The 108205-nt window shown below is 40.9% G+C and overlaps 7 protein-coding genes across 14 annotated transcripts; 4 read left to right on the forward strand and 3 right to left on the reverse strand.

Moving 5' to 3' along the window:
• The first annotated feature begins 620 nt into the window (after positions 1 to 620).
• LOC124000728 (aspartate aminotransferase, mitochondrial-like) lies at positions 621 to 8970 on the forward strand. The gene is made up of 10 exons (XM_046307312.1): positions 621 to 804; positions 1715 to 1871; positions 2054 to 2182; positions 2288 to 2347; positions 2482 to 2643; positions 2774 to 2878; positions 7122 to 7272; positions 7392 to 7557; positions 7649 to 7799; positions 7991 to 8970. Exons 1-10 carry the CDS (start codon positions 725 to 727, stop codon positions 8111 to 8113), a joined length of 1284 nt encoding a protein of 427 aa, XP_046163268.1. The 5' UTR covers positions 621 to 724; the 3' UTR covers positions 8114 to 8970.
• A 4164-nt stretch (positions 8971 to 13134) lies between these two features.
• On the forward strand, positions 13135 to 17509 carry LOC123992494 (synaptotagmin 1-like). 3 transcript variants are annotated; one of them, XM_046293686.1, is made up of 7 exons: positions 13135 to 13316; positions 13916 to 14062; positions 14228 to 14307; positions 14561 to 14956; positions 15028 to 15147; positions 16029 to 16140; positions 16263 to 17509. In XM_046293686.1, the coding sequence occupies exons 1-7, from the start codon at positions 13286 to 13288 to the stop codon at positions 16571 to 16573; spliced, it is 1197 nt and encodes a 398-aa protein (XP_046149642.1). In that variant the 5' UTR covers positions 13135 to 13285; the 3' UTR covers positions 16574 to 17509. The 3 variants fall into 3 exon arrangements, with proteins under 3 accessions (XP_046149642.1, XP_046149633.1, XP_046149652.1); XM_046293677.1 differs by having other exon boundaries at positions 13181 to 13316; positions 13873 to 14062; XM_046293696.1 differs by having other exon boundaries at positions 13194 to 13316; positions 13881 to 14062.
• Positions 17510 to 26982: 9473 nt separating this feature from the next.
• LOC124000739 (choline kinase alpha-like) lies at positions 26983 to 58938 on the reverse strand. Its single transcript, XM_046307322.1, has 12 exons — positions 58457 to 58938; positions 55421 to 55529; positions 53109 to 53162; positions 42853 to 42966; positions 40913 to 41046; positions 39869 to 39973; positions 37961 to 38019; positions 37765 to 37852; positions 29541 to 29649; positions 29333 to 29439; positions 28687 to 28768; positions 26983 to 27812 (listed from the first exon to the last, which is right to left on the reverse strand). The coding sequence occupies exons 1-12, from the start codon at positions 58690 to 58692 to the stop codon at positions 27753 to 27755; spliced, it is 1257 nt and encodes a 418-aa protein (XP_046163278.1). The 5' UTR covers positions 58693 to 58938; the 3' UTR covers positions 26983 to 27752.
• A 4135-nt stretch (positions 58939 to 63073) lies between these two features.
• LOC124000754 (histone-lysine N-methyltransferase KMT5B-like) lies at positions 63074 to 71584 on the reverse strand. Of its 5 annotated transcripts, XM_046307361.1 has the most exons (11): positions 70157 to 71583; positions 69878 to 69929; positions 68928 to 69113; positions 68619 to 68766; positions 68348 to 68513; positions 68150 to 68259; positions 67871 to 68037; positions 67739 to 67758; positions 67506 to 67642; positions 67191 to 67387; positions 63074 to 65719 (listed from the first exon to the last, which is right to left on the reverse strand). In XM_046307361.1, the coding sequence occupies exons 3-11, from the start codon at positions 69058 to 69060 to the stop codon at positions 63909 to 63911; spliced, it is 2889 nt and encodes a 962-aa protein (XP_046163317.1). In that variant the 5' UTR covers positions 69061 to 69113; positions 69878 to 69929; positions 70157 to 71583; the 3' UTR covers positions 63074 to 63908. The 5 variants fall into 5 exon arrangements, with proteins under 5 accessions (XP_046163317.1, XP_046163336.1, XP_046163302.1 ...); XM_046307380.1 differs by having other exon boundaries at positions 63074 to 65716; positions 69878 to 71584; XM_046307346.1 differs by having other exon boundaries at positions 69878 to 71583.
• LOC124000783 lies at positions 70019 to 72951 on the forward strand. 2 transcript variants are annotated; one of them, XM_046307391.1, is made up of 2 exons: positions 70019 to 70451; positions 70849 to 72951. In XM_046307391.1, exon 2 carries the CDS (start codon positions 70927 to 70929, stop codon positions 72058 to 72060), a length of 1134 nt encoding a protein of 377 aa, XP_046163347.1. In that variant the 5' UTR covers positions 70019 to 70451; positions 70849 to 70926; the 3' UTR covers positions 72061 to 72951. The 2 variants fall into 2 exon arrangements, with proteins under 2 accessions (XP_046163347.1, XP_046163355.1); XM_046307399.1 differs by having other exon boundaries at positions 70019 to 70287.
• Positions 72952 to 73078: 127 nt separating this feature from the next.
• On the forward strand, positions 73079 to 89770 carry LOC124000749 (aminopeptidase N-like). The gene is made up of 21 exons (XM_046307333.1): positions 73079 to 74388; positions 74511 to 74552; positions 75855 to 75997; positions 77518 to 77660; positions 77937 to 78063; positions 78713 to 78867; positions 80204 to 80317; positions 80442 to 80585; positions 80725 to 80790; positions 80954 to 81019; positions 81158 to 81306; positions 81913 to 81992; positions 82265 to 82398; positions 86084 to 86139; positions 86334 to 86481; positions 86602 to 86690; positions 86780 to 86890; positions 87149 to 87316; positions 87413 to 87553; positions 88102 to 88183; positions 88379 to 89770. The coding sequence occupies exons 1-21, from the start codon at positions 73796 to 73798 to the stop codon at positions 88544 to 88546; spliced, it is 2919 nt and encodes a 972-aa protein (XP_046163289.1). The 5' UTR covers positions 73079 to 73795; the 3' UTR covers positions 88547 to 89770.
• Positions 89771 to 91223: 1453 nt separating this feature from the next.
• Positions 91224 to 107831, reverse strand: LOC123989902 (arpin-like). The gene is made up of 5 exons (XM_046290747.1): positions 107800 to 107831; positions 94730 to 94812; positions 94398 to 94521; positions 93939 to 94150; positions 91224 to 91372 (listed from the first exon to the last, which is right to left on the reverse strand). Exons 1-5 carry the CDS (start codon positions 107829 to 107831, stop codon positions 91224 to 91226), a joined length of 600 nt encoding a protein of 199 aa, XP_046146703.1.
• Between the last annotated feature and the right edge of the window lie 374 nt (positions 107832 to 108205).

Genomic DNA, 108205 nt, shown 5'->3' on the forward strand with positions numbered 1-108205 from the left:
TCCTGGGGCACGGTCCTAGGGCTCAGGTCCTCCGAGAGAGAGAAGGAAAGAGAGAATTAGAGAGAGCATATGTGGGGTGGCCAGTCCTCTTCTGGCTGTGCCAGGTGGAGATTATAACAGAACATGGCCAAGATGTTCAAATGTTCATAAATGACCAGCATGGTCGAATAATAGTAAGGCAGAACAGTTGAAACTGGAGCAGCAGCATGGCCAGGTGGACTGGGGACAGCAAGGAGTCATCATGTCAGGTAGTCCTGGGGCATGGTCCTAGGGCTCAGGTCCTCTGAGAGAGAGAAAGAAAGAAGGAGAGAATTAGAGAACGCACACTTAGATTCACACAGGACACCGAATAGGACAGGGGAAGTACTCCAGATATAACAAACTGACCCTAGCCCCCGACACAAACTACTGCAGCATAAATACTGGAGGCTGAGACAGGAGGGGTTAGCTACAATAGCATTTACAAACCCGTATGGGCTGTGGAATCTTCTGCATGGAGACCTTGTATTTGATAAACTACTATGGGGCTGTATTGCTACCAAGTGGCCAATAATATGTATCACATGCTACTCCCAAACCTACAGTGCACTCAAAAAGACTGAACTCTTCTTCGTGGCGCTGTTGAGCACGTGGGGGTGTGCTGCAATTGACAGCAGAGCTACGTAGTACAGTGTGTGGGAACTCAGGAGACGGTTTTCCGTGCGTGTTGTGTTGAGTACCAGCAATGGCCCTGTTGAAATCTAGCAAGATCATCTCTATGGTCGGGGTACACCCTCCGTTGGGTGCGCGCTCCATTCGTGCCAGGTAAAATGTGCCCCGAGAGAACTGCTTTATTGACTAGCTACCACGTTAGCTGACAGCCATAGACAACTAGTCAGTGCAGAGCTAGCTAGCAGACGAACGACCCTTTGTCTTTTCCCTCAAAGGGAGCAGGTTGGTTGCTAGCTATCTCAAGACAAATGGACAACTAGCATGTTAGCTAGTTGGTTTTCGCAGTCATTTTCGGGTAATTAGCAAAGTAGCCAATGATACAACGTTAGGTAACTGATTTCATAGGCTTTGTGTGGCTGGTTGGCTATTTGCAACCTCGCCACCAACCAAGGTTGTTCAGTAGCTAGCTGCCAAGCTGACCTAACGTTACTTAACTAGGATCCAACGATGTGTTTTGGCAGCTAACTGGTAACCAGATAGCCACAGCTATAGTAGCTACATGCAGTTGGAGGAGTTGAAACAGCTTTAGCACTGTTAGAAATATTGGACTTTAATGTGTAGCAAACTAACAAGGTCACAAAACACTAACGAGCTTAGCTGGGCATGTAGTGCTTTTCCCCCTCCACATGACTGGTCAAGCATGTTTCATTACTGTACTGCTGGTGACTGGCTGACCACTGAAAGAAAGGAAGGCCCATCAAATGAAGCCATTGATGCAATAGATTATGACTTAAGTGTACGACAGAATGTCATCCTTGCAACATTAGTGGTTGGTTGTTGCCGCCACATGCATGCTGCCACATCCAACATTCCTGTGTGTGAAAGCAGACTAGCTTAATCAACTTCAGACTGTTAGGGGATTATCACCTAATTTGGATCAAATCCTACTTAGTGCAAAGGCATCAGACTACTTAATCGGGTGTACATTGAGTTGATGCAAGTCTGTAATTGACCCTTTCTATCTTCTACGGGATGGTTCAATCTCCTTCCCCAACGGTCTCAGCTCATGGTGGTCCGAGGTGCAGATGGGTCCCCCTGACCCCATCCTGGGGGTGTCAGAGGCCTACAAGCGTGACACCAACCCTAAGAAGATGAATCTGGGTGTAGGAGCATACCGTGATGACCAGGGCAAACCATATGTCCTCAGCTGTGTTCGCAAGGTGTGTAATCATTGCTTGATGATTATGATGATGATGACTCTCATTATAAACCTCATAACATGAGAAACAACCAAATTTTATGAGAGACTATAAGTTAAAAAGACATCAGCCTAGCTGCTTACAATCACTTGGACATAGAGAACAACAGACTTTGGCTGGACATTTACCCTCTGTATTCTTAGGCTGAAGCTCAGATTGCTGCAAAGAAGCTGGACAAAGAATACCTGGCTATTGGTGGTCTGGGGGACTTTACCAAGGCATGCGCCAAGCTGGCTTTGGGAGACAACAATGAGGTTATCAAGAGTGGCAGGGTAAGTTGAGCCTTTCCTGGAACCTCAGACATCCTGATTCCACATTCTACAGCACAGCTTTAGAAGCCTTATTTTGACCGTTTGTTGTTTATTCCTTGTTCCCAGAACATCACTGTCCAAACCATTTCTGGAACTGGGTCCTTGAGAATCGGAGCCAACTTCCTGGTAAGAGCCCTGTTCCTTTTGCTTTTTGTTATTTTATTATAGTTTTTTTAACAAATCCAACCGTCATCATGAATGCTAATGAATGAAAGTCTCTTCTTTTCCCCACTGTCTTTGTTCCTGCTCCCCTCCCTCAGTCCCGTTTCCATACAGAGGCCCGGGATGTGTACCTGCCCAAGCCCTCCTGGGGGAACCATACACCCATCTTCAGAGACGCTGGGATGCAACTGAAGGCCTACACCTACTATGACCCAAAGACCTGTGGCTTTGACTTCCAGGGAGCCCTGAATGACATCTCTGTAAGACATGGCACAGAAGCCTAATCTTCCCCTACCAATGTGTACACATTGTACTCTCCCTATCAATGTGTACTTAAAGTAACTGTTGGATTATAGATGAACAAATGTGTTATTGTTTCCTCTTATTCAGAAAATACCTGAGAAAAGTATCATCATGCTTCATGCCTGTGCCCACAACCCCACAGGAGTGGACCCTCGGCCAGAGCAGTGGAAGGAGATTGCTAACCTGGTGAAGGTAAACGCAACTGAATATAAAGTGATGTAGTAGGGTCGTTCCATGAAATGAGTGCCTTTTGCGTCCATTTGATATTTTAGGTAGGAATTGTCATAAATATTGAATTTGAGAAGCCTGTTATATTAAATGAAGTGCCCTTTTTAATTTAGACAACATGAAAACAAACAAACCTGTCCCTTATTTTAAGGTCAACCCTGTTAAATGAACTGAACTCTCCTTTTAATATGGTAAAACTATTCCTTAAAAAAATTGTTTTAAAAGAAAATTGAACATCTGATAGTCAAATCATAGTATAAAAGCAGGTGAGCTGATTCTACTCTTTTTGGCCATTTTCTGTTTTTTTGTGGAGGGAAACTGAATGGGTCGAGAATAACACATCAACTCTGTTACCCATAGATTAACAGGCTAGAAATGTTTTTTAACCATTTTTGGGTGATGAAGCTTGCATTCAATTGCCCCTCTCTGTTGCACACAACAAGCTTCTATTCCCCTTGTCACAAGGGGATTTATGGCTGATATTTACGTCAACCCTGTTACAGTTTTAGGGGGTGGGCAAGGCAATGGGTGCGGCTGGCCCATTGACGCTGCTGAATTTTAGAACACATTTTAGAGTCCCCTATCTTGGCTGTATAGAATATTTCGCATTTTAAAATCCCATTTCCTGCAATTCGACACATTTCTCCATAGAGCGGCAATACTTCATTTTGCAGTTTTAAAGCTAATTTCCTGCAATTTTATTACATTTTCCATGGATATTGCTGTTCTTTTGCTTAAACATAAAACAAAATCAATACGGCTACGGAGAATTTTCCATTCTCCCTGACTGTCTAGATTTTAATTTGGTGATTGTTAGTTCTCAAAGATTATATTATTTAAAAGATTATAGGTCATAATCTTTTCTACATACTTTATATCTGGTTTTAGTCATTTTAAATTTACACTGAAATTTGTTTTTTATTATGTTGAACATGTGCTCTTTATGACGATGTTAAAATTAGGTGAAACAAATGTTTTCTACTACAAAAAAATGTATTAAATTGGTGGAACGACCCAGTAGCCAGATGAAACCTAATTATCCACCAACCAGGCCAAACTACAGTGCCTTCAGATAGTATTCATATCCCTTGACTGAATCCAAATTTTGTTGTTAAACTGAATTTAAAATGGATTCACTATTTTACCAAATTCTCACCCATCTACATTCAATACCCCTTAACGACAAAGTTAAAATATGTTTTTAGACATTTTTACAAATGTATTGAAAATTAAATACAAATATCTCATTTACATAATTATTCACACCTTGAGTCAATATATGTTAGTCACCTTTGGCAGCGATCAGTGCTTTTGAGGTCAGTTCGATTATTTAAAAAAATTATCACGGATTTAGATGATTTAGGTTGAATGCTGTAACAACACAATTAATAAAACTCCCATGATGATAGTGACTGCTCTTTACTGCTTAACATATTTCAGTTGTGTGTATTACATTTGGTTATTTATTTAATTCCAAGTCATCATCTCATCTCTAGAGCTGCTGCATATGCTGTCTGACAAAGTTGCTATTTTGTAGTTCTTCAAACTAAATAAAGCATACTTTTATGACTGCTGAATAACAGCTATCAATCACTTAGATCATGTATTTTCAGGTAGAGCAGGGTTCGCAAGTTGCTTGAGGTGCTTAAATGCCGGGCAAATGTAGATTCAACCCTGCCTGCAGGATATAGATTTTTATGAATGGTTTTGCCAGACCCATCCAGGGATGTAGTAGAGGATAAATTCCGCTTACGCACCTTTTTATTTGTGAAATAGCATTTACTCGCATTTATTTAATTTTCATTTATTGCATTCCCAGCATTGAGCAACGCTCAGAAGGATTCTTGATCTGAGTTCTAATCGTACTTCCCTTTGTGAACGAGTGGAATCATAAATGATTCATGTATGCTCGTTATGTTTTACTGCTCCCCCGGATTTGCCAATTCAGCAGTGCATTCACTCACCACTCTGTCCGATGGGAAACTCCGACCACGACATAGTTCGTTTCACTTCTCGGCCTACCTCCGCTCAGACCTACTGTGGCAAGTGGTAGGGAGACGCCGCCGACAGTGGTTTTTGTAGTAAAAAAAAAAAAAAAAAAAACTTCCCTCGCCTCCTTCCGTGTCAACAGACATCCCACAAAACAAAAAAACCCTCTCTCTCTGAGAGTGAGTGTACAACTGGTAAATAGCCGATGATATTTCATTCTGATGTCTAGCTGGCTAGGTAGGTTAAGGGCTCTGGCTGTTAGCAAGTTAGCTAGCTATAACTAGCTGGCTAGAAGGATGAAGTTAGAAGCTAACGTTGAATGGAGCCTGACCTCAGCAGGAGCAGTTGACTGAAATTAAGCTAGCTCTAATCAATAGATTGGCTAGTATAAATTCTCATAACAAAATACCTTTTCTTTACAGTGAGTAGTGAGACAGACAGTGGTGAGTCAGGCTGAAGGAGGCAAAGCAGATACACAGAGAGAGGAAACATTGAAGCAAGCAGGCAGAGAGGTTAGTAGTACGATGGTTCCCCAACTCGGGGTCTGGGCCCCATGTGTTGTCCCCTTAAATTGAAATAGTGTCCCCTGAGAGAATCTTTAATTTTATCAAACACAATAACGTTTTTCTCTTCAAATGGGTATTGAATACAACATTCTATAGTTAACTAAGGTTCTTTTACACTGTCAGAATTCACTTTCATGTCATGTTGGGACAGCCTGGGGGACCTAAAATGTAGTGAAATATTAAGATGATTTAAATATAAAAAATTTAATATATACACTGAATAAAAATATAAACATAACCATTTCAAAATCAGTCAACATCATCAGTACTGACTTACCACTCATGTATGTAGTGAAACATATTGAATAGAACTTGTAAGGTAGTGATGAATAATAGTAAGTTAGTGTTTTTTTTTCATGAGGTTGTGGCGATATATTATTTACCACGTTTTATACACTAAACCATAGAATATTGCCCTGTTGGAAACAACTCCCTACTACATCGCACAGTTCAGGCTAGATCTGATTTATCTCCAGAGAAACTGCAATGTGCGCATTGAGCTCACAGGAAGAAAAAAACAGAACGAAATGGAATTCAAATCATTTAACCGACATTTGGTCAATTAGTTGTTTAAAAACAGAAAAAATTACCGAAGTTTAAGTTAATTGCTCAGCACTAGCAGTTTACAGCTGTGAGTCTCTAAGAGCTTTACACACCTGGATTGTACAATATTTGCACATTATTCTTTTAAAATGTCTGTCAAGTTGGTGGTTGACCATTGTTAGACGGCCATTTTCAAGTCTTGCCATAGATTTGCTAGTAGATTTAAGTCAAAACTGTAACCATGGCACTCAGGAACGTTCAATGTCGTCTTGATGAGCAACTCTATTGTATATTTTGGCCTTTAGGTTTTGGGTTATTGTCCTGCTGAAAAGTGAATTTGTCTCCCAGTGTCTGTTGGAAAGCAGACTGAGACAGGTTTCCCTCTAGGATTTTGGCTGTGCTTAGCCCTATTCTGTTTCTTTTTATTAAAAAAAAAGTCCCTAGTTCTTGACAAGCATATCCACCATGCTTGAATATATGAGGAGTGGTAATTAGTGATGTGCTGTGTTTGGATTTACCCCAAACATAACACTTTGTATTCAGGACATAAAGTTAATTTGTTTGCCACATTTTTGCAGTTTTATTTTAGTCCCTTATTGCAAACAGGATGCATGTTTTGGAATGTTTTTATTTTGTATAGGCATCCTTTTCACTGTCATTTAGATTAGTATTTAGATTAGTATAATAGTAAAAAATAAAAATAAAACTCTGTTCTGCTCCTGAACAAGGCAGTTAACCCACTGTTCCTAGACCGTCATTGAAAATATGAATTTGTTCTTAACGGACCTGCCTAGTTAAATAAAGGTCAAATAAAAAAATGTGGAGTAACTACAATGTTGTTGATCCATCCTTAGTTTTCTCCTGTCACAGCCATTAAACTCTAACTGTTCTAATGGCCTCTTGGTGAAATCCCTGAGTGGTGTCCTTCCTCTCCTTAGGAAGGACGCCTCTATCTTTGTAGTGACTGAGTGTATTGATACACCATCTAAAGTGTAAATAATAACTGCTCAAAGGGATATTAAAAGTTGTTTGTTTTATTTTTAAAGTCCAGGGTTTGTGAATACTTTCTGAAGGTACTGTACATAACAAGTTATGTTTTTCTCTTCCAGAAAAGGAACCTCCTAGTGTTCTTTGACATGGCCTACCAGGGCTTTGCTAGTGGTGATATTGACCGTGATGCCTGGGCTGTCCGTTATTTCATTGAGCAAGGCCACAACATTGTGCTCTCTCAGTCCTTTGCTAAGAACATGGGTCTCTATGGTGAGTTATGATAATTGCATTGGTCAAATTTGAGGATAATGTTTTGGGGGAAACAAAATACCATATTTATTATTTAAGCTAAGCAACATGCCTTGTGTGGTGGTGTGTGATGTCTTCAGGTGAGCGTGTTGGGGGCTTCACTGTTGTGTGTAAGGATGCTGAGGAGGCCAAGCGTGTGGAGTCCCAGCTGAAGATCCTCATTCGGCCCATCTACTCCAACCCTCCCATGAACGGGGCGCGCATCGCTGCCACCATCCTCAATACACCAGACCTGTACAAAGAGTGGTGAGTAAGTCATCCACGAAATGTCGTATTTCAATTGTCGCATAACCAACATGATACGGGCCCAGTTGAGTGACGGCTCTTCTCTCCCTAGGCTGGGGGAGGTGCATGGCATGGCTAACCGCATCATCACAATGAGGGAGCTGTTAGTGGCCAACCTGAAGAAGGAGGGCTCCACTCAGAACTGGCAGCACGTCATTGATCAGATTGGCATGTTCTGCTTCACAGGGCTGAAGCCTGAACAGGTAGAGTAACTGTTGCTGAGACTCTACACTGTCTCATAATATAGTATGTGATTTCCATTGGGTTACTTACTGGTAAGGAATCATTGGATGAAACATCGAACATGGCTATACTTATAAGTATCTGTCTAGATATTAAATAGCTTAATATGCAGTTGATGAGTCGTTATGAGTAACTATTCCAACTTGTGCAGGTGGCGCGCCTCACAAAGGAGTTCTCCGTCTACATGACAAAGGATGGGCGTATCTCCATGGCTGGCGTCACCTCTGGCAATGTGGGTTACCTTGCACAAGGTATCCATGCAGTGACCAAGTGAGATGGCTAACCAGGAGTCACACCGTAGTCACCACCAGAGGAAGGAGGGGCGGTAGCGTCAGACAGGAAAAACAAAACAACTTATGTAAATTAACCCTCTCCTCTGCTTTCCTTTAGGGAAAGAATCAAACATAATAAGATACCATAGGGTTATTTTATTTTGAATTTCCTGTTGGCATTGTCTAGATATTTTATGTTGGACTATCTGTGACTAGGTTTTTAATGTGTGGTTCCCTGAAAAAATATCCATGGAATTCTTGAATATTTTTTTTTTTACCCTCCCTCAGACATGCATGCTGTGGTCATGAGCTCAAAATATCTTGTGTAAGTCATACTTGACAATGAAAACTAACAAGCACAATATCACTGTTTGGAATCATGTCTTATATTGCAGCATGTCCTCTCACTTGGCCTGAGCACACCCTGTCTCTAAGAACTGTGCTCAACTATTGGCTGTGATATGGAACACCAAAGTAATAATGGTTAAGACATTTTTCTAGAAAATTCTTTACTAAAAATACTGTCTCTTTAAGGTAATTGTATTGAAATGTGCGTCTAATTTATTAAGGATTAATTTACAAAACCTTTTTCAAAAAAAGATGTCAGGTGCTGCAAACTTTTGTTTCAACTTTAATGCCAGTGGAACCTTTCTAGGTGATGGTACTGGGGTCATGGCACTTGTTATATGTGGGATGATATGTGCTGCATGGAGTCCCTGGTTGTGATGATCCGCCAGCCACAATGTGTGTTAAGGATGTTATTTTGCTGTTGTAACAGAAGAGCACTGTCTAACAATCAACAACTGCCACATCTCCCATGGATACTGTACCATTTAATTAAACTGATTATTTATATACACTACCGTTCAAAAGTTTGTCCACTAAAATAACATCAAATTGATCAGACATACAATGTAGACATTGTTAGGGTTGTAAATAATTGTAGCTGGAAACGGCTGATTTTTAATGGGATATCTACATAGGTGTACAGAGGCCCATTATCAGCAACCATTACTCCTGTGCTCCAATGGCACGTTGTTAGCTAATCCAAGTTTATCATTTTAAAAGGCTAGTTGATCATTAGAAAACCCTTTTGCAATTATGTTAGCACAGCTGAAAACTGTTCTGATTTAAAGAAGTATTAAAACTGGCCTTTAGACTAGTTGAATATCTGGAGCATCAGCATTTGTGGGTTTGATTTCAGGCTCAAAATGGCCAGAAACAAAGACTTTCTTCTGAAACTCATCAGCCTATTCTTGTTCTGAGAAGTGAAGGCTATTCCATGTGAGAAATTTCCAAGAAACTGAAGATCTGGAACAACGCTGTGTACTACTCCCTTCACAGAACAGCGCAAACTGGCTCAAACCAGAATATAAACAGGAATGGGAGGCCCCAGTGCACAACTGAGCAAGAGGACAAGTACATTAGTGTCTAGTTTGAGAAACAGATGCCTCAAGTCCTCAACTGGCAGCTTCATTAAATAGTACCTGCAAAACGCCAGTCTCAACGTGAAGAGGTGACTCTGGGATGCTGGCCGTCTGTCCAGTTCCTCTGTCTAGTGTCTGTTCTTTTGCCCATCTTATACTTTTCTTTTTATTGGCCAATCTGAAATATGGCTTTTTCTTTGCATCTCTGCCTAGATGGCCTGGATCCCGAAGTCGTCTCAATGTCAACAATGAAGAGGCGTGTTTTGCGGGTACTATTTAATGAAGCTGCCAGTTGAGGACTTGTGAGGCATCTGTTTCTCAAACTAGATGCTAACGTACTTGTCCTCTTGCTCAGTTGTGCACCGGGGCCTCCCATTCCTGTTTCTATTCTGGTTAGAGACCGTTTGTGCTGTTAAGTGAAGGGAGTAGTACACAGCGTTTTACGAGATCTTCAGTTTCTTGGCAATTTCTTGCATGGAATAGCCTTAATTTCTCAGAACAAGAATAGACTGACGAGTTTCAGAAGAAAGTCTTTGTTTCTGGACATTTTGAGCCTGTAATCAAACCCACAAATGCTAATGCTCCAGATACTCAACTAGTCTAACGAAGGCTCATTTTATTGCTTCTTTAATGAGAACAACAGTTTTCAGCTGTGCGCACATGATTGCAAAAGGTTTTTCTAATGATCAATTAGCCTTTTAAAATTATAAACTTGGATTAGCTAACACAACGTGCCATTGGAACACAGGAGTGATGGTTGCTGATAATGGGTCTCTGTACGCATATGAAAAAATCTGCCGTTTCTAGCTACAAAAGTAATTTACAACATTAACCATGTCTACACTGTATTTCTGATCATTTTGATGTTATTTTAATGGACAAAAAACATGTTATTAAAAGAAAACACAAGGACATTTCTAAGTGAGCCCAAACTTTTGAACCATAGTGTGTGTAATATATTCTGTATACTGTATGAACTCTTTTGACTCTCATTTTCAGGAGCATGAAAGGTGTTTTGTTGCTTGCACATTGCCTTTTAATCCCATGCCCCCTGATTTTCAGTGTGTACTGCCCTCTGACTTTCAGTGGTGTACTGTACATCACAGGCTGCTGGTGGCACCTTAACTGGTGAGGACGGGCTCATAGTCATCACTAGAACAGAATAAATGAAATGGTATCGAGTGCAGCAAACACATGTTTTCTATGTTTGATTCCATTTCATTCACTCCATTCCAGCCATTATTATGAGCCGTCCTCCCCTCAGCAGCCTCCTGTGGTGTATGTTTCTGAGGGGCCATGGAAAGCACAGTTCAGGCGCCCTATAACACACTTTCCCTCAAAGCCAAGCACTGGTTTTTATTTTGTGTTGTGAAAGAACAAGATTAATGGTGGACTCCACCTTGTACATTATGGAATGCAGGGTCACAAATGTTCTAAAGCATGTCAGTAGAAGCTTTGAATGGGTTTTCAATCTCCTGCTCTGAGGTTCCAGGACTCTGACACCATGTGGTCTCAGGAGTTAGAATTATTTTATTTTGCACATTAGGTGGAAGCATCTGTTTCTGTTCTGAATAGACACAGATTTTTAACTACTGTACGTACCCCTGATATTTTTCTGGCCAACATCACTATCCACATTTGTTTCATAGATTCATTAAACCGAAGTTAATTTGAATGGTACAAATCTGATCATCGTGATTGTGCACTGTATTCTTCTGAGTTTCTCAGATTTCGGTAATGTCAGACCAGTGTAAGTTCTCTGTAAAATAAAAATGGTTGCACAGTTTGTGTAAATGTCAGATTCTTCCTTTTCAGCAATGATTGAAGCACAAAGTGAACTGTATTAGTGAGAAGGTAAACTTGTCTTACCATAGTCGGGTAGGCAAAGGGATAAGGTGCTTTAGGCCTAATACTTTTTTTTGAACTAAATGACTACACACATTAGGCTACATTTATTTTCCATGATGTGCTATGTAGGCCTACTGTTGATGTGGTTATTGCGCCCTCTGCCTTTAATTAGATGACTAGGCTAAACCACTGAAGTAAATCTTTGTGTACTGTAGAGTCAGTAGTCACTACAGTGCATATGAAGAAATAGGCCAAAATATCTAATGGCTTTTCATAATAACCATGAGTTACGCTTAATTTTTGGGGACTAACGTTAAAGGTGACAGGACCCAGGCGAGGCCTCAGTCTGCAAATAGTGGAATTCTGGTGATGTGAGCTCTGCTCCGGGTAAGATTATTGCCAGAAACCTAGCACAAAGGCTGGAAGATGGCGAATGCATGCAGCTGATTATACACACTTCTAGACTTCCCGTGGACCAGTTCATACATGACACATTCTCCATTCAGGCTGCAAAGGCGTTGATTTCCTCCTTAACTCGATTTAATGGCAAGAAGGTGGAGAAAAAAACAGGAGAAATATGAGGACGACGAGCACGCAGATGTGCTTCCCTGAGGGGGTTTCTGACAGTTTGTACAGAAATTCTTTGGTTGTGCAAACCCATCAGCTGTCAGGGTGGCTGATCGCAGATGATCCCACAAGTGAAGAAGCCGGGTGTGGAGGTCCTGGACTGGCGTGGTTACACATGTTCTACAGTTCTGTGGCTGGTTGAACGTACTGCCAAATTCTCTAAAACAACCTTGGAGGTGGCTTATGGTAGAGAAATCAACATTCAGCTCTGGTAGACATTCCTGCAGTCAGCATGCCAATTGCACGCTCCCTCAAAACCTGAGACATCTGTGTCATTGTGTTGTGTGACAAAACTGCACATTTTAGAGTGGCCTTTTATTGTCCCCTGCACAAGGTGCACCTGTGTAATAATCATGCTGTTTAATCAGCTTCTTGATATGCCACTGTCAGGTGGATGGATTATCTTGGCAAAGGAGAAATGCTCACTAACAGGAATGTAGACAAATTTGTGCACGAAATAAGCTTTTTTTGCATATGTGCATATGTGACTTCTTTGTAAACCACAAATTCTAAGAGGATATTCAATTATAATATGTTATTTCTGAGCAGTGAATGATCCAGTTCTTTATGTCATTATATAGAAATATCCCACTGTTATGTCTGAAAGGGTGATGCATTTTACGGCTCTCTTTTCCAATGAAAAGCATTTTGGTGTTATTACATAATATAGTAATGGAGAGTATTTATTTGCACTACGTGTCTTTAGAACATTTTGTAAGAATCCTGCAAAATAACATTTATCCCATGTGTTATCCCCTATGACGAATAGTAGGAGTTTTTCTGATGTTAGATCAATCTGAAATACAAGTTGTGCACAAAAGTTTTTAGAAAATGAGGAACAAGGAAGTGGATATGATTTTAAAAAAACGTTTTCATCCATATGTTAAGAATGCTTTAGTTTGCTCTTTAGTTATCCAAACACTGTTAGGTAAATGCTGAAATAATTTAAGCCCTGTTTTATTTTATTTGCACTATCTTATCATTCTTCTGGCAGCTATTTGGGTACTGCATGTGATAAACCTTATCTAACAGTGGCTTTGCAAATAGTGCTGGTGGAACAATGAGCCAGAGAGTAATGTGAAACCGTCTATCTACAAATGTCAAGGCTGCTTGTGGAGAAAGTACAATAAGACGAGGCAGTCTGGAAACTTCCTTAGAAACTAATCAGACCTGTTAAACCAGGTGGTGGATAGGCAGGTACTGATAGGATCAGTAAGTCATTTTGCCAGAGGATTAATGTATGGTAATGGAAACACAGGTGACAGACAGTGAATGGAGAGGGACAGACGGATGATGTCATATGGTATTAAGTCTTATTTTCTTACTTCACACATATCACATTGTGTTTAGTCTTTTGCCATAACTGTAGTTCTATCAGATGATGTTTGCCAGTGTGTCACTGTATATTTGTATCTGCCAATTGTAAATTAATAGACAGAATAGAGTGATTAAGGATATAGGGTGACTTTATTGATATGTACAGTGCTTGTACATTATGTAATACTGTGACATGTTATTGGGGAGCCAGATGACATGATAGATATCTTTAGTTTACTTATCTGATGTAATCTCCTTGTTATGACTGTTATGACAGAGTTGTTATACAGCAACACTAACGGAAAAATGTATCTCTAAAATGTAAATATGCATTAAGAACCTATGATGGGTCGAACATGAAACTGTTCAAGTAACATTCCATAGAGGAGACTGTGGTCTAAAGTTTGTTACTGGATCTCATGAATGTTGTTTAACCATTGAGAATTGCACCAATTTTGCATATACTGTATGACACCAGGGTCAATATATGATTTGAATAGAACATTACAAGTGCTGAAATCATATGGCATCCTGCTCTGCAGGGTTTTAGATGGCAGAGAGACATGTGTGTCCTTCCCACTGTAGACCTGTCTATTGGGGACCTACGCATGCCCTTCAATGAAGAGGTCAAGTATTGTATCCTGGGAATCTCTGTAACCCTCTTCCTGATTGCTATGGGCATTCTGGTGTGGCAGTTATACCGCTACTGCTCACAGGCTCCAAAGGAACCTGGTAAGTTAACTAAATAAGTTATCAGTTGGTTGTTGGTTAAACCATATATGGGTCAAGCACCAACGTACAGTAGAACTGGATGGAATAATAATTAAAGTACTGAACATTCTTTATGGCAAATTCCTATATGTTTTGGATGCTGCTTTAATTCTCTATTCAATGCAGTGGATGACTTACTTTCATCTGATGGCAAGCCAGCAAAGACAGAAGACCTCTACATGGAAACCCAGAGGCCTAATGTTAAGGTTAGAGCACTCTATTACTTGTAACTATTAATTCCTTTGGTTACTCACAAGGAACGCTCTCCCATCTTGTCTTATGTCTACACTGAAATATGGAGCAACAAGCTTCTACTATGATGAATTGCTAACATTCTGTGTGTATCTTTGCAGTCGTGCTGTTCTTGAATGGACGTAAATCAAACAGAGGGCTTATCTCAGTGAGTTGTGGTTTAGAGAACGCACTGAAATAGACAGTATGACCATATCTGTTCCCCAGGTGGAGAAGCTCCATGAAGAGGCACAGAGGTTGAGCCGTTGCCTGTACATGGGCAGCCATGTGGAGCTGCCCGGCCTGGGGAACCAGCTGAAGGGCTCCCTGCGCTTCTCCCTCTACTATGACCAGCTGCAGTCCAGACTGGTGGTCACCGTCCTGGAGGCCCGGGGCCTGCCGGTCAGGGACTTCAGCCACAGTGTGGACCCCTTTGTGAGGGTTCGGCTGCTATGGGCCAAGCATGATAATGAGGAGGAGGAGCAGTCCTCTCCTTCACTGCAGTGTGTGCTCCATGAGTGGCAGTCCCGTATGGTGAAGGACAGCAGCAGCCCTACGTTTGGGGACCAGTTCTCCTGCTCTATGGAGGAGGAGGATGTCCCTCACACCACCGTCAGGTTTGAGGTACATAACGTAGTGTTACATTGATTAGCTAATTAAATCAGATAACCAAAATATTTTCCTCTTTTCTGCAGGTCAGAGACTTTGATAAGTTCTCCAGGCATGGGTTATTGGGAGAGGTCAGAGTTTCTCTGTGTGATATGAACATCTCATACCCTCTTGAAGTACTGGAGGATCTACAGACACCACAAAAGGTGGATGATACACTCTATCTGGACCTACACTCCGCTACGTATTTATTTGGACAGTGAAGCTAAAACATTGATTTTGGCTTTATACTCCAGCATTTTGGATTTGAGATCAAATGTTTATGAGGCGACAGCTCAGAATGTCATCTTCTATTTTAAGGTATTTTCATACATACGTTTTACCGTTTAGAAATGAAAGCACTTTATGTGTCTAGTCCCCCATTTTGAAGTATTTGGACAAATTCACTTATAGTGTGTTATATATATTTGTTATTTTTTGAACCCATCCACTCTTCGGAGGACACATCTTGTTTTTTTAATTATTTTTTTACAGCTTTTCTGCTACATACACAGTACCATTCAAAGGTTTGGATCCACCTACTCATTCAACGGTTTTTCTTAATTTGTATTACTATTTTCTACATTGTAGAATAATAGTGAAGACATCAACACTATGAAATAACACATGGAATCAGGTAGTAACTAGAGAAGTGTTAAACAAATCAAAATGTATTTTTGTTTAACACTTTAGGTTACTACATGATTCCATGTGTTATTTCATAGTTTTGATGTCTTCACTATTATTCTATAATGTAGAAAATAGTACAAATAAAGAAAAACCCTTGAATGAGTAGGTGGATCCAAACTTTTGACTGGTAAGAGTGTGCAAGCTGGCATCAAGGCAATGGGTGGCTACTTAAATAAAGGTTATTTAAATAAAAAATATAAAACGTTTGATCTCAAATCCAAAATGCTTGAGTATAGAGCCAAATTCTAACTTTTAGCTTCACTGTCCAAATAAATACACATGGGAGTGTATGTTCAAATGATATCAAACCTGTCGGTGTACTGTCATGACTTTAGTAATACAGTATTACCATTTCCAGGACATGGTTGGAGAGGTGCTTCTCTCTCTGAAGTACCTCCACACCCTCCAGAGACTGGAGGTGGGTCTGCTGAAGATCAGGGCACTGTCTCAGCAAAGTGAAAAAGACAAAGGTAAATGCCACTTTTCTTGTGTGATAAACTCATTATTGAGCAGACGTTGCATACTGTTGCGTTGTAGATACAGGTAGGATTGATTGGTGATTGTTTAAAAAAAGTTAGTTTCATTTTTCTAGTTCGGTTGTATGCCCGGATCAGTGTCCTCTGCAACCAGTTCAAGCTGCGACACCAGAAGTCCACTGCTAAGACCCTGTGCGAAGTGACCGTCTTCAACGAAGTCATGATGTTCACCCTGCCAGACCCACAGATCAGGGCGTGCTGCATTGTGGTCTCTGTGTACAAGATCCATGCAGCCAGGAAGTCATCCAAACGCCTGGTTGGCCAGGTCACCTTTGGAAAGGGAAAGAGGTCAGAGGAGGAACACTGGTGTTTGATGATGCGATCAATTTGTCAGCCAATAGCAAAGTGGCATCCGTTGTTGATCTGAGGTCAGCCAGGCCCCCTACTTTGACTATGTTCTTGTAATGTACAGATGGTTTTCACAAAATCTAAGATGAAACCTCATACTCTTCCATGTATAGTGACTATGCAGGACAAGCAAATAGAAAGTGGCAACTTACAAGAAATTGTTATCTTGATAGATGTGTCTCACCTTTAAACCCCAAGTCGAAGGTCTTGTGAAAAAGCTTAGGCTCAAGTTAAGTTTTTATTTTCATAATAAGTCATGTTTTTCTTTTGAAGTGCGAAAGAGGCTTGTTTCCGATACTTTTGTCCCTGTAATTGATTATGGTGATATCTTGTACATGTATGCCCCTGTGGAGTCATTATGTATGCTGGACACTGTGTACAATGGGGCGCTGAGGTTTATTACTGACTCTAAAGTGCTCACACATCACTGTATCCTCTATATGAGAGTGGGCTGGCCTTCATTAGCTCTTCGGCGATTACATCATTGGTATTTATAAGGCCATATTGAAACAGCTCCCATTTTTGTCCAACAAACAAATGAAAACTATCGCCTGTGCTCACTTGACTGTGTTTTGGTGATTGTGTCTAAGGCCGTACGGAGAAAGGGAGACAAACATTCCAGTTCCAAATTAAAGGAGCTTGTCCCTTTATATTAGTTAAAAGCTAGGTTAACACTATAATGGGAAATTATGGAAAGTTATGGAAAATGAAGTGGGGGGCTGTCAATATTTTGACTCCTAGTTGCACCACACTTTTCCAAATCATATTGCTGTTAAGTGTGTAAATTGGTGTTTTTTAAACTGTAGTTATTTGTGTTTTACGTTGTAAACGTGTCTGCAACTCTGTGTGCTGCTATTTTGGCCATGTCTCTCTTGTAAAAGTGTTTAAATCATCTCAATGAGACCGAACTGGTAAAATAAAGGTAAAATAAAAAATGGAAATGTGTGGAGGACCAGGATGACTAACATTTAGTTTTTCAAGCTATTTCTCAAAATTGATATCACCTCTGTGAAATAGACTATGCTTTACTATTATACTATACTGAAATGTGGATAAATCATAAGTTCCAGCTGCTCACCTGATATGAGCAGTGCCTGATCACCTGTGAATATTAAACACTATATGCAGTAGGACACACAAGCTCACAGAACGGGACCACCGAGTCCTGATCCGCTTAATGAGTAAAAATCGTCTCTCCACAGTTGCAACACTCACTACTGAGTTCCAAACGGCCTCTGGAAGCAACTTCAGCACAATAACTGTTCGTCGGGAGCTTCATGAAATGGGTTTCCATGCCCGAGCAGCCGCAGACAAGCCTAAGATAACCATGTGCTGTGCCAAGAGTTGGCTGGAGGGATGTAAAGCTCGTCGCCTTCAGACTCAGGAGAATTGGAACCATGTTCTCGAGTGATTAATCACACTTCACCATCTGGCAGTCCGACGGACAAATTTAGGTTTGGCGGTTGCCAGGAGCACGCTACCTACCCCAATGCATAGTGCCAACTGTAAAGTTTGGTGGAGGAGGAATAATGGTCTGGGGCTGTTTTTCATCATTTGGGCTAGGCCCCTTAGTTCCATTGAAGGGAAACATTAACACTACAGCATGCAATGACATTCTAGACGATTCTGTCCTTCCAACTTTGTGGCAACAGTTTGGGGAAGGCCCTTTCTTGTTTCAGCATGACAATGCCCCCGTGCACAAAGCGGTCCATACAGAACCTGTTTGTAGAGATCGGTGTGGAAGAACTTGACTGGCCTGCACAGATCCCTGACCTCAACCCCATCAAACACCTTTGGTATGAATTGGAACGCTGACTGCGATCCAGGCCTAATCGCCCAACATCAATGCCCGACCTCACTAATGCTCGTGGCTGAATAGAAGTAAGTCCCCGCAGCAATGTTCCAGCATCTGGTGGAAAGCCTTCCCAGAAGAGTGGAGGCTGTTATAGCAGCAAAGGGGGGGACCAAATCAAATAAAATAAAATCAAATTGCATTTGTCACATACACATGGTTAGCAGATGTTAATGCGAGTGTAGCGAAATGTTTGTGCTTCTTGTTCCGACAATGCAGTAATAACCAACAAGTAATCTAGCTAACAATTCCAAAACTACTACCTTATAGACACAAGTGTAAGGGGATAAAGAATATGTACATAAAGATATATGAATGAGTGATGGTACAGAGCAGCATAGGCAAGATACAGTAGATCGTATTGAGTACAGTATATACATATGAGATGAGTATGTAAACAAAGTGGCATAGTTAATTAAAGTGGCTAGTGATACATGTATTACATAAAGATGCAATAGATGATATAGAGTACAGTATATACGTATACATATGAGATGAATAATGTAGGGTATGTAAACATTATATTAGGTAGCATTGTTTAAAGTGGCTAGCGATATATTTTACATCATTTCCCATCAATTCCCATTATTAAAGTGGCTGGAGTTGAGTCAGTGTGTTGGCAGCAGCCACTCAATGTTAGTGGTGGCTGTTTAACAGTCTGATGGCTTTGAGATAGAAGCTGTTTTTCAGTCTCTCGGTCCCAGCTTTGATGCACCTGTACTGACCTCGCCTTCTGGATGATAGCGGGGTGAACAGGCAGTGGCTCGGGTGGTTGTTGTCCTTGATGATCTTTATGGCCTTCCTGTGACATCGGGTGGTGTAGGTGTCCTGGAGGGCAGGTAGTTTGCCCCCGGTGATGCGTTGTGCAGACCTCACTACCCTCTGGAGAGCCTTACGGTTGTGGGCGGAGCAGTTGCTGTACCAGGCGGTGATACAGCCCGACAGGATGCTCTCGATTGTGCATCTGTAGAAGTTTGAGTGCTTTTGGTGACAAGCCAAATTTCTTCAGCCTCCTGAGGTTGAAGAGGCGCTGCTGCGCCTTCTTCACGATGCTGTCTGTGTGGGTGGACCAATTCAGTTTGTCTGTGATGTGTAGGCCGAGGAACTTAAAACTTACTACCCTCTCCACTACTGTTCCATCGATGTGGATAGGGGGGTGTTCCCTCTGCTGTTTCCTGAAGTGCACAATCATCTCCTTAGTTTTGTTGACGTTGAGTGTGAGATTATTTTCCTGACACCACACTCCAAGGGCCCTCACCTCCTCCCTGTAGGCCGTCTCGTCGTTGTTGGTAATCAAGCCTACCACTGTTGTGTCTATTTTAATCAAGTGCACAAATATTCTTAATTTATGGTAATTGTTGCATGTCAGCATCACTAGAACCTTGAAGAAATCCATGTTTAGTAAAAACATTCACATATTTATACAGTCTCCGCTCTGAAGTTGGACTCCCACAAGCAGTTTATGTATGTTCATCCTGGTCTAGCGTGTACCTTTGTTGACCACATGAGGGTGCTCTGCTGTTACTTATTAGTAGTGATGAGCTTCGGCTATTTTCGGTGTGCCAAAAAGTCTCGGAATGCCCGTCGACCAGATTGACGCGCTGTCCCCACTATTTAATCATTTTGTAATTTATCTGCAGAAAAACGTTGTTTTAAGCTCTACATGCAGGGGTAGCAGTGTGCCATTTAGGGAGCCAAATGAACAGCTCTATTACCATTCAAAGAGCCATTTGTTCGACCCATCACTACTTATTGGTAATGCTGCTTTCAAGACAACTCGGAACTCGGAAAAAACGAAGTCAAATTTTGACATCAGTGATTTTCAGATCAGCAAGTCGGAACTCTAGAATTTAAAAAAAAGTTTTTATTTTTATTTAACTAGGCAAGTCAGTTAAGAACAAATTCTTATTTACAATGACGGCCTACCGAAAGGCAAAAGACCTCCTACGGGGATTAAAAAATAAAATATAGGACAAAACACACATCATGACAAGAGAGACAACACTACATAAAGAGACCAAAGACAACATTATTATTATTATTATTATTATTATTATTATTATTATATTACAACATAGCAAGGCAGCAACACATGATAGCAGCACAAAACATGGTAAAAACATTGGGCACAGACAACAGCACAAAGGGCAAGAAGGTAGAGAATGCATCACGACTTGGAATTCCGAATTGGGTGATTTCCGAGTTCCCAGTTGTTTTGGATGAAGCATAAAGGCCACATATGCGTCATGTGTCACACGATTACGGGTTGTTCTTTTGCACGACGCAACGCAGAGTGCCTGGATATAGTCATTAGCCGTAGTATATTGGCCATATACCACAAACTCCAGAGGTGCCTTATTGCTATTATGAACTGGATACCAACGTAATTAAAGCAGTAAAGAGAATGTTTGTCATACATGTAGTATACGGTCTGATATACCACAGCTTTCAGCCAATCAGCATTCAAACCACCCAGTTTATAATCATTCATATATATATACACACTGTAGCTCAGTGGTTCTATTACTGTACTTTACCCAGTTTACCAGCTACTGTATGTAGATAAAGGTGAAATAAAGGTGAAATAAATGATACATTATTTATTATCTAGTCAGTTCTGTCCACACATGTGTCTATAATGCTAAGACATAACTGTCAACAAGACTCCCATGCCAGACTATACAGCCATGACGGTAGTCTGAGGATATGCAATATTCATAGACATGTCTGGCTTTGCGAGATCAGTCAACACATATTCTATCATGCAGTGTTTGTCCTTGATGTGGCTGTGCTGCAACAATCATGAGGAAAAACTGAAATGTGGCAGCTGAGTCATACCCCAACCTTACTCAAGACTAGAGAATGAAGAGCAAAGAACAATCAGAACAGAAGAGAGTTCTTTGAGTTCAGACTGCAACCCCAATACATGTGCATCCCCAATCACAAAATGAAACACCACAAAACTCCTCTCAACACTGTGAGCTGCTGATGTGAGATTAGTAGCCAGCTTGCATCTCACCCTTTCAAGGCCATTCCCAGGCAGTGCCCACCCCTTCTCCAGGGCAATGTGCTGTTAGCTGGCTGATACCCCCCTCCCACTATCTCCTCATTTGTCTGTCCGTGAACAGAGTCATGAGAAAATAAACCCAGAGACCTTGCAGTGGAAGGGGCTTACTGCCATGCCTTTAGAGGGGCGGCAGTCTGCCTGCAATTACTGTCCACACTCTTCATGTTGTACAGCTGTTAGAGAGGGGAGATTCTGTCCAGTCTACTGAGGAGTTTATACAGTGGAATGCACAGTATGAACAGACATAATGCTCTTTAAGTGGTCATGCAGCTTTCAATCTCATAGTTCCCTTCTGTTTGAACAATGAAAAGTATCTCTCGTCACATTTGATTCAGACTGTAGTAAGGTGCAGTTAGAAAAAGTGCAGTTACGTCAGTCATTAGCTGCCCTGCCATTTGGTTTATTGCTCAGTGTGAAATTAGACGTAAACATTTAGCCACTGTTGTTTACCGCTCTACTAAACCTCCTGGGATCTCCCACAGTGAATACAGCTGAGAACTTCACCTGTGGCGTTCTCTCATTTATAGAAACGTAAATTGTGTGTAGAAAAACAAAAACGAGGTGTATTTTACAGATTGGCTTTGAAATGCAAGTATGGGATGTCCTGGTTATAAACAGAACAGTTATTTGCTGCAAGCCACAGCAGAACTTGATACTGTATACAGGACTTTCAGGATATACTGTAAGTCAGGTATCACTAATGGGTGAGCAGTCAGCACACTTTACGCTAGACCATTACGTAAGTGACATGCAGCCAATCATCTGAGAAAAATGTCAATTCCATGTGGTGTACGCTTGCTATACATATTCCGAAGGTGTATCACATCCGGTCGCGATTCGGAGTCCCATAGGGTGGCGCAGAACTGTCCGTCATTATAAATAAGATTTTTTTTTAAACTGACTTGCCTAGTTAAATAAAAATATATATTCCCACTGTCAAATGGCTCTGATGAAGTCAATAGAGTGGAATGTTGGGTTACATAGGAAAAGGTTGTGTGTAAGTTTATTTTCCTGAGTTTCAGAGCTAAGCTGTTTGAATTTACCATGTAGAATCATCCATTCTTAGTTTTTATTTAATTTCTGAAAACTAACAAACATGACTCTCAACAGGTGGGATATGAGTATTTCTTCTTTGTCAGAAGAAAAGACAATTACTCAAATAGTGACATGGAGTGTGGCACCATTGAAGTTGTGTGAAGTTCGTGTTGCAGCCATCTGACCTCAGCACAGGAAATCCTAACAAAGCAGAGAGGTCTCTTACCCGTCAGCCCCTCCCCCTGACAAATTCCACATTCCATGCGCCATCTCCAGACTTCTAAATTCTAGAAGTTTCCAAGCCCCTGACAGACCTCAAGTTCCTGTGAGGACTACACATCAGTTCTCATTCTCACTGTTGTCCTGTCTGCTCTTATTTTTCCTCCCAGTTGAACTACAATTTACACACATTTGCATCTTTGAGTCAGCCAAAGACCCACCTCCCCCACAATAAAAGCTGTCTTTGGCTCACTACCATGTCTCCCACTCCCCCTGCAGTTGCCACAACCTGGATCTTAGATGGTGACAAGAGAGGGAGTCCACGTATGCAGTTAGGAGTAACAAATATTAAGTAACTAAAGTATAAAACTACAAAGGAAAAATAACCTGTGAAGTGTGAAAGTAGGCATGTGAGCAGTGTGATGGAGATGCATGGATGAAGGTAAAATGTGTGTCAGTGTTAAAGGGTGCATCTAATCAAAAACATACTCAACCAGATCACAAGAAAAGTGCTTGTGGAGAGAGCCAGGACTGGGCACCAGGAACTTGTCTCCTAGTTGATCCCAAACCCAGGTGCAACTTGTCACCCCAACAGTTCCACCTGTCCCCAATCTGCAAATGAAAGCACAAACAGAAGAGGCAGGGAGAGTGAGTGGGCATAACATCCCCCTCCAATAAAAATCAGGGACTAAGGACTAGATAACAAAACCCACACAAATACAACTGATCAATAACCATAACTTAATAAAGGTTCAGACAAAATTCGATACAAACCATAAAAGCTAAGAGGCCCACTGGATGCCCATGACACCAACCCAACCAAATCGACTGACCCCATCCAACCATGGTACCTGGAAGCAACAATTTAAGAGAAAGAAATGGAGAATGAGAGACAGGAGAGCAGAAGCCAGAGCAACAGGAAGGACAAGACCAAAACCTGTACAGACCACCAACCGAAAACCACATGCACAACAAAGGCATCCGAAGATCTATTAAATCGGTGCATGGGAAAGCACATCCACAACTTTCACACGTCGTACATCCAAATGGAACGCCTGCAGGAACAAACCAGCGCATAATCCTGCGATTTGGGGAAAGCATGGTGTGCAGGAAAAAGGGTGTGGTCAGTGTAAACCACAATAGGGACCACACTTGACCCCACGTCACTCCCAAATGTCACTATAAACAACCAGATCTAAACAGCACGGGCTTCAAGGCCAGCGATTACCCTATTCATAAGACGCTGAAACATAGCAGGATCGTTGTGTAGGCCAAAACTCATGACAATATAGGAGAAAAGACATGGAGAAATAAAAGCAAATATTTCACAAGCACTTGATGACAAAGGCACCTGCCAGTAACCATTCAGTAAATCAAACTTGCTGACAAACCGGGAGGCACCAACCTGATCAACACAATCTTCCAGCCATGGGACTGAGTAACAGTCAGGTTGTCACACTATTAACCTTCCGGTAGTCAGTGCAAAATCAAAGAGAACCATCTGGCTTGTTCACCAAGAAACACATGGAGGCCCATCTGGAGAATGGTACAGCGATTTCATTAACAAGCATGTATTTCATCTGAGTCCAGGTGACATCGGGTCCCCAATGACGCGCGATAAAAACGTTTAATGGGGAAAGCATCCCCAAAATCAATATCATGCACTGCCAAATGTATATGAGAAGGTGTCAGCAAACAGACTGAACATCAGGTTGGCAGGGTAGCCTAGTGGTTAGAGTGTTGGACTAGTAACCGGAAGGTTGCAAAGTCAAACCCCTGTAATACGGGTGTATTACGTAAGTTCCCCCAAATCCTATTGTTAAAACCTAGTTGTCGGTGGCATTGCTGCGGGTATTGTTACACTAGCAGGCACAAAGGAGGAACCAGCTCGCTGGTAACCCCAAACCACAGATGTGCTCCTGAGACAACTGCTCTGGCCACAATCGCCACACAAAAACAACAAATGACGCACAATGTTCTCCCAGTGGGGAAACACCACTATACCTAACCGGGGGAAAGACCATAGCTCTGATTAGTTGGCCATGATGGAATGAGGGACAGATTGGGAATTTAGCCAGGACACCAGGGTTAACACCAAGTTCCATGGGAAAAGTGCCATGAGTGCCATCGGTAAACCCTAGACACTGTCGTGCATGAAAAGCCCAGGAGGACGTCCATTTCTGAGATACTGGAACCGACGCCCCTGGCACCAATGATCATAGTTGCTTAGGTCACTCGTTTGCCCATTCAATCGTACAGTAACTGAATGCCTCGATGCCTGTCTGCCTGCTTTATATAGCACGCCCTCGTGACTCACTAACTGTAGGATCTAATGATTTTCGGGAACAGGGTGATGTACCTAATAAACTGGCCACTGAGTGCATGTCACCATTTGAACGTGATCCATTAACCTGCCCCCAGAAAGTGTATGGTAACACTTTATTCTGTCCACTGTTCTGTAAATGTCCCGCAAAATCGTTCCCGTGTCACGCATTTGGGCTTTTTAGATGTGGTCACCCTGGTGGAATTTCACCGGTGGAAACATTGCTACTGCGGCATGTTAACACCATCTTTTCACATGTGAGGAGAAAAACATATTTTAACCCCAAATGTGAATCTGCAATTTCACATATGAAAGTGAGATTTTCACATATGGCATTTTCTTCCATGTGAATCTGCAAATTTGATTTTCATGTGATTGATTTTCATGTGAACTTGCAATTCCACATGTACAACATTTGATTTTCACGTGAAACTGCAATTTACATGTTAGGTGAAAACATGTTTTTATCCTCACATGTGAATAGTTGATGTGAACTCAGTTTCACAATATAGTTTCAAATGTGAACATGTGAAAACTGCTTGAAAATGTGATTTTCATATGTGAAACTGCAAATTTGACATGTCTTTTTGTAAGAGCAGTCACACAGACTAATATTATTTCTCGAATCAGGTGTGTGCACTGAAATAATACTGCTTGATGTTTTCAAAAATATGTTGTAAAATATTTTCATTGAATCCAGTGAGACACTCACAAATGCAAGACTACACATTTTATCTTTGCTGTAGTATTTATACAATGCAGTAGAAGGTACAATAAATGTATGCACTTGCAATAGTGGTACATTTACAAAGCACTTAACCCGTACTATTTTATACAGTACATCGTTTCTTCTTTTATAGTATTTGCATACCTCTATAGCTAAGCAAGGCTAAATGTTTGCACAAAATAGAGTAGTTGGGTTCCTTTCACAGCATAAACAAATTTGGACACTCAACAATTCAACTATCCATAAGTATACAATATACATTATCAACAATATTCAGTGTAGTGTAGAGGAGCTCCTTCTTACCATGTTTGATAATCAATTACATGTACATTTTATTTGATCACTGTATTGGATGGCAAGACATGAAATACACCAAGGATGTACTCAGAAATTTGAATGTGACACTGTCAATTACATTTGAAAACAGTTGGGTCAATTCATATTTTGTCTCAAACTAATAATATAGCATGAAAGAGAGGTGTAAGGTATATACAAATATATACGTATACATGAGAATGGAATGTAGTTGATCACACAATTCTGTAGGAGGTGTGGAGAAAACAGGAGTGAGACATATTTCATAGGAAAGAGACAACTTTCTTATTATGAAAAATACTTATTTCATTTGAGGAAAAAATAGAAAAAGTTTATCTTAAAAAATAAACTGGGTCAGGAAAGTGCCACTAACCTCGTCCCTAGGCTAATTGCATCCAAGCATTGGGAAGAAGTGACGAAAAAAAGTGACACTGACATTATACATAACGATGACATTTCAAAGTGAAGGCTCATAACGGTCTCAATAACATTGTAACAAGATGAAATAAACATTTTTACATAAAACGAATATGATGAAATACAGAATACAAATTCATATATAAAACATCAATAATTCTCACAGTTTGGTTATGAATTGGAAAAAAAGTCAAGTAAATATTTCCAGTTCCCAAACATATTCTAAAGATATCATTATAAACATTCAAAACCTCTACATGAGGTTTTTGTAACACCTTGCTAAGAGTTCTTCTCACAACTTCATCTACAACTGCTTAACCCAGCTGAATAGCAAGCTTTGCTGCTTGCTATTTCCTTACCAATGTATTATCCAATGTGTTCTTGATGAATATATCTGTTTAAATATCATTACTGGTTCAATGACATATTCAGAGCTGAAACCATTTCTGGGGACTGTGTAAAGTAAGAGTGAGTACAGAGTAGAGTTGTGAGGTTACCTTCACTAGTGTATTTCAGGTCACATTTTGCACATTATATTCACAGTACTGCAGGTGGAAAAAAATGCTGTTGGCCAGAGATGCTCCCATCTCATTGGCGGTTCTAGATATTTCCATATACAAGTCATTTTAGAGGAATTTCAGTTGATAAAGAATGGAGGAAAACTGAGCATGGATGCAAAGAACCAAACATAATCAATTGAAGTTGAGACACTGAGTCGACATGGCCATTTGGCTTATCACAGTTAGGTCACAGATTACTGGCTTTTCAATTAGCAAGGGTCATTGAGACTTCCTTTCTTTTCCACTATCCCAGTACATTTCCAAACAGTAATAGACTTCCTTTCTTTTCCACTATCCCAGTACATTTCCAAACAGTAATAGACTTCCCAGAGATGTAACTCAGACCTCCTTTCAGAATGAAGATTTTTATCCCGTCTTAATCTTTCTGATATTTTGTTGAAAAGACAAGCCAAGAACCAACTGTGCCCTGTGAGTATGTGTAATATTAGGAGCTTATTATTGTGTAAATACTGAGCAGCAATGCATGGGGCATAATTTAACACCAAACCAGATATTCATGGTTTCACTTTGGTCCATGCAATAACAACTGTAGTGAGCATTTCATTCCCAAAGCAGGGGATCACCATTAAGCATGGTCCTACACCCTGTCTGCATTCATTTCAGGTAAAGCGCTATTAATCCATGTATCTTCCACCTCCTTGTTACTATACGTGGTCCCTCACTTAGACACCCAGGCTCCGCTTCTGCTCAAAGTATGCATCAAACCTGGCCATGGCATACTCCTGTGGACAGACAGAGGAAAGAAAAATATTGGAACATTTGCACAGAATGGATTTCAGACAATAGATAAAGAGAAAGAAAAGGTATGTATACTGTATATAGTTTGGCATAGAAAGGAACTATAACAGAAATAATCATTCTCAGACACATTCCCAGTGGTTATCAGGTTGCCCTGACCATGGAAAATACTTGTGTATAGTTTCAGAGTCATCTGTGAGACAAAACATGGCAAGGAACACACTGGTCTTAGAATCTTAATTTGACCAGTATTGTCATAGCAACATAAGCCTGCAGCAACAGGATAAGAAGGTTTAGTCCATAATGTGGCATGATTGGTGGTTAGGCTATTAGCTAGACAATAGTAGGATATATGAAAAGTCAATACTGTTAATATAAGCTCATCTAAATATCCTGTCTTAAAGATGTAGGATCTTAATTTGAAACAGTTTGCTACAGCAGGAAAATAAATCTGGAGCAACAGGAAATTATTATGTGGATTCTAATTATTGGACATTTTTTGTAGGGGTTGATACATTTATTATTAGGACAAATCAAGTCAGACATTCCTTTTAAACCTCAAATACACAACACATTTGCAGTTCCTGCTGTGCTGGGAAATTCTCAGCAAAAAAAGAGTGATCAAATTAAGATTCTACATCTGTATATAACATACACCACTGGGAAAAACTTGTTGAATCAATGTTGTTTCCATGTCAAAAAAATTCAATGTGATAATGTTGAATCACCGTGGAAAACTGATTGGGTTTGAAAAAAAGTAATCAACGTAAGGGAACTTAGGGAGAATGGCTGTTTTGTTTATATCACAAATACAAATGCTTAAAGCAAAAGCATGACAACCAGATAATGGACACCTACCATGTACCCAAACTCAATGGTGGAGATTCTCGCCTGAATCATCGACCACAGACCCCAGAAGAAGTGCGAAGCCAGAGCAAACCTGTGTAATTACCAACAGGCAAATGTTTCAATAAAACCGGGGACAAGCACATTGACAGTATGGTCCATTAAACATACAGCTGGGTGAACTGAGCAAACCGTTGGTCCACAGCAACGGCCACATGGAAATATGCTATTTCATCACTACTGGACTGATTCCAGGGTTTTATTTCCCAGGGAGCATTTTATAGTAACCAAGAGGCCCAGTCTTAAGGGTTCATTATTGTTATGATTTACTGCTGCTCTCTCAACAGGAGGCCATTATTATAAGTACTAAACCACAAGTATCCTCAGATTTGAAAAAAAAAAAAAAAAAAAAACAGTAAGTCAACTTGTCCTCATATGTCCTGTGTGGTTCAGTTGGTAGAACACAGTGCTTGTAATGCTTGGGTTGTGGGTTTGATTCCCATGTGAGACCAGTACAAAAAATGTATGCACTCATAAGACACCCTGGATAAGAGCATCCGCTAAAATAAAACATTTAAATAATGACTCATGAGGTGTAAATACTGTGTGTTTGAGACACAGTGCCCCACATTCAAGAGTAATGCCTTGGGGCCCTTACCTGTTGACTTCCACAAACAGCTCCTCTTTGAGTTTAATCTGATCTTCAGTGCTCAGATTCTGAAATCCCTGGTCAGTCTCTGACAGGTAGCTTCCAATGAAATGCAGCTGCAAAGAGAAACATCAAGGTTATTAGATGGCTTTTGCCTAAAAAGCCACTCATTCAGATTCAGAGGACAAAAAGCCTTCATTTTGTCATCCTTACTCACCTGTTGGGCTTTAGTGGGATAATTCTTTGAGTTGACATGGAAAAATGGGAACTTGTCATTTGTGTAGTCATACATCCATTCACAGAAGTGGTTTCCTATGTCGAATCCCCTGAAAGCACAAAATATGGAGAGAAAAAAACAACATTAACAATGACATCACATTGGTCACGTCAGCAGTCCTGTCTGTAACACCAGATATTTTATAAGCTTATTTTCACGAGAAAGGCTGGTGTGGAAAGCCCACAGGGTCGGAGTAACAAATCATAGGCCCAGGGCCTTTGTTTTTTTATTAATCAATTACACAACCAAGGCAGTGCCCCCCAGTTACCCACGTGGGCCCCCAAAATCCTCTCCTCCACCATCTGATGATTAGTATAGCGGAGGTAGACTATCTACACTCATTGATAATGGGTTCCTGTGGTTGGAGGTTGCAGTAAAAAAAGAAAATCTCTGCATCAAGGGCCCCCATAGGTATTGGGCCCCAGCCCCTGTATTATTCAGGCCCTGTACATCACTGGTACTCCCTGTATATACAGTGCCTACAGAAAGTATTCAGACCCATTTACTTTTTCCAAATTTTGTTACGTTACAGCGTTATTCTAAAATCGATTCAATAAAACAATTTCCACAATCTACACACAATACCCAATAATGACAAAGCAAAAACTGGTTTAGAAAATGTTTTGTGAAAAAACGAAAAACAGAAATACCTTATTTACATAAGTATTCAAACCCTTTGCTATGAGACTCGAAATTGAGCTCAGTTTCCATTGATCATCCTTGAGATGTGTCTACAACTTGGGGTCCACCGGTGGTAAATTCAATTGATTGGACATAATTTGGAAAGGCACATGTCAATATAAGATCCCAAAGTTGACAGTGCACGTCAGAGCAAAAACCAAGCCATGAGGTCGAAGGAACTGTCCGTAGAGCTCCGAGACAGGACTGTGTCGAGGAACAGATCTGTGGAAGAGTACCAAAACATTTCTGCAACATTGAAGGTCCCCAAGAACACAGTGGTCTCCATCATTCTAAAATGTAAGAAGTTTGTAAACACCAAGACTCTTCCTAGAGCTGGCTGACCCAGCAAAACTGAGCAATCGTGGGAGAAGGGCCTTGGTCAGAGATTCCGATGGTCACTCTGACAGAGCTCTAGAGTTCCTCTGTGGAGACTGGAGAAGGACAACCATCTCTGCAGCACTTCACCAATTAGGCCATTATGGCAGAGTGGCCAGACAGAAGCCACTCCTCAGTAAAAGGCACATGACAGCCCGCTTGGAGTTGGCCAAAAGACACCTAAAGAATCTCAGACCATGAGAAACAAGATTCTCTTGTCTGATGAAACCAAGATTGAACGATTTTGTCTGAATGCCAAGGGTCACGTCTGCAGGAAACCTGGCACCATCCCTACGGTGAAGCACGGTGGTGGCAGCATCATGCTGTGGGATGTTTTTCAGCGGCAGGGACTGGACATCTTGTCAGGTTCGAAGAAAAGATGAACGGAGCAAAGTAGAGAGAGAGATCCTTGATGAAAACCTTCTCCAGAGAACTCAGGACTTCAGACTGAGGTGAAGGTTCACCTTCCAACAGGACAACGACCCAAAGCAAACAGCCAAGACAACGCAGGAGTGGCTTCGGGACAAGTCACTAAATGTCCTTGAGTGGCCCAGCTAGAGCCCGGGACATGAACTCGATCGAACATGTGAAAATAGCTAAGCAGTGACGCTCCCCATCCAACCTGACAGAGCTTGAGAGGATCTGCAGAAATTAATGGGAGAAACTCTTCCAAATACAGGTGTGCCAAGCTTGTAGCGTCATTCCAAAGACTTGAGGCTGTAATTGCAGCCGAAGGTGCTTCAATAAAGGACTGAGAAAAGGGTCTGAATACTTACGTAAATGTGATACATCAGGTTTTTTTATTTATATAAATTAGCAAAACAATCTTAAAACTATTTTTTAATATTATTTTTATTTAACCTTTATATAACTAGGGACGGGCTGGGATTTTTAATTTTTTTTAGGACAAAACACACATCACAACAAGAGAGACACCCGAACACTACAAAAAAAGACACCACAGATAGCAAGATGGCGCCGATAGAGATCGCCTCGCTTCAAGTCCTTAGGAAACTATCCAGGAATTAGTTTTTTTATGTATTATTTCTTACATTGTTAGGCAAGAAAATCTTAAGTGTTATTACACATAGCTGGGAAGAACTATTGGATATACAGTTGAAGAAGGGAAGTTTATATACACCTTTACCAAATACATTTAAACTTCGTTTTTCACAATTCCTGACATTTAATCCTCATCAAAATTACCTGTCTTAGGGCAGTTAGGATCACCACTTTATTTTAAGAATGTGAAATGTCAGAATAATAGTAGAGAGAATTATTTATTTCAGCTTTTATTTCTTTCACCACATTCCTAGTGGGTCAGAAATTTACATACACTCAATTCGTATTTGGTAGCATTGCCATTAAATTGTTTAACTTGGGTCAAACGTTTTGGGTAGCCTTCCACAAGCTTCCCACAATAAGTTGGGTAAAGTTTGGCCCATTCCTCCTGACAGAGCTGGTGTAACGGAGTCAGGTTTGTTGGCCTCCTTGCTCGCACATGCTTTTTCAGTTCTGCCCACAAATGTTATATAGGATCGAGGTCAGGGCTTTGTAATGGCCACTCCAATACCTTGACTTTGTTGTCCTTAAGCCATTTTTCCACAACTTTGGAAGTATGCTTGGGGTCATTGTCCATTTGGAAGACCCATTTACAACCAAGTAAATCCTGACTGATGTCTTGAGATGTTGCTTCAATATATCCACATAATATTCCACCCTCATGATGCCATCTATTTTGTGAAGTACAACAGTCCCTCCTGCAGCAAAGCACCCCACAACATGATGCTGCCCCCCCCCCCTTCGCGGTTGTGATGGTGTTCTTCGACTTGCAAGCCTCCCCGAAACATAACAATGGTCATTATGGCCAAACAGTTCTATTCTTGTTTCATTAGACCAGAGGACATTTCTCCAAAAAGTACATTCTTTGTCCCCATGTGCAGTTGCAAACCGTAGTCTGGCTTTTTTATGGCGGTTTTGGAGCAGTGGCTTCTTCCTTTGCTGAGCGGCCTTTCAGGTTGTGTCGATATAGGACTTGTTTTACTGTGGATAAAGATACTTCTGTACTTGTTTCCTCCAGCATCTTCACAAGGTATTTTGCTGTTGATCTGGGATTGATTTGCACCAAAGTACGCTCATCTCTGGGAGACAGAATGCGTCTCCTTCCTGAGTGGTATGACGGCTGCGTGGTCCCATGGTGCTTCTACTTGCGTAGTATTTTTTGTACTGATGAACGTGGTACCTTCAGGCGTTTGGAAATTGCTCCCAAGGATGAACCAGACTTGTGGAGGTCTACAATTTTTTTTCTGAGGTCTTGGCTGATATCTTTTGATTTTGCCATGATGTCAAGCAAAGAGGCACTGAGTTTGAAGGTAGGCCTTGTAATACATCCACAGGCACAGTCAACCATGTGTATATAAACGTCTGATCCACTGGAATTGTGATACAGTGAATTATAAGTGAAATAATCGGTCTGTAAACAATTTTTGTAATGGCTTGTGTCATACACAAAGTGGATGTCCTAAACGGCTAGCCAAAACTATAGTATGTTAACAATAAATTTGTGGAGTGGTTGAAAAACAAGTTTTAATGAGTCCAACCTAAGTGTATGTAAACTTCCGACTTCAACTGTAAGAGCGACGTCAACTTACCAACATTACGACCAGGAATATGACTTTTCTGAAGCGGCTCCTTTGTTCAGACCTCCACCCTGGACATTGGATCTAATCCCAGAGGCCGACCAAAAACAATGTCGTCGCCGCAGGAGAGGCAGACGGAGTGGCCTCCTGGTCAGACTTAGAAGGCGAGCACACCACCCTCCGCTTCCAAGCATTTTAGTCACCAATGTCCAGGCTCTAGACAACTTTGTGGGCGAAATTAGGGCACAAATTGCCTTCCAGAGAGACAGAGATTGTAACATTCTCTGTTTCACGGAAACATGGCTCACTCGGAATATATGTTGTCAGAGTCGGTACAGCCACCGGGTTTCTTCAATCGTCGCATCGACAGAAACAAACATCTCTCTGGTAAGAAGAAGGGCGGGGATGTATGCCTCATGATTAACTACTAATGGTGTAACAATAATAACATACAGGAACTCAAATCCATTTGTTCGTCTGACCTAGAATTCCTTACAATCAAATGCATTATCTCCCAAGAGAATTCTCTTCAATTATAGTCACAGCCGTGTATATCCCCCCCAAGCAAATACCTCAATGGCCCTGAAAGAATTTCTCCGGACTCTATATAAACTGGAAACCATATATCCTGAAGCTGCATTTATTGTAGCTGGGGATATTAACAAAGCTAATTTGAGAAGAAGGCTACCTAAATTCTACCAGCACATTGACTGGACCACTGCTGCTGTAACTTCCGCGATGCATACAAGGCCCTCCCCTGCCCTCCCTTCGGCAAATCCGACCACAACTCCATCTTGCTCGTACCATCCTATAGGTAGAAAATCAAACAGGATGAACCCATGACTAGAACCATTCTAAGCTGGTCTGACCAAATGGTATCCACGCTTCAAGACTGTTTTGATCACGTGGACTGGAAAAAGTTCTGGGAAGCCTCAGACAACATCGGTTTATATGCTGACTTGGTGAGTGAGTTTATTAGGAAGTGCATTGGTGCAGTGTTGTACCCAGTGACTATTAAAACCTACCCCAACCAGAAACCGTGGATTTGATGACGGCATTCTGGCAAAACTGAAAGCGCGAATCACCGCATTCAACCATGGAAAGAGGTCGGGGAATATGTCCGAATATAAACCGTGTAGTTATTCCCTCCGTAAGGCAATCAAACAAGCAAAGTCGCAATTCAACGGCCCAGACACGAGACGTATGTGGCAGGGTCTACAGGCAATTACGGACTAAAACCAGCCATGTCATGGACACCGACGTCTTGCTTCCAGACAAGCTAAACACCTTCTTCGCCCGCTTTGAGGATAATACAGTGGCACCAGCGCGTCCCACTACCAAGGACTTGGGGCCCCCCCGCTCCTTCTCCTTGGCCGACATCAGTACGAAATTTAAACGTGTTATCCTTTGCAGGGCTGGTGGCCCAGACGGCATCCCTAGCCGCGTCCTCAGAGCATGCGCAGACCAGCTGGCTGGCTGGTGTTTACGGACATTTTCAATCGCTCCCTATCCCAGTCTACTGTCCCCACATGCTTCAAGATGGCCACCATTGTTCCTGTACCCGAAAAGGCAAAGATAACTGAACTAAATGACTACTGCCAGAGCACTCACTTCTGTCATCATGAAGAGCTTTGAGAGACTAGTCAAGGATCAAATCACCTCTCCCTTACCTGCCACCCTAGACCCACTTCAGTTTGCATACCGCCCCAACAGGTCCACAGACGGTGCGATGGCTATCACACTGCCCTATCCCATCTGGACAAGAGGAATACTTACGTAAGAATGCTGTTCATTGACGACAGCTCAGCATTCAACACCATAGTACACTCCAAGATTATCATTAAGCTTGAGGCCCTGGGTCTCAACCCCATCCTGTGCAATTGGGTTCTGGACATTCTGACATTCCCCAGGTGGTGAAGTTAGTAAACAACATTTCCACTTCGCTGATCCTCAACACTGGGGTCCCACAAGGGTGCATGCTCAGCCCCTTCCTGTACTCTCTGTTCACCCATGACTGCGTGGCCATGCATGCCTCCAACACAATCATCATATTTGCAGACGACACAACAGTAGTGGGCTTGATTACCAACAACGACGAGACAGGCTACAGGGAGGTGGTGAGGGCACTCGGAGTGTGGTGTCAGGAAAATAACCTCTCACTCAACATCAACAAAACATAGGAGATGATCGTGAACTTCAGGAAACAGCAGAGGGAGCACCCCCCTATCCACATCGACGGGACAGTAGTGGAGAAGGTGGAAAGTTTTCAGTTCCTCAGCGTACACATCACAGACAAACTGAAATGGTCCACCCATGCAGACAGTGTGCTGTTGCACCTCTTCAGGAGGCTGAAGAAATTTGGCTTGTCACCTAAAACGCTCAAACTTTCACAGATGCACAATCGAAAGCATCCTGTCAGATTGTATCACCGGTACGGCAACTGCACACCCTCAACCGCAAGGCTCTCCAGAGGGTAGTGAGGTCTGCACAACGCATCACCGTGGGAAAACTACCTTCCCTCCAGGACACCGACAGCACCCGATGTCACAGGAAGGCCAAAAAGATCATCAAGGACAACAACCACCCGAGCCACTGCCTGTTCACCCCGCTATCATCCAGAAGGCGAGGTCAGTGCTGGTGCAAAAAACAGCTTCTATCTCAATGCCATCAGACTGTTAAACAGCCATCACTAACATAGAGGCTCACTTTAAATAATGCCACTTTAATAATGTTTACATATCCTACATTAATCATCTCATATGTATATGCTGTATTTCATACCATCTATTGCATTTTGCCTATCCCGCACGGCCATCGCTCATCCATATATTATATATTTATATGTTATATCTTATTCCATCCCGTTACACTTGTGTGTGTGTAAGGTAGTTGTTGTGAATTTGTTAGATTACTTGTTAGATATTACTGCACTGTCGGAACTAGAACCACAAGCATTTCGCTACACTCGCAATAACATCTGCTAACCATGTGGATGTGACAAATAAAATTTGATTTGACCTAAGATAACATAGCATGGCAGCAACACAACATGATAATATGATAGCAACACAGATTGATGAGGGAAAAACAACAATTTAATAAACTGTAGATTAAGGCTGAAGCCTAACAAAATGTGGAAAAAGTCAAGGGGTCTGAATACTTTCTGAAGGCACTGTAGCTTCATTCTAATGTTTTATTTCTATTGTGTTTTTAGTTTCTTCTTCTGCACTGTTGGGAAAGGCATGTAAAGTAAGCATTTCATTGAATGGTCTACACTTGTTGTATTCAGCCCCTGTGACAAATAAGATTTCATTTGACTGACATTGTATTGCCACATGTATTCAGGATTATGATTCCTTGGGCTCTTTCCTTGCTTGGCCAAATGAAAACTAGACCTACAGTAAAATGTTCCCATAGCAAAGGAAAAGACGTTCTCACAAAGGGAGTGAAAATAGGTAGCTCTTTGCGAAGGGAATCACAGTTGCTGTGGAAACCAGACAAAAGGAACAACTTGGAGGCTAAACTCCATTCCAACCGTTCTCTACCCGTGGCTGCGGCAATATGGGTCAATGTTGAAAACCTGTACAGTTCAAGCCCTTTCAAGCGAGCCACACTAGCTGCCAATGAACCCGACTTGGAAGAAAAACAGTGGGAAAACAAACTAAATGTGAGTCTAATATAGACCTCCTTGGACTTTTGTCATAGCGTACAGATGTCCATTAGACTTAATACTGTTTTATTATGAGCACCCAGCTTCCTAAACATGATCTATGTTTTACCCTAGACCCCCATACAATCAAAGCTTTGGGGAGGACACAGGAGATCCCAGTGAAACCTGATCCGGCTTGAGAATGAGGAGCACGTGTGGTGACGTACAATGACCATGAGAGAGCCTGAGGGTCAGGGCGGCAGGGGTGGGCTGTTTTGACGGTACTAACTTAGCTGTGAGCCAAGGCCAACAACAGTGAAAGTCCTTTCCGAGAAATGGGGCACTCATGAATTCCACACTTTACAAAACAAACTCAATACTAAGTGGTACAGGAAAAACTACAGTAAGAGACTGGATGGATTGTTTGGTCTGGCTGGCTTGTTTACATGATGAAATAAGACTCAGAAACCCAGATGTTTTGGATCACAAATATGTGCGGCTACGTTCTTGTCTTAAATGTTGTAAAAAACATGACAAATGCAAATTACCTGGGTAAATTCCTTCCATCCTTCTCTGTGTTAAATACGATTTACATTCTGCAGAGAAAGTGTCACCTTGGACAGACAGTGTTTACTGCTGGATCTAGCTCCTTTTCTGAGGATTGTGCCTCAGCTCTCAGAAACCCAAAGAAATGCTGTACATTCAGTATACATGTTTTGTCTATGACTCGGAAGTAAAGCGGATGATTACGGTAATAAAGGGGACGATTACAGTAATAAAGGGGATGATTACAGTATGCACTAGGGCCTGAGTTACAGACCTGTAGTTATAACTGCTGTATTCAAAGTCAATCAGCATGAGCTTCTGTCCGTCAGAGCCCTCACGACCACTGAGGAGCAGGACATTTCCTAAAGGATGACAGGAATAATTATTACACCACACAGTACAATACCTTGTATTTAAAATACTATCTTCACTAGCTTTACAGAAAGCAATACTATGCCTAAGATCCTTACCCTCTTGACAGTCATTGTGGCAGAAAACAACAGGGGAGTGAGTGGAGTCCAGCAAAGATCTACAAAGAAAAACAAGCCATATTTCAGCAGGTAAGAAGCAGAAGTTAGAATGCATTCGGAAAGTATTCAGACCCCATGACTTTTTCCACCTTTTGTTACGTTACAGCCTTATTCTAACATTAATGAAATAGTTTTTCCCCTAATCAATTTACACACAATACCCCCTAATGACAAAGAGAAAACTGTTTTTTAGGTATGAAATGTCACCTTTACGTAAGTATTCAGACCCTTTACTCAGTACTTTGTTGAAGTACCTTTGGCAGCAATTACAGCCTTGAGTCTTGGGTATGGCACACCTTTATTTGGGGAGTTTCTCCCATTCTTCTCTGCAGATCCTCTCAAGCTCTGTCAGGTTGGATGGGAAGCGTCGCTGCATAGCTATTTTCATGTGTCTCCAGAGATTGGGTTCAAATCCGAGCTCTGGCTGGGCCAATCAAGGACATTCAGAGACTTGTCCGAAGCCAATCCTGCGGTGTCTTGGCTGTGTGCTTAGGGTTGTTATCCTGTTGGAAGGTGAACCTTCGCCCCAGTCTGAGATCCTGAGCACTCTGGAGCAGGTTTTTTGAAATATATATTTTTTAAGGATCTCTCTGTACTTTGCTCCTTTCATCTTTCCCTAGATCCTGACTAGTCTCCCAGTTTATGCCGCAGAAAAACCTCCCCACAGCATGATGCTGGCAACACCATGCTTCAACGTAGGGATGGTGCCAGGTTTCCTCCAGATGTGGCGCTTGACATTCAGGCAAAATAGTTCAATCTTGGCAGTCCAGAAAATCTTGTTTCTCATTGTCTGAGAGTCCTTTAGGTGCCTTTTGGCAAACTCCAAGTGGGCTGTCGTGTGCCTTTTATAAAGGTGTGGCCACTCTACCATAAAGGCCTGATTGGTGGAGTGCTGCAAATATGGGAGAACCTTCCAGAAGGACAACCATCTCCACAGAGGAACTCTGGAGCTCTGTCAGCGTGACCATCGGATTCTTAGTCACCTCCCTGACCAAGGCCCTTCTCCCCCAATTGCTCAGTTTGGCCGGGCGGCCAGCTCTAGGAAGAGTCTTGGTGGTGCCAAACTTTGTACATATAATAATGATGGAGGCTACTGTGTTCTTGGGGACCTTCAATGCTGCAGAACATTTTTGGTAACCTTCCCTAGATGTGTGCCTCGACACAATCCTGTCTCTGAGCTCTACGTACAATTGCTTCGACCTCATGGCTTGGAGTTTTGCTCTGACATGTACTGTCAAGGTGTGTGCCTTTCCAAATCATGTCCAATCAATTGAATTTACTACAGGTGGACTCCAATGAAATTGTAGAAACATTTCAAGGATGATCAATGGAAACAGGATGAACCTGAGCTCAATTTCGAGTCTCATAGCAAAGGGTCTGAATACTTATGTAAATAAGGTATTTCTGTTGTTTATATTTTTAATACATTTGCTAACATTTCTAAAAACCTGTTTTCGCTTTGTCATTATGGGGTATTTTGTATAGATTTATGAGGGGGGAAAATTATGTAATCCATTTCAGAATAACACTGTAACGTAACAAAATGTGGAAAAAGTCAAGGGGTCTGAATACTTTCTGAATGCACTGTATATGTCCACTAATTCACTGTTTACCCCCCAAAAAACAGAATGCCAAATTCCAACACATATTTCAACCACTCAGACAACAGAGTATTTGTATGGAATTATTGGCTTATTATTATTGACTGGATTCCACACCATTTTATTGGAAAACACCATGTGACTATTGCATATCTGAATTACTGCATATACATGTAATCATGTTTGTTCCTGTGTGCTTAGTCTAAAAGGTGTTATGTACGTGATTCAGGAACCAGGGTGGCCTTACTTGAGACTCTCCATCTCCTGGGGCAGATTATAGCTCCTCAGACGGGCAAACTTGCGAATGTGTGACTCCCTGGTGAAGGTTAGTCTCATCACCTGGTTCAGGTACCTGTGGATAGGGGAAACATTAGGACAGTCAGGGTACGTATGGGATACAAGAAGTTGTAGAGTTTAAAGATAAGAGAGATATCACTATTTTATCACAGCGATGATGATAATGCACTTCTTGTCTATACTCGTACAAATGACGCATTATCTGTGAGGACAAGCAACTTTTTCTCTGTGATTTCCTTGAAACTATCCTTAGGCCACGAAGCAGGTCAACAAGTCAATATTTCACTCCGATAAGCTAATCCATTAAACAACTTATATGCCCTGTTTTAACTGTAAGTAAATACTGTAAGTCAATTCACTAGGCCATTCATAAAACACATAATCAAAAGGAAGGCAAAGAACATTCACTAAGTCTGTTATTGGCGTGTTTTATTCTTCAAATACTTCGGGAAACATACTGTTTCAATTTTAACATGTAATCAAATAAATTTTGACCCACGGAAATTGGTGTACCGTTTGTCACTCCTTTGCATTCCACACGTTAGTGCTCTATAATATATATATGATAATACCGCTCTACCGCTGCTTTCTCCACAAGTTCTATTTATTTCTACTTGAGGGCTATTGCAAGAAATTATATTAGATCATTAGAGAGAAAAAACAATTCAATTACCTCTAGAATAAGGATGCAACGCAACAAAACGTGGAAAAAAACAAATCAATTCTAAAAGCTTTAACAAGAGCAAGGTATTGTGTTTCATTTGAAAACAGCATCACATTTTGTAAAAGCCGAATATTTCAGGTCCTCCTAACCTCTCTGTTATTCTCAAACCAGGTGACTTGAGGATTGACCAACAAAAGCAAACTAGCAACCATTTTGTAAGAGGAGATATGTGTGATAGCTAATGTTTGTTTGGAGATTTCAGTGAGGTCAGGTTAGGCAAAGAGGGTTTACAGTTTCTATTGGAAATTGCATTATAAGAGACCAACTCACTTGTCGATAGTTCCAAACAGCCATTTGGGCTCCTTGTTGAAAGGCATTCTCATACCATGGAACTTGGCCATCTTCTCAGCTATTTCAGCAGATATGCTTGGCATGCTCAGCTCATCTGTGTCCAATTTGCGACTCTAGTAACACAAAGGACATCAGGTTTTCAAGTCTTAGCTGAATACAGCTTGTCTTAAATCCCATCAAGCTGACAACTTTTAATGCAACAATAAACAGAGACAACATTATCAACTGCTGACAGGGTTGTCAAAAAGAATGGAGGATATAACTAGCTTCAATGCATTCTTCCCTCCACTCTGGCCACTGTCAACACTAACAGTTTAAGATCTTATCACAGCAGAAGCTGCTTAAAGGCCATTTGCTTGACCTCTGTGGTTTCTTGGTCTCCGAGGACTTTAAGTGGATAACTAAAACATCTTTACTGCTGTTCTAAAAAATGTATTAAGATGTACCAGTCAAAAGTTTGGATACACCTACTCATTCAAGGGTTTTTTCTTTCTTTCTTTTTTACTATTTTCTACATTGCCAGCAGCATACCAACCTGCATACCACTGCTGGCTTTTTTCTGAAGCTAAGCAGGGTTGGTCCCTGGATGGGAGACCAGATGCTGCTGGAAGTGGGGTTGGAGGGCCAGTAGGAGGCACCCTTTCCGCTGGTCTAAAACAAAAAATATCCCAATGCCCCAGGGCAGTGATTTGGGACATTGCCCTATATAGGGTGCAGATGGGTTGTTAAATGGGTGTCCTGACTCTCAGTGCTCACTAAAGATCCCATTGCACTTATTGTAAGAGTAAGGGTTTTAACCCTGGTGTCCTGGCTAAATTCCCAATCTGGCCCTCATATGGTCACCTAATCATCCCCAGCTTAGAATTGGCTCATTATTTCCCCTGTAACTATTCCCCAGGTTGTTGCTGTAAATGAGAATGTGTTCTCTGTCAACTTAGCTGGGAAAATAAGGGATAAATAATGAAGACATCAGTCTGTCAACCAGCTTCACGAGGTAACCACCTGGGACACTTTTCTTGGTTACAATGTAAAATAAAGAAAAACCTTGTAATGAGTAGGTGTTTCTAAACTTAGGATTGGTAATGTACATCATACAAGCAAAACTGGTGATTCAGATAGAACATGACTATACTCTTGGTCTGTACCTATTTCAATTGATTAAATTGTCTAGCCTGAGGTGTGCGTTGAATTTTGCAAGATAACTCTTGTTAGGACTGGGCAACATGGACATGGAATCAATTTACTTATCACTTCAAGCTATTTTTTGCCACATTAAAAAGGGAAGATATTTAGTATGGTTAGGGCAGCAGGTAGCCTAGCAGTAACCGAAAGGTCGCTGGCTCAAATCCGGCTAAGTGAAAAATCTGTCAGTGTGCCCTTGAGCAAGGCACTCAAACTTAATTGCTCCTGTAAGTTGCTCTGGATAAGAGTGTCTGCTAAATTACTAAAATGTCAAATGTATTCCCTTTGTACATACTGCAAATGAAACACACATCACTGAACAGAACATGCACAGATCCTACAGGTTTCCTATCTTAATTTGAACAATTTCTCACAGCAGGAAAATAATCCTACAGGAATTGTGGATAATAATTAATGTATAAAAATAAAGTATAATCAATATACTCTATGGATTATAATTAATGGACCTTTTTGTAGATGTTGATACATTTTTTGTTAGGGGAAATCAAGTCTGACATTTAAAGTGGAAATATCAAACTTTAGAATACTTTTTAAACCTTGAATACACTACAAGTTTGCATTTACTGCGGCGCAGGATCATTTTCTGAGACAGCAGAGTGATTAAATTAAGATAGTACACCTGTACACACACATACACGTACTCAGGCACACACAGGCACACAGTCGTAAATATTTGTTTTCTCTATCAATGATTATCACTCCACAGAGTCACTTACAGGGACAAACTGCTCCAGTCTGCCCTGGGGGAAGATGCCATAGAGTTTGGGCCCAAGCTCCCGCTCTGCCAGAATGGCAAACATCACACTCTCCAGCACCATGGCCTCAGCACCCTGCAGACATATAGAACAGAAAGTTGTTAACTTCTATTGAACTTCAGGATTGTCAGTCACTGTTGCCACAACCAACCTTAGAAATTAGGAGGGAAAATGACTTAGTCATTGGTTGATGTTTACATGGTAACTGGAAGAGAAGACAATTAATAGGATAAGCTAAACACGACTGCAGCCAACCTGTGGTCCAATGTTAGCTGTGATCTTTCATCAAGGGGGGGTTAGTAGGACAGAAACTCATTCAATTCTATAGGATTAAATGAGAACAGCTTAGACAGCGGAAGCTGATGATGAGGCACATGACCGTACATCACATGAAACAAGCTTAGGCTGTCTGGAAGAGATAGGATCATTTTTCCAGGGATCTAGCATTCACAATTTATAAATCAATGATACACAGGTCCAGATATTTGAGTCATGGGAACTGTAAAATGGCTACCTCAAACAAATTACGTTCACAACTCTGTCAGTGATTTGGCAGGAATTTCATCCATCATGGTGGTAAGTTTAAAAGCAGATTTGGACCAGAAAGGGAAGAAGTGCGTTGCGTTCCACATGAGGAGAATAATAAAACAAGGGGCCAATTGTACTGAGAGAGGCAGAGCCTGCCAACAGCATCAATTAGTAATTGTGGCTGCTTAACCAAAGAAGATACCAGGGCTTTCAACTGTGGAGTAAAATGGTGTCAGGAGCAATTATCTGAGCCCAGAGCTCTAAAATAGCTAGAATTCAAAGATAGGCCTATACAGTCTGACACAATTTATTAGAAAAGTCTGTTAACTTACAGATAAATATACGTTGTTACTTAAAAATAAAGGGTTCTTATTATTGCATATTAATGTAGCTAAGTACATTAAAAATAATCGCCATTATTACACTTTATATACAGTACTATACAGTAGTAACCCATATAGCCCCCCCCCTTAAAAGATTTAGATGCACTATTGTAAAGTGGCTGTTCCACTGGATGTCATAAGGTGAATGCACCAATTTGTAAGTCGCTCTGGATAAGAGCATCTGCTAAATGACTTAAAAATGTAATGTAGCCTATAGGTGCATGGCCGCGGGAAAACCTTAGTGCTGCTTTTGATACCATCGATCGCCACATTCTTTTGGAGAGATTGGAAACCCAAATTGGTCTACATGGACAAGTTCTGGCCTGGTTTAGATTTATCTGTCGGAAATATATCAATTTGTCTCTGTGAATGGTTTGTCCTCTGACAATTCAACTGTGAATTCCGGTGTTCCTCAAGGTTCCGTTTTAGGACTACTATTGTTTTCACTATATATTTTACCTCTTGGGGATGTCATTCGAAAACAGAATGTTAACTTTCACTGCTATGCGGATGACACACAGCTGTACATTTCAATGAAACATGGTGAAGCCCCAAAATTGCCCTTGCTAGAAGCCTGTGTTTCAGACATAAGGAAGTGGATGGCTGCAAACTTTCTACTTTTAAACTCGGACAAAACAGAGATGCTTGTTCTAGGTCCCAACAAACAAAGAGATCTTCTGTTGAATCTGACAATTACTCTTAATGGTTGTACAGTCGTCTTAAATACAACTGTGAAGGACCTTGGCATTACTCTCTTTTGATCTCTCTTTTGACGAACATATCAAGACTGTTTCAAGGACAGCTTTTTTCCATCTACGTAACATTGCAAAAATCAGAAACTTTCTGTCCAAAAATGATGCAGAAAAATGAATCCATGCTTTTGTTACTTCTAGGTTAGACTACTGCAATGCTCTACTTTCCGGCTACCCGGATAAAGCTCTAAATAAACTTCAGTTAGTGCTAAATATGGCTGCTAGAATCCTGACTAGAACCAAAAAAGTTGATCATATTACTCCAGTGCTAGCCTCCCTACACTGTCTTCCTGACAAGGCAAGGACTGATTTCAAGGTTTTACTGCTAACCTACAAACATTACATGGGCTTGTTCCTACCTATCTCTCTGATTTGGTATGTCCTGCCGTACATACCTACACGTATGCAACGCTACGGTCACAAGACGCAGGCCTCGTAATTGTCCCTAGAATTTCTAAGCAAACAGCTGGGGGCAGGGCTTTCTCCTATAGAGCTCAATTTTTATGGACTGGTCTGCCTACCCATGTGAGAGACGCAAACTCGGTCTCAACATTTAAGTCTTTACTGAAGACTCATCTCTTCAGTGGGTCATATGATTGAGTGTAGTCTGGCCCAGGAGTGTGAAGGTGAACAGAAAGGCTCTGGAGCAATGAACCGCCCTTGCTGTCTTTGCCTGGCAGGTTCCCCTCTTTCCACTGGGATTCTCTGCCTCTAACCCTATTACAGGGGCTGAGTCACTGGCTTACTAGGGCTCTTTCATACCATCCCTAGGAGAGGTGCGTCACTTGAGTGGGTTCCTGTCTGTGTTGGCGCCCCCCCCTTGGGTTGTGCCGAGGCGGAGATCTTTGTGGGCTATACTCGGCCTTGTCTCAGGATGGTAAGTTGGTGGTTGAAGATATCCCTCTAGTGGTGTGGGGGCTGTGCTTTGGCAAAGTGGGTGGGGTTATATCCTTCCTGTTTGGCCCTGTCTGGGGGTATCATTGGATGGACCCCTCCTGTCTCAGCCTCCAGTATTTATGCTGCAGCAGTTTGTGTGTCGGGGGGCTAGGGTCAGTTTGTTATATCTGGAGTACTTCTCCTGTCTTATCCGTTGTCCTGTGTGAATTTAAGTATGCTCTCTCTAATTCTCGCTTTCTTTCTCTCTCTCAGAGGACCTGAGCCGCAGGACCATGCCTCAGGACTACCTGGCATGATGACTCCTTGCTATCCCCAGTCCATCTGGCCGTACTGCTGCTCCAGTTTCAACTGTTTTGCCTGTGGCTATGGATTCCTGACCTGTTCACCGGACGTGCTACCTGTCCCAGACCTATTATTTGACCATGCTGGTCATTTATGAACATTTGAACATCTTGGCCATGTTCTGTTATAATCTCCACCCGGCACAGCCAGAAGAGGACTGGCCACCCCTCATAGCCTGGTTCCTCTCATTTTCTTCCTAGGTTTTGGCCTTTCTAGGGAGTTTTTCCTAGCCAATGTGCTTCCTCACCTGCATTGCTTGCTGTTTGGGGTTTTAGGCTGGGTTTCTGTACAGCACTTTGAGATATCAGCTGATGTACTGTACGAAGGGCTATATAAATCAATTTGATTTGAAAATGTTTTGGGTTGGAGGTGCTGTCAAGATGTATTTTTCTCTGCTCATACAGGAGTAATAGGCCTAGTGCACTAATTTGGTGGGAAAAAGTTTATTTTATACATATATTATTTTTTCTTTAAATATATTTTGGGGGGATTTTGATTCATCAGCACCCCTACTTCCTGTGGCTATGAACAGGTGCCCTTATCGACTGTAACGGCTATGAGCTGGCAGTGGTCTGTGGACTCTGACTATCGGGCAAGAAATTTGCTAAGTGTGCACTTCAAAGTGACTCAGCTCTTTCTGTCGGAAGCCAAATAGGAGGAAAATAAACCATAGTAGTGCTTTGCTAATGGCGTGTTGAATGCACATTGGACTGACCTCATATGACTATAGACATAGGGAAAACATTATTAGTAAACAGGGTTGGGTAGGTTACTTTCTAAATGTAATCCATTACAGTTACTAGTTACATGTCCAAAATTGTAATCGGTAACGTAACTTTTGGATTACCCAAACTCAGCAACGTACTCCGATTTCATTCAGTTACTTTTATTGCAGGATAAATCAATGTTAAAGTTTACATAGCTGGCCTTTTCTTTATGGTTTGGTTATGTAGGCTTCTTCTAATCCATCAATTTCTACTACATATAATAATGATTAAATTATATCTTTACATTAACAACCAAAGTCTATCAGAATTCCAGTCATTCTAATAAATGTTGAAAAACAAGCTTTTGGGTGTAACAGTTGAACTAAACTCATGAGGCATTTCTAAGTTATATCCTTCAACAATCAATGGATATATATATATATAATTTATGAATCCAAAAATGGATGTAGCATCTACAGATGGCCCCATTTAAGTCTATCAAAAGTGTGCGAGTTTGAGCATGTGTCCATTAGGCCTATGGACTTAAAAGAAAATCAGCATTAATTATATTGAGCAAAAAAAGCCGCACTTTTCTTCCATAGGCTTGGATCCACACTATGCAGCTGTTGCAAGAGCACGTTTTTCACTGGCTGTCCACTGGTTTCAAAAACAATTATTGATTGGCAGCTTAAACTTCTTGAATTCAACCATTATTTGGTTCAAATACACATTTGTGAACAGCCATCCACAACAACCACAATCCATAATACCGTGACTACACGGTCTGCGAGCATTGCAAAATAAATGTAGAAGTGTAGAATGTCCTTTCTATTTCTGACACAGATCGTGCTGCAATTCCTGCCTCTCCCATCTCCTCATTGGTTTATAGAAGCAGGTACCCACGTGCCATCTCCACATTGGTTATACCCACGTGGGTGATTGAAAGACGAACTGTGTTGCCGGTCGTCATGGTAATACTATGAAGATGCCAATCACCATATAAGTTCAAAGATGAAAAAGCCTGGAAGGAGGAGAGATGACTAGAAACGATTTGGTTGACTGTTTTATGTGTGGATTAATTGTCGGAGTAGAGGACCTTGTGCATTTCAGGTAAAATAACAACTCAATGTTTATATCCCAGGAAAAATTAGCTAGCAAAAGCAAGCTAGCTAAAAACGACAAATTAGCTAGCAAGTGCAAGCTAACTAGCTAAATTGCCATAAATGTTTAATGCTTTTCGACCTGTCCCCAAATTAATGTAATTGGTTCAGAGTTTGTTTTTATATTTTAACCTGAGTGTCGTGATCGCGTTTGGTGTAGGGGGACAAAATAAATGTATGCATGATGGCGCACACGCTCAGCCGGTTTGAGTTCCGTGTAAGGTGCAAATAGCTAAATGAGAGAGCAGCAGTGGGATTCACATCAATGCGCTATGTAGATATCAATAATAAGTATCGCCGTAGACTACACCAGTGCTGTCATCCTTACCTATAAGCGTTTATTCAAGTTGGATAATCTTTCGATGCTGACCTCTCACCTTTGGAAGACAGCTTGAACTGTAGCCTACAAAAGCCTATTCCTGATAATTTCCCTTGATCCATCAAACACATCTGGTGTGTTATCATAGTGGTCTCTGACTTGTGGTCAGACTCGCTCAGGTGGAACAAATTTAAAATTGCACCTTTTTTCAATGCTGATTTCAATGTCATTGAGAAAACAGAGAGGTGTCAACAATTTTTTTCCGCAAACATATTTTCTGAATTGAAAAGTAATCCTCAAAGTAATCATCTATTTCTTCAAAAGTATCTGTAATCTGATTCCAATATTTTTGCTGGTAATGTAACGGATTATAGTTACCATTACATGTAATCCGTTACATGTAATCCGTTACTCCTCAACACTAAGTAAATAATCACTGACATCATGGGGAACTTCTACAGTACTCATTTTTGAATGGCTTACCCACTATTCAAAATAGAGATATCATCTTTAGGTCTATCCACTGTGTAGATTTCATGCCATAAAATGGGTGAGACCATAGATTTGTACATATGAACCCATAATGATCCTTAGTGTGGCAGACCTATTAAAAACAACTAAGCCAATTTTAAACTCTGCAAGTATTCATATTCAACACATTCACAGATGGGTTCTGCTCCGATGGTATTAATAACATATCTCTGTGGTGCTGATGGATGCCAAATGCAAATCTGCTCAACCTGTTATCATAATCATCCTGACGAACATTGTGGCCTTGCAGCCTGTATGTAGGTCTACATGTACAATGCATTTCCATGTCCATGAAATCACTCTAAAAGTGGGTCAGCAGTCCAACGACATTTATTTTACAACCTATCACAACAGGTTGTTGAGCAAGGCTTTTCAAATTCAATTGGCTAAGTAGCCTAATTTTCAGGTTAATAATTAACAATGCTATCTATCATCCACATCCTGGTCTGTTGATGACCACTTTGTCGTGCAACTGTTCAGCACTCCATTCATCCAACCTTCCTCAGTATTGAAAAACAGAAAAAGTGCTTTTTTTAATGGCTACCATTTCCTCTGTTGAAACTCAATATGCAGTATGATTTGTCAATTTAAATACATGATTACAACTAATCTGTGGAACAAAAAGTGATACAATGTGATGTCCCTTTTATCAGGATACTGAGGTCCACTGTGGGCTGTCCAGGTGTGAACACTACTATTCTGACTGCTAAATCACAATTCCTCAAAAACACTACTAATTTAGCTGGAACCTCTAGCGCCAAAACTGTAAAAGCTACAAACACCAAAACAGCTTTAAAACGTCCAGACTACCATTGGTTAGTGTGCTTGAAAAAAAACATTTTGATACTACTTATACTTTTCACACTGCAACCACAATTGCATAAATCCCAATGATTTTCAATGGTCATAGACTTAAATGGGGAAAATGTCCACCGTAACTTGTGCAGACCGGTCTGAAATACTGTCTTTGGAAAATTACTTCCCTGTTGTCACGACTTCTATCGAAGTCGAAGCCTCGCCTTGTTCGGGCGGTGCTCGGCGGTCGACGTCACAGGTCTTCTAGCCATCATTGATCCATTTTTCATTTTCCATTGGTTTTGTCTTGTCTTCTTACACACCTGGTTTCAATCCCATTCATTACCTGTTGTGTATTTGAACCTCTGTTTCTCCTCATGTCTTTGTCAGAGATTGTTTGTATTTCAGTGTTGTGTTTGTACTGGTGCGCGATGGGTCCTCGTACCCACTTTGTTTATTGTTACAGTTAGTGTTTGGAGTCTGTTTTGTTTATTGTTATTAAATAACTCTCCGTTTGGTTCTCCTGCACCTGACTTCCTGCCACCTATACACACGACTCTGACAGAATCTCTGACAAAAAAAATGAAGTCAGCAGGAGAAGGTACCCGGCCATGGAGGTGGAGGAGCGCGTCATGGAACACACGGAGATGATTGACAATCTGAGCGCCGCCATGGATTGCGTTGTCCAGAATATGGACCGCTGGGAGAGACTGAGTTTTTCCAGTGCCTTCACCAGCAGAACCGGGGTCTCCCCTGAGCGCCCCTTTCCCCGCCTGAACCCAGCAGGATCCATTTATCCCTGCCTAAGGGGTACGACGGAGATACTGTCGGCTGCCAGGGTTTTCTCCTCAAACTAAGCTTGTATCTGGCCACGGTCCACCCAGCTCCATCGGACCGTTAGAAGAGGCAGGCAGGGCACTCTAGCGTCACCCCAGGTGAGTAGGCACCATTCTCATCCAGAGCCCTCTCTTGTAGATATGTTTGTCTCTGTCACTTTTCCTGAATTTTCCCCGCGTTCCCAGTATAAGGCGTTAGTAGATTCATGTGCGGCTGGGAATTTCATTAATAAAAGTTTAGCTCATAGTTGAGGGATCCCCATTGTAGCTGTGGATATGCCTTTCCCCGTTCATGCCTTAGATAGTCGACCATTAGGGTCAGGGTTTATCAGGGAGGCCACCGCTCCTTCGTGTATGGTAACGCAGGGGGGTCACAAGGAAAGTATTTGTCTTTTCCTTATTGATTCTCCTGCGTATTCTGTGGTGCTAGGCCTACCCTGGTTAGCTTGTCATAACGCCACTGTTTCTTGGCCACTGAGGGCTCTCACAGGGTTTATGTTGGTGCTACCATGGTGGAAAGTCCAGACCAGGTCTCCACCGTGCGCATTCTCCCAGAATATGACGATTTGGCAACTTAATTACCACCCCATCGACGGGGGGGATTGTGCGATAGATCTCCTGGTAGAAGCTGCATTTCCCAGGAGTCGCGTGTATCCCCTGTCGCAAGTGGAGACGGTGGCTATGGAGACATATGTCTCTGAATCCCTGCGTCAGGGGTACATTCAGCCCTCCATTTCACCCGTCTCCTCAAGTTTCTTTTTTGTGAAGAAGGATTGCGGTTTGTGCCCATGCATTGATTATCGAGGTCTCAATAAAATCATGGTGAGGTATAGTTGCCAGTTACCTTTTAACACCACGGCGATTGAGTCAATGCACGGGGCGCGCTTCTTCACTAAACTGGATCTCAGGATGGCGTACAATCTGGTGCGTATTCGTAAGGGAGACGAGTGGAAGACGCTATTTAGCACCAACTCAGGTCATTATGAGTACCTCGTCATGCCATATGGGTTGATGAATGCTCCATCAGTCTTCCAATCATTTGTAGACAAGATTTTCAGAGACCTGCATGAGCAGGGTGTAGTGGTGTATATCGATGATATCCTGATATACTCCGCTACACGCGCCGAGCATGTCCCTGGTGCGCAAAGTGCTTGGTCGCTTGTTGGAGCATGATCTATACGTTAAGGCTGAGAAATGCTTGTTCTTCCAACAATCCGTCTCTTTCCTAGGGCATTGGATTTCCATGTCAGGAGTGGAGATAGAGAGCGACCGCATTGCAGCCGTGCGTAGTAATTGGCCAACTCCCACCACGGTAAAGGAGGTGCAGCGATTCTTAGGGTTTGCCAACTAATAATAATAATAATAATAATAATAATAATAAATGCCATTTAGCAGACACTTTTTTTATCCAAAGCGACTTACAGTCATGTGTGCATACATTCTACGTATGGGTGGTCCCGGGATCGAACCCACTACCCTGGCGTTACAAGCGCCATGCTCTACCAACTACTACCGGAGGTTTATCCATGGTTTTGATCAGGTTGCTGCTCCCATTACCTCACTGCTAAAGGGGCCCCCAGTGCGCTTGCAGTGGTCGGCTGAGGCGAACAGAGCTTTTAGGCACCTGAAGGCTCTGTTTACCTCGGTTCCTGTGTTGGCTCATCCGGACTCCTCTTTGCCATTCATAGTGGAGGTGGAAGCATCTGAAGCTGGGATAGGAGCAGTGCTCTCTCAGCGCTCGGGTACGCCACTGAAGCTCCGCTCCTGTGACTTCTTCCTGCCGGAAGTCAGCTCCTCTCCTTGTTCGGGCGGTGTTCGGCGGTTGACGTCACCGGCTTTCTAGCCATCGCCGCTCCATTTTTCATTTATCCATTAGTTTTGTCTTGTTCCCTGCACACCTGGTTTTCATTACCCAATCACACTACATATATTTATTCCTCTGTTCCCCCTCATGTCTTTGTGTGTGATTGTTTTGTGTTACGTGTCATTTTTGACACGCTATTTCTGGTGTGCGTTTATTCAGTGTTTTATATTCACAAGGTATGTTCATTTCTTTGTACTTTATTGTTGTGACTGTTTGCGCGTTTTTGCACTTTGTCATATTGTGTGGAGGTTTCGACGCAGTGGCATCCGTCTGTTGGTTTCTCCTGCCTAAAGTGTGCGCCTGTTCACAACTCTCTGCTCTCATGCACCTGACTCCGCTCCCAGTACGCACACCATTGACAGCACCTCTATACAATGTATTAACACTGTTCAGTACCATCCGATGGGTACCACTTGCCATCCCTCTACCCCCTTTGTGCCAGGGCTACGGTCACATGACCATGGCACAGCAGGTGTGGAGATTTTCCACTTGAAGCTAGAGTTAAGACGACATTACTGTAATTAGTCATGTGAGTCTATATTAAAGTATGCCACGTTGCCCTTAAACCGTATTTAAATAACCTTACGGGCAATATTGTTGTCCATGTGAACCTAAATCGCACTGTAATGAGAAAATGGCTACAAACATGCACACAGTTAAGAAGCAGTGAGGTCTATGAGGGGACAGACTGGCTAGCCAAGGTAGGATTAGCCTCTAGGATACATCTGTGAATCTCATGCAAAAGATACTAATGGCATAGCAATGACAGATGAGTGACATAAACACATTGGTCGGATTACACTCTCTTTATCTTGCTGTCATCAACTAACACAGGTGACCTCCATCCAAAGAGGTGACTCAACATGGCTATTTCTTAACACACTTTTATACCATCCCGTTTGGTGAATGGTCTGGCATTTTTCAAAGTGATCACTACGTCCATTGGCAATTACTAAAACCGTTCATGATAACCTAAGACTCCAGAAAATGAATACAAAAACAGTCTTCAGGCCAGAAAAATTAAACATTGTGGGGATTTTCACAATCAGATAGCAAATCTAACCAATAGTCTGGTTAGATCACCTTTGCCATTAGTTACTTACTTGAAAGAGATTTTCTTTGTTTGACTGTCTGGGCTCCCCCTTATTACAGGACATCTATCAATGAAAGAAAAAGCAAGAAACTAACCATGAGTACATGTACATTTTCAAAAGACTCACCATGCTACAGCATCCTCACAAAGAGACAATGACAGAGTACAGTATAGTCCCCAAGTTAACGGCCAAAAAGGCAATAGGAAAGCGCTCAGTGCCTTTTAAAGACCGACTTGAGATATTAAAGTCGTAGAAACAGAGATGAGCTCCATGAAAGGGATCTGTTATCTCCTGATCAAGGCAGGTGGCATGAAGGTTAAGGTTTGGCTTCAACACCAGCGAGATCACTTACGGTATGCTCTGGCATAAAAGGCAGATATTGGCATGGCTGCCCTATCTATAAACTAGCACTTTAGATATGTTCTCCTCTTTGGAAACCCAGTTACTCCTGAATTTCAGAGATATTAATCACATTCGGTAGTTGATAAGACATTTCTAATTCCTCTGTAGATATGGTCGAAACATTTGAGAAAAATGTATTGTGTAATTTTCTGTAAAAATGGGCACGTTACTTTGGTGAAGAACATAGTGTTGCTCTAGCAACAGGTGTGCTAATATTGCACTGAGAACATTGGCATTAAAGGGTACCCACTGCCATTATCAATCAGAAAGAATCTCCTAAGCTGCATGAGACCATAATAAATAGATATTAATATTCAATTTTATTCTATTCTTACAATAATCTTTGTTGCTTTACATCTTGTGGCTAATTCTACATGTTTAATTCATGGGTCTTTATCCTCAGGTTTCAAATGGTGTATGTATGACTTCTTATTAGATATGTGGCATGTCTCATTGTATTTTCTATTCTATAGTGTTACTTCAATTGTTTTACGCTAAAATGGTTTAGATCAGAGTTGTTGCTTTTGTCATTCCCATCCAACTAAAGGAGAATGTCAGCTTGACGGACTCTTGACCTGGATTCTCTGGTTATCTGATTTTAGCCAGGAGCTTATTTTGGAGTTGTCCTAACTAACCTTCCATCATGTGATCTATGAGCAAAGTAATGTGGACCTAATGACACGTCATCAGCAATGATATCCCCCTGTGTCATTTGGCAGTAGCTCATGACGCAAAAACTAAACTAGATTACGAAATGTTGTTATTATTAGTTGTTATAATTACTGTGCAACACCTCACATTTGAATTGCTGTCAGGTGAGCACCAATTTATTTATTTATTTGCAATGTGAGTTTTCTCATTTGTCTTATTTTGTATTACTATGTTATTTGACAACTTTTTTCCAATATGAAAAGGATAGGAAAGGTTAACACACAACCCCCCCACCCTCCATATCTTCACAAGTGCATCAATTCACAAGCTGCCTTCCATAACAATGTGGATGAACTTTGTTGTGGACAATACTGAGACTTCAGGGATCTCATACTCTACCGTGTATGGTATGGTGGAATCACCTGGAAACAAGTGTGCTCAAGGCACGCTCCTTTTGGAAGGCCTACGGCAAAGAACATATGCATGTACAGCCATGGGGGTACATCACACCACAACAGCAGAAACACACACACACACACGCACACAAACACACCCACAAACACACACAAGCAAGCGTACACATACACCAACACACATGTACACACGACTTGAGCCACCCATCATTTGGGTATTTGGCCGAGAGGGCATTTCAACAACAAGATGTTTGAGGAAGAAAATATCTCCTTCCCCTTCTGTCAAACCCCAAATTCCAGCAGCAAAGCCTAGACCACTGCTCAGCTTTCTTAGAACCTATCAGGGAATACATGTAGGCTGTGTTTTCCCTAAACTTTTATATTATCACATAACATAACATCACTATAACATGACCATAAAATCAGGTTAATTCATATTGAACTTTTCAAGGGTCCAAGATTGTGCCTTTTGGTAGGCTACGTATTTAGCCTAAAGAACATTGATGGAATTTTTCAGTTAAACTGAACAGAAAATTCAAAGGACACACAAAACATACAGTGGGGTCCGAAATGATTGACACCCTTAATAAAGATGATCAAAAATGAACATATAAAATCTTTATAAAGGGTGTTTTTCAATCTTATAAAGGGTGTCAATAATTTTGAATTCCACTGTATATGGGTACATTTCACTGAGACATGATAATGATCACCAGCTTAGTCAATGAAATTCAAACAAATAATATATTAAATGTAGGTTTTATACACTGGACATTGTGTGACAAAACATGTGTTTGGTAAGATATGACTGACTCACTCAACATTTCATTGTCTGTTTATAGATGTTATACACACCTGTAGAATAGCTCCATACAGGCGCAGGAGGACGTTACGGGGTTCATCAACTACACTGGTTTGGGTGTCGGGCAGGGCGCAGAGGAAGAGCTTGTTGCTGAGGCCACCTCTGTCACAACATTACAAAAAAAACAAATCAAGTTCATAGAAGAGTCACATTCCCCCAGGTCAATGAATGTGGCGGGCTAAATAACATTTTTGTTCTAGGATAAAGCCCATAAATAATAAGTGATGCTTTAAAGGCCAAATACAGACATCTATATCAAATCATTTCTGGGTAACAATTAAGTACCGTACTGCAATAGATTTCCATTCAAATGGGCAAATATAGCTTTTTAGCTAAAACTGTTTCTCAAGCAAGATTTCTGCTAGGACTGTCTGGGTGAGGAGGGAGAAACTGAAAATTAGCTGTTATTTGCAGAGAGGTTTGGAACTCTTTGTTATTGGTCTATTAACCAATTTACCACATGGTTATGTCACCGTGGGAAACCGAAACTCCCACCAGCAACTATCAGGAAATAACACTGGTCATTTTTTTGTGTAAGTTTCAACAGCTGTTGTACAATATGATATAAAACAGGTATAACATAATTTTGACTGCACTGGGCCTTTAAATTCAAAAACACATAATACAATTCCCATATAGACAAAGGAATCGTTTTAATTTGAAATTACATTACTTAGGTTTATCACAGTATCATATTCTTTGTTTATTACACCCTATCATACCACTGGACAAAATGATATGGAGGACCAAGCATGCCATAATAATAAATAAATACCTAAATAAATGCACACATAAATAAACGAATACATGAATAAATAAATAAACGCATACATAACTAGATATATAAATGGATGAATGAATGCACACATAACTAGATATATAAATGGATGAATGAATGCACACATATCGATTAAAAAAATATTTAAATGAGTCACACTTGATTAATTTGATTAATTTAGATTATATTTTCATATATTTATTTCTGTTTCTTCCTCCAATATGATGATGACGGGGTGTCAAGCAAATTTATGAATCCAGCAAACCATTAATTAATGTCACTGTCATGCCCTGACCTTAGAGAGCCTGTTTATTTCTCTATTTGGTTAGGTCAGGGTGTGATTTGGGTGGGCATTCTAGTTTTCTATTTCTTTGTTGGCCGGGTATGGTTCCCAACCAGAGGCAGCTGTCTATCGTTGTCTCTGATTGGGAATCATACTTAGGCAGCCTGTTTTCCACCTGAGTTTGTGGGATGTTGTTTTTGCACGGATGTAACAGTCACAGAGCGTTGCTCGATTTCATTTGCCTGGGGTAAATTCAGTACAACAGAACAGTTATCAACATTTAATTAAACAGAAATGATACTGTACTGAATGATCAGTTGAAAAACGGTGTGATTATGGTGGCCCAGAGGGTGATTGTATATGGTGTGTTGCACCAGGACTCTCTGTTATAACCTGAACTCTGGTGAATATGTCGGGAAACTTCCTCCAAAGAACTAATGGTTCCACCTCTGTGCCCATTGTAACAGCTAGCTGACCCAAGTTTTCGATGCATGCCTCTATAACCAGGGTCAGTGTGCTAGCTTAGCATATAGCGCTGCCTCCTTGAACATTCCACTGACTGGGCTTCAATGAGGGTCCTATACCTCACCAACACATGTGACTGCCAGCTTGACAACGTGTGAACCGAATGAGCTATACAATAGGTACCAATTGGATAGCTCCATCTGTGACATTTCAAGCTAGCTGTGGAGTGAGGTTATGGTACGTTCTTACCTTCATTTAGCCCTTGATCATGACTCTCAGTTCCATTACATTACACATACGTGTCATTGGACGAAGGCGTCTTCTGTATGGGGGAGCATTGTTAAGATTCGTCTGAACATTAACATGTATTGCTTGCGGTACGGGTTTGGAAGCATAAGGACCTTTCATTTTACCAAGAAATATTTTTTTAAACACAAAAGGTTAAATTGACGCACCTTAATAGGGTTAGTGTTCCCACATGGTTATATCTCCATGTTACAGCACTTGTTTACTGAAAACAGATGGAAGACAAGAGGTTTACCACCTGTGATTATTAGATATCTAGCATTCTCCAAACAACAGCGTGTAAGTGTAATTCGGGAAGTGTAGTTTCATCAGATGGAGGCACCCATAGCTGTATGGATCTGTGCAAAACTGCTACAGTAAGTGTATCTTTTTTATTTGAATGATTATTTCTCGCTGATGAAAGACAAGGGCCATATGCTTCCAAAGCCGTACTGCAAGCAATGATTATTGATGTTTTTAAATGTTAAAACACAGCGTCCGGATTGTAGTTCACATGAGGCAGTTGTGGGCGAAGCTATTGGCTGAGAACTGTAAGGAGTTCACAAGAGCTAACCTCCGTTACACCTCCACACGGAAAAGCAGGTAATCTGGAGAGGTGTTGTTTTCTGCAGCGTTAGCCAGCACTGCCAAGTCTCTGGCTACTGCTCGCCTGATTGCAGCCACCCTACTTGTCAGAAGAAGTGGGCTACTGTAGTTATCTACCGGTTGTAAATATCTCAAATGTGTGTAGTTTGATTGTTTACATTTCGGACCATCGGCCAGAAAAAAGCAACACACAGTGAAATTGATCAACCAATGGTGTGTTAGATACCACCCACAGATGTTTGATTGACACCCCCTCATTATCATATTGGAGGGAGAAATACCTAAATTAATAAATATATAAATTAATACAATGAATGTGTGAATAATTATATAATAGACTTGAATACATACAGATATGTAGAGAAAAATGAATGCAATTTGGTCAGTATTTATGTATTTAATTGCTCATTTATTTATGTGGAATTATTTATCTATTCGTGTGAGCATTTATTTATTTATAATTATGGTAGGTTTGGTCTTCCACACCATCATGACTAGGGAGAGAAAAAGCTATGCTATGCATTTGCAAACGCAGCAAATAACGGTTTCTCTGTGTAATGTATGAAAATTAAATATAGATAAGTAATGGTTGGGCTCAAAGATTATATTTACCTTATTAAGCTGATTTGAAAATCCTCTTCTGTCACCGTTTTCCACGCACCGTGGAGAAATTCTTTGCACCATAAATATGCCTTGCGCTTCGTGTCCAGGTCGGGCTCATCCGGCCGGATGATGTCCTTGCATTCATCCTCAGTATCTGGCTGCACCTCAAGTGCGTTTTCAGTGATCAACAAACCCAACGACATAGAAGGGGAGGAAGACACCCCGTTGATGAATTTCGTCTTCATGTTGTCTTAAAATTAATACTAAATAACCTACAGTTTGAATTAATTAGATAAAAGGAAATGTAGAATCAGGCTTGCTTCGACAAAAATACTCAGATTTGATTTCAAGCAATGTGTTTTTAATCAATCTAGAAAATATGCGTCTCGGGTTTATTCAAACAGCAGAGTAGACAAGACCGTTAAACGTCAAGGAGTGAATCGACTGAAGAAACACTACTGGTTACTCCAGTCAATAGGCTGAAATCGACGGGGGTTGCACGGATTGCACGTAGGGTTTGCATCTGGACGTCATACTACCACACCCATTCTCTTTCCTCATTGGTTGGCACAAGCACGTCCTTTTAGGAGCAAAATAGAGACTGCCCAGCACCATTTCCCATGCATGGTAAAGGCCTTCTTGTAGCTGATCACAAATATTATTTTGTGGTGCCATGATAAACCTGACCAAAATATTGTTTACATTAGAATATGCTATGGATTATGCTATTGTTACCCAAGATTGACTAATTATCTTTCTCTAAAACAACTTCCACCTCAATGAGAGATGGGATTTTATATTTTCACAATGCATTTCCTACAAATGTGTTGACTATGCAATGTTTGTGTTGATCAGTGTGCACAAAATGGCAATTGAATATGGGAAAAGCTGAGCTGCTGAGGTGAAGTCTGTGTACCCAAGTAGACTTCAAATGCTATTTTGTCCCATTGCCCACTCTCAAGTATCGGTAGCTAGTATTCCATCCAATTGGCGACAGATTGGATATGATACATTTCATTTCCTACCGGAGTGGTATTTCCATCAAACTTACTTTTTAGCTGATAAAATACTGTGTGTGATGACATAGTGCAATAAAATATATTTTGCGCTAACCTTTTTTATGTACAGAATAAATAAAAAAACATTAGTTTAATGTGTTTCCACCGAATTTTCAACTCTACCAATGGTTTTATCACACACACTTGCCCAATCTAGTTTTGGTGCATGCTCTACAGACACGTTGCCCAATCTGGTTTTGGTGCATGCTCTACAGACACGTTGCCCAATCTGGTTTTGGTGCATGCTCTACAGACACGTTTGCTGATCAATTGGACAGAGTAGGTTAAGCCTTGCCTATATGTCAAAATATGGATAAAAACAAGACAATTGTCCCCCACAATGAATTCGGGGAGGGAACTATGGATCTGTTTTCATTCGTTAGTGTGTTCTTCACACGAAATATCTCAGACAGCACTGGCCCGATTTTGACAAAACTTCTCTTGCCAAAGAGATTCGGCATTTACAAAATTACATTGATTGCCCCATGGGGGGCGCTGCATCATTCGTGGGGGACGAAAGGTTTACTGTTGCATTGTTTTCTTTCTATAATTGGCAGCCAAGCACCGATCATCGTGTCACCAGAATCATTCAAATGATCGCCTACCCTCAATATTTATTGGAAATGAGCATGAAGCACATCACTGTGCATAAATCGAAGTTATTAAAATAATTTAAATTCATAATAATTTATTGCACATGCCTACGAACTCTTCATACTTTTCCATGTCGTGGTAGGCTGAAACATCATTGCGTTTACTGCGACATTATGGTTTTTCTATCAATATTTGCAAATAAAAGTGTTTCCACCTAAGTTTTCGCATAATTTATTTCCCTGGGAAAAATTGTAGAGCATTTTGTTTTGTCGACGCTCGGAAATTTTACGGACAAATTTGATGTTTCCATAAGGCCGGTTGTACACTTTTTTATGAGTCAGGTCATTCATCATCTTTAAAATGGTTGGATGGAAACATGGTTAATGTCTTTAATGTCTCATTAAAAAGGCTACATATTATTTCAAGACACCTCATACAGGTTTCAAAGAATGCAGGCGCAGCCATAAACTAGGTGTTCATCCAATTGGCAACATTTTTCGTGTGAATATTCTAGAATACGCATAAAGAAAATATACACAATTTCCTACCAGTGGTGTTTCCACGAAATTGACTTGTTGCAGATAAAAATCAGTGCGTGATGACGTTTTTCATGATCGATACTTAAAAATATGTATTATGAATCACTAACCTTGTACTTTTTGTCCTCTGTAGTTGTGTGCCTTTGTTTGCTGAAATCCGTGCTTTTTCAATGAACATAATCAAATACAACCACCAACTATTTCCTTGTTAAGATTCAATTGGCACATGTGCATTTGCACGGAGTTGCCATTTTAGAACAACTGCAATGAGTAATCTGTGATTGTATATGATTAACATTTATTGTAAAAGTGTGGATTTCACCAATGGACAAACATAGGTACAAGGTTAGCGTATTGACCTTGGACGAATCAATGTGGTCAGAGCTGAATTCCACAAAGCCTGGCCTCTGTTATACTCCATTGGTGGAGTTCACTAGAAGCTTCCTTCACAATGGAGTGGAGTTTAGTCAGCTCAGCGAGTCATTCATCTGCATAAAATGTTTGGATTAAAACCTATAATAAGTGAATTAATAGGATATTTATGGGGGGCAGCTATTGAATGTAATATTGTACCATCTAAACAACCATGAAATATATTATGCAGAAATCACTCCGTCGGTTGCAAAAACTCTTAATAGTTCGCCTAATTTCAGTTGTGACAAAACAAGCCAGTATAGTGTAGAGAATCAACATACCATCTAAACCACTGTGAAATATATTTTCCATAACCAGAAATATTTGACACAAAAACGAAACTTAAGAACGGGACGCATAGAAATAGAGCACATATTGCAGCTTTAACTCCGCAATCTTGGAATGGGCTAGTAAGCAAGCATTTCACGGTTAAGTCTACACCTGTTGCATTCGGTGCATGCGATTAATAAAAGTTGATTTTAGAAAGTTACAGAATGTTCCTTCCTTAGTTAAATATCACAAAAGACAACGTCCCAAATAAACAGCAGCTTAGCACAGCAGGCCATGAAGACAAAACACTTGGAAGAAACCTTTAATTTGAGTACTTAAAACTGTAAAATAAAACAAGCATTTGTGATTTGCATTAAATAAACTACATTCACCAGAAATAAGGACACGTTTAGTACAGTTTTTTTCTGAGGTAGAAAAACAATTAAACATGGAGATAAATGTTAAGAATGACATACATTAAGTTATAGAATGCACAGCCATATATATGAAATTCAACTGTAATTCTCAACATTATACAAGCAACTCAAAAGGGTACACTACATTACCAAAAGTATGTGGACACCCCTTCAAAATAGTGGATTTGGCTATTTCAGCCACACCCATTGCTGACAGGTGAATAAAATTGAGCATAGCCATGCAATCTCCATAGACAAACATTGACAGTAGAATGGCCTGTACTGAAGAGCTCAGTGACTTTCAACATGGCACCGCCATAGGGTGCCACCTTTCCAACGAATCATTTAATCAAATTTCTGCCCTGCTAGAGCTTCCCCGGGCAACTGTAAGAGCTGTTATTGTGAAGTGGAAATGTCTAGGAGCAACAATTGCAAAGTGGTAGGCCATACAAGCTCACAGAATGGGACCGCTGAGTGCTGAAGCGCATAAAAATAGTTTTGCAACCGAGGAGATACTGACTACTGAGTTCCAAACTGCCTTTGCAAGCAACGGAAGCACAATAACGGTTTGTCAGGAGCATCATGAAATGGGTTTCCATTGCCGAGCAGCCGCACACATGCCTAAGATCACCAGGTGCGACGCAAAGCGTCGGCTGGAGTGGTGTAAAACATGCTGCAATTGGACTCTGGAGCAGCGAAAACATGTTCTCTGGAGTGACGAATCACGCTTTACCAACTGGCAGTCCAACGGACGAACGTGGGTTTGGCGGATGCCAGGAGAACGCTACCTGCCGCGAATGCATAGTGCCAACTGTAAAGTTTGGTGGAAGAGGAATAATGATCTGGGGCTGTTTTTCCATGATTCAGGCTAGGCCCCTTAGTTCCAGTGAAGGGAAATTTTAACGCTACAGCATACAATGACATTCTTGACGATTCTGTGCTTCCACCTTCGTGGAAACAGTTTGAGGAAGGTATTTTCCTGTTTCAACACGATAATGCCCCCATGCACAAAGCAAGGTCCATACAGAAATGGTTTGTCAAGATCGGTGTGTAAAAATTTGACTGGCCTGCATAGAGCCCTGACCTCAACCCCTTCAAACACCTTTGGGATGAATTGGAACGCCGAAAGAAAGTCCCCTCAGTAATGTTCCAACATCTAGTGGAAAGCCTTCCCAGAAGAGTGGAGGCTGTTATAGCAGCAAAGGAGCGACCAACTCCATATTAATGGCCATGATTTTGGAATGAGATGTTCGACGAACTTTTGGCCATGTAGTGTAGCTTAATCAAGACCACAGACAGTAGCCTACGAATGACAGCATACAGTGACAGGTCCACCAAAGTTGTATAACTGACTTTAAAATCAACCTAGTATAACAAAAAAAATGATAGAGCAATTTAAGAAGTTGAGGCATGCACATAATTCACGCACATCAGACAGAAAGTCATTCAGATGAACAAATGGTGAACAAAATAGCAAAGAAAAAAACAATCTGATTTTCAAAGTGTTTGAATATCTACACTACCAATGCCAGACCAAATAAGTTGTAATGAATTTGTGATTGTTAAAACGGAGACTGAGAAGTGATACAGTTTGAGAATTGAGTGACTTTGTGAAATGAATAGAATAAAAAGAAAATCTCTCTTCACAAACTGAAAAGTTAACATAATACATAATCACCAAGACATTTTGATTAATGAAGGAATTATTAAAAATGGGTCAAAAACGTCACAGACCAGCTTCCAGGAATCACTGGAAGTCAAACACATTTTCACAGACTTTCAGCAAGAAACAATTCTGTTCCTTTCAAACTCCCAAAACAATATATAAAACACATTATTTTATATGCATGTATACACTGTCATGCGGACAAAAGCACATCAAGTGTGTTCCCAAAAGGTTCCATTCTTGTGAATGTCAGTGAAGCAAAATTGAGCATGTTTACCCCACAAACAAGAAAAGGCTTTAAATATAATTAACAATTGTACAAAATAAAGCTGAAGATATAAAAATAAAGGCCTACACATATGCTATGTAAAATATACACATTCTACTATATGAATAACAAATCCAAGTTCCATCATGTACAAAAATAGTTAACATTTTACAACAGCATGGGATTTTTTTGTTTTGTTGACTTAAATCAACTAGTCAAATAAAGATCCATAAAGCTCATGCATTGACTGTGCGTGACTGATTTTCACGTCTCCTTGATGCAATATCAATATCTATAGAGTCTTTACCAACAATGAGGCGGAGGCGTTTTGTTGGTGGAAGTGGAATGAAATCGTCGAACTCTTCATGGTCAGAGTCAGAGACGTCGTCTTCATCCTCTTCTTCAGAGGAGGACGAGTCTTCCTCTGTGTCATCATGCATCCCAAATGTTGCCACAGTCGGCCCAAAGACCTCCCCTGCTTCCCTCTCTACTATACCCGTGAAGGGCCCAGTACCATGGTGATACTGGCTGAGCCTCCTGCTGTCCTGCTCACGCTGCAGCTGAATATGCAGTTTGGAGGAGCAGATGTGGTCCACAGGACTGAGGCCATGTTTGGAAGAGCGGATGTGGTCCACAGGACTGAGGCCGTGTTTGGAGGAGCGGATGTGGTCCACAGGACCGAGGCCATGTTTGGAAGAGAGGATGTGGTCCACAGGACTGAGGCCATGTTTGGAGGAGCGGATGTGGTCCACAGGACTGAGGCCATGTTTGGAGGAGCGGATGTGGTCCACAGGACTGAGGCCATGTTTGGAGGAGCGGATGTGGTCCACAGGACTGAGGCCATGTTTGGAGGCGCGGATGTGGTCCACAGGACTGAGGCCATGTTTGGAGGAGCGGATGTGGCCCACAGGACTGAGGCCATGTTTGGAGGCGCGGATGTGGTCCACAGGACTGAGGCCATGTTTGGAGGAGCGGATGTGGTCCATAGGACTGAAAGTCCCATTACTCAGTCTGGCTGCATAAGAACTCCTCTTGGTCTTTGCATGATGGTCCTTAACAAATTTCATGCTGGTCTTTGTGGAGCTGGAGGACTTGACAGGGTCTGCATTACCAGGCTCAATCCTACTGCTGCTGCTGTCCCTTCGTCTCCGCAGGGTCAACTTGGGGACACCTGAGTTGTTGTTGGCTAGGATCAGCTGGGAATCATAGCGCGTAATCTGCTGTTTCTTCTTCCCCTTGCCAAGGTGGAGAAGCTTGTCTCCCTTAGACAGGTTGTAGGGCTCATGACCATCAGGCAGGCCTTGCAGCTCTTTCCTGCCATCAGCTATGTCCGTGGTGCAGGCTGTATGGTGCAGGTCTGAAACCTCCTCCTTGAGAAGGGATGCTGGTCGGAAAGAGTGCTCTTCCTGCTTTATCATTTGCTTATATCTGTGACAGTTCTCAGTCTTTGGACAGCTGATATCCAGGCTTGAGCTGTTCATCCAGTGACTGTCTGTGACACAATCTCCAAGGTCAATAGGCTTGGTCTTACTAACCACACTGCAGTGGATGGGTGGCAAGTTTGGTTCAAGTTTAATGTTGTCAGACTCCTGTGTGCCAACTGATGCTCTGGTTGAACTGCGAGTTCTGTGAGTGCATGCTAAACCATCAGGGCACCTATTAACATCTTTCACTGATTTCTGATGGTTTTCCTTCGCAATATAGTGCTCAAGATCACCCCTTGTTCCCACCACTTGCACGGGCCCTTTTTTATCCATCTCTCTCTTTTGTGAGACCCTGTTATTGACAAATTCTGTGGGGTCTTTAAGGCACAAACCCATAGCTTCCACCTCAATGGGGCACTTGTGGGCAGTTACCTGACACCTTCTTCCTAACTTGAGCAAAGGCTTTATGGACTTTGATTTTAGCCTCTTTGGCACGTTGGAGTTCTTTGAGTGTCTTTGATTGAACGATGAGGTAGGGATAGGCATTTTGGACAGAGTTTGCCTGCTTAGAGCTTGTGAGTCACTGAGCCTTGTCACACTAGAGCGGGCTGTCCTCCCTACTGCTAAGATGTGAACAGAAAAGAAGAAATAACGTCAGAACAGTCATTCAAATGTTTGAGAAACAGGACAACCTACATACAATCATTGTAAAATTACAATGTATTATTAGTATGCACCATAAAATGTTACAGTTCTTAATACAAGTACAGCATGTCACGTAAGTGTTATAATTGACCAATAGTAGCTCAGGAGTATTTTTTAGTTGCCAGAAGATCTGCATTGACCCTTCTATTTTATTTTTGCACTGACTCTATGCATACTCAAACTGACACACAAACACACTTCATTTGCTCACACACGCACACTCAAACACAATCATCATACAGTACATGCTGCTACTCTGCTTATCATATATCCTGATGCCTAGTCACCTTACCCCTTTACATATCTAACCCTACCACTCCAGTATCCCTACACATTGTAAATGACCTGACCATGGAACTTAGCTTACTTACTTTCTCAGGTTCTTCTTATTTCTATTTTGTTTTTGTCATACTTGACTTCAATGTTGGGAAAGACTAATAAGCAAGACAGGTATTTCACTGTACTTATGCACATGACAAATACTTGATCTCGAAAATGTAATCTTGGCCTCGCAGTGGTTAAGGGCGCTGTACTGCAGTGCCAGCTGTGCTATCAGAGACTCTGGGTTCGCGCCCAGGCTCTGTCGTGACCGGCCACGACCGGGAGGTCCGTGGGGCGACGCACAATTGGCCTAGTGTCGTCCGGGTTAGGGAGGGCTTGGCCGGTAGGGATGTCCTTGCCTCATCGCGCACCAGCGACTCCTGTGGCGGGCCGGGCGCAGTGTGCGCTAACCAAGGTTGCCAGGCGCACAGTGTTTCCTCCGACACATTGGTGCGGCTGGCTTCCGGGTTGGATGCGCGCTGTGTTAAGAAGCAGTGCGGCTTGGTTGGGTTGTGTATCGGAGGACGCATGACTTTCAACCTTCCACCTTCGTCTCTCCCGAGCCCGTACGGGAGTTGTAGCGATGAGACAAGATAGCTACTAAAACAATTGGATACCACGAAATTGGGGAGAAAAGGGCAAAAAATTCAACAACAAAAAATAAAATAAATAAATGTAATCTAGCTTTTTACATGCAGAAATAAATGCCTTTCTCCTACATACAGGGGAGGAACCAGAAAAATCACTAATCAAATTATTTGTATGTTGGTTATCACAGAAAATGTACTGAATTTCCTGGGGAAACTTCAGTGCAAGCACAACCACAGAGCAGGCTCAACTTGCCCAGCTGCCATAAATGCCTAAATTGTCTGTCTTTCACTTAAACAATGGGGAGGAACCAATAAGATATGTTTCAGGCTACTGGAATTCTTTGTATTTTGGTTGTTGCCCAATGGGGCAACCACAGAGCAGGCTCAACTTGTGTGACTGCTCAATTCATTTGGCCTAGTCTAGGAAATAGGGCAACCATTAATGTCAATCCCTGCTCAACCTCAAAGGTGCACTTACATGGATGTGTGTCATGATTTTCCTGAGAGTCTGGATCCATATTAGAGCCTTCCAACTGACTGCCAGAGCATTTGCTGTCTTCTAGTTTCTTCAGCCGATTGAGACGTTTGTCTGTCTCTCTCAGGCCATACATGCTGTTGATAATTGGAGTGGGTGTAGGCTGTCCAGTCTTCGATTTGAAAGCACCAGCACCTCGTCTGAAGGGAGTAGAAATTATAAAGATGTGAAATCTCAAAATCCTAGTCAATGTATGACTCATTATTCTACATATAAAGTAACGACAAGTTTGGTATTTAAGCAAGAAATTAATGATACCTTTCACATGTGTAACATTCACATAGTTCATTATTTTCCCCAAAGAAGCCATCTCCATAATAACAGGAGATCTCTTCTCCGGGTTCAATATCCCCAAGAACCTTGACACAAGCTGTATCTCGCCCAGTGGAAACAAACTGTAACAACATATACAGAAAAAGGTGTTATTTATTTCCACAATTCACTTCCTTTTTACATATTACCTTTGATTTGCAGGCATAATTTTTACTTACCTTGCAATTTGGCCTGCAATCTGCAAAACAAGAAAACATTTGTTTAGTCTCTTAATACTGCTATTTTAATTATAGTATATGTGTGTTGAATGAGGCAGATCCAGTTGGTGTCAAGTGCATGGGGATGCATACCATGGTTGATGAAGGCTGCAGGTCCCAGCCACAGTTGAGCACAGTTCTTGCGTGTGGAGTACATCACACTGAAGTCATTTTCTCCATGTCGCAGTAACACACTTTCCTCATTCTGCGATAGCTCAGCGATGCAGCCCACCAGGTATTCTATCTTATCATTGGTTTTCCTTGGGATAATGTGAATAAGGAATATTTGAGTTTGTAAAAATGACTATATACTTAGTGCAACATTTTGTTATAACTAAATGCAGACTACTACAATTTAATTTGGATACTTACCAGTCTTTTGTTGCTACAATTTTGGCTCCATTCTGCTCAGAGGAATAACGATTGCAAGGAAGTATTTCAAACCCACTGTTCGTTGCAAACATTCGTAGGTAAACAAAAACCTGCCAAAACACAAAAAAATAGTGTTAACATTTTCGTTTTGATGGTTCATGCTTTTTGCTCAACAATGGATATTTCTAGATAACTTACATGCTCTTTGAAGAGTTTTCCCTGTGCCTTCGTCTTGTGCGGAAAGTGGTGTCTTGACCAGTCCCCTGCAGTCAAGGCATGGAAGGCCTTCTCAAGGTTGTCATGTTTTTTAAAGCACTCTAGCACCTCCTTCAACTGTCTATGTCGGTCCTTGACAGGTCGAAACCTAAAAGTACACCATAGACAGTCAATTTCGTAACTTTGGCTGCTTACTTATGCCCAAGTCATTATATGACAAATGTGTACAATTGTGAGCCAGAAAGAAACAAACCTCCGATTCATCTTATGGGTCTGGAAGCCGAGGTAGGGGTCCAGAATAAGGCTTGTAGTCAAGTCATCATTCTCACAGAGCTCTTTTGCAGTCATACCAGATGATGGGGTATGACGTCTCTCTGCCTCTAGGGCAGAACTGCTGACACCTGAGGTGAGAGAGGGAGGAGATGAGGAGAGACAAAAAACTTGAACAATTAAACCATTTAAAAATCAGGAAAAACTGCAGTGTAATTTATTTATGAAGCTGAAAGGGGTCATTTATGGTTCTGTAATTGTGTGGTGAGCATTGCCAAAGGAAAGCACTTACGTGGACTACATCTCCTGCTTCTAAAGGAGCCCTTGCTCTGTCGCAGCGACCTGGCCGAGGTTATGGATAGATCACTGGAGAATCTGCTGCCATGCCGCCTGCCATTCAACACCATGTTCTTGGATTCCCCCATCTACTTCATTACGCCAGAGTCAGACGCATATACTCTAATCTGTGCTTGAAGATCTGCAGAGTGAGGATGAGGGGAGGCTAGCGTGGTTTAATCTTCTGTTGATATAGACAAGAATTTAGCACTATGCATTTTGGACCTAAACAAAGAAACAAACAGGTTTGAGAGTAAAGACTTGTAGGCAATGCACTTGTTGGCACTGTAAGCAAATAAATTAAGCAGAAAGTGGGGCACCACAAAACTAACAGAGATCCTGAACGGATTGTAGCTAGCTAATTCATGGTTTATCAAATGATGCCATCTTGTGGTTGCTTGTCAATTTTGAGTTTCCATAGCATTGCATTTCATCGTGGTTATTAATTTAGTCTTTCTCGAAAGGCAAAACAAGCAATGCACCTGCAGAAATAGGGTCGTGCTAGCCAGTGTAATGGGGCACAATAATCAATTAACTAATACCTGAAATATTATAAATGGGTAACTAACGTTAGGCTAGCATGCCAACACCCCCATGACTCATGAGGTCTGATTTAGAGTCTATGCGTTTTCTGGTTACCTAGCAGAGGCTTCACATCTAATTAAATAGCCAGAAGTTAGGATTACATGCCATTAGTACTAACGTTACTTGCTCTGCTTTTGAAAGTGTGTTCTTCTCACTTAGCTAGCTAAATAATAACACGCGATTGCTACAGCAAAACACCACAACAACAATTGCTAGCTAGCTTGCTAACGTTTGTAAGCTAACATTGTTCCACAAAAAAGTCCATGAAATATCAGTAAAAAAAAAGTGTCGCTGATAAGACAAACTGTCTAAAATACTCACTTTGTTATTCAAGCAATTGTACTATTACGTGATTCATCCTGCAATCCGAGATCTGAACAAATAGAAATACCATTAGTTTAAACGTCAGAGAAAACAAACATTTAAAATTGAAGATGGCGACCAGGCGAAGATTGGGGTGGGGGGGAGCTTGTCTGGACATATACACATATACATTGTTTGATTTTACGGCAGCTTGTTAGATAAACCAAGGACTGCATGTAGTTTAATAACTGTTGTATTAGCTAACTTCGTTGTTGTAGACAAAAAACATCACAGTACCTGGCGCTTTATAAATGTAAATAACATTAGCCTGCGCATTGCTTACTCAAACTTGAAACCCATGAACATTTAAGAACCTTGACGCGCGATTTGATGACGACATTTCCAACAACAACTCAGCTGTTAACCTTGTAAGCTAGCTGGCTAACCAATACTTTCTTTACAGAAATTGTTCTTATAGACATTTATTCTCCGTAACCTATGTAATTAAACATAATTATCGTCAAGAAAAAACGACCACGGTTGCTAGCAAATAGCTACTTATCTTCCTTTTGTTGCATACAATCATTACAAGGTACGTGAAATGTATAACTAACTATAACGCTAGCTAGCACAACACACCAGTTGGTATTTAACTTTAGATTTAGAGCAGATTGAAAAACGAAACTTATTTGTTCCATTATTTCGTTGCCACATCGATGACAACCTCAACATTTACGATGTTGGTGTCATTTGTCTGTCTGTCTACAAGCACTCTTGCTACGGGTTAGCTACCTAGCCAGCAAATATTTAGCAAACGTTATGTATCGTTACACATTCTGTGGAATATGCGTGGTATGCAATTAATATAACATATGATACCAGTAACCAGACACGTATGCATTGGTTAAATTGTTTGGTTAAGAATATAATTTATATAGTATACTGTAACGTTAGATGATTACTGACAAACACTTGATTATCTTTCTCAGACTTGGGAAGAACTGGACCAGAATGTATATGGCATAATTAAATCAGACTTATCCTGGTGGGGATTTTGTCCTCCACCAATGAACACCATGTCCCCACGGAAGAAGCTTCTTGTCCCTGTCAGTAGAAGAAGAATGGCAAAAGCAGGGGATGACTTATTTCCTTTCAATCTTCTGCCGGTGGAATGCCAGCTCCATGTGCTTTCCTTCCTGAGTGAAGTTGACAAGTGCAATTCTGCACTTGTATGCTCCAGTTGGAGTTGCCTTGTGCGATCAGGGAAGCTTTGGAGAGTGGCAGACTTTTCTCGCCGTGGGGTGATCCACCTTGGACAGGAAGGACTGCTGGTGTCCAACCGAGAGTTTGAGCGTTGGAAAGCATGGGTTCAGCACTACACCCACCACCTTATATCCCGTGGGGCAAGCCTGCTCACCCTAAAAGCCAGCTTTGACCTGGGGGACCAGTGCAACAAATGGGGGGAGCTTCTCTCCGACCTGCTGGAAAATGTCCACTGCAGGGATCTCAGTCATCTGGACCTGAACTGGACATTCACACTACTGGAACCACTGGACCTGCGGGTTGGTTCCAATTCCCACCACGACAGCATTACCAAGATCAAGATGGACCAGGTCACTAACTTTCAGGTGCTACTGGGAAAACTTTCCCACAGCTGCCCTCGGATCACCAAGATGCGCCTGCACTTTGACTGGTCTGAGACATCAGTGTCACTCCTTACTCATTTCCAGCACCTCCGTGTCCTTGAACTCAAGTACTTTTGGGTCTTCAAAGGAGTAAGCCCAAGCACTTTGCAGACCCTGACCAAGTCACTGCCCAACCTTAAGTCCTTGACATTGCATATCCTGGTGCCACTCCGAAACCTTGGCATATCTTACACGCTGGATTCCATGTCTCTAGAGTTCCTGGATGTATCGCCTAGTCGTGGTCTGGTCTTCTCCAGTCTTAATCTGCCAGCATTACGGGAGCTAAGGGCCAAAAAGATTGTCCGCGGCATTACTTTAGACCGTCGAACCAGGCTTAGGATACAGAGCAGATGGCCCTGTCTGTACCAGGTTCTAAGAGAGGGGACCCCCAGGCTACAGGCCCTTAACAATGAGCGACTGCTTCCTGGTTGGAGAGAGCAGAGTTACAGAGAGCTGTCATCTATCCTCCAGCAGTCCTGTTATTGTCTCCAACACCTGGACAGTTGGCTCTGGTAAACAAAATGCTATTACAAGACAGAATCATAAGCTGTTGGAATTCAGTACAGCTTATCAGGAATGCAGCGTAGTTAGGCTAATCAGGGTCCATTCCAATGGTGGCTGGAACGTTTTAGCTTATTCCTTCACCATTCAATTGCACAAAAGGATTGTGTATTTGATTTTACCATCCATCAGACATTTTAAAATGTTTTTCTTAACTTATTTTTTAGTTTACTGAAGAAGCTGAATCAATCATAATGTTTAATTGGTCCAATATTTCTCTAAAAACAATACACATACTGTATATACAGATTTCATATTTCATATGCTGTTCTTGAGTGAAGGAATATAATGAGTCTTTAGATCTTCCACGATAAACATTTGCATTGATTCCTTGTGTGTGATATTGAAACAAAAGTTCTCTGTCAAAGTAATTGTAACAAATATACATTGAATGTTCAGAATTTCAACTTATTCCACTCAATGGAAAATTGCCTTTGTGTGAAATAACAGGTTTACTTGACATGTTGTTAAGTATTTTTTGGGGGGTCACTTGTTTGTAGGGTAAACAAATGCATATGTATTACTTCAAGAATAGAATTAGTGATGCTGCAGTGCCTCGCTTAACCATGAGGTCCTTATCCTTAATGTTTTTGTTTGACCATGAAGATTTCTCTCAATAGGTGTAATTTGCAATTGAACTGGTAAAACATAATCTGCGCTCTCATTAATTAGTTTGTAACCAGAAATGTAGTTAGGCCTATTTATGGAGTGTTTGGATAATGACATTCCAACAAATCATTGAATTGTATCCTGACATTTCCTTTTTTGTCATTGTTTTGTTGATCTAAAACTCATTTGCTGTGATTTTACAATACAACGGATCCATTAAAGGACCCATGTAAAGTTTTTGCTGCTCTATTTATGTTATTTGGTGTTTGGGGGAAAATCACTTGTCGCAGATCCAATGTCCTAGAACGTTCCTTTACTTACATTTTCATTATTTTTCTTTTTGAGGTAAAGAATGTGTGGTGAAGGGGGGCATTCCAAATAATTATGTCCTAAATCCCCTCCCCTAGAACACACCCTCCTCACACAAACACATGCTCCTAATTTCCCCTGAATGCATTATAATCCAGTGCTGGTGGGACACAGACCTGTCAGTGCACTCAAGAGGTTGTATTGGAAACGGGTAAAGAACTCTTGAGGACTCAGAGGGCTGCAGCGCCTGCTGCTGTCCCACACAGCTGGTTCTATCATTACTTAGAACCGCGAGGATCAACATAGACACCAGAGGGCCAACATGCTTTTTCTCTTGCTTTTAAAGGACATTTTTTCTTTTGAGAGGAGCTCACGCGATATAAAGTATGTATCACTTTTTGTGCCCTACACTTATTGAGAGGCGTGTGATGTTTGGGTTTCAAAGCATTCCCGTTTGAGGTTCACCTAACCCAGGGTTGATGGTATGAGAGGATAACCAATGCCAGATGTGTGGGAGAACAATCTGACTGATTTCATTTGAATGAATATCGACCTCTGCAAGCAAAGAGTATTACTGAAAAAGGCAAGTTCATGCTAAATCTCTGAGCAATAACTGGTTAGCTAATCCCCATAGCGGTCTGCATGTTTATGGGAGGTCGGATAGAGACATAGAGCCAATTAAAGGCAGCTCAGTTCAGCTTCAAGTTCAGTTCCGAGTTCCAAGCTTTACCAACACAACAGGAGGCGGGAGGCTCTTCCAGAAGGACTGGATATGGCCACAGGGGTGTATATCTCAAAGTTCCTGGCCATAGCCATAATGGTGTTGACTGTCTCATCTATTGGTGGAATAATTACAATGATTATTGTGTATGAGAATGAAAGAATCAAGACACAACCTACAGCACCACCAACACCTAATTCCACTACTCCGTATCCAACTGGACCACAACCCAACATGAGACTCCCTGGAAACCTGATTCCAGAGAGCTATGACATCGTACTACAGCCTCACCTCTACATCGTGATGAACAACACTACCAATCAATCTCTCGTCTTCACTGGAAACTCCACTGTGTTTTTTAGATGTGTGGAGAACACCAAAACTATCGTCCTTCACAGTAAAGAACAGAATGTGACTGCTGTAAAGGTGACGGATCTTGACAAGGGAAAGATCATCAAAGTTGATAACACCATACTGTATAGTAATGAAAGCAACTTCTTAGAGATTGGACTAGACAGTGTTTTAGTCAAAGATGGGAACTACAGTCTCTTTACTGCATTTGAGGGGGAACTCCTTGATGATCTGGCTGGTTTTTACATGAGTTCGTACAAAAAAGGGCAGAGCACAGAGGATGACACTGAAAGGTAAGGTTTTCTTTGATAACTGCTGAGACACTAAAAATATCAAAGATTTGTTGTCAAAATGATATGAAAGGAATGCTGTGAGATGGAAATGAGATTTGACTTGTATGAAAACCCATTTACAGGTGGTTTGGGAATGAAACGATCATCGTCGAACTTGATGAAAGGTAAGACTTGTACAAGTCTGATGTTTGCATCATCAATTGCATTACATAACTGGATTGATCACGAACCACCACCCTAAACAGTGCTCCAGTTGGATAGAGCTTTCTCAGTCTGCTAAAGGCCTGATTACGTTGCCAAATTACAAGTGATAGTGTAGTGACCTTTTGATAATAAGGTAAGCACACTCCTGAACCTTAAAGTTGAAACTTCTTGACATGGAGGATACGTACTTCCCCTGTATCATCATGAGGCACAACACTCTGTATGCCTCAACTAAAACGGAGGCACATCCAACAAAGGCCTGACATACAATGGGATAATTTGCCCCTCTGCCACCAATGTAGTAATTGAGGAGGACAGCCAGAGCAGGGCTTGAACCACAGACCTTGCAATTACAAGGCAGACACATTGCTCTACCTACCATGTCATTAGGTCAGACCTCTTGTTAGAGGCTGTTCTATGGTTACATTTAGGAGTCTGGCAGGAAAGATAATGACTCTTTCATAAGTCCTCATAGGTTAGGTCAGGCAGTATCTTATTCCTTTAATATGCAGTGCTTCCTTGAAATGAATTAGTAGTAGTAGTGAAAACAACCTGAAACCACCTCATCATTACACCTTGACGCATATTAATATGTGATCGTTTCCATGCTATAAATCAGTGACCTGCTAGTTTACAGACCACTGTGCTTGAACAGAGATCAAATACAACGTTCCTCATGGTTTGTATTCTATTGCACTCTTTCCCTACAAAAAAAACATGATTTGCTTACAGATGGAATTCCACTTTCTTAAAAAAAGACCCCAAAGTGGCTTCTTCAGCGGACATGTGTACAGATGTATACAACATGTCCCTACAAATGGGACTATATTTCTTTATTTCTTGTCATATCAAATCACCCAGCAGTTGTTCAGTCCTGGCTCATATTTATATGTTCAACTTTAAAAGTGTTTATTATAAAAAAAGAACCCCTGGGAGAATGTTGCATATTTTTCCTCTGTTCACTTCAGCAACAGCTTTGCTTCTCATTCCTTGAAAAGATTAGGACACTCATTTGAGACAAATTGTTACTTCCTCAGTGGTTTTACAATTACAGTCCTGTATTGCAATAAATGTCCATCACAGTTCATACTGCAGCTGCATAGACATTGGAAGCATGGATCATTTGAAATACTGAAAGAAGCTAATTGAATCAAAATGAACTAACAAGTAACTATTGTCTGTGTTGTATTGCTGTTGATTCACTGTTATTCAATTCCAGTTGTAATATTTATCCTATTTTTCAACAAATACTTTCCACACAGATTCATCGCTACTAGCCAAATGCAACCAACCGACGCCAGGAAAGTATTTCCTTGTTTCGATGAGCCAGCCATGAAGGCTACATTTAGAGTCTCTCTCATCCATAGGCCTGGCACAACAGCACTAGCAAATGGGAAAATCATAGGTGAGAAGCACATTTCATACTATTGTCATACTAGGGAATGTTAAGCCACCTTCTAAAATGCGCCTCACATTCTTATGTACCCTTACAAAAAGGTTATAAAGGAATCCTGCAGGGAAAATCCTGCATAATACAGTATATATCCTGCAGGAATAAGAAGTCCTGCAGGATATCCCATAGGATTTTCGGGGCCACTTTACTGTTGGACAATTCCTGCAGGTACAGTGAGCTCCAGAAGTATTGGGACAGTGCCAATTTTGTTGTTTTGGCTCTGTAATGATACAATAAATGATAAAATTACTATGAGGTTAAAGTGCAGATTGTCAGCTTTCATTTGAGGGTATTTTCTGAAATTACAGCACTTTTTGTACGTAGTCCCCACATTTTAGGCGACCAAAAGTATTGGGACAAATTCACTTATGTAGTAAAAGTAATAAAGTAGTAAAAAGTGAAGTATTTGGTCCCATTTTCATAGCACGTAATTATTGGTAAATAATGTATTGTGTCATTTTGGAGTCACTTTTATTGTAAATAAGAATATAATATCTTTCTAAACACTTCTACATTAATGTGGATGCTACCATCTTTACGGATAATCCTGAATGAATCGTGAATCATAATGAGTGAGATCGTTACAGACGCACAAATATCATACCCCCCCGCCCGCCCCCCCAAAAATGCTAGAGATTATCATGTCATGGGGGGTATGATATTTGTGCATCTAACTTTCTCACTCATCATTATTCACAATTCATTCACGTAGCATCCACATTAAATGTAGAAGTGTTTAGAAATATATTAGTTTGTACAATAAAAGTGTAAATGACACTGAAATGTAAATGACACTCCTAAATTACACAATACATTATTTACCATTCATTTCTATTGGGCACAAAGTAATCTGAAACACAACCATAACAAAAAGCAAATGTATCCATCACATTTGTAGAGTCTCAAGCTTGGTGTAGTCATTGCGTGCTATGAATATAGGACTCAATACTGAACTTTTAATGTTTTAATACACAAGTGAATTTGTGTACTTTTGGTCCCCTAAAAAGGGGAGGACAATGTACAAAAAGTGCTGTAATTTCTAAACGGTTCACCTGATGGAAGAAAATGCTCTCAAATTAAAGCTGACAGTCTGCACTTTAATCTCATAGTCATTGTATCATTTCAAATCCAAAGTGCTGGAGTACAGAGCCAAAACAACAACAAAAAAAATCACTTTCCCAATACTTCTGGAATTAGTCCGTCAGGAAAAACAATATGCAAAACTGTATATTAAAACATGTAGACATACGTTTATGACTTCTCATTAAATCCCTAATTTTAAATGCATTACTTTTTGTAAACAATAATTCAGAGATTATGAGGGTATTGTATGCGTATTACTGTGCCTTTTCTTTTGCTTATATTGAGTATTTACTGTAGATACTATTGTATGACGAGTGTCAAAACAAAACTCGTTCCTTTCATACTATCAAAGTCTTGAAGGAATCAGTGAGTCTTTTGATCCCTTTTAGGTACAACCCTTGAGGATATCAATGGTGAGACCTGGGAAGTCACTCGCTTTCAAACGACAAAGAAAATGTCAACATACCTCTTAGCTTTCACAGTGTCTGATTTCGATTCCATAGGATCTACACATGAAAGAGTTGACATTAAGGTATGTAGCTATAGTTGTTGAATCATGACTGCAGTAGTGCATTATATCAACAAAATTACTTGTGAAAAGGTTTGTATTTCACTAGCAATATCAAAGAAAGTTAATAATGTTGTAAATGACAAATTCTCTCTAGATTCCATCCAAACCGCTATACTATTTAAATGTATTCAGTTCAGACTACACTGCTAATTTTCATGTTGAAGATGTTTTTACTCACCAAATCATATTGATATGATACTAAAACTCACATTTTATTTTCTGTTCGGTTTGTTGAAGACATATGCTCGACCGGAGGCCATAAAAGCTGGACAGGCAAAGTATGCTGCAAGTATCACTGGAAATATACTGGCGTTCTATGAGAGTCCTGGAGTATTCAAAATGAATTATCCTTTGAGCAAGCTAGGTATGTATGGCATGATTGCATCATAACAATGTAAAATAAGCATGGGTAAATCATAACATTGCAAGTGTTCAACAAAGATGAATTGTCATAAAATCCATCTAATCAATTTAATTCTTTACTCCATACATAACCCGTCTAAAACAATCTAAGAAGAATAATGATAATGCTGTGAAATTCAGTTAAAATAACCTATTTTCAGTGGTGTAAAGTACTACTTTTACATTTTGAGTGCTTAGCCAGACAGGAAAATTGTCCAGTTCACTCACTTATCAAGAGAACGACCCTGGTCAACCCTATTGCCTCTGATCTGGCAGACTCGTAGCACACATGCTTTGTTTGTAAATTATATCTGAGTGTTGAAATGTTCCCTTGTCTATCTGTAAATAAATACAAAAAATCAAATGGTGCTGTCTGATTTGCTTAATAAAAGGGATTTTTTAAACTTTTGAAATTAAGTATATTTTTAATGACATTTTTTATATTTAAGTATATTTAAAATCAAATACTTTTAGACTTTTAATCAGATAGAATTTTACTGGGTGACTTTCAACCTCTACTTGAGTCATGTTCTATTAAGTTATCTTAACTTTTATTCAATGATGATGATAGGGTACTTTTTCCATCGCTGCCTATTTTATGTCTACTTTAGATCAAATTGCTCTACCAGACTTCAGTGCAGGTGCCATGGAGAATTGGGGCTTGGTAACATATCGTGAGACAGCTCTGCTATATGAGGAAGGGGTGTCCTCCACATCAAACAAAGAGTGGATTGCCACAGTTATTGCACATGAGCTTGCCCATCAGGTATGAAAACTCAAAAATACTATTTCTAAGTGTAATATAAGCTACCGGTCAAAAGGTTTAGAACACCTACTCATTCAAGGGTTTTACTTTATTTTTACTATTTTCAACATTGTGTAATAATAGTGAATACATCAACACTATGAAATAACACATGAAATCATGTCGTGACTAAAAAAGTGTGAAACAAATCTAAATATATTTTATATTTGAGATTCTTCGAAGTTGCCACCCGTTGCCTTGACAACAGCTTTGCACACTTTTGGCATTCTTTCAACCAGCTTCATGAGGTAATCACCTGCAATGCATTTCAATTAACAGGTGTGCCTTCTAAAAAGTTAATTTGTGGAATTTCTTTCCTTCTTCATGCGTTTCAGCCAATCAGTTGTGTTGTGACAAGGTAGGGGGGTATACAGAAGAGCCCTATTTGGTAAAAGACCAAGTCCATATAATGGCAAGAACAGCTCAAATACGCAAATAGAAACAACAGTCCATCATTACTTTAAGACATGAAGGTCAGTCAATACGGAAATGTCTTCAAGTGCAGTCTCAAAAACCATCAAGCGCTTTGATGAAACTAGCTCTCATGAGGACCGCCACAGGAATGGAAGACCCAGAGTTACCTCTGCTGCAGAGGATAAGTTTATTAGAGTTATACCAGCCTCAGAAATTGCAGCCTAAATAAATGCTTCAGAGTTCAAGTAAAAGACACATCTCAACATCAACTGTTCAAGAGGAGACTGTGTGAATCAGGCCTTCATGGTCGAATTGCTGCAAAGAAAGCACTTCTTAAGGATACCAATAATAAGAAGAAACTTGCTTGGGCCATGAAACACGAGCGATGGACATTAGACCAGTGGAAATCTGTCATTTGATCTGATGAGTCCAAATTTGAGAATTTTGCTTCCAACCGCTGTGTCTTTGTGAGAAGTGATATGGGTGAAAGGATGATCTCTGCATGTATATTTCCCACCGTAAAGCATGGAGGAGGAGGTGTTATGGTGTGGGGGTGCTTTGCTGGTGATGCTGTCTGAGATTTATTTCGAATTCAAGCCACACTTAACCAGTATGGCTACCACAGAATTCTGCAGCGATACACCATCCCATCTGATTTGGGATTAGTATAATTTGTTTTTCAACAGGACCATGACCCAACACACCTCCAGGCTGTGTAAGGGCTATTTTAAAACTATTTTAAAATCACTTGAATGAGTAGGTGTTCTAAAACTTTTGACCGGTAGTGTATGTATTAATGTAAAGTGAACTACAATTAATTAAAAACATGATCTTGCATTGTTGTGGCATTCACTGTAACAGCACCTAAATGTGTTGCTTTCAGTGGTTTGGAAACCTGGTGACAATGAAATGGTGGAATGACCTGTGGCTGAATGAGGGATTTGCAACATATATATCCTATATGGGAGTGGATCATATTGAGCCAACATGGAACATAGTATGTCCCTAATAACTTATTAATAACTGTATTTTTCTTCTGCATCTGTTGCATCAGATCGCAAATTGTAATACTTCTAAAAGTCTTCTTTTCATTTGGTCTCTGATTGTTTTGTTTTTTCCAGAAAGATCTGATTGTTCTAAATGACATCCAGACTGTATTTCAAGTGGATTCATTGGCCTCCTCCCATCCTCTAAGCTCTAAAGAGGATGATGTTCAAACATCTAGTGACATCACTCAGCTTTTTGATTCCATCACCTACAGCAAGGTCTGGTTGTCACAGAGCCCCATGGGGGAAGAGAGATGATATCAAAGATGTTTATTTTTAACATTGTACAGGAATCTTCTACATAGTGATAGAATGAGTTAATGTAATGCATGAATATTAACATATCTTCACTCTTCAGGGGGCAGCTGTGCTGAGAATGCTGGCAGATTATCTGGACGAGAGGGTCTTTCTGAATGGCCTGAGAGTACGCACACATACGACTTTGTCCGTTAATGTGTAGGATGGCTTATTGTCAGTGTGTGGAACATCTATGTTGTATATTTGCAATTTTCCACATGGATGTATCAAAACTAATGGGAACTTTTTGTGTAAGTGTGTGTAAATAATATTGTTTCAAAATGTTTCAGAAATATCTTCAGGCTTTCCAGTACAGTAATACTGTACACAAAGACCTGTGGGAATATTTACAAGAGGTAAAAGCTTAGTTTTGCGAAGGCATATCAACACAAAAATAGTATATGTTATTATGTTCTTTCAAGCATGTAAAACGTATACAATGCTTTAGGGGCATGAATACACTGAATAAAATGCTAATGACAAAAACGTTGTAGGCGGTGGACGAGGACAGCAGCCACATTAAAGTTGCTGAAGTCATGGACACTTGGACAAAGCAAATGGGTTACCCAGTCATCACCATCAACACCAGCAATGGGGCAGTTTCTCAACAACATTTCCTCCAAAATCAAACATCTGACTACGAGTAAGTCCTGCACTTTGTTTAACATCACAGAGTGAGAAAACAAATATAACAGCTTTCCTGAACCACTGATTGTCCCCTCCATGTAGAATTAGATGCCCATATGGCTGACTTTGGATTGTTGCTATAGTAATGGATTGTTGTTGTAGTACTCTGACAGACATTTCCACTCAACAGTTTTAGAGTAACACTTTAATTGACATATAAACCATAACAGCATCATACTATTATCATGAATATGACATAATGAATGTCATAGGATGTCATTTTTCATACATCCGAAACAGTGATGACATATGTTGACATAACCGCTTAGGTTGCTTACTCACCTAAACATTGTTGCTAAAATTGTTAGTTGTAACATATGTCATAACCATTTCCAATACATACAAAATGGCACTGCCTTGACATTCAGTTATGACATGTTTATGACAATAACAGTTATCATTTCAAATGAAGTGTTGCTATAGTATATTATTCCAGTTTTAATTGGATTACATTGTAATGAATTAGGCCAACAATTAAGTATTTTATTAGCATATGTGAATATAGCTGTAGATCATAATATTATGCCCATATATATTTTTACAACTTGTTCTCATTCATTAGTTTTGAATGGCATGTTCCAATCAGAGTGATGAAGGAAGGTGAACCAATAAAAATAGCTACACTGGATAAAAAAGGTCAAGGTAAGGAGTATTTAATTGAATATACATGTACAATTGTTAATATTTGTCTTAGTATCACCTTGAGTAACCTCGTCCCCAAGCTAATTGAGAGAGATGATCTGATGAGCTATATTATGTACAGATTCTCCATTATAGACTGAACATGGCAAATATACTGTATAATGAATGACAATAGCAAACCCAACTAATTAAATGGTGTTAGTCATTAGTTCTGTCAATAAAAACCTAATTAAGGCACATTGTAACTCTCATGTTCTGAATTTGCTAAACAGTGCTGATGCCAGATTTCCTGTCTGAAGATGGCAAGTGGGTGCTTGCCAACATAAACTGTATGGGATATTTCAGAGTCAACTATGATCCAGTGAATTGGGATAGACTGCTCTCTCAGCTGGAAACTAATATTCACGTAAGTCTTCCTCATTTGTGTGGAACTGTGTTGTCCATACAGTCCAAGTCAGACACAAAACAGAGCACATTATATATGGCAAGTGCCTAGAAAACTGTGCCTGTGCTTTATCAAAGCAGCCTGTTGATCCAAAATAAACAATGTAGCATATTCGAAGAAGACTAGGTAATGTTTTGTTATGGTAAGAAATATTTGGAGAGAATGTGCTGGTCAAGGTTTTTGTGAGTACATTCTTCAAATCAAATGTACTTGTCATTTTAAGTTTACAGCAGGTTTAAAAGGTGCAGGAAAATGTCTTGTGTGCTAGCTCCCTCAAAATGGCAGTACAGCCGCCTCAGTTGGGGTATCAATTTACTGTTGAATAGTAGATTGTGCAACAGCAATTTTTCTCTAGCTATGTCAGTCGCTGACAATCACTGAATTAGCCATGTCGGGTAACACTTTTTTAATTGGTAAATTAGTCTAACCAGCTATCTGAACTAGAAGTAATCATGGCTGAATATTGACCGGTCACGCAGGGCATGTGCCCAGGGGCCCTGACCTCCAGGGGGCCTCCATTGATTTTGTTAGTCACTCTCACTTAGACATCATTAACATGGCATAATCATGGCAAAATGTGTAGAATTGCAGGAAATCTGCTTCAAAGCTGAAGGGGGGGGGGACCAAATCTCGCTTAGGGCCCCCAAAAGGCTAGAACCGGCCCTGTATACACAATGGGTTCTGCAGTATAGATAATGATTGCTATGTTAAGTATGACTGTATTTCATAGGCGAAATTGCGACGGGAATGGGGGGGGGGGGGAATCTCCCCACAATATACAGAACAGGTCCATTCTCCCCCCCCAATCAGTTTTTGTAGCATTTGAATACGTCATAAGCAATGGCAGCCCAGTGTTTCCAGATTTCTATAAATATAATTAATTACAATATGAGTGATTGTTTTCCTTCCAAGAAATCATTATTGACCATGTTAAAATGCAGATTTTCTGTGTTGGAATGGTGTGGGCGTACCCCAACAACAGAATGGTGCAATACCAGTCCTAAAAAATATTAATGCAAGTAGACCACTGATTAGCCAGCTCATCCTCCTCAGGAGGGTGACATCATCCTCTGAGGCAATGGCAAGCATGTTTTTTTAGTTTTCACTGGACAATTACTTAACCCCATGGCTTTAAAATTGCAACATTTTATCTCAGCCTCATCACAAAATGTGTAGAGTAGCATTATAAAACTGCCGATTGTTCTATCTGCCCCATGGCAAAATGTGTTGAAATTCTGGACGCTTTCAAGAAAGAAATCAGTAAACAGTAATTTGAGGTTGTGGGGCCTTCCACTTATATTGTTTTCAAAATAACCCTTCGTATACCCCTCAAAATACCCCTTGAGAGGCACAGTAAGTCATGTCAAACTGTGTAGAATTGCAGGAAATGCATTTTAAAATGTCAACAACAACAACATTCTGGGGGAGGACTACCCCCGGAACCCCCTGTTTATTGTTCACCCCCCACGCCCCCCTCTCCCAATATCTACACTGCAATTATATTTACAGATATAAAGTGGGTTGTGTCTTGCTCACGCAGTTGAATAAATAGTATATAATAGAACAGCGGCATTGACTGTGTGTTGCTAGTGTTTGTCTGTTCATGGATGGATGGATGGATGGTGTGTGTGTGTGTGTGTGTGTGTGTGTGTGTGTGTGTGTGTGTGTGTGTGTGTGTGTGTGTGTGTGTGTGTGTGTGTGTGTGGAGAGTCGGTGCAAATGGTCACTAAGGCTCAGGTCTGTGCAGGAGACAGCTAGGGTTAGCTGTTCAGCAGTCTGATGGCCTGGAGTTAGAAGCTGTCTCAAAGCCTGTTGGTCCGAGACCCAATGCTCCGATATTGCTTGCCAGATGGTAACAGAGTGAGCAGTCCCTGGCTCGGGTGACTGGAGTCCTTGACGATTTCGTGGGCCTTCTTCAAACACAACCTTGTGTAGATGTCCTAGAGGGCAGGGAGTTTGCCCTCAGTGATGTATTGGCCTGTCCGCACCACACTCTGTAGAGTCTTGTGGTTGAGGGCTGTGCAGTTGCCATACCAGGCGGTGATGCAGTTGGTCAAGATTCTCTTGATGGTGCAGTTGTAGAACTTATTGACGATCTGAGGGCCCATGCTGGATTTCTTCAGTCGCCTGAGGTTGAAGAGGCACTGTTGGGACATTTCACCTCTGTGTTGGACCATGTCAGGTCCTCTGTGATGTGCACACCAATGAAATTGAAGCTTTTGACCTTCTACACTGCAGTCCTGTCAATGTCAATAGGGATGTGGTCCCTCTCCCCTTTCCTGTAATCCACAATCAGCTCCTTCGATTTGCTGATGTTGAGGGAAAGTCTGTTTTCCTGGCATCACTTTGACAGGGCTCGAACCTTCTCCCTGTAGGCTGTCTCGTCGCAGCCGGCGATCAGGCCCACCACTGTCGTGTCTTCTGCAAACTTAATGATGGTGTTGGAGTCATGCGCGGCCACGCAGTCATGGGTGTACAGGGAGTACAGGAGAGGGCTGAGCAACCCCCGGGGGACTCTTGTGTTAAGAGTCAGTGTGGCGGAGGTGTTGTTGCCTACCCTCAACACCTGGGGGCGGCCTGTCAGGAAGTCCAGCATTCAGTTGCAGAGGGAGGTGTTCATACCTAGCGCCTTGAGCTAAGTGACAAGTTTGGAGGGGAATATGTTGTTGAAAGCTGAGCTGTAGTCAATGAACAGCATTCTCACATAGGTAATCCTCTTGTCCTGGTGGGATAGGGCAGTGTGCAGAGCAATGGCGATTGCGTCATCCCTGGATCTGTTGGGTCGGTATGCAAGGTGTTATGGGTCTAGGGTGTCAGGTAAGGTCAAGCTGACGTGGTCCCTGACCAGCCTCTCAAAGCACTTCATGAAGACAGAAGTGAGTGCTACATGGCAATAGTCATTTACCTCTGTTTGCTTGGGTAGGAGGGACAGTGGTGAGTACAATAAAGAATGCTAGACACCTGGCATGCATCAGATAATTCGAACCCCTCACCACAGATCACAGACCATGGAGCATGACACTTAAAAAGTCAAATAAGACAATATGCTAGCTCACTTGTGCAGTTTGCTTTAAAGACGTTCTCCAGCTTTGAATTTGTCTGGTTGAAAAACAATATAACAAGTATAAATGCAGTAATATACAGTACACGCACAACAAAATATATGTTTTGAGTAAAGTAATATTTTTTTTAACACATCTGTAAACTTCAAGGAGTAGGACATGATGGTCTGATGTGACGTCATCGGCCTCCCTCTTCCTTACGGGAACAATGGAGGAGTACTAGAGGGGGGGAAAGGAAAGGCCCCTCTTCCTTACGGGAATAATAGAGGAGTACTAGAGGGGGAAAAGGAAAGGCCCCTCTTCCTTACGGGAACAATAGAGGAGTATTAGAGGGGGGGAAAGGAAAGGCCCCTCTTCCTTACGGGAACTATAGAGGAGTACTAGAGGGGGAAAAGGAAAGGCCCCTCTTCCTTACGGGAACAATAGAGGAGTACTAGAGGGGGAAAAAGGCCCCTCTTTTGCCATGTCGTACCTGGACCACCTATTGAGATGTGCCTTTTGTTAAGTAAATCAGGTGTTCAATGAGGTGAAAAAGAGACTGGAGTAGGACTTTAATAATTAGAACTCATTTGATTTATTCTCAGGAAATTCCAATCATCAACCGGGGACAGCTTATTGATGATGCATTCAACTTGGCAAGGTAATCTCATCTGAGACTGATACATTCATGGACTTCCTTCAAAATGTATACTCTGATAAAAATATGTTACACATCACAATGATTGAATTTTCATGGCTTGAGACCTTACGGAAATCATACTTTCTTGGTGTCATTAATATCCTCTTTGGATGGCTACAGTCTTCTTATATTATTTATTTTATTTATTTATCAAGGGCCAAACATATCAATGTGACACTGGCTTTGAGAACTACCAAGTACCTCTGGAATGACACAGAGTACATACCATGGGAATCAGCACTGAGAAACCTGGACTATTTCATTCTCATGTTTGATCGCTCCGAGGTCTATGGTCCAATGCAGGTCAGTCATCAAATCAAGATACTGTACATAAAAGTGCCCTTTTATCATAGCAAACTCTATTCCTACAAATGTAAATGACATATGAGTGTAATACAGTATTTTTTCCTATGTTATTTCCAGGCATACTTAAGAAAGCAAGTTGGTGGCCTTTATCAACATTTTGAAAATTTCACCATGTTTTCTACGGTCCCAGAGAAGCATTCTGCACAGTGAGAAACATATTTTCATTGGATATTGCAACCCTCTGAACACATCCTCACTTTAAGCGTATTATTAACATGTCATTATTCGTTCCCAGGTACAACCAGATTAATGCCATTTCAGTCGCATGCAGCAATGACATTCCAGAGTGCCAAGAAATGGCAAAAATGCTCTTTGACAACTGGATGACAAACAAAACCAGCAATCGGTATGGAATTAGGTTTCATCAAGCCAACACGGCCAGATGCATGCTAGTTCCTGCTGTACTTATTACTGCATTTCACAGTTGAATGGGGTGGTCATATCATTCATAAAACATAACACACAAACTGAAGTATGCATGAGATTAATTCAATAACCTAATACCAAAATGTTATATGCAATTTTGGATATATTGAGTGTATTGATCCTTTTAACTGTAATTACCAGATTCTGTTTCTCTCTTTGATTGTCCTCACTGCCACAGTATACATCCTAACCTGAAGGCCACCATCTACTGCCAAGCTATAGCTGCTGGGGGAGAGAAGGAATGGGAATTTGCTTGGGGCAAGTTTGAGAATGCCACCACAGCCACAGAGAAAGACAAACTAAGATATGCCCTCTCATGCACAAGGAAGATCTGGCTCCTGAACAGGTTAGATCGATTTCCGTCCGTACCACCCTTTTCGGGATATAACATTTAGTTGCTGTGCAAAGACCATTTATTTGGCATTTCCTTCTCATCTTGCAGATACCTTGAGTACACTTTGAACCCTGACAAGATAAGAAAAATGGATGCCGTTTCTACCATCAGCTACATAGCCAGGAATGTGGCAGGACAAGCAATAGCCTGGAATTTTGTACGCGCAAACTGGAACTACATCAGCTTGGAGTATGTTTTTCTGTTGTTAAGTACTGTATATAGCAAGACCTAATGTTAAGACAAACAAGCCAGAGGACCAAGTTCCTTTCCAACTGAAATAATGGAACCACAACTTATTAGCAATTATTTTGTATGGTGTTTCATAAAGTATAAAAATCACCTAAATAAACCTCAAGCAATATACCAATAAGAAAGGTGTAGACCTGTCAAACAAGTCAGGTCTCCTTAGCCAATCAGAGGAAATCACCTCTAATTTATTTGCTTGGAGTTGCCAGTAAGTGGGCAGGACCCCATTTCCTGTTTCTGTAGCTTGAGGCAGCTTAATGTACACCCCCAGGACAGGATGCTAGTCTATCGCAGAGTGCCAAGCAGAGACGCATCAGGTCCCATTTTTACAGTATGACTCTGGCAGGGATTGAACTCAACCTTCCAATCTCACGGCGGACACTAACCACAAGGCCACTGAGTTGCCAGGCAGTCATCTAAATTGACTTCTATCAAACTACTTGCTGAGCAAACATGCTCATTTCACCCCTCTCCTCCACTCTCCTCCTCAGGTACGAAGAAGGGATCATGTCACTTGGCAACCTGATTGATGGAGTGACGCAGAGATTTTCCACTGACTTTGAGCTTGAAGAGGTGAGCGTCTCCCTATTGGTAACAGGCAAGGCCCACAACGCTATCTGAGTCACAAACCTCTCCTCTGCCTTGAATGCAGTGATTGATTTTTAATGTCTGGGGATGAGAGACTAGGTTCAGCTGGTGGGAGTTGAGTTTTGAGTAATTACTGGTTTCCGCCCTAATTCAAACTTTTCCCTGATTGTTATTGTGCAGCTGTGGCAGTTCCTGACCGACCATGATGTAGAAGAACTGCATTTGGCAATCAGGGCCCTAGAGCAAGCCACTGAGAGAACTGAGGCCAACATTAAATGGGTGAAGGAAAACAAGCAGACTGTTTTGGAGTGGTTTAAAAATGAGTCAAGGCGAGAGCAGCTGAACTGAGCTGATAGGATGAGAAACAGATGGACCAGAGTGCCATGATTTTGAACACACCCTGTATTTGACTTGAGTCTTGGGGTGTATTAATTAGTCAGATTTTCAACGGAAACATTTGACTGTTTACTCTAAGAAGCAAATGGAAGCAAACGTGGAGGGACCTACCTGAATCTGTCCTTTAGAAACAGCAATGGTTTCCGTTGCATAATGTTTTGCAACAGAATCCAATGAATAAATACCTCCTTGATTTCATTCCAGTTAGATCTGAAAACAGGTTTTATACAATCAACATGCAATATAATCCTAAACTAAATGTATATTTCAATGTTTTTGTCACTTGTAATTTAATAAGAGGAGAAATTCTAATCAATTTTATTTAAACAAGTAACATTCCACCATTTCTTGTTTGAGACAATATTGTTTACACTGACAGTCACACCCAAAGAAAGCGCTTTCTCAGGTTGACAACTACAATTATTTTGTTAAACGAATATCAAACTACACAAAACTATAGCAATAAAATGTCTAACTGTATGTATTTGTAAAAATATGTATTGTGTCAAAGCATATTTTTTATTTACATTAGTCATTTAGCAGACACTCTTATCCAGAGCAACTTACAGTAGTAGTGAGTGCATACATTTTATTTAAACAAATATATATTTTTAAAAATGTAACTAATTGATTGAAGTTAGATTGGTAAAAGGACTAGATTGAGAAGGGCTATTGTGTTTTTGATCTATTTTGGAGTATGCATGATTTCAAATCACCTACAATAGTTGACTTATTCTACTGTAGCCTAGATCTACAGTAAGTGGCTACTTCACACATTTACATATGCAGATATTCTGATTAGCAGGCAACGTTTACTACTCTACTAGTCAAAGCTATAACTCCATCCTTGCATGATCACTCTTACCCAAGTGATGGTTTACATTTTGGATGACACATCATTGGAACAACAACACCATCAAATACATTGCCATTAGCTTTATTACAAAGTTATTACAAGGTTAGCCTTATACATGTGATATGTGCCCTTCTACAGACAATGATGCATTTTCAATAGAGCGATTAGTAGAGGGGGTAAAGCATGTATGATGATTACCAAAGAGAGGCTTTACACCCCTATATCAAAGGTACTCTGCAATACCAAGATTTGTCAGCGTCTTGTAGAGTATATTACATGCAGAATAAAAAACAACATTAAAAATTAAACGCCTCACTTCCTCTTCTGTGTGCATATGCTGCACAAGCAACGTTGGACGCTGTGCAATTCTATTCATCTCCCCAATCATCCCAAGATAGAAATGGCAGTCAAATAGGGGTGATAGGGGCCAAACATTGAAATGGGGTGTCATAAAAGATATACAGTACAGAGAAAAAGCTATAATTTATGTTAATTGACTAGACTGTAGATCAGGGATGGGCAACTGTGATGGGTGTGGGGACCACAAAAAATCAGAACTCATGAGGGCCCGCAGTTGCTCGCGGGTCTGCGTACCCACATCTTCCCCTTCTTGGCCCTCCTCGTGACAGTGGGGAGAATTGTTTTTAAGTTTTAGAGTACATTTTGTGCAATTCTACACATTTTTGCAATAGGGTGTAAAGAATGTTGCAGTTTCAAAACAAGTTTGATATACACTACTGGTCAAAAGTTAACACCTACTCATTCAAGGGTTTTTCTTTATTTTTACTATTTTATACATAATAGTGTAAGACATCAAAACTATAATACCAATAGGGCTATCTTCTGAATAGCCCCCTACCTTGTCACAACACAACTGATTGGCTCAAACGCATTAAGAAGGAAAGAAATTCCACAAATGAACTTTTAAGAAGGCACACCTGTTAATTAAAATATATTCCAGGGGATTACCTCATGAAGCTGGTTGAGAGAATGCCAAGAGTGTGCAAAGCTGTCATCAAGGCAAAGGGTGGCTATTTGAAAAATCTCAAATATATTTAGATTTGTTTAACACTTTTTTTGGTTACTACATGATTCCATAGGTGTTATTTCATGGTTTTGATGTCTTCACTATTATTATACAATGTAGAACATAGTACAAATAAATAAAAACCCTTGAATGAGTAGGTGTGTCCAAACTTTTGACCAGGAGTGTAATCTACACATTTTGCCATGGGACAGAGAGGAAAAGTATTTGTTTTACAGCACATTTCCTGCAATTCTACACATTTTGCCATAGGGTGGAGAGAAATGTTTGCCGTTTTTAATATGATATCTGAGTGAGACTGACTAACAAATCTATGGGTGACCCCCCGGTCCAGTAATTCGACCATGATAAGTTTAGATAACTGGCTACTAGACTAACTTACAATCTAAAAAATGTTCGCAGACATGGACAAATTAACTGACTATCAGTGACTGACATAAGAGAAACTGCTGATGTACAACCAACTATTCTAACTCACAACAGTAAATTGAAGAAAATAATTTCATCCAAGGGCCCATGGGCCACCAGTTGCCCATCCCTGCTGTAGATCATATCTGTGCTGTAGATATAATTTGACATGTTTTCCCAAAGATAACAAGGTGAAAAGTTAACGTACATTGATTACCTAAATTATTCCCTATGTGATTATTGTAAACAAGGACTAAATATGTGTGGAAAGCAAATAAATTGTGCTTCAGAAATCCCCTGCTCCTCTTACCCATCCCTCCTCATCTGCTCCCACGCCCTGTCCCTCCAACTTCGTTGCTGACATCTGAGTTGTTGGCCATTATTTTGTCTGTCCACGATGCTCCTGCCTTTTCGTCGCCTGCAAAATTGCACTTGGTTACTGTGCCTCCATCGACTTTGGCCAAGGAAACTGAAAGGGCAGATGACAACTAAGTAAACAATGCTGTTAGTACTAAGAGCTTGGAAATTCCACAGTGACAGAGTGGTGCTGAGACTCAGATTATTCACTTCAAAATGTATGCTCAACAAAAACCAATGACTGCAAAGTTAAACAAACCATACAACTCTGCACAAGGACAACTTTTAAAATTTTGCACAGAAAATCTTACAAACATATTTACTTGAAGAAGAGTGCAGATGCAAAGTAACAGAATGAAGTCACAAACAGCGCAAACTGTCATTTTGTTCCCAAACGTTGCATCTGTACTGTTCTTGAAATGAATGTGTTTTGTAAGTTTTCTATGCATTGGAATCATTTAGGTAAGCAACGTACGTTTTATTTTTCAACTGTCATTTTGTTACCAACATTTGCATCTGCATGGAAATAGTTAAAATAAGTCCTTGTGCATATTTGGTTTGTTGAACTTTGACATCATTGGTTTTTGTTTGACATGTATTTTAACATTAAAACATGAGTTCTCTACTTTTCAAAGGAACATTGAACTTACAAATTAATGGGCAATAAAAGCTCATCACTAAGCTTAGGACCCGAGGACTAAACACCTCCCTCTGCAACTGGATGCTGGACTTCCTGACGGGCTGCCCCCAGGTGGTAAGGGTAGGTAACAACACATCTGCCACGCTGATCCTCAACAAAGCGTATTCCCCCTCAAAAGGTTCTACAGCTGTAACATCGAGAGCATCCTGACTGGTTGCATCACTGCCTGGTATGGCAACTACTCGGCCTCTGACCGCAAGGCACTACAGAGGGTAGTGCGTACGGCCCAGTACATCCCATGGACCAAGCTTACTGCCATTCAGAACACCTATACTAGGTGGTGTCCAGAGGAAGGCCCTAAAAATGGTCAGACTCCAGCCACCCTAGACATAGACTGTTTTCTCTGCCACTGCTCGACAAGCGGTACTGGAGCGCCAAGTCTAGTTCCAAAAGGCTTCTTAACAGCTTCTACCCCAAAGCCATAAGACTCCTGAAAAGCTAATCTAATGGCTACCCAGACCCCTCTTTTATGCTGCTGCTACTCTGTTTATTGTCTATTCATAGTCCCTTTAACTCTACCTACATGTACAGTTGAAGTCATGAAGTTTACTTCCATTTAGGTTGGAGTCACCACAAATTTCTTGTTAACAAACTATAGTTTTGGTAAGTCGGTTAGGACATCTACTTTGTGCATGACACAAGTAATTTTTCCAACAATTGTTTACAAACAGATTATTTCACAAATGATTCTCTGTATCACAATTCCAGTGAGTCAGAAGTTTACATACACTAAGTTGACTGTACCTTTAATCAGCTTGGAAAATTCCAGAAAGTGATGTCATGGCTTTAGAGGCTAATTGACATCATTTGAGTCAGTTGGAGGTGTACCTATGGATGCATTCCAAGGCCTACCTCCAAACTCAGTGCCTCTTTGCCTGACATCATGGGAAAATCCAAAGAAATCAGCCAAGACCTCAGAAAATAAATGGTAGACCTCCACAAGTCTGGTTCATCCTTGGGAGTATTTTCCAAATGCCTGAAGGTATCACGTTAATCTGTATGAACAATAGTACGCAAGTATAAACACCATGGGACCACGCAGCTGTCATACCGCTCAGAAAGGAGACGTGTTCTGTCTCCTAGAGATGAACTTACTTTGGTGCGAAAAGTGCAAATCAATCACAGAACAACAGAAAAGGACTGGAGGAAACCAGTATAAAAGTATCTCTATCCACAGTAAAATGAGTCCTATATCGACATAACCTGCAAGGCTGCTCAGCAAGGAAGAAGCCACTGCTCCAAAACCGTCATTAAAAAGTCAGACTACGGTTTGCATCTGCACATGGGGACAAAGATCATACTCTTTGGAGAAATGTCCTCTGGTCTGATGAAACAAACAGAACCGCTTGGCCATAATGACCATTGTTATGTTTGGAGGAAAATGGGGGATGCTTGCAAGCTGAAGAACACCATCCCAACCGTGAAGCACGGGGGTGGCAGCATCATGTTGTGGGGTTGCTTTGCTGCAGGAGGGACTGGTGCACTTCACAAAACAGATGGCATCATGACTGAGGAAAATGTTGTGGCTATATTGAAGCAACATCTCAAGACATCAGTCAGGAAGTTAAAGCTTGGTTGCAAATGGTTCTTCCAAATGGACAATGACCCCAAGCATACTCCCAAAGTTGTGGCAAAATGGCTTAAGGACAATAAAAGTGTGTGCGAGCAAGGAGGCCTACAAACCTGATTCGGTTACACCAGCTCTATCAGGAGGAATGGGCCAAAATTCGCTCAACTTATTGTGGGAAGCTTGTGGAAGGCTACACAAAACGTTTGACCCAAGTTCAACAATTTAAAGGCAATGCTACCAAATACTAATTGAATGTATGTGAACTTCTGACCCATTGGGAATGTGATGAAAGAAATAAAAGCTGAAATAAATCATTCTCTCTACTATTATTCTGACATTGTTGGTTAAGGACTTGTAAGTAAGAATTTCACTGTAAGGTCTACACATGTTGTATTCGGAACATGTGACAAATACAATTAGATTTGAATTGACCATTGCCTTTGGTTTTCAGTCGAATGTCCTGGCCTGTTTCTAGTTCGATCTTGTCTATCTCTCCCTCTGGGTGCCAGAAAGTGTAGGTCCCACTGGGACAGTTTTTCCCTGTCACATTCACCAGATCCTCCTTGGTCACTAGGTTTTCCAGCTGGACCTCAGTGAGGCGGTCAATCTCTCCTCCACCTCTGCATGGTGGTAGTAACCAACAGACAGCACCACTAGAGTCGTTTTACAAAAAATATAGTATCGTGGCAAATGCATGCACGTACATTTTTACATTATTCTGAGAGTCCTTGGAGGAGCTGTGATGAGCTCTTTATAGGTGTCTCAGTGTAAAGTGTACCAATAAGATATCTTTAAAGAAAATAATCTGTGAATCATCCGACTGTAAGATTATTCATATCATTGTATGAAGTGGATAAGAATACTCACTGAATGATGACGAGATTACCTGTGTTGACCTTTTTGGTATCACTGAAGTTTGGTTCTATTTCCATTCCTTTAGCATCATATTTCCTCTGGTGGATTTGACTGGTTTTGATGTATGAAACAGAAATGTCCCTGCCAAATCAGCACAATATGTTGTAAACTGACAAATTAGGAGTCCTAGAAATCCAAGTAGGCCTAGGTCCTCATGCAGTCATACTTTCATAGTACAAACAGCCAACAGTAGGACTACTGGATAGCAGAGTAGAACAATTACATAAATAAAATAGCCTTATAAGAATAACAGACTCATCATATTTAATTGAGGTTATTCCATAATGTCAGTTTACCTTTGTTGATGTCAGTAATAACATGGCGTGAAACATCAACCAACTTTCCCTCTAATATGACAACTAGACCACTAGGAGAAAAGTATTGTAGGCTACTGTATACAATTTTGCAGTGCTGTTAATGCACAAGCTCTTGTTTCCTCTCTATCTCTTTCAATTGCCTCAAATAATGAGCTGAATTTATCAGAATACATCCTTGCAGAATAAATCTGTTCATAATGAGAAGATTGGGTTGTCCCCATCCTCATATCAGAGGTATAACAAATGAATTTCTTAATTTCACTTACTTAGCTAACAAATGCAGCTGGCTAGTTTAGTTACTCAAACACCTGGCTCAAACAGAGGGATGCTATGTTAGCTAGCTGGCTATGACTATTCAACACAACACTGGAACTCTTCCAAGTCAAGGTAAGCTTTTGGTTTTATAAATGTATTGCCACGGTGGCCCGTCGATGTAACTGCTTACTGACTATACTCTGTAACGTTACGTTGCATGATTGCAGTAACGTTACTGCATGATTGTAGCATGTTTACTAACGCATTAGTTATATTAGCTATGTTGACTAAGATGTTCTTTTAGCTAATATGGGGACAACAATGTAGGCGTGTGTAGAGGTTATAACATGGTTTGGCTTGGGATTTTTTTTGACTGATTAAAAACAGCAGGTGTGTTGTTCATTGAAGTCCACAAATGAAGGGAAAATGTGAGAGGAGGAGAGTGCATAGAGGTTAAAATGAATACAATGTGGCTGCTATGAAAGTGAACTGTGTTTATGCATGATCAGGGTTGTATTCACTTTGCTGATTCTGTTAAAAAACGTTTCTTAAAACAAAAGCAAAACAAACACGGAGAAAAATACCTGAATTTGTCCAATTGAAACTCTTGTCTGCAACTGTAACTAATGATTACACCCTAGATAAGCTAGATACAGGCAAGAGTGTGAAAGGCGGTATTGAATGTGTCCCCGTCTGTCCATGTGTCACTGTCATCTCAACTTTTTCTCTCGACCTGTAGGCACCTAAGTTGTAAACTTTCATTCACAGGCTAGGGTGTAGCAACCTCATGATGGGTATAGGGAAAACTTGAGTATCATGTAGTAGCCTAAAACTATCGATGTTACATTGAACTGGGTGAATGGAATATGAATGACAGTCTTCCATCATGCTGTAAAAAATGTCCTCCCTCATCATAAACGGCACTGACCACCACTGGTATTAACGGTCCATGCAGAAGTTTTCATCTCAATATGAAATCATTTCTGGGTAACAATTAAGTACCTTACTGTGACTGTTTTCAATTACAATGGTCAAAAAGAAACAAAAATAGCTTCTTAGCAAAGAGCAATTCTTCTAGCAAGCAAGAATTTTGCTAGGACTCTCTAGGAGAGGTCTGAGTGGGGAAGGGCAAATTGAAAACTAGCTGTTGAAAGGTTGGCAGAGATGTTTGGAACTCTTTTTCTTATTGGTCTATTAACTAATTTACCGCCTGGTGGTTCCATCAGTCAGGCCAAAACTCTATCCCACCAGAACAAGCTGAAGTTTTAGGTGGTCTTTTCAAACAGCTCTTACACTAAAGGGTATTATCATAATTTTCATAATTTCACAGGGTTATTCCAACCTCATATTGTGGAAATACACTACATGCACAAAAGTATGTGGACACATACACTAACACAAATTAGTGGATTCTGCTATTTCAGCTACACCCATTGCTGACAGGTGTATAAAATCAAGAACACAGCCATGCAATCTCCATAGACAAACACTGGCAGTAGAATGGTCCGTACTGAAGAGCTCTGTGACTTTCAACGTGGCACTGTCATAGAATGCCACCTTTCCAACAAGTCAGTTTATCACATTTCTTTCTGCGGTCCTTGTGAAGTGGAAAAGAGCAACAATGGTTCAGCCACGAAATGGTGCTGAAGGTCAACTGTCAGACCGAAATGCAGGGCTTTTTCATGACTTTTAATGAAGAATAATGTACAAGAAATAAGTGGAAAAATGTAACTAGGAGCAACAATGGTTCAGCCACTGAAATGGTGCTGAAGTGCATGTCACACCCTGGCCTACCCAAACATATAACAAAAACACAAAATACAATGACCAAGGCGTGACAAGCGCGTAAAAGCATCTGTCCTCGGTTGTAACACTAACGAGTTCCAAACTGCCTCTGGAAGCAACATCATCAGAGGAACTGTTCGTGAAATGGGTTTCCATGTTCGAGCAGCCACACACAAGCCTAAGATCACCATGTGCATCACTAAGTGTCAGCTGGAGGGGTGTGGAGCAGTCGAAAAGCGCTCTCTGGACTGATGAATCACGCTTCACCATCTGACAGTCCGAGGGACGAATCTGGATTTGGCAGATGTCAGGAGCACGCTACCTGACCGAATGCATAGTGCCAACTGTAATGTTTCGTGGAGGAGGAATAAAATGCCTCCCCCCTGCAGAAAGTGAGGTCCATACAGAAATGGTTTGTCGAGGTCGGTGTGGAAAAAATTGGCTCTCCTGCACAGAGCCCTGACCTCAACCCCATTGAACATCTTTGGGATGAATTGGAACGCCGACTGCGAGCCAGGCTTAATCGCTCAACATCAGTGCCCGACCTCACTAATGCTCTTATGGCTGAATAGAAGCAAGACAACCACAGCAATGTTCCAACATCTAGTGGAAAGCCTTTCCAGAAGAGTGGAGGCTGTTATAGCAGCAAAGGGGGGACCAACTCTATATTATTGCAGTTTATTTAGGAAATATATATTTGAGGAGCAGGTGTACACACACTTTTGGCCATATAGTGTATGTATAAAACACAGAAAAAACATGTTTTGACTACATTGGGCCTGGTTGCCCTGCAAAGCCACTTACTTTTAACATCCAATTACAGTTATGTGATGGCAGGACAGAATAAATACAAAGCAGTAAACATGTAGAAACATAAACCCATGTAACCGCAGTGAGGATCTTATACATTTATTAAGCAGAATATAAAACTGACATATCTGCAATTCAGGTCAAAAAATTATAAACTTAGTTTTGAAAATCCATTATTCTAGCCTTAGTCAACACCTTACAGTTGCTCAAAATCACAATTGACACAAATGACCTTGTATGTCCTTCTACAAATGACATACAGTATCAAACCCATGATCCGAAGTCTTCTGAGGACCATGTTCCATCTGTGCTCAGGTTTAATCTAATGTCCCAGTCCGTTTGGAATTAGCACTCCTGTCAGCCTTGTCTGCCGGTGGCCTCACTCTTTTACTCCTGTGGTGATCACAAGATGCTGCATCACTGGCGGCAGCCAACCCATCAGCAAACCTATAATCAGGAGACTACTTGAAGGAAGTGTTAGGCAAGAGGCAGATAGTACAGTCATGAATACACATTACTCAGAAAAGTAGGCTAAATCAGATGGAAAATATTTGATTACACATTGATTCCCTAACCCATGTATACAAGGCGTTTTTTCCTCCTACATCTTAGAAATGGTCTAAATTACAAGATCCAGTGGTTGCTAAATTTGTTGTTATGGACCCCAAGTCACTAAAACACATTGTATGTCCAGGCAAAAGTCTGAATTTTTTCTCAAATGTTATTGTTTCGCTTCTTCTTCAATGTTGTTGGACATTGCTTCTCACTTGAACCTACAAAGACAACCCCACTTTACAAAGATACTTCACACTGAAAATGAATGAAACTAACATGGAAATAAAAAAGCTATTAAATCCTAACATAATATAATTAAACATAATCCTATTCACAAGCGGAATACATTCAAGGTGTGTTTTCTTGTCTTACAATTCAGAGACCATGTTATGTTTATAGTGATGTCTGTCTGTCTAACATTAACACACAACGTTTGCCTTGGTGCACCCTGATTCAGACCTAGAAATGGCCTCTGTTTGTGTTGCGGTTGAGCTGTATGTTCAGCAATGTGTTCCATCTCTGGCGTCAGCCCCCAGGAACCTCCTCCACACAGAGCCGATCCCTTTGTTTCTGGCACATCAACAGGTATTTCCTGCACACTGGAGAGGAGTAGGAGACATACAATGGACAGTTTCCTGGAATTGAGACTTCCCAATTTGTAAAGAAGTAATTTCAACATCTATTCCACATTGGTTCAACATAATTTCATTGAAATGACTTGGAAACAATGTTGTTTCAACCAGTGTGTACCCAGTGGGCTGAATACAATATCACTGTGGGTTGAATGGGGTAACTTTGATGTTGTCCTGAATTTGTCCTGAATTTTCCATAAAGCATTTACTGTAAATCAAATCAAATTTTATTTGTCACATACGCCGAATACAACAATTAACAAGTCAAAATAAGAGTTGTAAGAACATGTTTGTAGAATAATAGTGAAGACACCAACACTATGAAATAACACATATGGAATCATGTAGTAACCCAAAAAGTGCTAAACAAATCAAAATATATTTTATATTTGAGATTGTTCAAAGTAGCCACACTTTGCCTTGATGACAGCTTAGCACAGTCTTGGCATTCTCTCAGACAACAGGAGCACTGCCTCCGCTATTCCAGCACCACTTCAACTTAAACATCATCAATTCAACAAGGATATATATGCTTAGTTTAATACGCTGAAAACAATCTTAAAGATACCAAAAACAAGTTAGTCCAATCAATGTTGCTAAATATCATGTGGTTAACCATGGTACTGATTTTTCTGTGTGTGTGTGTGTGTGTGTGTGTGTGTGTGTGTGTGTGTGTGTGTGTGTGTGTGTGTGTGTGTGTGTGTGTGTGTGTGTGTGTGTGTGTGTGTGTGTGTGTGTGTGTGTGTGTGTGTGTGCGCGAGTAAAATATATATATTTATTACTAATGCTACTTGTAGACATGGTACCTGTAGACTAGTTTAAAGCCAATTCCATCCTCTCTTTCATGCTGCCAAAACAGTCTATGGCAATGTCATACAGGACACTCTTAGTTTTTGTTGTCATAAGCTACTTAGCTAAAATGCTTGCTTGCCTGACTTCCTCGCATGGGCAGCAATGAACCAGCTAAGTTAGCTAGCTAACTAGTTAATGTGAGCATACTAGGCTATATCTAGGCTACATATTTAAGTTTAATTGTCTCAGGCCAGTGGCACAACATATTAATGTATGGTACAGAGAATTAAGTCAAAAACACAAGTCCAAATACCCATCTCTATCCATGGTTTAGGAAAGGGCCAATTTATCAAGATAGCTACTGCAGGACATTGACACAAGCAGACCAGAAACAGACAAGTTTTTCTGAAAATGACGTTTTGCAAAGGAAGTGATTTGATTGGTCTGAAGCCAAATCCAATCTGGCCTCGTTTGGGGGGTGTTTTGCTGCATGGGGACAACCCACAGTTGAGCTCAGCTCAGCATTGATTGGCTAATTATTATTATTATTATTATTTTATCAAGGGAGGCTACAATGTCTATATAAGGGTGAAAATGAAAAATACTCATAAAAGCTCTGATGAAGGACTTGAGTTCGATATGAAAAACTTAATAAAGAGAACTGAGACTAGAAAGAGCAGTGTGCGGGTTTCATCAAGTTATCAATGTTTGCTGGCATCCCTCAATCAAATGCTACTGTGGCAACAGTTATACATTATATTATTTTGGTCCAGACAGCATCAGAAACATGGGCTATACATACTGAGATAGAGGGGTGCTGTTTCCCTCGCTCAGATGATTTCTCCGGTGCAATTCAGCCACTTGCGAATTGACAAAAACAGAGATAGACAAGATCCATTATTTTGTATTTTTTTATTGGTCAAATATTCAGGTAAGCCTGGCTTTCCTTGGCATCCATGAATACACGCCACTGCCTGACTTTGTCCTAATATAAATTCAGCGATCTTTCCGTGGTACAACCAGCATTGACATAATTGACCTTTGAATTTCTAATACTGACCCACCTTTAATCATGCTTGGGGATATGGTACAGCTGATTCCTATCACTTCCTCATTGGGGAAGGATGTTTTAGTCTGTCAGGATCTGCAGTGCCATACCTTTCCTCCCCCACTGAGTCTTCACGCACAGTGCCAAGAACAGGAAGCTGATAGCTTTGATTTGTGCATCCATCACACAGACTTCCTGAAAGAGCCAATTATACATTATGTTGCTTTGACAAAATGATTAAAAACATATGCAACAGAAAAATGTATTCCTCCCTACACTGTTTAGCTTTTTAAATGATTGACTTGAAAACAGGAATGGGATGATTGAATGTGACACTTTCCCCTAATTCTGTCTCACCCAAATTCAACATGTACAATATAGAGCCTTTTGTGTAAACCAAGAGCATACGGTAATGGTTTTGATTTTCACAACTTCCTGTGCAGCCTTACTATTTTCAATATCAGGTAACCACATAACATGTGTTGACATAGCAACACTCCCTGTTCTAAATAGAAATTGCGATGAGAATCGATGGGCATTTTCCTATGCTTAGAATTTGCTGATGCCTGACAAATCTAGTAACGCCTGGATTGGTATTTTAAGTATCAGCTAACCACATGTAATAGCAATTTGTCAATCGAGTACACAGTCGATGATGTAACACTCACCCGTTAGTTGTTGCGTCACCTCGCATTAGCTGTGAAACGGGCACTTTGACTGCGTTTACATAGGCAGCCCAATTCAGATTTTTTTCCCCTCATTAATAGTTTTTTGACCAATCACATCTTTTTCAGATCTGATCTGATTGATCAAAAGACCTGGCAGCAAATTGGAATCAAACACAATGCCTTACCTTTCTTTTTGATGGTGCAGAATCCAACTGCCTCTCCATTGTGCCATAGAATTTTGCCAAATTCCCTCAGAATTAAATCTCTTCCCCAACCTTTCCAAAACTCCCAAAATAATCTAAGCAGGAACAGTATATCTTTCTGTAACAGACTTCCCCTGTGAATGACCTACACATCTAAGCCATCCTGAACACATAGGTAAAAATTCAGTGGTTTAAAACCTCATTTGATGTATTTATGGGTATGGAGGGGCCTTTGCATGTTATTACATGCACCCTTTAGATGTCATAACCATGTACAAACATAGCATTTACGGTATTATATTTAATATATGTGCACCTATCCCATCTAAACATGAAGGTAATGGGAAGTCCTATATTTAGTGACACCATTGCCAATTACTTACCATAGAGGACATAAGCGCAAATTAAAATAACATACCATCACAAGACCAGATCTGGATTTGCTGGATGTCTTGAACATAATTTAAAGACCACCACTTTCCATGCAGGTTCAGGGCCACCACTGTGAAAACATTTGACATTTTCTGTAACATTATACTGTAGCCTATATAACATCAACCAAACTAAGCGGATCTGAAAGTTTCTCTGCAGGGTATCAACATTGAGTTTCAGCTGCAGGCATGTGCAGAGCCGCGGGAGTATATGGTGGATCATGATCACCGAACAGCAGGAGTTTGCCCACATTGTCATGTGTCACCTCCACCTGATGGAGGGAAGCAGGGGTTCTATGTGCAGGGGTTACATTTGGCAGGTGATAGATCTGTCACAAACATTGGATGGTTGTCACTTTAGATAGATGCTCAACTGAAAAAAAAGCAGAAAGTACCAGTGATTCACGCAATATGGAAGGGGTCAGATGACTCGGATGCTATGCTACATGACTATTTTGCTAGCACAGACTGGAATATGTTCCGGGGTTCATCCAATGGCATTGAGCAGTATACAACCTCAGTCACCGGATTCATCAATAAGTGCATCGACAACGTCGTCCCTACAGTGACCATACGTATAATTCCCAACCAGAAGCCATGGATTACAGGCAACATCCGCACCGAGCTAAAGGCTAGAGCTGCTGCTTTCAAAGAATGGGACACTAATCAGGATGCTTATAAGACATCCCGCTATGCCCTCAGATGAACCCTCAAACAGGCAAAGCGTCAATACAGGACTAAGGTTAAATCCTACTACACCGGCTCTGATGCTTGTCGGATGTGGCAGGCCTCGAAAAATATTACGGACTACAAAGGGACAGGTGAGGGAAAGGGACGTGAGCCTACCAGATGAGCTAAATGCCTTTTATGCTTGCTTCGAGGCAAGCAACACTCAAGCATGCATGAGAGCACCAGCGGACAACTGAGGGATCACGCTCTCTGTAGCCGATGTGAGCAAGACCTTTAAACAGGTACACATTCACAAAGCCACGGGGTCAGGTGGATTACCAGGATGTGTACTCAAAGCATGCGCATACCAACTGGCAAGTGGCTTCACTGACATTTTCAACCTCTCCCTAACTGAGTCTGTAATCCCTACATGTTTCAAACAGACCACCATAGTCCCTGTGCCCAAGAAAGAGAAGATAACCTGCCTAAATGATTACCACCCCAAAGCACTCACGTGGGTAGCTATGATGTGCTTTGTTAAAGGCTGGTCATGGCTCACATCAACACCATCATGCCGGAAACTCTAGACCCACTTCAATTCGCATAATGCCCTAGCAGATCCACAGATGATGCAATCTCAATCGCACTCCACACTGCCCTTTCCCACCTGGACAAAAGGATAGCTATGTGAGAATGCTGTTCATTGACTACAGCTTAGTGTTCAACACCATTGTGCCCACAAAACTCATCACTAATCCAAGGACCCTGGGACTAAACACCTCTCTTTGCAACTGGATCCGGGACTTCCTGACTGGCTGAACCCAGGTGGTAAGGGTAGGCAACAACACATCTGCCATGCTGATCCTCAACACTGGGGCCCCTCAGGGGTGCATGGTTAGTACCCTCCTGTACTCCCTGTTCACCCACGACTGCGTGGCTGGGAACGACTCCAACACATTCATTAAGTTTGCTGATGACACAACAGTGGTAGGCCTGATCACTGACAGCGATGAGACAGCCTATAGCGAGTAGGTCCGAGAGCTGGCAGTGTGTTGGCAGGACAACAACCTCTCCTTTAATGTGAACAAGACAAAAGAGCTGATTGTGGACTATAGCAAAAGGAGGGCCGAACAGGTCCACATTAACATCAACGGGGCTGAAGTTGAGCGAGTCGAGAGCTTCAAGTTCCTTGGTGTCCACATCACCAACGAACTATCATGGTCCAAACACACTAAGACAGTTGTGAAGAGAGCATGACAACACCTTTTCCCCCTAAGGAGACAGAAAAGATTTGTCATGGGTCCCCAGATCCTCAAAAAGTTCTACAGCTGCACCTTCGAGAGCATCCTGACCGGTTGCATCACCGCCTGGTATGGCAACTGCTCGGCATTTGACCGTAAGGCGCTACAGAGCCCTCTCCTGTACTCCCTGTTCACCCACGACTGCGTGGCCACGCACGCCTCCAACTCAATCATCAAGTTTGCGGACGACACAACAGTGGTAGGCTTGATTACCAACAACGACGAGACGGCCTACAGGGAGGAGGTGAAAGCTCTTGGAGTGTGGTGTCAGGAAAATAACCTCACACTCAACGTCAACAAAACTAAGGAGATGATTGTGCACTTCAGGAAACAGCAGAGGGAACACCCCCCTATCCACATCGATGGAACAGTAGTGGAGAGGGTAGCAAGTTTTAAGTTCCTCGGCATACACATCACAGACAAACTGAATTGGTCCACTCACACTGACAGTGTCGTGAAGAAGGCGCAGCAGCGCCTCTTCAACCTCAGGAGGCTGAAGAAATTCGGCTTGTCACCAAAAGCACTCACAAACTTCTACAGATGCACAATCGAGAGCATCCTGGCGGGCTGTATCACCGCCTGGTACGGCAACTGCTCCGCCCTCAACCGTAAGGCTCTCCAGAGGGTAGTGAGGTCTGCACAACGCATCACCGGGGGCAAACTACCTGCCCTCCAGGACACCTACACCACCCGATTTTACAGGAAGGCCATAAAGATCATCAAGGACATCAACCACCCGAACCACTGCCTGTTCACCCCGCTATCATCCAGAAGGCGAGGTCAGTACAGGTGCATCAAAGCTGGGACCGAGAGACTGAAAAACTGCTTCTATCTCAAGGCCATCAGACTGTTAAACAGCCACCACTAACATTGAGTGGCTGCTGCCAACACACTGTCATTGACACTGACCCAACTCCAGCCACTTTAATAATGGGAATTGATGGGAAATGATGTAAATATATCACTAGCCACTTTAAACAATGCTACCTTATATAATGTTACTTACCCTACATTATTCATCTCATATGCATACGTATGTACTGTACTCTACATCATCGACTGCATCCTTATGTAATACATGTATCACTAGCCACTTTAACTATGCCACTCTGTTTACTTTGTCTACATACTCATCTCATATGTATATACTGTACTCGATACCATCTACTGTATGCTGCTCTGTACCATCACTCATTCATATATCCTTATGTACATATTCTTTATCCCCTTACACTGTGTATAAGACAGTAGTTTTGGAATTGTTAGTTAGATTACTTGTTGGTTATCACTGCATTGTCAGAACTAGAAGCACAAGCATTTCGCTACACTCGCATTAACATCTGCTAACCATGTGTATGTGACAAATAAAATTTGATTTGATTTGATTTACAGAGGGTAGTGTGTTCGGCCCAGTACATCACTGGGGCCAAGGTTCCTGCCATCCAGGACCTATATACTAGGCGGTGTCAGAGGAAGGCCCAAAAAATCGTTGAAGACTCCAGTCACCCAAGTCATACTGTTCTCTCTGCTACCACACAGCAAGCGGTACCAGAGCGTCAAGTCTAGGACCAAAAGGCTTCTTAACAGCTTCAACCCCCAAGCCATAAGACTGCTGAACAATTAATCAAATGGTCACCCGGACTTTTACATTGAACCCCCCCCCATTATCTATGCATAGTCACTTTACAAATTACCTTGACTAACCTGTACCCCCGCACATTGACCCTGTATATGTCCTTTATTGTTATGTAATTTTTGTGTTAGTTTTGGATTTTATATTTTTACTTTATTTAGTCAATATTTTCTTAACTATATTTTTTGAACTGCATTGTTGGTTAAGGGCTTGTAAGTAAGCATGTGACAAATACAATTTGATTTGAACTCTGAACTCTGAACTTTTGCAATACACTTGGATTACAACTGTGTAACTTGCTCAACTGTCAGCGATCTCTTAAGAGGATAAAAAATGTATCATATATCGGCTACTGAACATTCCAGCCATTTGTCATGCTAACATGTCACATTATGGGCTCACATTACTCTCTTTTACCTGTGTTTTCTGTTTGGAATGTCTGGTTGGATTCCATTTTGAAAACTGTCAACTGGATGACAAATGTTATGCAACACTACCACCTTTTGGTGACAGAGAAAACATACATTGAAACCTTGATTTTTAGAGGCACTTCAGTACACAGCAATACACAATGCGTGCCTTCCAATCTATGATCAGGGCCTGGTCTCCCAAAAGCATCTTAAGTGTATGCTGGACCAAACCTGCCGTAGTTAAAAAATAAATGAATAAATAAATGGACTCATAGATAAATACATAATGCACACATAATTAGATAAACAATTATTTAATTAATTAATAAAATTGTATTTAATCTTATTCATTTATATTATTTCTTCCTCTATTTACAGTACCAGTAAAGAGTTTGGACACCATTCAAGGTTTTTTTCTGTATTTTTAAAATATGTTCTACTTTGTAGAATAACAGTGAAGACATCAAAACTATGAAATATCCCATATGGAATCATGCAGGACCAAAAAATTGTGAAACAAATCTTAATATATTTTAGATTTGAGATTCTTCAAGTAGCCACCCTTTGCCTTGATGACAGCTTTGCACACTCTTGGCATTCTCTCAACCAGCTTCATGTGGTCGTTACCTGGAATGCACTTAGTGTGCCTTTTAAAATTAAATTTTTAGAATTTATTTATTTCTTAATGCATTTGAGCATTATATAAAGCGCGTTTGATCCAGAAAAAAACAGCTTACAAAAACGCAACGTCACTACAAAATATATCAAAAGTTGCCTATAAACTTTGCCAAAATATTTCAAACTACTTTTGTAATAGAACTTTAGGTATTTTTAAACGTTAATAATCGATCAAATTGTAGACGGGGCAATCTGTGTTCAATACAGGAATGAAACCAAACCAGCGCCACTTTTCACGTCTTGCGCAACTCACAAAAGTGTTACCCAGTTCCTAGTTGGCCTACTTCTTCATTGCACAAAAGAATAACCTCAACCAAATTCCAAAGACTGGTGACGTCCAGTGGAAGCGGTAGGAACTGAAAACAGGTTTCTAAGAAATATCCCTTGGCAATGACAGGTTAGGGAACAGAGAGAGGCAAAAACAAAAATATTCTGAACAGTTAGTCCTCTGGCTTTTGCCTGCTACATAAGTTCTGTTATACTCACAGACATGATTCAAACCGTTTTAGAAACTTCAGAGTGTCTTCTATCAAAATCTATGAATCATATGCATATTTTATATTCTTGGCATGAGTAGCAGGAAGTTGAATTTGGGCACGCTATTTATCCAAAAGTGAAAATTCTGCCCCCTAGCCCCAAGACAAATGTGGTTTGAGACAATTGAGATGTACAAACTATGTTATAATGGAACAACAAGCGGATAAGAGGCTATCCGTAATTTAGATTAAGTCATTTATACATAGTCAATATAAAAGATGTAGTCAATATAACTATTTGTTCAGCACGTTTGAAATGTACAGCGACAGAATTCAGAACATGGCCCGTTCTTACAGTATTCTCCGTGTACACCAAGTCAGAACCATAGGATGAATAAAGGGGGCATAGAAGCAGACAATGAAAGCTCTTAGAATATTTGAGGATTACATTTCTCTAAAACAGGCTATAGGCTACATGTGCACCATCAAGTCAGAACAGTAGGCTAAGTTATGATGGAGGAAAGGGACCAAATTATTAGGATGAGGCACATGGGCTACTAACAGCTTACTATGCAACATACACTTAGTATTACTTTTCTGGATACAGTATAGATATTTCCCTGGCATATTACATCACTTATACAGCAGCATACAATACATTTTTGGACTCACCTTGTTGTGCGGTGCTCACTTGAACAGGAAGGTGGCGCAGCAGTCCTTCATGTGGGCTCTAGAAAGAGGCCCGAAACCCCGACTTGGAATTTCGAGTTGGATGACCTTTCAAAATTATTTTCCATATTTTCCCAGTCAGAACTAGTTTTATCCAAGTTCTCAGTTGTCTTGATCTCACTGAAGTCTGAGATTTCCCAGTTCTGATTTTCCAGTTGTTTTGAACGCGATTGACAGCATGGCCAACGTATTCAAACGTTTCTGGCCCATGGTGTTACCCCCTCATTTTTCCTGATATTATCCAATTGGTAGTTACAGTGGCTTGCGAAGGTATTCACCCCCTTGGCATTTTTCCTACTTTGTTGCCTTACAACCTGGAATTAAAATTGATTTTTGGAGGGTTTGTATCATTTGATTTACACAACATG

The sequence above is a fragment of the Oncorhynchus gorbuscha genome, linkage group LG02 (assembly GCF_021184085.1).
Source record: "Oncorhynchus gorbuscha isolate QuinsamMale2020 ecotype Even-year linkage group LG02, OgorEven_v1.0, whole genome shotgun sequence".
Lineage (NCBI taxonomy): Eukaryota > Metazoa > Chordata > Actinopteri > Salmoniformes > Salmonidae > Oncorhynchus > Oncorhynchus gorbuscha.

Excerpts from the sequence above, each read along its gene's own strand:
- LOC123989902 (XM_046290747.1), bottom strand. The coding sequence starts at position 107,831 with ATGAAGGACTGCTGCGCCACCTTCCTGTTCAA. Across the intron at positions 94,151-94,397 it reads GGTAATCTCGTCATCATTCA|AGGTGGAGGAGAGATTGACC; the intron begins GTGAGTATTCTT and ends ACCACCATGCAG. Across the intron at positions 91,373-93,938 it reads ATTCAAATCTAATTGTATTT|TTTCCTTGGCCAAAGTCGAT; the intron begins GTCACATGTTCC and ends CTGCCCTTTCAG.
- LOC124000728 (XM_046307312.1), top strand. The coding sequence starts at position 725 with ATGGCCCTGTTGAAATCTAGCAAGATCATCTCTATGGTCGGGGTACAC. Across the intron at positions 805-1,714 it reads GCGCGCTCCATTCGTGCCAG|CTCATGGTGGTCCGAGGTGC; the intron begins GTAAAATGTGCC and ends CAACGGTCTCAG. Across the intron at positions 2,644-2,773 it reads GAGCCCTGAATGACATCTCT|AAAATACCTGAGAAAAGTAT; the intron begins GTAAGACATGGC and ends CCTCTTATTCAG.
- LOC124000783 (XM_046307391.1), top strand. The coding sequence starts at position 70,927 with ATGAACACCATGTCCCCACGGAAGAAGCTTCTTGTCCCTGTCAGTAGA.
- LOC124000754 (XM_046307361.1), bottom strand. The coding sequence starts at position 69,060 with ATGGGGGAATCCAAGAACATGGTGTTGAATGGCAGGCGGCATGGCAGC. Across the intron at positions 68,038-68,149 it reads ATTGTAGCAACAAAAGACTG|GAAAACCAATGATAAGATAG; the intron begins GTAAGTATCCAA and ends CATTATCCCAAG. Across the intron at positions 67,643-67,738 it reads ATTGCAGGCCAAATTGCAAG|TTTGTTTCCACTGGGCGAGA; the intron begins GTAAGTAAAAAT and ends ATGTTGTTACAG.
- LOC124000749 (XM_046307333.1), top strand. The coding sequence starts at position 73,796 with ATGGCCACAGGGGTGTATATCTCAAAGTTCCTGGCCATAGCCATAATG. Across the intron at positions 74,553-75,854 it reads ATCGTCGAACTTGATGAAAG|ATTCATCGCTACTAGCCAAA; the intron begins GTAAGACTTGTA and ends CTTTCCACACAG. Across the intron at positions 87,554-88,101 it reads TGGAACTACATCAGCTTGGA|GTACGAAGAAGGGATCATGT; the intron begins GTATGTTTTTCT and ends TCTCCTCCTCAG.
- LOC124000739 (XM_046307322.1), bottom strand. The coding sequence starts at position 58,692 with ATGAAGACGAAATTCATCAACGGGGTGTCTTCCTCCCCTTCTATGTCG. Across the intron at positions 53,163-55,420 it reads TGTATGGAGCTATTCTACAG|ATGTCCTGTAATAAGGGGGA; the intron begins GTGTGTATAACA and ends TTTCATTGATAG. Across the intron at positions 38,020-39,868 it reads CAGGAGATGGAGAGTCTCAA|ATCTTTGCTGGACTCCACTC; the intron begins GTAAGGCCACCC and ends TTTTCTTTGTAG.
- LOC123992494 (XM_046293677.1), top strand. Across the intron at positions 14,063-14,227 it reads ACAGGCTCCAAAGGAACCTG|TGGATGACTTACTTTCATCT; the intron begins GTAAGTTAACTA and ends TATTCAATGCAG. Across the intron at positions 14,957-15,027 it reads ACACCACCGTCAGGTTTGAG|GTCAGAGACTTTGATAAGTT; the intron begins GTACATAACGTA and ends TCTTTTCTGCAG.